Below are 144,179 nucleotides of genomic sequence, written 5' to 3' on the forward strand. Positions count from 1 at the left end.
TAAGTTAAATAAGCAGGGTGACAATATACAGCCTTGACGTACTCCTTTTTCTATTTGGAACCAGTCTGTTGTTCCATGTCCAGTTCTAACTGTTGCTTCCTGTCCTGCATACAAGTTCCTCAAGAGGCAGGTCAGGTGGTCTGGTATTCCCATCTCTTTCAGAACTTTCCACACTTTATTGTGATCCACATGGTCAAAGGCTTTGGCATAATCAATAAAGCAGAAACAGATGTTTTTCTGGAACTCTCTTGCTTTTTTGGTGATCCAGCAGATGTTGGCAACTTGATCTCTGGTTCCTCTGCCTTTTCTAAAACCAGCTTGAACATCTGGAAGTTCACGGTTCACATATTGCTAAAGCCTGGCTTGGAGAATTTTGAGCATTACTTTACTAGCGTGTGAGATGAGTGCAATTGTGTGGTAGTTTGAGCATTCTTTAGCATTGCCTTTCTTTGGGATTGGAATGAAAACTGACCTTTTCCAGTCCTGTGGCCACTGCTGAGTTTTCCAAATTTGCTGGCATATTGAGTGCAGCACTTTCACAGCATCATCTTTCAGGATTTGAAAGAGCTCAACTGGAATTCCATCACCTCCACTAGCTTTGTTTGTAGTGATGCTTCCTAAGACCCACTTGACTTCACATTCCAGGATGTCTGGCTCTAGGTGAGTGATCATACCATCATGATTATCTGGGTTGTGAAGATCTTTTTTTTACAGTTCTTCTTTGTATTCTTGCCACTTCTTCTTAATATCTTCTGCTTCCCGTGAGGTCCATACCATTTCTGTCCTTTATCGAGCCCATCTTTACATGAAATGTTCCCTTGGTATCTCTTATTTTCTTGAAGAGATCTCTAGTCTTTCCCATTCTGTTGTTTTCCTCTATTTCTTTGCATTGATCACTGAGGAAGGCTTTCTTATCTGTCCTTGCTATTCTTTGGAGCTCTGCATTCAAATGGGAATATCTTTCTTTTTTGGGGGGGGGAATATCTTTCCTTTTCTCCTTTCTTTTCACTTCTCTTCTTTTCACAGCTATTTGTAAGGCCTCCCCAGATAGCCATTTTGCTTTTTTGCATTTCTTTTCCATGGGGATGTCATCCTTTTGAAACTTACTACTAGTCTTTTTTTTGATGGACTTCCCTGGTAGCTCAGACGGTAAAGCGTCTGCCTACAATGCGGGAGACCCAGGTTCGAACCCTGGGTCAGGAAGATCCCCTGGAGAAGGAAACGGCAACCCACTCCAGTATTCACACCTGGAAAATCCCATGGACCAAGGAGCCTGGTGGGCTACAATCCATGGGATCGCAAAGAGTCAGATACGACTGAGCGACTTCTGTGTTCTGTGTGTGTGTTCATGGGGATGGTCTTGATCCCTGTCTCCTGTACAATGTCACGAACCTCATTCCATAGTTCATCAGGCACTCTATCTATCAGATCTAGTCCCTTAAATCTATTTCTCACTTCCACTGTATAATCATAAGGGATTTGATTTAGGTCATACCTGCATGGTCTAGTGGTTTTCCCCACTTTCTTCAATTTAAGTCTGAACTTGGCAATAAGGTGTTCATGATCTGAGCCATAGTCAGCCCCAGTCTTGTTTTCACTGACTGTATAGAGCTTCTCCATCTTTGGCTGCAAAGAATATAATCAATCTGATTTCAGTGGTGTCCATGTGTAGAGTCTTCTCTTGTGTTGTTGGAAGAGGGTGTTTGCTATGACCAGTGCGTTCTCTTGGCAAAACTCTATTAGCTTTTGCCCTGCTTCATTCCATATTCCAAGGCCAAATTTGCCTGTTATTCCAGGTGTTTCTTGACTTTCTACTTTTGCATTCCAGTCCCTTATAATGAAAAGGACATCTTTTTTGGGTGTTAGTTCTAAAAGGTCTTGTAGGTCTTCATAGAACCGTTCAATTTCAGCTTCTTCAGTGTTACTGGTTGGGGCATAGACTTGGATTACTGTGATATTGAATGGTTTGCCTTGGAAACGAATAGAGATCATTCTGTCATTTTTGAGATTGCATCCAAGTACTGCATTTAGGACTCTTGTTGACCATGATGGCTACTCCATTTCTTCTGAGGGATTCCTGCCCACAGTAGTAGATGTAATGGTCATCTGAGTTAAATTCACCCATTCCAGTCCATTTTAGGTCACTGACTCCTAGAATGTCGACGTTCACTCTTGCCATCTCCTGTTTGACTATTTCCAATTTGCCTTGATTCATGGACCTGACATTCCAGGTCCCTATGCAATATTGCTCTTTACAGCATCGGACCTTGCTTCTATCACCAGTCACATCCACACTGGGTATTGTTTTTGCTTTGGCTCCGTCCCTTCATTCTTTCTGGAGTTATTTCTCCACTGATCTCCAGTAGCATATTAGGCACCTACTGACCTGGGGAGTTCCTCTTTCAGTATCCTATCATTTTGCCTTTTCATACTGTTCATGGGGTTCTCAAGGCAAGAATACTGAAGTGGTTTGCCATTCCCTTCTCCAGTGGACCACATTCTGTCAGACCTCTCCACCATGACCCGCCCGTCTTGGGTGGCCCCACACGGCATGGCTTAGTTTCATTGAGTTAGACAAGGCTGTGGAGTGAGTAGCCTATCCCTTCTCCAGCAGATCTTCCCAACCCAGGAATTGAACCAGGGTCTCCTGCATTGCAGGCAGATTCTTTACCAACTGAGCATGAGGGACTTCCCGTAATCCTGTCCTATTTCCTCAACATTCCCTCATTTGAAATTTAACATTTGCTGCCTGAGGTTAAGGTTCTTTATAATTTTTTTTCCCATTTTTTAGATTGTTAACTCCTTAAGGGTAGGTGCAATGTTTTACTCTGGATGGTATTCTCTGCCAGCACTTAATATGTACTTTAGAAAAGATTGTTGAAATAACACATGCTGGAGAAGGTGTGGAAAAAAGTGAACTCTCTTACACTGTTGGTCAGAATGTAAGTTGGTGCCACCACTACAGAGAACAGTATGGAGGTTCCTTAAAAGCTAAAAATAGAGTTCCCATATGATCCAGTAATCTCACTCCTGGGCATGTATCTGGACACAACTATAATTAAAAATGAACCACTATGAACACGAACCACTATGTTCATAGCAGCACTATTCACAACAGTCAAAACATGGAAGAACCTAAATGTCCATTGACAGATGAGTGGATAAAAAGATGGGGTACACATACAAAATGGAACATTACTCAGCCACAAAAAAGGAGGAAATAATGCCATTTGCAGTAACATGGATGGACCTAGACGTTATCATAGTAAGTGAAGTAAGGAAAACAAATACCATATGATATCATGTGGAATCTAAAAGATAGCACAAATGAACTTATCTATGAAACATAAAGAGACTCATAGACATAGAGAACAGACTTGTGGTGGCCAAGTGTGTGGGGGGATGGAGCAGGAATTGGGATTAGCAGATTCAAACTATTATATTAATATATATGATGGAAAAACTACGTCCTACTATAGAGCACAGAGAACTCTGGTCTGTGATAGGTCTGTGATTGAAAGTGAGCAGGCACAGAGGTCTTTCTGTCTCCCATTTCTTGCAGGCAAGACCCCAGCCTCCAAGATCTTCCCTGAGTTGCAAAGGGCAGATTCAAACAGTTGCTAATCAAGTTATTGTTGTTGTTTCGTCCCTAAGTTGTAACTGACTCTTTTGCTAAGCCATGGACTGTAGCCTGCCAGGCTCCTCTGTCCATGGGATTTCCCAGACAAGAATACTTGAGTGGGTTGCCATTTACTTCTCAGGGTATCTTCCTGAGCCAGGGATTGAATCCATGTCTCCTTCATTGGTGGGTGGATTCTTTACCACTTAGCCATCTGGAAACCCAACATCAACTGTACTTCAATTTTTTAAGAAAGAAATGATTATTGAATGGAGTCAAAACTGAATAACCTTTCTTTCCCCACAAGACCTTATTAATATTTATTCTCCAAACAATATGCAAACAAAATTGATTAAAAAGCAGAAAACTGAGGTTTGAAGAATGAAAACTCCCAGAGAGGGCTTCAGGGTGGGAGTGGAACAGAAGCCAATCTGGTGGTAATTCTGCTCGTCATTCTCCTGTCTGTTTAGTCTCTCTCATCTCAAGGCTATGGTGACAGCCTGGAATGAATTGAATCCTGAATAGCAACTGCAGGTCTGCAGGCCTGGGATGAAGTACCATGTCTCTTTAACTCTTTCTTCGGAGAGAATTCTAAAAAGGTGGGAAAAGAGAGAAAAAGGAAATTTAGTCCACAGAGAAATTAACTGCAATGCCAAGACCACACACAGCTTTAAAATTCAATGCTTTCTTTCTCTGAAGATACCCAGGTCGGTTTGTCTCTGCTGTTTTTCATCATATAAATTACTTTGCTTGAAGGGCAAGTGGGAGTAAATATAGCAGCAGTATCTCTGATGTAACATTTACTGACCTGGCTTTGACACGTCCTTGACATTGTCCTTTAGAAAAGAAAGAGAAAAAGAGAAACTGTCTCTGCTACTGTGTGTAAGAGAAACTCCCATTCTCAGCCATCATCCGAGTATGGGAGACTGATAAATATAAAGAATAAAAATGAAAAAGTGAAAGATGCTGGTAATTTGTCAGCTTTCCTGTGTTTGACTGTCCCTGGCAGGTGGGCCAGTGCCAGAGACAGTCAATCAGCAGTATTTACCAAGGTGGGGGTAGCCAGATGCTCATGCTGGAAAGTTCAAGGCACAGTTCAAGTTCCCATTCTGAACGTGCATTTTAAAAACATCCTGCCCAAAAGTTTTGTAGGTTACTGAGTTCCATTTTCCCCTTACTCTTTCCAGTCTCTCTCTTTTTTTTCCTTAAAGCAAGGACTTAAGGATATCAATGATGAAACTTTACTTTTTATAGAGCTGGAATACACATCTAAAAGAGAATTGTGGGACTTCCCTGATGGCTCAGTGGTAAAGAATCCTCCTGCCAATGCAGGAGACTTGGGTTCGATCCCTCTGAGAAGATCCCACATGCCTCAGACCAACTAAGCCCAATAGCCACAACTATTGAGCCTGTACCCTAGAGCCTGCTGCTGCTGCTGCTGCTAAGTCACTTCAGTCGTGTCCGACTCTGTGCGACCCCATAGATGGCAGCCCACCAGGCTCCCCCGTCCCTGGGATTCTCCAGGCAAGAACACTGGAGTGGGTTACCATTTCCTCCTCCAATGCATGAAAGTGAAAAGTGAAAGGGAAGTCGCACCCTAGAGCCTAGGAGCCGCAATTACTGAAGCCTGAGCACTCTAGGGCCCATGTTCCACAAGAGAAGCCACTGCAATGAGAACCTGAGCAGCACAACTAGAGATTAGCTCCTGATTGCCGCCACTAGAGAAAGGCCTGTGCAGGAATGAAGGCCTAGTACAGCACCCCCACTCCAAAAAAAAGTAAATAATTGTGGCTCTCTGAGGAGAGGCCTGGATAAGTGGGTGAGTAAGTTCAGGGTTGGGGGTGGGGAGGAGGGCAGAGGGGAGAACAGCCCAGAAGTCTTTTCTCTATGCTTTCTGATTACTTTACAATGAGAATATTTAGTGAATTACATTTTCTTTTTTTTTTTTATTCAGGCCACAAAGCCTGTGGGATCTTAGTTCCCCCAGCTGGGATCAAAGAGCCCCCGGCCTTGTTCTTAAACACTGAACTGTCAGATAAGTTCCCCACGTGCAATTTAAGTAGGGAAAAGGACAGAAAGGATGGATTGGGAAACAGTTCACCTGTGATTTATACATGAAACTTCATTTGGACATATTATGAACTCTCAGTTAACCCCAATAAAATATGCTTGGTAGATTAACTGGGATTATCTTACTGCCAATGTCCAGCATATAGTTTCAACTCCTTTTGTTTTTTAATTTTGCACCTCAATGTAAAATTTAAATTATGTACCACATGAAAATATGTTATTTGTAATAAATACATATGTATACATGCTTCTGTCTATCCATTTATGTTTATTAATTACTTTTTTTTTTTTAATATTTATTTGGTTGCGTTGGGTCTTACTGCGGCACATACGGTCTCTTGTGGTGGACAGGCTTAGTTTCGAGACATGTGGGATCTTGGCAACCAGGGATTGAATCCATGTCCTCAGCATTGGAAGACAGAATTTTTAACCACTGAACTGTCACTGACTCCAAACTCCCTCTGCTCACTGCAGGACTGGCCAATGAATGAGAGAGGAGGTGTTGAGGCAAGGTATTTGACTTTATTCAGAAAGCTGGCTGACCAAGAAAATGGCAGACTAACTCAAAATAACCATCTTATCTGGAGCTGGATGTCAGGTTCTTTTTATAGATCGAAGATGGTTGGGGGAGGTGGCCATTAATCTTGCAAATATCTCCTAGAATGGCAAGCCTCAGGCAGGGAATGTATTAATTTCTTCATTCTTGCCATCTAAAGGGAGGGCAGGGTTCTGAACAAAGGCAGTTTAGTTTACCAGTCAGGCAGAAGGGCAAGATTCTCTGAGACAGACCATTATGTATGATTATAACAACAAAAGCAACAAAAAGCAAGTCAAAGAAACAATTCCAACATGGAGTCAGAATTGGCTTTTCCCTGCAACAGACCACTAGGGAAGTCCCTACTTTCTTGTTTTCTTGATAAGACAGAAATAAGAGAACATTGTGATGGTACTGCTGGCAATGCACTCCCACTGCCACCCCCATTTTAAGACCACTGGCCAAATTAACAGAGCAATGCTGTTCTAGGAGTTAATGTATACATTAATGTAAACAAAATAGCTCATGCAGTGCCTGGCATAGGCTATTTGCTCTATAAAATATAAAAATTGGGATCCTTTCTTTCTTCCCCCTTGCTCATGGGAAAGGACATGGTTGAAACAAAAGAACTTCTTTGTAAGCATCTGGCCTAGGAAAGTCAGAGCTAGGGAGGGTTTGATACCAATCCCCCTCATCTTAAGACAAAAATGCTGAGGGCCAGGGAGAGTTGCTGTTTAATAAACCTTACAAATCCTCTGAATGGCAATGCCAGGTGTCTTTTTCTTACTCCTTTTTTTTTTTTTTTTTTTTGGCTGCACCTAGCAGTTTGCAGGATCTCAGGTTCCCAGCCAGAGATTGAACCTGGGCCACAGCAATGAAAACCAGAAATCCTAACCACTAGGCCACCAGGGAACTCCCCCAAGTGTCTCTTTTCTTTCTTTCTTTTTATCTTTTCCCTGTCAAGTGTCTTAATGTAGTCTTCTAAACTTCCATGTGTACCTCTGGCTCATTTCTAAACTACATGACTGAGTGACTTTCACTTCACTAATTTTGGGGTTAACTGTCTTCTCTCTTTCCTCATCTTGGTATGGCTAAGTTTAAAACTATGATCTTACACTTTCATGTGCTGTAGGAGGAAAACTTCAGAAAAGCTAGAAATACAATAAAAGCTTTAAAAATTAATTCAAGTGACTAGGCTGAAGGCATCCTGGCTTCTCCCATAGCATAGTATATATACATAGTGAGCAGCAGGTAGGGCTTATTATTATTGTCATCATCCTCATCATCCTTATCATCCTTATCAGTTTGGCTTCCCTGTAAGTGTGAATAGGTTTTCAATGATATGTTTCAAAGGTCTAAGCAGCTTCTCTTGTCCTGAGAGAGACTGAGCCAGCATCCAGGTGGCTTCTAAGAACAATACCTACCCGACAACTCAGGTGGCTTGGCGTTGCTGAGCCCAGAGAAAACGTTGGGAAGATCTAGCAGAGGGAGCTCCCAGCCCCCAGCGTGATGCCTGGGGCAAGCTCCTGGAAAAGTTTACCTAATTTCCACCTAGAAAAACAGAGCTCTCCTCTGGAATTCAAACACAATTTAGAGAGGACAGAGAAATTCACAGCCTGGGGCCCAAGTCTGCCTGGTGCCAAAACAACCACAAAATTCTGCTTCACAGTTTGTGAAGCACTATGAAAGGCAGAGGGCCTGAGTCACAGGCAGGCTTTACAAAGTTCACAAAGTCTCATTTTACCAATTTAAAACAAAACTGGAAATAAGGTAAAGAGGAAGGAAAAGACACTAATAAGATTTGAGAGCCCAGTTGTTCTAGACAGCAGGTACATTGACATTTCTTATTTCACTTTCACAACCTCCCTGGAAAGAAGATTCATCGCTATTTTTTTAAAAAAAACTGAAGCTCATAGGCCAAGCAGCATGCCCAGGTTTACAGAGCAACCAAGTGGCAGAACCAAAAAGTGAGTCTAGGCCCTTTGACCTCTAACCTCGTGAGTGCACCTTCCTCAGCCCCATATGAAGCAACCAAATTCCAGAATGTTTTATGAGCACCCTGCTGAAGGTCATGCAGCTAATAGCAGGCAGGGCTGGCGTCTGCCTGTAATTCAGTTGTCAGGCTTCAGGTGGTTAGTCTGTGTTTAGCAAGATGTTTTGTTTGCTGATGGGAAACAAAGATGTGGTGAAAGAAAAGCTGACTTGTTTAGTTAATTTGGGTTGGAGATGTGGTTTGCAGGGAGAGGGCCCTAAACTAAAACATCACATTATGAAATTACAGATCAAATGAAGAAGTAGGAATGAAATGAAGTAAATCCAGGAGCCCATGCTGACCAGAAAACAAAACCAAATTTCTCTTCTCTGTGTTAATCAAGTTTTTTTTTAATTGGAGTATAATTGCTTTACAATGTTGTGTTACATTCTGCTGTACAACAGCATGAATCAGCTGTATGTATATACATACCACCTCCCTCTTGAGCCTTCCTCTCACCCCTCCCTTAATCAAGTCTTTAAAACAACTTATATTTTTGAATGAAATATTTCCATAATAAAAAAAATCAAGAGATTCAAAATATGAAAAGGTAACATGAAAAGTCACTTTTCCTCCTCCTCTGAGCCCTTCACCTGCCAGCTCCCCTCCCCTTTCCCCACAGCTAGCCTGGCCACCAGAGAGTATTCAGAGGCCTTGACTCAACCTAAACACAGAGGATTCTAGGTGTTAGAAGAGAATGCTCATTACAGGGTATCAACTGCAGAACAATGCACAACCTAAAATTTTTGAGTTGTTTGCTTCAAAGATCTTATTAGAACTGGGCATGGAACAATAGACTGGTTCCAAATAGGAAAAGGAGTATGTCAAGGCTGTATATTGTCACCCTGCTTATTTAACTTATATGCAGAGTACATCATGAGAAACACTGGGCTGGATGAAGCACAAGCTGGAATCAAGATTGCTGGGAGAAATATCAATAACCTCAGATATGCAGATGACACCACCCTTATGGCAGAAAGTGAAGAAGAACTAGAGAGCCTCTTGATGAGAGTGAAAGAGGAGAGTGAAAAAGTTGGCTTAAAGCTCAACATTCAGAAAACTAAGATCATGGCATCCGGTCCCATCACTTAATGGCAAATACATGGGGAAACGGTGGAAACAGCGGCTGACTTTATTTTTCTGTATTCCAAAATCACTGCGGATGGTGACTGCAGTCATAAAATTAAAAGACGCTTACTCCTTGGAAGGAAAGTTATGACCAACCTAGACAGCATATTAAAAAGCAGAGACATTACCTTGTTAACAAAGGTCCGTCTAGTCAAGGCCATAGTTTTCCCAATAGTCATGTTTGGATGTGAGAGTTGGACTATAAAGAAAGCTGAGTGCCAAAGAATTGATGCTTTTGAACTGTGGTGTTGGAGAAGACTCTTGAGAGTCCCTTGGACTGCAAGGAGATCCAACCAGTCCATTCTAAAGGAGATCAGTCCTGGGTGTTCATTGGAGGGACTGATGTTGAAGCTGAAACTCCAATACTTTGGCCACTTGATGCGAAGAGCTAACTCATTTGAAAAGACCTTGATGATGGGAAAGACTGAGGGCAGGAGGAGAAGGGGACAACAGAGGATGAGGTGGTTGGATGGCATCACCGACACAATGGACATGGGTTTGGGTGGACTCTGGGAGTTGGTGATGGACAGGGAGGCCTGGTGTGCTGCGGTTCATGGGGTCGCAAAGAGTCAGACACGACTGAGCAACTGAACTGAACTGAACTGAGTACTACAGCCTGGGAGACAACTTCTCAGAAAACTGAGGAACTGTTCCAAAGAGGTCAAGGGAAAGCCAGGGTATATGAGATTTTTATTGTTTTTTTTTTTTTTAAGTTTATTTTTGGCTGTGTTGGGTCTTCATTGCCATGAAGGCATTATTCTAGTTGCAGCAAGCAGGGGGGCTACTGTCTAATTTCAGTGCTCAGGCTTCTCCTCAAGAAGCCTTGCTGTGGAGCAAGGGCTCTAGGGCATATGGGCTTCAGCAGTTGTGGCTCCTGGGTCCTAGAGCCCAGGCTCAAGAGTTGTGACACACCGGCTTAGTTGTATATTCTCCTGCATTTGCAGGCATATTCTCTACCACTGAACTACCAGGGAAGCCCCTGTTTTTCTGTTTTGTTTTAATATTTATTTGGCTGCACCAGGTCTTAGTTGTGGAACATGGGATCTTTGATCTTCACTGCAGCATGTGGAATCTTTAGTTGTGGCATGTGGGATCTAGTTCCCTGACCAGATATTGAACCCTAGCACCCTGCACTGAGAGTGTGGAGTCTTAGTCACTGGACCGCCAGTGAAGTCCCAGGGCATATGAGTTTTTTGCTGGAAACATGTAGTCAAACATCAAAAGATTACTGCTCATCACAAAGAACAGATACTACAGATTGGTGATTTTAGCACTCTTCTGTTTTGGAAAGATGCAAGGATCTGGGTTCACTGAAATTACTCCTTAGATATGCATCTTAACTAAGGCTAATACCCAAGGCACAGAATGCTTCCTGTTTTTCTTGATCCTGAATTTCCCTGAGGGCACACCTTCAGTGCTGCAGTGGCTGGAACTGGGATGGCTGGAAACCCTTCCTGTTCAAAATGATGTGATTTGAGGTGTGTGTTAAGGCCCAGTGCTTTGTCCTAAATATATCCTCACTGACCTGGTACCACCTTCCCCTTTAACCTAGCTGGAAATTCGCCCAAGTGAGGGCTAATCCTCATATTAAACAAAGATGAGGACATGACTTCTAGAACTACACCAGAATAGGGTAACTCTCAAAGTACATAATTTTGCCTAAGTCATTCCTGTTTATCAACCTAATTCATATTCTCTGGTTATTTTGTTCTCTCCATTTTCTTCTTCAAAAGACCCTCACCAAGGGGACTTCCCTGGCGGTCCAGAGGTTAAGACTCTGTGCTTCCAAAGCAGGGGGTACGGGTTTGATCCCTGGTACGGAGAAGGCAATGGCACCCCACTCCAGTACTCCTGCCTGGAAAATCCCATTGATGGAGCCTGGTAGGCTGCTGTCCATGGGGTCGCTGGGGGTTGGACACAGCTAAGCGACTTCCCTTTCACTTTTCACTTTCCTGCATTGGAGAAGGAAATGGCAACCCACTCCAGTGTTCTTTCCTGGAGAATCCCAGGGACGGGGGAGCCTGGTGGGCTGCCGTCTATGGGGTCACACAGAGTCGGACATGACTGAAGTGACTTAGCAGTAGCAGCAGCAGCAGGGGGGACCTAAGGTTCCGCATGCTGCATGGCACGGTCAAAAACAAAACAAAAAGACCCTCACTGAGGCAAATATGAGTTTAGGATTTTAAATATAATAGATTTCCTCACATTTTCCAAGAAGCCAGCTTGACACAAACTAGATTTTGCTTATGGGTGAACCGTGAGGGATTTATGATGAAGGCCTTCCTCCCCTTCCAAGTGCCTGGTTACTGACCTCACAAGATCATAATTTATGAGGACCTTTTACCTTCACTCCCTTTTTACCAAGTAAAACAACAAAAAGAAAAAGGTGAGGACATTGTCTTAGGCTGCTACTGATAGGAGAAATGGAAACAGCACACCCTGGCCAGGCACCACAGTAACCATTTGCATGAGCTATTGTAGGACAGGAGATCCTGGTCAGGACACAGAACTAGCCAGCACCCACGAGAATTCTGGAAAGCTCAAAAGGAGAGACTATAGACACCAGTCAATATGTCCTCCTAGAATCCTTCTCGCTGGAATCTATCTTGGTTGAGTGATGTGCACACCACCAGGAAGGACCCTGAGTCAGAATGACTGGCAAGATGCAACCCAGAAAGAAAACTAATCCCATCACCATAAAACCCAAGACTGTGACCCATGTGGCAGCGCAGTCCTCCTGGGTACCCCTTACCCTCCTATTCTCCCCACCCCCGGCGCCCTTCCCAATAACGCCTCTTGCTATGTCAGCATGCGAGTCTCCTCAGACAACTTATTTCTGAGTGTTAAACAAGAGCCCACTCTTGGGCCCTGGATGGGGCCCCCCTCCTGCAACACTATCAACCCTCCACTGTTAATCAGGTCTTCTTTAAGCTTATAATCAAAATAGCTAAGGAGGCAGACCTTACACCTGTTCTGTCCGTGCCTTTCCAAATTTGAACAAAGCCTTTGCCCAACTTTGCTGCTCTTTAAAGAGTCTGTCCTGTTTTCACCAATCTTTGGCAAACTCCTCTAACAAATTATCTGCCTGGCAATTACATTCACCTCTTAACTTGCAATAATTTGGTTTTGACCTCTATTGAAAATGTAATTAGGGGCCATTATCTATTCCTGAATGAGTAGATTCAAATGCCCCTTCTCAGTCTTTACTGAATCCCAGAGTCCCCTGTTGAATTTTGTTATTGCAAACAACACCCTAAAAGATGTTTTTTTTTTAAAAAAAAAATTAAAATAGCTAATTATAGGGAATTCCCTGGTGGTCCAGTGGTTAACTGCTGAGGGCCTTTGTTCAGTCCCTGTTCTGGGAACTAAGATCCCACAAGTCAAGTGACATGGCAAAAAAAAAATTATAGGAACAGCATAGACGCTTTAATATTGTTGTAAATATAAGGCAGAAAAAGTCACCCACAATGCCACTATACCCCAAAAGACAAGCATTTTTTAAGAAGATATATTTACAGGGCACTAGCTCAATATATTATAGTTCATCTTACAGAATGTTATACAACATTTGAAAACAATGAAATAAATCCATAGGTATGAAAAAAAAAACTTCCATAGTAATTAGTGGAAGTGAAAAATATCATGATGCACTGTACACATCATGCAATACCATTTGTGTATTTTTATAGATGTATATATGAAATAAAATTATTTTTATTTTAAGGCAGGGCAAGCACTTTTTTTTTAGGACAAGAAAATTTTTAAACACAAAATTCTTTCCTGCCTCCAGCTAATTTGGGGATACTTTAGACGCTCCCTGAAGCATCCCAGAGAGAGATTAAACAATTAGGATTGTTTGGTATGTTGGGTTATATGGGAAGCATTGCCTAGTGGAGTGGAGATAAACCTTCTCAGGTTGCACTGTATGGATAAAATGTCATTAATATAAATATTCTTATAAATTATATAAAATTTCTAAAATTGGATATGTTCTGGTATAATGCTACCAGTCATAATTCTAATTATGATCTTAAAATGTTGTACGTTATAGCAATAACTAAGTTTTTTTGTCAATTGCATTGTAATCAGATCTCTGCTGCTGCTGCTAAGTCACTTCAGTCGTGTCTGACTCTGTGGGACCCCATAGACGGCAGCCCACCAGGCTCCCCCGTCCCTGGGATTCTCCAGGTAAGAACACTGGAGTGGGTTGCCATTTCCTTCTGCAATGCATGAAAGTGAAAAGTGAAAGTGAAGTCGTTCAGTCGTGTCCGACCCTCAGCGACCCCATGGACTGCAGGCTTGCAGGCTCCTCCATCCACGGGATTTTCCAGGCTAGCTATACCTTTAAAGTCTTTTGTCATTCTAAGACATTACTTTGATGTCTTTGCAAAAATGCCTCATCTACAAGAAGATTCATAGAATTTTTTTAAGACTTATTTTTAAAAATATTTATTTATTTTTGCTGTATCAGGCCTTAGTCGTGGCTAACAGGTTCTTTTCAGCTTGTGGACTTCTCTCTAGCTGTGGAAGGTAGGCTCAGTGGTTGTGGCATGTGAGCTTGGTTGCCCTGTGGTATGTGAGAATCTTAGTTCCCTGACCAGGGATAAAATCCACATCCCCTGCATTGGAAGGTGGATTCTTAACCACTGTACCACCAGAGAAGCCCCTTAATTGAATTATTAAAAGGATACTCTATGTTTATTTCTGAAGTTTATCACAGTAATCTATTTTTGGATACAGATCAGATGCCTCATGACCTGCAACCAGAAGATTATTCACATTGGAAAAGACATCAGATAAAGGACTGTCCACAGCCTTGTTGGAAGGGGCCATATCAGGTCTTCTCTCTTAAATGGACTGAAACTCCTGTTTCTGACACCCTCTTAGACTGAGACCAGCAGTACCAGACCAGGACAAGAAGAAGACAACATCCGAAGTAGACAGCTTCCAAGATACCGAACCAGACCTGTGTAATAATTACTTTGAGACTTGATCACACTTTTGTTTGTGAACCAAACATTACTTTCTTGAGCTCAGGCTTATGCAAATGTCAAAAATCAACCCAGTTGCTAGATTTATGGTTGATTACCTATGTCCAGTATTTCTGGGTTGCCTCAGTGGATCTCTCCTCTCCAAGGTTCTAATTGGAAGGCCCTTATCGATTTTAGCTTAGAAGAAAGGAATTCTGGTACCATGCAAGTACTGATGATAATCACTCTTATGAAATGGGACACTCTTACATTAAACTCTTATGTTTAATCTATCTATAAATATTCCTTTTCACTAGATATTAAATATATTGAGTAGCTCCTAACAGGACCCAATAGATTTATGGAACAAATTTATGGCCTTAGCTATTCCCAGGTTGGTTAGGAAGATGAACAATTGGTTTTCCTTAGGCTCAAGGTCACCTATGGGTAGCCTTGAAAATAGTCCCTGCCAACCTGTCTTTAATTTGGCCTGCTAGGTTCAATTGGGCTACCCAGGTGGTGCTAGTGGTAGAGAACCTGCCTACCAATACAGGAGACGTGAAAGATGGGTTCGATCCCTGGGTTGGGAAGGGATGGCAATCCACCCCAGAATTCTTGCCTAGAGAATTCCATGGACAGAGGAGCCTGGTGGGCTACGGTCCATAGGATTGCAAAGAGTCGAACATAACTGAAGCGACTTACTATACACACCTGTTCAATTAGTGTTTCAGTGGTATGATTATTGGGTCATGATATTTGTTCCTTCACTTGGAATAGAATATGTCATTATTTATAAAGAGGCATCAACAAAATTCAGCCAGTAAGCTTTAAATGGTAGTAACCATCATTGGGCTTGTCAGATGGCTTCCGGCCTGCCAAGCAGGTGACATGGATTCGATCCCTGGGTTGGGAAGATCCCCTGGAGAAGGAAATGACAACCCACTCCAGTATTCTTGCTTGGGAATTCTATGGACAGAGGAGCCTGTAGGCTACAGTTCATGGGGTCACAAAGACACAACTTAGAAACTGAGCATGCACGCATGAAACCAAGTCATTAGTTTGTTCAGTTAAGAAGTTTCCATGATGAGGAAAGCAGTCCTACAGGGGCAACTTGCACTATCACACACAGTGAATATATTCACATATATTTATATATGCTTTGACCTTCAAGATTTGTGTTTTTATACCTGATGAGTCTTCTAATGTAACCTGCCTTATGACACATAAGAAAAATCAAATTTCCACTCTGAATGATCCTCTTTCCAGTTTAAGTGAAATGTTAGGAAGATGGTTTGATTCAGGCGGATGTTGGCTTAAATCTTTGCTAATGATAGTTACTCCTACATTTTAATAACAGTTTGTGTAACCTAAAAAATATTAATAGTAGTTTCTTGCCTTTATGTTGTGTATCACCTACTCCCATTTAGAACATATCCAAACCATTTGAAACTATTAATCACATCCATATTCTCTATAAAATAATGGACATGCACAGTATACATGCAAGGGAAAATTGGCATAAGTCCTATTGGACCACTTGAAATTAACTGTCAGTCCTTGCCAGACATCCTACCAGTACAACTCCCCTAAAAGAAAAGAAAGAACTGGGCTATGAGGAACCAGCATCGAGGGACATGGTATACCACAGGAGGTAACCAACCATCCTAGCATCAAGGGACCAAATATTTGATCACCTTTTGATTAATTATCAAAAGAGAGAATTGATGAAATAAAGTTATTTTTAAGACAGGACAAGAAAAATGTTAAACATAAAATTCTCTCCCTGCCTGTTTGAGCCACCACCCCTTCCCCTTTAGCATGCCTTGTGCACCTGCGTTATACATTAACTAGATCCCCTTAGAAGACACAGGAATGCTTATTCACCAAAAAAAAAGCTATTTCCTCCTGGTACCAACAGGTAACACCTTAGGAGATAACATTCCTTTCTCAATCCTGTAAGGGGTCACAATAAGCCACTACTCACCTTGTTGGACTATGTAAACTGTCAATATATTATTTTGATGTATAACCCTTTGTCTCAAAAAACTTATATATTTATATATGCTTTGACCTTCAAGATGCAGAATAGTCCTCAGAGCTCTCAGAACGCTGCATGTATGCTAAGTTGTTTCAGTCATGTCTGACGCTTTGCCACCCTGTGGACTGTAGTCCGTCAGGCTTCTCTGTCCAAGGGATTCTCCAGGCAAAAATGTTGGAGCAGGTTGCCATTTCCTTTATCTCCTGGGTAATAATTTGCAGGTTGGCCTGAACAAAGTTTTCCATTTATTTCTTAAATCGACTACTAATTTTTTTCATTGTCATGCTGGGATATGCATGCAAAATTTCTGGAAGGACACACAAGGCCCTATCAACAGTGGTGGCTTCTAGACTCTAGAAAATGGGAACACCAGCTAGGAAAAAGGATTTTACTTTTTTATTTGTACTTTTCTGGGTTAATTGGGTTTCTGTGAATTTATGTAATGCATTTTTAAATGTATTTATAGTGTATTTAAATGTATTTAAAATACTAACATTTAAAACAAAGGTATATCTCTGCACAATTTTTTGAAATGAATAAAACAAATGTCCACACATGTATCATGTGAAGTTTATCAATTATAAAATTAATCAAAATAAATGCATTATGTTTGAAAGGCATGTGAAGGCTAGATTTTATTTCATCTACATAAATTCATAAGATTGCATAATCTCTGAGGAACGATAAGCAAACATAAATTAAACATTACTTCTAATAGTTTCAGTTCAGTTCAGTCGCTCAGTCGTGTCCAACTCTTTGCGACCCCATGGACAACATCATACCAGGCCTCCCTGTCCATCACTAACTCTTGGAGTTTACTCAAACTCATGTCCGTTGAGTTGGTGATGTTATCCAACCATCTCATCCTCTGTCATCCCCTTCTCCTCCCGCCTTCAATCTTTCCCAGCATCAGGGTCTTTTCAAATGAGTTGGTTTTTCACATCAGGTAGCCAAAGTATTGGGGTTTGGCTTCAACATCAGTCATTCCAATGAATATTCAGGACTGATTTCCTTTAGGATGGATTGGTTGGATCTCCTTGCAGTCCAAGGGACTCTTAAAAGTCTTCTCCAACACCACAGATCAAAAGCATCAACTCTTTGGCACTCAGTTTTCTTTACGGTCCAACTCTCACATCCATACATGACCACTGGAAAAACCGTAGCCTTGACTAGACGGACCTTTGTTGGCAAAGTAATGTCTCTGCTTTTTAATACGCTGTCTAGGTTGGTCATAACTTTCTTTCCAGGGAGCAAGCGTCTTTTAATTTCACGGCTGCAGTCACCATCTGCAGTGATTTTGGAGCCCCCCAAAATAAAGTCTGTCACTGTTTCCCCATCTATTTGCCATGAAGTGATGGGACCAGATGCCATGATCTTAGTTTTCTGAATGTTGAGTTTTAAGCCAACTTTTTCACTCTCCACTTTCGCTTTCATAGTAGTTTAAATAATTTCAAAACAAAAATTACCCAAAATGTTGTCAAAATTGTATAGCAAAATTTCATATTTGATTTAGAATATGATATTTTATTTATTTATTTATGACCTGGTAGCTTTCAGGATCTTAGTTCCCTGACCAGGGATAGAACTTGTGTTCCCTGCAGTGGAAGCACAGAGTCCTACCCATTGGACTGCCAGGGAATTCCCTGGCCTGTGATATTTTAATGTTTACACGATACTACAAAGGATCTAACAATGTCTAGAGTACAAGAGGTTCTTACAAAGGACCTGAGGGTACTCCTCTGATAATCCAGTGGTTAAGACGCCACCTTCCAATGCAAGTGAGACGGGTTCCATCCCTGATCGGGGAAGTAAGACCCCACATGCTACAGGGCAACTAATCCTGTGCACAACAAAGACCCAGCACAACCAACATAGGAAACAAAGGACCTATGTAGCAGTAACTCCAAACTATATACAAAATAATTTGTATCTAGTTCTGCCTATGATATTTGACCGAAGACCATTTGCTGTGAAATAAGGAACGACAAACTTGTTATGAGAGGAAGTTGTTGAAAGGAAGTCACTCCTTCTTTCTGACTAGACAATCTATGCGTGCACTCTCCTTCCTCCCCCTGTCAGTGTGACTATTGTCTTCCCTCCTTACCTTGACTTTGGAACTCAGGTCATCTCCCAGGCAAGAGACCACTACTAGAAAGCAATCATATGTCTGCTGGTAAGCCACATAAGGTCTGCTTTTCTTTCCTCCCTCTTCATCAAAAAAGGTATGTTTTTCAAAAGGTGGATTGGATTGTGAGTTATAGCTCAATTAAAAAAATAATAATTTTCACGCTGGAAGAGGAAGGACAAACATAGGTAAGAAACTTGAAATACCACCATGGGGAGCTTATTTGAGATATTTTGCCACGTTGAACAAACTAAAATTTCTAATCCTGATACCAAGAGGTAGTGAAAGAAATAGCTAATATTATAAAAACCGCAAATAGAAATATTATAAAAATTGACAATGGAAAAAGTATCAGAGGGTAAAGGACTGATTTTCAAGAGTGACAAAGGGCTTCTTTTAAAGACAGAGGATACAATCTAGATGTCCACTGACAGATGAATAGATAAAGAAATTGTTGTACATATATACAATGGAATATTGCTCAGCCACAAAAAGGAACGAATTTGAGTCAGTTGTAATGAGTGGAATGAACCTAAAGTCTGTCATACGGAGTGAAGTAAATCAGAAAGAGAAAAACAAATATTGTATATTAACACATATATACAGAATCTAGAAAAATGGTACTGATGAATCTATTTCAAGGCAAGAATAGAGATGCAGACATAGAGAATGAACTTGTGAACCCAGCGGGGGAAGGAGAGGGTGGGGTGAACTGAAAGAGTGGCACTGACATATATACACTGCTGCTGCTGCTGCTGCTAAGTCACTTCAGTTGTGTCCGACTCTGTGTGACCCCATAGATGGAAGCCCACCAGGCTCCCCCGTCCCTGGGATTCTCCAGGCAAGAACACTGAAGTGGGTTGCCATTTCCTTCTCCAATGCATGAAAGTGAAAAGTGAAAGGGAAGTCGCTTAGTCGTGCCTGACTCTTCGCGACCCCATGGACATATATACACTACCATGTGTAAAATACAAAGCTAGTGGGAAGGTGCTGTATAACAGAGAGCTCAGCCTGGTTCTCTGTGACGACCTAAAGAGGTGGGGGGGCGGTGGTTGGAGTAGGAAGGAGGCTCAAGAGAGAGGGGATATATGTATACTTACAGCTGATTCACACTGGTGTACAGCAGAAACTAACACATTGGAAAGCAATTATCCTCCAAATAAAAATAAATTTAAAAAAATAATAAAGGATTGACCAGACCTGCTTAGTTTAAAATAGTTGCCTATTTAGAGAGTAAGACTAGGGCATAAAGCAGGTTGGTTTGTTTGCCTGTTTCATTCTAAACATTTGGTACTACTTTTAAATTAAATCTATATAATTAATAAATTTTACCCTCCAAAGTTTTTCACATGGGAAAATATGAGACCTTAAAAACTATGATCTTCAAATCTTCAATGACTCCTGGAAGATTTGGGGTAGATTATTACAAAATGTTTAATGAGCACTTAAAGGAATTGGCCTTAAGTGCCAACTTGGATCCACTATGGACAAGTTGTTTATTCAAGAAACATTTATTGTCTACCCACTTGATCCCAGTCACTCTCCAAGGCACTAGCAAAATGAAGCAGAAAACAAAACAGCACCTTTCTGCTTCTTGTGGAACTCCAGGGAAGAAAACAAACAATAACAACAATTACAGCATAATTACAACTTGTGATAAGTGCTATGAAAGAAAACACAGGGATTCGTGTGAGAACATGATTAGAGGAACTAGCCTCATTGCAGAAGAGGGCAGTGCTACAGAAATTCTCTGTGAGCCAGCCACATGTAATCTGAGCCCCACAGATGAATAGAATTTAGGTAAGAAGTATTGCTACAGAGACAATCTGAAAACCACAAGTGAAAAGGCATGAGGCAGCAATAAACCTGGCATGCAGAGGAACAGAGAACAAACTGAGGTGGCCATAGGTCAGAAGGCAGTAGACAGAAGGCAGAGTGCAAGAGCGAGCCTCTCCAGGAACCTAGGGGCTGTATCACACAGACACTAACTAATGCTGTTTCCTTTTTTGACGTGATTACTGGGCAGGTAAATTAAAGAAATCCAAAGACACACTAAATTTGTTTTCAGTGAGTCAACTGATTAATATGCTTGGGACAAACCAGTTATCCAACAACCAAAAAACTGAAAAGGTTAGCCACTTGGTTGTGTCCAACTCTTTTTGACCCCATGGACTGTAGCCCACCAGGCTCCTGTCCGTGGGATTCTCCAGGCAAGAACAGGGGATCTTCCCGATTCAGGGATCGAACCTGTGTCTCTTGCATCTCCTGCATTGGCAGTCGGATTGTTTACCAGTGCACCACCTGGCTTCCCACGAAGGGAAGGTTCTCAACCAGTGAGGCTCTGCAACAGAAGCAGATCATGGAAAAGCTGTCAGCTTAAGACTGTTTTCAGACCATACTCTTCATGTCTTGACATCAAGTCCTTCCTTGAAGAGTGATCTGGAAAAAAAAAAAAAAGAGTGATCTGGGTTTGCATCTCCTTACCCATCTCACCACTGCATTTAGAACACAAAGACACCAAGAACCTAAACAGTTTGGTTCCTGCCTACCTCTCTTCCACTTGCTTCTATTGAAAATGTGTTTCAGATACACTAGCCACCTTCTTTTCTTTAAACTTTTTAATACAATTTTTAGAGGCTACTTTCCATTTAAGTTATTTAACCTTCCTGTTTGTTGAAGCTTATCCCCTCCTCAGGGCTTTTGTGTTAGCTATTCCTCTTGCCTGAAATGTCACACTTGCCTGAGTTACCTCCTTCTAATGCTGCCTGTCACCGTCCTTGTTACTTCCTAACTGGTGGCCCTGTTTCACTTTCTCATGCACTTAAGTAAAATTATCTAGATTGCTTGTTTATATCTGTCTCATCAACTAAAACATAAATTCAGCAAGGCTGTGGATCTGATCTGTTTTATTCAATCCTCAATCCCAATCAGTACCTGGAATACAGTAGACCTTCAAGAAATATTTGTTAATTTGAATCAGATAAGGTGTAGAAATGTATGTTCAATGATACTATAGATAGCTAGCTATAGTTATAGCTAGTCAAACATTTTTACCCAAATAATACTTATTAGTATATCAAAGTTAACCTGAAGGGAGATCTCTAGTTGGCTGACACAAATCTGTCTGGTCTTGTCAAACGGTTAAAAGTCAATGATTTCTGTAGACACAGATGATGAAATCATCCGAATTTCTGATGACACAAAGCCGAGAGTTCTGAAATCACCTAAGCCAACCCCTCCAGGCTACAGTTCATGGGGTTGCAAAGAGCCAGACATGACTGAGCAACTAACATTTTCAAGCTACCTTTCCAGCCCCCCAGACACACCCCTACCCTCACCACATATAAGGAACAGGCTCGCTCCCTCCCCTTTAGGGAAGCCAGCAACCAAGCAAACCTGTGATTTGTTCTCCCTCCCACTGTTTTGGAAGGGCCCTATAAAGCCTTGCTTTTAGAGGAAAAAAAAAAAAAAAAAGCTGGGAATATTGGTGGCTGACACACTGGATGACAGGATTCAGGTTCAAAAGCAGCTGAAAGTCCATCAAAAGTAGAACGAATAAGCCTATATCTTACTCATACAATGAATTACTGCACAGCAATGAAAATGAGTGAACTGCTGCTATCTGCAATATGAAAAACTTTACAAAGATGATATTGAGGGAAATAAACCAGAGACATAAAGAAGAATATGCATTGCATTATTCTATTTCTGTATATTTCAAAACCAAGGGAAACTATTCTATGGTGCTAAAAGTCAGGACTGGTTCTCTTGAGGAAGGAGGAAGGGAGCAATGATGGGGGGAGATGAAGAAGGATTTTGAGGTGCTGCTAGTGTCTATTTCTTGACCTGGGCAACGGTTATATGGATGTGTTTATTTTGCAATAACTCACTGATCTGTGTACTTATGATTTGTTCATTTTATATGTGTAATATACATCAATTTTAAATTGAAGCATAAAAGAGACGTGGGAAATCTTTTTTATTAAAAGCTCAATGTGCAGTTCCTAATTTTGAATGAGAGAATTTTAATATTTTGCCAGTTAGAATTATAATTGGTATTAATTTGCAGTAAATAATCTTTATTATGTTTAAGTAGTTTCCTTTGATTTCTTGTTTCACAGAGGTTTTCTTAGAATGGTTGCTGAATAGACTGCAATACCGCTGCAGGGATGTGGAGTGAAGAGTATTTTCATGTAGCTGTTATTATAGCCTTTTTGGCAAGCAATAGCTGCAACAGCTATTATTTCAAAAATGTGACCCAGCAATCTCAGTTCTGGGGATGGCTTGTGGGATCTTAGTTCCCCCATCAGGGATCAAACCTACGCCCCATGCAGTGGAAGCACAAGTGCTAACCACTGGACCACTGGGGAATTCCCTCAATAAAACTACTGAAATAAAGACAACGAAGTTCTATATAGATGTACAAGGATACTTTGGCACACTGTTTCAACAGGCAACACACACACACATTATATGGGGACTTCTCTGGTTGTCCAGTGGTTAAGACTTTGTCTTACAATGCAGGGAGCGCAGGTTCGATTTCCGGTAGGGGAGCTGAGATCCCACATGCCTCTAGGCCAGAAACTCGGCCAGAAAATCAAAACATAAAACAGAAGCAATATTGTAACAAATTCAATAAAGACTTTGAAAATGGCCCACATCAAAAAAAAAAAAAATCTTAAAAAAAATACTATGTATGCCATCAATAGGGGAAAGGTTGCAAATTTTTTTTTACTATATCCACATTTGTTTTTCAAACTTTAAACTTTTTATTTTGTATTGGTGTATAGCTGATTAGCAATGTTGTGGTACTTTCAGTATATCCACATTTTGAAATACCCATTAAAGGACTTCCCTGGTGGTTCAGTGGCTAAGACTCCACACTTCCAGAGCAGGGGGCATGCATGGGTTTGAATCCTGGTTGGGGAACTAAGATCTCACATGCCATTTGTTTCAACCAAAAAATGAACATAAAATAAAAGTTTTGTGTACTTAAAAAAGACAGAGAGAAGCATCCATTAAAAGGAATACATTTGTACTCTGACAATTGATTTAGAGGGATTTTAGATGAGAAACTGTTTTAAATAAAAAATAAAAAGAAAAAAGAAATCACTTTTTTTAAATGACAAAAAAACCCTATATTGAATTATGTGTACATTTGTATTTGTCTACACTTAATCACGGAGAAGGCAATGGCACCCCACTCCAGTACTCTTGCCTGGAAAATCCCATGGATGGAGGAGCCTGGTAGGAGCCTGCAGTCCATGGGGTCGCTAAGAGTCGGATAAGACTGAGTAACTTCACTTTCACTTTTCACTTTCATGCATTGGAGAAGGAAATGGCAACCCACTCCAGTGTTCTTGCCTGGAGAATCCCAGGGACGGGAAGCCTGGTGGGCTGCTGTCTATGGGGTCGCACAGAGTCGGACACGACTGAGCAACTGAACTGACTGACTGACTGACACTTAATCATATGAGAATATAGAAAATTGTTAACAATTAGATTGATAAAATGGTTATTTGTGGGGTAGGAATTGATGGGGTGACAGAGGATGTGCAAAAGGAAGTCAAGGGAGAAAAAAAAATTAAGAACCAAATGATTTTTTGGAAAGCTCTATATGAGCCAATAATCTCACATCACAGGTGAAAAATCAAATGCAATCATAGGGACATTAACAGATTACATTGTGTCCAAATCAAAGGACATAATAATCGCAGTGTACTTTATGTTGTTCAGATCAAATCTAACATATTGTATATGTTTCTGTATAAAATACTAAAAATAAAACAAATATCCCCCTCCCCCGCAAAGAGAAATATATTTTCTTGTTATACGACAATTGGTTAAGAATCAGGCAAGCGTAGCTTCCAGTTTCTTTTCAGCCACTTACTTAGCTATGTGACCTTGGGCAAATTACTTAATTCCTCTATGCCCTAGTTTCTTCATCTGTACAATGAGGATAATTATAGCTTCTATCTCTCAGGATTACTGAGGATAATAATATACACATGCCAGGACCTGGTGTCTAGGTGAAACTCAATAAAAATAATTAATGTTGTCATTGTTATTAGAATAAATATTTATTGTGAAAATTAGAATTTACACATAAGCAAACATGAAAACATAACTATAAGTTGCCTTCTGGAGATAACTATTGTTAATTTTTGGATATTTATGCATTTATCAATGTGATCTGAAAAATAATCAAATTGAAGGACATAATAATCAATAGCTGGTGATAGCTTAGGACGAATTAGCAGTCACCAAATGTTTAAAGGGCTGTTTTACAGAAGAGGGGTAGACATATTCTATGAGGCTGCAAATAATCACAGCAAGAGGCAAGGGTTACAACGAGAGCTATCCAGCAGCTCTCGTTGGGCTGCCCCACACCATAGGGAACTCCTTGTTACAACAATAGTCTTAGCTGGAGACCATTTGTCAGAAAAGTGATGAAAGAGAGGTCAAGCTAAATGGCTTCTAAAACTCTTCCTAACACTTTATGACCAAGAAATACTTGCTGGATGTATATATATATGATTCACAGCCTACATATGACAATTTGTGTGGTTCTTACTGTTTAATACTAGGTGGTAAGAACAGTTCCAAATATATCCCATGAAAGTTAATAGGAAATTCTTAGCATAGATCAGATAGTACCTCTCTGTCATAGAAAACTGAGGACGTGCAACTCCACCAATTAATTCCACTCAATATGGAGAAAGAAATCAAAGGCGAGCCTGGAAGGAGTTTATATCTTATCTTCAGGTACTGTTTGTCTGCTTTCTTAATACTTGGAGTCTCTTCCTGGAAAAAATTTCTGATCTGGCAAAAATTCATAGTAATTACTTAGGGGAAAGGAAAAAAGAAGAAACAAACAAAAAATAGATTAATGTAGTTGGGAAAAATTTTAAGAACATGGTGTTGATGGGAGAGAAGACTAAATGTCCCTATAAGACCCACCCAAGTGCTTTTGATGTCTGACCAATTATTATCTTATTATTCTTCCTGCTATAGATACAGTCACAATTTATGTAACAGGATGTTTAAAAAGATTAAAGAGAAGCTGTAGTAGCGTTCTAAGATGATAAGAGTCCCTAGAAAATGTATTTATGGACGTTTAGAATATAAGTTCCTGTATGTTCTTAGAATAAACCATCTATTTGTTTTTCTTTTTTTAAAGAAACAAGTCAAATTTGTATTTCAATATGGCTGCTTCCTGTCCACAAGTGATATAGAAATAATAGAGCAAAGCGAGCAAACAAATAATAAGAGGGGATGGCGGTATTTTGTAATCTGTGATCTGTGCTGGTTTTTAATCAGGTTTTGGGTCCAAAATATTTTATCCCTATATTACATAAATGTTTTTAATTCATCTGTATTAAATCTATGCATGGGGAAACAAATTATTCTGAGACTTTCCTGGTGGTCCAGTGGTTAAGACTCCACATTTTCACTATAGGGGGCACTAGCTCGATCCCTGGTCGAGCATCTAAGATCTTGCGTGCTGCACAGCGTAGCCAAAAAAAAAAAAATTATTCTATTGTTCAAGCAGGAGAGCTGTGTGGAGTTTGTGATTCCAGTGACTCAACGTGAACATAATGAAAGTTAAAGAAACAATTTTCGGTAGAGGATTTTGTGAATAGAAGTTGAGATGAATCAAACTGATTTTCTATTAGAAGAGTGTTATAAAGGTGTCTCAAACATAAAGAATGACTCATTGATATTCAAACCTCTGCCTTGTGGGCTCTCTCTTATTTTACAACATAAATTGGCACTGGGTACCCCATGAAAGGGCTTTAGGGCATGGTTTCAGAATTTCTGACCGAGGTCTTATGTACATTGTTTGTTAATGTCAACTCTTTCTCTTAGTAACCTAGGTCAACACCTTGTGTGGGGACTTCCCTGGTGGTCCAGTGGTGAAGACCCCGCACTTCCAATGCAGGGGACACGGGTTCGATCCCTGGCCAAGGAAGATCCCACATGCCTCAGAGCACCTAAGACCATGTGCCACAACTACTGAGCCTGTGTGCTGCAACTCCTGAAGGCTGAAAGCTCTAGAGCTGTGCTCTGCAACGAGAGAAACCACTGCAATGAGAAGCCCACGCGCTGCAACTGAGAAAGCCCACATGCAGCAACCAAGACCCAACAACCAAAGATAAATCAATAATTAATTAAAAAAATACCTACTGTGGGCTTGCACACTCTCCCTCTGTACATGTGTATGTATTTACTTATTTATCATTTTTTCTGACTTTTTTTTTCTGTTGTGAGTAAGATATAGACATGATACCATTTTCCCCTAAGTACTTCAGTGTATATTTCCTAAAAACAAGGACAATATCTTTCATAACCACAGTGCAATTATGGAAATTAAGAAGTCAATACTGATTTAATAATATTATCTAATCTATAAATTCATTCAAATTTTGCTCAATTGTTCCAATAATGTCCATTAGAGTAAAAGAAAAATACAAATCATACATTGCATTATGTTGTCAAGTATCTTTAGTCTCCTTTAATCCGGAAGAAATTTTCCACATTCTTTCTTTCGTGACCTTGAAATATTTGAAGAGTTACAAGTCAGTTATTTTGTAGAGAGTTCCTCAACTTGGGTTGTTGGATGTTTCCTCATGATTAGCTTCAGGTTACGCATTCTAAGCAGGAATAACACAGAAGTGATGTGATCTGAGTATGTAATATTAGGAGTTGAATTGTTCTTTTTAAATGATTTGTTAAGGTAGAGCCTGCCAGGTGTCTCTATTTTAAAATTACTATTTTTCCTTTAAAGTTAATTATTTCATAGGGAGATACTTTGAGACTACATAAACTTTTTGTTTCTCAACAAACTTTACCCACTAGTTTTAGTATCCATTGATGACTCTTGCCAGAGTCAGTGTTACTATAGTGATTGCCAAATGGGGATTTTTATAATTCTATCATTCCCACTGTATTTTTTAGTTGGCATTCTACCACAAGGAAAAATGTTCTCTTCTCTATGATTTGTTTGCCAATTTATTTATACCATTATGATGCATAAATTCTTATTTTATTCAGTGGGTATCTGTTATTGACACTATTATGATGCTAAAATTGTCCCTGATTTGCATAGTGGTGGTCCAGTACTCTAGTCTGGAAAACCCCATGGGCAGAGGAGCCTGGTAGGCTGCAGTCCATGGGGTCGCTAAGAGTCGGGCACGACTGAGCGGCTTCACTTTCACTTTTCACTTTCATGCATTGGAGAAGGAAATGGCAACCCGCTCCAGTGTTCTTGCCTGGAGAATCCCAGGGATGGGGGAGCCTCGTGGGCTGCCGTCTCTGGGGTCACACAGAGTTGGACACGACTGAAGCGACTTAGCAGCAGCAACAGCAGCAGTCCTTTCCAACTGTCCTTTTGACATGTCTCCAAAATTCTTTAAGCTTCCTGACTTTATGACACAATATATTTCAAGTTTTTCTTATTTTTTCCTAGCCCAGGCCCTGAAGTAAGCCACTTACCTAAGAAATCCTGGTTTCTGTAGTGGAGAAAAGTATTTAGAAAAATTAATGTTCTAAGTGTACTATTTCATACTGCTGTGTCATAACTTGTAGGTTCTCTCAGAGTACAGGCTCAGGCTCGCTTGTTCTCTCTCTCTCTCACACATTTATAAAACAATGTGCTCTTATCAATAATTCCAATTCCAGCCCAGTATTGCAGGGTTCATTTTAGCCTTCCCCCTTTCCATGTCACAGCTCACTTCTCTGGCAGTGAGAAATCTGTGGAACCAGTCTTTTTTTTTTTTTTTTTTTGGAACCAGTCTTGACTACTGCACTTAGCCACCCCTGCATGTACTCTCCTGATTCTCTGATTCACTTCGGCATAATCTCCTGCCATTCTAAAGGCAACCTGTACACACACACTGATGACAGGCCCCAAAGCACCTGAAACCACTGGTGTCTGTGCTACGTTGCCAGTGCTCATTGAGGATGGTGCTGCCTCTGCTTTTGTTTTCGGAGGTGGGGGCCTGATACTGGCCATTACAGACTCTTACAACAGAAATTCCAACTGGCAAAATCACTCTTCACCCTCAGTTTCTTTCACACAGTGACACAGCTGATCTGGAAGGGCTCATAGAGATTTTATGGAATGGACTTTTGGGTTTTGCATGCCCTTGATTTTAGTTCCCTTTCCCTAGGGTTCAAATATGAATCTGCTCTGTGCCCAGAATCACTCTTCTTTCCCAACCCTACCTCTCTCCTTTTAATGGGCTCTCTCTTTTTCTAATGAACTCATTCCTAATACTTCACATACATGGAACCTTAGCAGCCAGGCCCTTCAAACATACCAGAAGGCATCAGCTTAAATTCTCAGAACAACTCATTTGTCATTCTTAAATTATTTGCATCAGCAGTTTAATTCAGAAACTCTCTTGAAGACAAGACAATACCACAGAAGCAACACAGAAATGAAAGGACTGCAAATTCCATCCCAAGAATCTCATCCAAGGAAAAGAATTCTCTCGTGATTCGCCTGGCTGGTGGGGGCTGAAGGGAACCTGGAGAATTTTCACTGTGAAGACTGCCCTGGGCTATATTTATCACAATGACACTATTGTCCTGCCACGCCTCTTGGAACACTATCATCAGGAAGCGAATGCTAAACTGTTTTCCCAGAGGTGCTAATGGACACCTAATCTATCGTTCCGTCATTGCTCTTGCCAACTGCAGGCCTCTGCAGAAAGACCAGTTAGCAAAGTAGTCTGTGGCTATGAGGCTGAAGGGTATTAACTAATTTGCACATAAAATAAGCCCAAATATAATGACCTTGATGGCATTAATATTCTCTCTCTATTGAGTTAACTGGTCATAGACTGGGTGGTGGTGGTGTTCTGTCACTCAGTCGTGCCCGACTCTTTGCAACCCCACTGACTGCAGCATGCCAGGCTTCCCTGTCCTTCACCATCTCCTGGAGTTTGCTCAAACTCATGTCCATTGAGTCAATGATGCCATCTAACCATCTCATCCTCTGTTGTCCCCTTCTCCTCCTGCCTTCAATCTTTCCCAGCGTCAGGGTCTTTTCCAATGAGTTGTCCCTTCAGACTGGGTATGTTTGAACATTTCCTTACTAAATGGATATTTAATAACATGCAATTACTATGAGTTGAGATAAAATCTCCTGGTTACATGGAAAATGTGCATGCAGATAATTCTGAATTAAATCCAGAGTATATTAAATCTTCAGTATTATAGACATTAACAATAGGCTCTTTACCATGGATATTGAAATTGTTTCCTTTACTAGAACGTAAGCTTCATGAGGGCAGGGAGCTTTGTTTTGCTCATTACCCTATTCTGAGTATGAGTATGCCTGACTTAAAGTTGTGTGTGTGTTAGTCGCTCAGTTTTGTCTGACACTTTGTGACCCCATGGACTATAGCCTGCCAGATTCCTCTGTCCATGGACTTCTCCAGGCAAGAATACTGGAGTGGGTTGCCATGCCCTTCTCCAGACTTAAAGTTGAAGCTCAATAAATATTTGTTGAACAAATAAAAATGTTTGGTGGCATGATAGAAGAAATTTTTAAATTATTAAACTCTATCCTCACGAGGGGAAATGGGAATTGCATGCCTCCTCTCAGATGGTGAAGAATCTGCCTGCAATGCAGGAGACCCAGGTTCGATTCCTGGGTCATGAAGATTCCCTTGGAGAAAGGAGTGGCTACCCACTCCAGTATTCTTGCCTGGAGAATTCCATAGACAGAGGAGCCAGGTGGGCTACAGCCCATGGGGTTGCAAAGAGTTAGACATGACTGAGTGACTGACACTTTCTGAAGACATAAGAAATTATTTAAAACAGCAACAACAACAGAACACCATTCTAATGAGACATATCTGTGGGATGAATTCCCTTTATAAGCAGGTTAAGAGCTTTAGTTTAGATTTTATGTTGTTTCTGTGATCTAACATTTGCCCTTGAAAGGTATGTATATGTGTATGCATCTGTGTTCCAGCAGTAACTGGCTGGTCAATTTTAAAGATAAAGAGACATATTTGCTACTCACAGTGGTGAGGAGACTTAAGTAGGAATCATACTTGGAGGACCCATGTGCCCACTTGGACTATTCTGTGAGAGATATCTGAAGCATTTGGTTTTTTTGGACTAAATAACTCAGACTCAGAGGACGAGCCACTGGGAGCAGCAAGAGAGAGTTACTGGGATGAGACCAACTCCTTGGATACTGGTTAGAGGTTCCCAAAGTAGGTGGACAGCCACACAGCAGAGGTTAGGAAATGACAGGGTTCTCAGACCCAAGAGTGTGGTAGAAAGATTATAGACTGGGTTATCTACATGTCAATCATCTAGGAAAGATGTAGCTAGTGTCTTGTTTGCTTTCCTGGGACTATTAGAAAGGTCACTATGCAGCACTCCCATTGGTACCCTAAAACTAGGATCTATAAAAAAATCTAGCAATCAACTATAACAAATCTCCTTTTGTTCTTCAGCTCTGGACTTCCTCTTATGGAGGTGGCGGTGGTGTCAGGGCATTTAATTATGTTGGCCTCCCTTCTACAGTCTTTTTGCAGGTTCACTAGACTAAAACCACTTCTGCAATGAGAGATTTGCAAGTGAAATATGGACTTCATTCTGGAAGCATCAAGTCTATGTTGCCTAAGTTTCTAACTAATGAGATTAAACTGAAGTCTGGATTGGACCTCCACGAAGGCAGCTCAAATAGAGCACCTATCACAGATTTTGCATTGGTTAAAACAATTTTTTTTTCTTTCCTATACTGTGATTTCTTTAAGTTACTCCATCAATCACTAAGTCTAATAGACCTGCATTCCTTGTGTAGTGGAGGTATGGAGAATAAAGGGATGAAACTGTACAGAGAAGTGTACCGTGCCTCACTTTTATTTGGATGCTGCACCCATCACAGGGAACAACGGTCTGAAAAGAGAACTATCCAGGAGTTCGAGACAGTGATCCACATTGAATGGTGACTCATGATGGAGGAAATAGCTGGTGAAGAGCCTAGGATGCAGTGGGGACTTGGGAGAGTGTGTTAATTCCAACTAGAAGGGGAACAACTGAGAGGGACATGAACCAGTTCCCTCTCCTTCTCCACATACACTAGAGTAAGGAGAGGATCATAATAATTCTAACAATAATTGTGATAACCCCTGTTCTTTCACATAGGCAATATGACGAGTTATTACCTTAGAAAGATGTTATTAGGGGGCGGAAGATGATTATATTCTTCAATATTCCCTCGGCCTAAAACAGCTTTGCACATCATTACTGTTAACCGATCATATGAGGCTTTAGCTAAAACAATCTTTTTTAGAAACTGAAAAGTATCTGATCTTCATGGTCTGAGAAGTAAAGAACTTCTGAGATCAGTTGTGTGAAATCTGGACTATCCCAGACAATTTAGGACATATGGTCACCACAACTACATAGGTAAACTCATGGACATGTAATTACCTTCATATTCTTGAAATAGTACTAAGTTTCGGCCTCTCCTAACTTAGAGGCTCATTAATGAAGGATTAGGTTACTTTAACTATCTCTTGAAAACTAAAAAGGAAGGTTTAAGTAAGGGGATGCATTAGACTGGCTATGTGTTCAGTTCTGAGTGGTCTTTCGAGGTAATTTGAGAATCTATAGTGGGATCCATACAGGAGAAGGGAGTGGGAAAGTTCCTGCTACTTTTTTCCTTTCACTTTCTAATCATTAAAAATGATTTAGGAGAAAAAAAAAATGATTCAGGAGGTTATTTGCTTAGTGAAGATCAACCCTGCTGAAATTTGTTCCCCATTTTCTTAGACCTGGATAAATGCCCAACTGCTGAACACAGTATCTTTTAAGGGATTATTCTATTATTATATTAAAGATCTACTGGGGACTTCTCTGGTGGTCCAGTGACTAAGACTCGGCGCTCTCAATGCAGTGAGCCCGATTTGATCCCTGTGCCAGCATCTAGGGAACTAGATCCCATGTGCCTAAACTAAGACCCGGCATATCCAAATACATACAAATAACAAATATTCTTATAAAAAAGATCAACTTGCAAAATGTTCTGAAATGTGAACTCAGTGTATCTATACTCTCCTATGATGGAGGTCAGCAAAGGTGAACTAAGACCCTCTGCTTTAACAGTGAAGGCCATATTCCACTTTCCAATGTTTCTATTGTTTCAGCCTAGTGAACTTTTACCCACAAAAGTCCTTCTTTGAACAGTCTGATCAAAAATAAGGTCTTTAAAAATTTTTTTTAGATTGTTTACTCACAGCTAAACCTTTAGACAGGAGGCCAACTCCCAGTGGTCAGTTCCAAACAGGTTAACTTTGGGCTGAAGAGATTAAAAAAAAAACAACTCTGTGACTTTCAAACAGACACATGTGTGATGTCACTATACTTGACTTTGCTCTCCCAAGGTACATTTCAGAGCTGGACTGTGGGTTTAAGAGAAAAACTTGAATGGGCAATTTCTGTCCAGTAGTGAAGTGAGGAGTGCAATTGATGAAGTGGTGACCCACAGATTTGGGTTGGAATGGTTAGACCTGCAGGTGGGAGGAGAGGAAGGGGGGAGGGAAAGTCAGTACAGCCGTGTCGTGTGCCTCCATGATCCTTCATACACAGTCTTCTTCTGATTCCTGAATGTATGTTTATATACTGTGGCTTCCCAGGTGACTTGTGGTAAAGAATCCGCCTGCCAGTGCAGGAGACATGGGTTCCATCCCTGGACTGCGAACAGCCCCTGGAGGAGAAAATGGCAACCCACTCCAGTACTCTTGCCTGGGAAATCCCATGGACAGAGGAGCCTGGCAGGCTACAGTCCATGGGGTCACAAGAGTTGTATACAACTGAACAACTAAAACAACAGCAACATATTTATATATTGCTTTTTCAGTATAGGGTCAAGGGTAAGGTTATAAAGGAAAAATAATTATTGTCTTAAAAGTCTCATTCTTGTGCTTTAGAAAACTAGGCTTCTCTGAGAAAACTAATAATGTTCAAATGCACACTTCATCCAAGTAACTCTGGTATTTGAGCAGCCATTAGCAAAGAATAAAGATTTCTGCGGGAAATTGCCTGGCAGTTCAGTGGTTTGGACTCAGTGCTCTTACTTGCATGGCTCTTGTTAAATCCCTGGTTGGGGAACTAAGATTTCACAAGATGCAGGGAACAACCAAAAAAATTAAAAAGGGTGTTTTTTTGGTCCAAAATGGGTGGTAGGACAAAGAAAGGAGACTGAAACACTGTTCGAAAATGATCAAGTTAACTACTGGTAAAATTCATAGATTAATTGATTGATTTTTGTAATTTCACACTTATAGGTAAGTAATATTTCCAGGACACCCAAGTATTTGGAACACAGTGCAGGGAATAGATATAAATGAGTAAATAGCCATCAAAAAGCACATACACCTTGCTCCTTAGGAGTTTCAAATGCCTTCATCAGTTCAGTTCAGTTGCTCAGTCATGTCCAACTCTTTGCGACTGCAGCACGCCAGGCTTCCCTGTCCATCACCAACTCCTGGAGTTTGTTCAAACTCATGTCCATTGAGTTGGTGATGCCATCCAATCATCTCATCCTTTGTCGTACCCTTCTCTCACCTTCAATCTTTCCCAGCATCAGGGTCTTTTCAAATGAGCTGGTTTTTCACATCAGGTAGCCAAAGTATTGGAGTTTCAGCTTCAGCATCAGTCCTTCCAATGAACATTCAGGACTGACTTCCTTTAGGATGAACAGACAGCGGAGTTTGCTCAGATCATCTAGAACAGGGGTCCACAGCCCCCAGGCCGTGGTACGGGAACCAGGCCTCATAGTAGGAGGTGAATGGCAAGGAGTGAGCAAAGCAAAGTTCAAGATGCTTTGCTTTGCTCACTCACCTGCTGCTCCCCACCCTCCGCTCCCATTCGTGGAAAAATTGTCTTTCATGAAACAAGTCCCTGGGGCCAAAAAGTTGGGAACCGCTGATCTAGGAGACAGTGCAGTCAGCTGGAGCTATTCAGCACAGAAAATAACTGCTGGTTATTAATAATAATGGTAAAGTCCCTACCACTTATTGAGTGCTTATTATGGTCCTGGGTACTGCTCTGCATAGCAGGTACAAATGTTATTCCCAATTTATAGTTAAATTTACAGATAAAATCAAGGCACAGATTAAGTAACTTGACAGTTCAGTTCAGTTCAGTTGCTCAGTCGTGTCCGACTCTTTGCGACCCCATGACTCACAGCACGCCAGGCCTCCCTGTCCATCACCAACTCCCGGAGTTCACTCAAACTCACATGTTGTACTTAATAGAAGCAAGTTCAAACCCATCTCTGTCAGACTTTAAAACTTAAGTCTTACCTGTTTTGTTTTATTGCTGTATATTCTAATTCTAATTTTTTCTTAGTATATTTTCAAAAAAGACAAATCTGTATTCCACATTGATTAAGAGCAAAGGGAACTATTAAAATGTTTTAGGACATTATGAATCTAACATATATATATGTTGGTATTTTAAAAACTTATTTATTTTTGGCTGTGCTGGGTCTTCGTTGCTGCTCGAGGACTTTCTCTAGGTTTGGTGAGTGGGGGCTACTCTCTAGTTGCAATGCTTGGGCTATTCACTGCGATGGCTTCTCTTATTGCTGAACACTGGTTCTAAGGTGTGCAGGCTTCAGTAGTTGCGGCACGTGGGCTCAGTAAATGGGGCTCCTGGGCTCTAAAGTACAGGCTCAATGGTTGTGGTGCATGGGCTTAGTTGCTTTGTGGCATGTGGGATCCTCCCAACCCAGGGATCGAAGACATGTCTCCTGCATTGGCAGGAAGATTCCTTACCACTGAGCCTCCAGGAAAACCCTGTTGGTATTTTAAAAGTAAGTGTTAAATATCTAGAAATTTCTATTATATGGAAGAGAATGGACAATGCTTTCATTTATTCATGTGTGGGTTCAAGGAAGGTTTGATTGCATGTCTTTTGTTTGTTTTAACCATTCCTTAAAGGACCTACTTTATTTAAAATTCCTTCACCTCTGGGGTGATTAACTCATCAAGATTTGCTTGAGAATTTTCCTAGTTTTAGCATTCTTTAAGTCCTGCACGCCAAGAAACCACTCCCTCAGTCCTCGGAAAATCAGGATGGTTGTTCTCTTTAGCTTCACAACACATGTGGGTGCTTTAAGGTTGTTTTTGGATGGTGGTGATAGGATCTAATGGGCTTGAGTCCTCTCTTGGGGAGAAAGATAGAAGTTGAGTTTCTGTTTTTCTGGGAGCACCTCAAGTGATGGAGAAACTTTTTCCTGAGGCCTCATTTCATTTTTATCACTTTTATACTTTTCTTTTGCATCCTGAACTAAAAATCTATCTCAAAGAAGCTTCCATTCACATTTCTTATCCTACCACATGACTACAAAATGGAATGAACTTAATTACTTACCCATGTGATGACACATTAAATATTTAAAGAAATCAATCATGCCCACCCCCAGTCTTTCCACCTTCAAAGAACACATCTCCTAACAACTCAACATTTCTTATATTATTTTACCATCATGATTACTCTCTTCCAAATACAGTTTGATCCTGTGCTTAGTTGTTCCGTCTTATCTGACTCTTTCCAACTCTTTGGACTGTAGCCCACCAGGCTCCTCTGTCCATGGGATCATTCAAGTAAGAATACTGGAGTGGGTTGGTGGGTTCCATTTTCCTCTTCCAAAGGATCTTCCTGACCCAGGGATCAAACCCAAGTTTTCTCCATCTCCTGCCTTACAGATGGATTCTTTATCTGTTGAGCCATCGGGGAAGCCCAATATTGTCATTTCTAGAAAGCTAATCAGCAGAGTATGTCACCTCCTTTGTCCAGAATCTATACTTCCTTTATTATTATTTTTTTTTAGTAAAAAGTGAAAGATTTATTTGGTCTTATGCTTCCTTTAATTTAGCTTAATATCATAGTATTTTTCTTGGCAGTTATTAACTTAGATTGAGTTCCTATCTACTCAAACTTTCAAGCATTTTTCTCATGTGCTTCTGCTACTCTGTATTGCTTATCTTGTACATGCGGTTATTTTTTTCTAGCTTGAAGTAAAGTACCTTACATTTAAGTCTGTTAAATTTTCAACTGCCCACCTCTGCCTGCTTTTCTAAAATCACCCATTTCCAGTTTTGTTTGACTTACAGGTTTGATGAGCATATTTTCATGTCAATAATTGAACTGTTAAAAGGACAAGGCCTTCACTGGGATCTTTCCTTATGTTTATATTAATCCACTAATTAGTCTTTAGTTACAATAATTCAACCATTTGAAATTAATCTAATTTATTAGTAACAATACATATTTACAACTTCACCCCATATAAAACCAATGTGGCAGGAGAGTGAAGTAACAATAGAAAACACTCTTTGATGATGAAGTATTTACTGCTTCTGTCAAAACTATGGAACTGCTTTCTAGAGCTCATGGTTTTTGACCAAGGAAGGCATTTCCCATCGTAATTCTCCACTTTATTTACTGGGGTTGGCACTAAGTTTTAGTTATTAAACAAGATCAAATCTTCTATCCAAGAACAAAGATTTGGCCTTATTAAAGATGTTCCAAAAATATATCACAGATTTCTTAGGTAAGTCCAAAAGAGGAGTTACAAATAGGCTTAGGAATACACACAGAGTCTTCCAAATGTATTCCTTTAAAGGAGAGGACACTTTTCAAAAGGGTAAGTTTCACTGTGTTTGTTAAGCCATCAAAGACAGTTTAACCTAGTAGTCAAATACATTAGCTTTGACCTGGTTCAATGCCCAGCTCTGCCACTTGCCAGCTGTTTGATTTGGGGCAAATATATCAATGCCTTAGCTTAGTGCCTGGCATCTAGTGAGAGCTATAAAAATGAAATTAACTACTATTTATTAAGCATTATTTTATGCTAGGCACTGCATGAAGTGCCTAACATGCTGTCTCATGTTTTTTTTCCAAACAATTATATGAAGTGGACACTTTTGTTATCCCTAGATCACAGGTGAGAAAAATTGAAATGGAAAGATTATGCAATTTGCTAAAGTTAAACATGGAAGATATATATATATATATAGATATAAGTCTCTCTGACTCCAGACCAGGATCCCAAACACAATTCTATCCTGCTAGTCCCTGAATATTGATAAAACCCTCACTAGGTCTTAAAACTTTAATAAGAGTATGAATAGGAAGGATACCGACCAGCATCCAGTCAGGCAGCTTCCAGGAGCCAAAAAGGTCCTCCAGGGCAAAGTTTTACTTTGATGATTCACCGGGGTGAGGTTCTGGCCCTCAGTCCTATAGGCTTAGAAATTCAATTTATTATAGATTGTGGATTTATCTCTCAGAGCACAACCAAGCTTCCAGAAACTGGTATTCAAAATCAGAGACCAGTTTATCCACAATGAAAGTTATGAATAAAAATAGAATAGCCAACGGCTAAAACATTTGTGTCCTGTAACCAGCACCTGAGAATCAGATTCTAAGGGCAGGCTGCTTGCTGAGCATGGAATTAGATATGAGGGTGTCTGTTTTATGTATGAATGTTCGATAGAACCAAACTCATCCAGCTCCAAAGCAGTAATTTACTTGCCTCTAGAACTGAATAGGCCAATATAACCTCTCACTCAAAAACGCTGGGATAAACACTACCAGCATTGGCTTCTTAGACCCTTCTCTTCCTGTTTTGTGTTTTTTTTTCCTTTGGTGGGAGGGGGGATGACCAATTCTTTCCTGATTTTAGGTTAATTTTTTTTTTTCAGGTTACAGCATAATTCTTCTTTTACTAAGATTTTTATTTTTATATTTATTTATCTATGTATTTATGTATTGCTACACTGCGTGACTTGCCAACCAGGGACTGAACTCATGCCCTGGGCAGTGAAAGCATGGTCCTAACCACTGGACTGCCAGGGAATTCCAAGTTTTTGAACAATAATTCGCTGGTTCATTACACATTGATTTGAAGGTTTATATCTAAAAAAGCCACTTTAGTTCCAGGTTCTTGCTGGGGAGTCCTCTCTCTGAGGTCCAGAAGTACTGACAGTAACAATAAAAGACAAGACCCCATCCCTCTGGTGAAAGCTGTTTTCTCCTTTCTGGAGATCTTGTTGGTTGGCTTTCTAGCTTCAGAAACAAGACAGTATTGCTGTCCAAGGTTGAATGCCAAAGAATTGATGCTTTCGAATCATGGTGTTGGAGAAGACTCTTGAAAGTTCCCTGGACTGTAGGGAGATCAAACCAATCAATCCTAAAGGAAATCAACCCTGAATATTCATTGGAAGGACTGATGCTGAAGCTGAAAGGCCAATACTTTGGCTACCTTTGAAGAACTGACTCATTGGAAAAGACCCTGATGCTGGGCAAGATTGAAGGCAGGAGCAGAAGGGGATGAAAGAGGTTGAGATGGTTAGATAGCATCACTGGCCCAGTGGAGATGAATTTGAGCAATCTCTGGGAGACAGTGAACAACAGGGAAGCCTGGCGTGCTGCAGTCCATGGGGTCAAAAGGAGTCCAACAATAACTAAAAACTAAAAGATAACACTGTGTTCTGTAGCTAGTGAAGAGATAGACTGCTTGGAGGAAGATTTACATAGTTCTGCAGACTCCACTGGCTGTGCCAGCTCTGGGTGAGTCGGGTGCACACGGTGTTAAATGATTTGTTTTTTCTTGGCTCTTTGCTGTAGGTCCAGGCAGCTACATCAACAGTAGCCTTCCTACTCCCATGCAGAGCTTCCAGAATGCCTGGGAGTCTCCTGCTGAAAACAACATGGAATGCTCGGAACTAGTGAAGATAAGGCTGGAAGCTCTACTGGGTAGAGCAGTCAGCACTTAAAGAAGGCATGATCCAGCAATCCCACTACTGGGCATATACCCGGAGAAAACCATAACTGAAAAGGACACATGTACCCCATGCTCATTGCAGCACTATTTACAGTAGCTAGGACATGGAAGCAGCCTAGATGTCCATCAGTAGGTAACTGGATAAAGAAGCTGTGGTAGACATACACAGTGGACTATTACTCAGCCATAAAAAAGAAAGTATTTTAGTTTGTTCTAATGATGTGGATGAACGTAGAGCCTGTTATACAGAGTGAAGTCCGAAAAAGACAAACATCACACATTAATGCATATATATGGAATCTAGAAAGATGGTACCGAGGAACCTATTTGCAGGGCAGCCATGGAGACACAGAGGACAGACTCATGGACACAATGGGGGAAGGAGAGGGTGGGACGGATTGAGAGAGTAGTATGGAAACATAGACTTTACCATATGTACAATTAGATAGCCAGTGGGAGTTTACTGTATGATGCAGGGAGCTCAAATCTGTGCTCTGTGACAACACAGAGGGATGGCATGGGGTGGGAGGTGGGAGGGAGGCTCAAGGAGAGGACATATGTATGTCTATGGCTGATTCATGTTGATGCATGGTAGAAACCAACACAATGCTGTAATTATCTTTCAATTAAAAATAAATTAATTAAAGACTTAAAGGAGGGAAGCTGCTCCCAGAACCTTTGGACCCAGGATAACTGCAGAGTTTAAAGTCAAGTAATGGATACCTCAACCTACTCCAGTATTCTTGTCTGGAGAATTCCATGGATAGAGGAGCCTGGTGGGCTATAGTCCATGGGGTTGCAAAGAGTCAGACATGACTGAGTAACTAACACTTTCACATACAATGGATGCCTCACTACCAATGTGTGCTACATGGCAGCTGTGAACAGCAGGTGACAGGGGAAAGGGGGCGTGGACAAGTTCCTCTCCTCTCCTTCTGCAGGTGGGGACTTGACACATCTTCAGGGTACAGGGGAAAGGAAGGTGGTCCTGCCAGTGCAGTATTTTCCCAGCTCTAGACTACTGGGCTGCCACATTGGGAAGGTACAAGAGTGGGAACCCCTGACTTTCAAGGCCTACCATTCCAGTTCCGTTCTGCAAGATAGGGAGAATCCGGGTCTACCAGACCCTGAACTTCCAGTGCATAAACACAGGACATTGGATAGGCTTAATAATAGCCACAGCCTCTCCCTGGAGAGATCTCTAAATGGTGCTGAGAGAGGGGCAGGGTGAATCAGGAAGTCTACTGATTCTTTCCACTGAAGGCCAACCAGGGGACTAGACTGTTGGTCCACCCACTCCAAATATCATGATTTATCATACCAACTTTGGGCTTCCCAGGTGGTGCCATTAGTAAAGAACCCCCCTGCCAATGCAGGAGACACAGAAGACACAGGTTCAATCCCTGGATCAGGAAGATCCCCTGGAGAAGGAAATGGCAACTCACTCTGGTGTTCTTGCCTGGAGAATCGGTTGGACAGAGGAGCCTGGCGGGCTGTAGTCCACAGGGTGACAAAGAGTCAGACAGGACTGAAGCACGTTAGCACATGCACGCACCTTTCCCCAACAATCATACATTAAAATGAAGCTCCCACCAGTGTCCAGGGGTTAACTGAGTAGAAGACTTGGGCCCTTTATTACTCCAGATTCTTGTAAGGAGTTTGTTTTCTGAACATTCTTCTCTGTACACTCCCCTCTGTCTTAATTGGCCCTACCCATTGAGGTATATTCCAGATCTTTCTCCTGTATCTTTGGCTTGGCTCAAGCCTCTGAATCCTCCACAGAGGAGACTAAAAGCAGGGAGATGGCCAAAATAGGCAGTCAGGGAAGAGCACAGGCATTCCTATTGCATCTGCTCAGTCTCTCAGCAATCCTCGTGTCAGGGGACTACTCAAGTTTCCAGACTGAGCCCAGAGAGAGAGGCTCCCCTTCCTCACTCCCAGTGTGAGACACAGAGCAACGTTTCTCAGAGGCAGTCTTCTGAGTGCTGAAAGTCATAGATACTGGTGATGAATGTGGGTGTTCTCCAGCAGCTCCCTTCTGGACATAATTCCTCGGAGCTGTCCCCTGGCTCTGTTTGAGGCAGGGTCTGATTGGCTGTACTCGCAACATAACTCCTTGTCCTTTCTCTCATTATCATTGGTTCTCACAGCAGTTGTTGCTCCTGGTTGCCACAGGTAATACCTATTATTATTGTTGCTATTTTTAACACTCTTGAGAACCAACATTCAGGGCTGAAAGATTTCCACAAAGCCAGGCAGTAGTGACAGGCGACCACTTTGGCAAGGCTTGCTTAACTGATTGACTCAGAAACATCTGTTAAGTACTGGCACGTGCAATGTGAATGTGCAGCTTGATGACGTGGAGGGAAACAAAGATGAAGGAGAAAACAAGATTCTCTCTTTCAGGGGGTTACATTCTAATGGAGGCCTTTTTTGTTATTGTTTAGTCACTGAGTCCCGTCTGACTCATTTGTGACCCCATGGACTGCAGCCTACCAGGCTCCTCTGTCCTCGGGATTTCCCAGGCAAGAACACTAGGGTGGGTAGCCATTCCCTTTTGCAGAGGATCTTCCCAACTCAGGGAACCTGCATATCCTGCATTGGCAGGTGGATTCTTTACCACTGAACCACCAGGGAAGCCCGATGGAAACCTAGGTACATCTATAAATCACTGAAATATAAGGTGAGGACAGAACGGTAGATAACAGATGTATTCTTCAAATCTGGAAAAATTGAAGGAGAGCATTTTCAACTATCAGGCCACCAGGCAGATGCCTGCTCATCTCCTGGGGTTGTCTAAGAAGTCAACACTAAGGTTAATAAAGTCAATTGTAACATGTTAAGCACCATAAAGTAAGTATTTCATAATGCCCTATGCACCCAGAGCATGTGTATATAACAGGGGCTCAGTGTTTCATCATTTTCTTTTAAATGGATCTCTTTTAAATTAATGAAATGTGCTGACTACCCTTCACCTCCCTTTTATGAAAGGAAAAGAAAAATAGATGTAAGAAATAGAAGCTGTACTTCCCTGTTCCTCAGGGCAACTAACAAGAGAACAAACAGCGTTCAGTACCAAGAATAAAGTTGACTCATACTCTTAGGCTCTCTCTCCTTTTAGAGCGCATTGATTGAAGACTTGGAACATTCATTCTCTTAGGGAAACAGACGAAGTCGCCAAGGGAGAGAGGGTAAGGAGGGAATAGGGAAAATGAGGTGAAGGAACAGGAGGCAGTGGCTACTACACTGCCTTTGACAGTCTCTTCATCCCCACAGAAAAGGCTGTTCCAGGAAATTTATATTCTAGGCAGAGTGAAAAGGATGAGTAGAAATCATATATATTCTGGCCCAACATCCTAGGGGAAGAAAGTAAGTCTTGTGACAATATGAGTATCTTTGTGGCCTGGTACCAGCCCAAGGGGCTTCCCAGGTGGCACAGTAGTAAAGAAACTGCCTGCCAATGCAGGAGACACAGGAGACACATCCCAGTCCCTCAGTTGGGAAGATCACCTGGGGGAGGAAATGGCAACCAGTCCAGTCTTCTTCCTGGAAAATCTCATAGACAGAAGAGCCTGGTAGGCTACAGTTCATGGGGTTGCAAAGAGTTGGACACGAATGAGCACCTATGAGCATGTACCAGCCCAAGGTCCGCAGGTCTAGAAAACTTAAAAACAAAACCAACAAGAGTATAAAGTCTAATATAGAGAATTAGAAGTAAAGAGAGGAGGCGAACATTTCCCAAAGCAGGGTTTCCATGAGTGCCATTAAGTAACCTCAGGTCAAGAGATGAGAGCCTAAAATCCAGGAAGGGCCCAAGGTCCATGTATAGGACAAGGACATCATATGTCTTCCACAAGCACACCTCAAATAGTGGCATGAAGAAACAGAGCACACAGACAGCTCTAACACTGGGATCCTGGCTTTCTAGATAAAGGAAGTAAAAAAGATGTTTTGTCCTCCAGTAAATTCATTTTTTTTCTGTATCATTGCCTTTGCTATCCTTTCTCCTATTCCTATCAGTTGTCTTTACACTATTTAAATATTCATGTTTGTTTTTGTAAAAACTACTTGAGGGCAGGGATAATGTGTACCTTTGCCTTTGATGGAAACTAGCTCAGTGCCTGTTCTTATTAGGTCACTAAGAAATGCTGCTTGATTTAATGTTATAGGAGAATTAGACTTCAAGGGTCAACAGCTGCAAGGGCTGGCAATCCATAGAATTTCCATGAGGCAAAGCCACATTTGGCAATTACAAGGGCATACCAGTGAAGTGAAGAGAAGCGTCAGATTTTGCAATAGTTCTGAAAATAAGATAGATTTTCTGGAGTGGCTGTATTCTCAGAAAATTATGTGCTGAATGCCAAAAAGTAATCCAGTTTCTCATTTTTATAGAGATCATGCAAGATACAATCTCTGCCAGATTCAAATGGAAAAGGGTGACATTTATAAGTTTTCTTAGCACTATATAGCATTATGCTAGGTATTGCACACGTAGAATATTTTAAAAAGTAAGATGTTATTACTGCCTTCAAGCTTAAAATCTTAACGTAGAGTCAGTGTGAATACACATAAACTAATCAATGTTTACACTGGAGAACGAAATGGCAACCCACTCCAGTACTCTTGCCTGGAAAACCCCATGGACGGAGAAGTCTGGTAGGCTACAGTCCATGGGGTCACGAACAGTCGGACACGACCGAGTGAGCTCACTTTCACTTTATAAATTAAACATTTTAGCACTGCTATTGGAAAATGTGTCCTAAGATGGTGGCCTTTAGATGAGCCTTGAAGACCCCCAATTTTTGTGGGTCTTTACTCCTCTGAGGCTTCACAAAGCTATTCTGTGGACATTTGAAATATAATAAAGTTTATTGCTTTAAACCCCACCCCACTCCACCTTACTCACACCTATTTATATTTTGAGATAGCATTTCATATACTTCGTGTAACAATGTGCTTAGCTCTTAACTTCTTAATGCTCTAGCCTTTGAGCTTGAATCTATAACCCTAACCTGCAGTTTAAGCTTCACTCAAGAATTCAGAACCTTCCTGCTAGAAGAGCAGGAGAAAACTTAGTCACTAGTTAAAGATTCAGTCTCAAAGGTAATCTAGTTTTAAAGAGGTTCCTGCCTTATACCTCTAATCCCCAGAACTAGATTTCTTGCTGGTAATTTCCCCTCCCATGAATAGAATTACAGTCCCCAAAACTATATTCTTTTCAATGGGGTCTCTGTTTTCTATGATTTTTTTGGATGCCAACTTTGCACACCTGTTCTGTTCACATTGTCTAATGCTTGCTCAGATTAACACCCTGAATCTTAGATTCATTTTAGACTTTTACAATAAGTTAAAACTTTCTGCATGGTCCTTGGGGGCTGCCTTTGGCGACAGAGTCACAAAGAAGGCAGTAGTAGCTCAAGGGTCTCTCATTTCAAGTGTTTCTGGTTGCAAGGCAAGAAAAGCAAGTAAGAGGCTGCAGCTCCGTGACCGGCTCATAGTCATCAACTTGTTCGTGTTCCAAACACTAGAATATATGATTTCTGCTTTAAGGTATGAGGCAAGAAAAGAGGTATTTTAGGGAAAAGGCTTAATACAGCATTAAGTGGATTAGATAGCAAGATGATCAAGATAGTATATACCTTAGCAAGATATTTATCAAGAAACTCCTTCTGGAAAAGGAAATGGCAACCCATTCCAGAATTCTTGCCTGGAGAATTCCATGGACAGAGGACCCTGGAAGGCTAGAGTCCATGGGATTGCAGAGTCGGACGTGACTGAGCAACAAACACTAGTATTTACATAGATCAAATGAGATAATGCAAGCAAAGTAAGCAGTACCATTTCTGGCACTCCACAACCATTAGTTCTTTTTCCTCTGCATATATATTTTACAGTTAAAGTATTTTTGTGTACATTAACCCCCCAAAACCTTCTGAATTAGGTGTTTCCCCAAAGAATAGTGACTCGACCTCCAAAGGAGCTCATCTGAAAAACCACAGGGCTGAGAGTCAGACTCAGGTCTTCAGACACCAAAGCCAGTTCCCTTTCCCCTACACTCCAGACTGTTCTTATTGCATTGTCCTAAATTTAAGATTGTGATGGCCTGGACTGGAATGTTAACGATGGGATGGCGATCAAAGACTGATGTGAGTTCCTGGGTAGCAGAGCTTTGTAAAAAAAAAAACAAAACAACTTTCTCTCTTTCAAGATACATCTATTTTCACATTTTAACATTTCTAAAATTGAGACAATTGGTCTTTTTCAGTTTTTTTTACCTCTCAGCAGGAGGAAGAGGAGGAGGAGGCAGCATGTAGTTGCTATTGCCCGCTCATCCACAAACAGGATAACTAAAATCCATGGACATTTTAGTAAAAAAAAAAAAACAATAAAACAAAAACAAAACCATTTAAGCACCATTTACACAAGAAATATGAATCCTAATTGTTGTCTGAAAACCTTCCCTTAACACCTTTTGGTAAGATCAAGAAAGCACCAGCATCAAAACTTGTAGATTGGATATCAGGAGCTTGGAAGAAAATTACAAAAAAAAATGGTGGAACCCTGCTTAAGGAACGCTGCAGAAGACAGACTCTGAATGTAAAGACTGAACTACTGTAACATTCATAGTTTCCCTTTTATTGATGCGCTAGTGTTTCTTGTTGTTCGGTCCCTAAGTTGTGTCCAACCATTTGTGACCCCCAAGGACTGCAGCACGCCAGGCTTCCCCGTCCTTCACTGTCTCCTGAAGTTTGCTCATCTTCATGTCCCTTGAGTCGGTGATGCAATCTAACCATCTCATCCATCCTCTGTCACCCCTTTCTCCTTTTGCCTTCAATCTTTCCCAGCATCAGGGTCTTTTCCAATGAGTCATCTCTTCGCATCAGATGGCCAAAGTATTGGAGTTTCAGCTTCCGCATCAGTCTTTTCAATGAATATTTGGGGTTGATTTCCTTTAGGATTGATTGGTTTGATCATGCAGTCCAAGTTACTTTCAAGGGTCTTCTCCAGCACCACAATTTGAAAGTATCAATTCTTCGGCACTCAGCCTTCTTTATGGTCCAACTCTCGTGCATCACAGCCTTGTCATGGCGAAGGGGCTTGCATAACTCAGTGAAGCTATCAGCCATGTGGTGCAGGGCACCCCAAGACGGACAAGTCATAGTGGAGAGTTCTGACAAAATGTGGCCCACTGGAAGAGGGAATGGCAAACCACTCCAGTGTTCTTGCCACGAGAACTCCATGAACAGTATGAAAAATGCACTAGTGTAATATATGATAAAAATACATGTTCAAATAAACTTAATAAGGTCTTTAATAAGGGCTGCATGAATAGAAAGCATTGCCCCATTGATTAACTTGTGGCATTCTTTTCTTTGTTGGCAGTATATAAAATAATGATGTGTCCTAAAATTGGTCGTGTCTTAAATTTGATGAGGATGGCTGTGTTATATTTGTATAAATGCTCCACAGTTTATAAAGTTAGCTCATTGTAGTCATCTTAATAACCTTGTGATATTAGGAGCAAAATATTAACATCAAGTTTTATCGATGGGAAAAACAAGGCAGATTAAATAACCTACTCAGCCAGCTATAGATCAGGATAAGGGCTTCAAATTCAGTCATCTAGAATAAACCTCGGAGAAGGCAATGGCACCCCACTCCAGTACTGTTGCCCAGAAAATCCCATGGATGGAGGAGCCTGGTGGGCTGCAGTCCATGGGGTCGCTAAGAGTCGGACTCGACTGAGCGACTTCACTTTCACGCATTGGAGAAGGAAATGGCAACCCCTCCAGTGTTCTTGCCTAGAGAATCCATGGACGGAGAAGCCTGGTGGGCTGTAGTCCATGGGGTCGCACAGAGTCGGACACGACTGAAGCGACTTAGCAGCAGCAGCAGCAGCAGCAGAATAAGCCTAACACTCTTTTTTTCCCTCTAAGATTTCAAGACTCGTATTATTCTAAGAGTTACCGTTTAAAAAAAAAAAAAAGAGCATACCTGATGAGAATGAATGTAATAGTTCAGGATGAGTATTAAAAATGCCTCCCTTTTGGCAAGAGAAGTGATTGTCATGGCTGTAACAGTAATAAATCACTCTTACAGCCTAGAACTGTGTACTAGCACACAAAAGGTGTTGAATAAATAATAGAAGTTGTATCGCTCAGCGTAGTTAATGCTAGCTATCCTAGCAGTCAAACCCTGAATTCTTAATGGCTTAACCAGTAAAATTATATATCTCACACTTTGCCCTATATCTAGCCCAGGTTGGCAGGCAGTAAAGGGTGCATTGTTCTATTCCACACCTTCACTCGATTAACCAAGATGACTCAGGATCTACAATCTTTCAGCTGTACATGTGGAACATGTAACTCCTGAGGTCTCTGTGAGGGGGTGAAAGGGTCAGAGGAGGCACAGTGGTTTATAACTTCCTCAGCCTGAAAGTGACACAAGACTTCCTTAAGGATATGAGCCAGAAGACATCACTTGACCCTAACGTAGCTGAAGGAAGGCTGGGAAAAGCAGAGGAGCAAAGGAATATTTGGTGACTGCAGTCTATTCTACGATAGTCCTATCACTATTTCCTTGAGCACAAGAATGTTTTATTTACCGATATTCCCAAATATCTAGAATAGTATTTGGCTTATACTGTTCACGAATAATTACTGAATTAATAAATCACTGAATTAGTAAGTGGCATATCATGTTGGTTTTCCTTGTTTTGATTCTGAATCTACTCTGAAAAGTTTCTAGATAGAATTAGATACTCAAGTTCAGGTTAGTATTTCCAAAACACCTACAGTCAACAAGCAGGTGTTTGGGTAAGAATTTTTTTGAAGTTGGCAAACTCATTCTCAAAGTAATTATTAATAGATCACACGAAATCTTTTCTATAGGAGCTTAATGATTCTTTAAATTTACAAAAATATTAGGAAACAACACTCAACTCTAAAAGCCAGGTAGGCTTCTTGGTTTCACTTATAAATGAACACAGACTGCAATCTTCATAAAAATGATTGCTTAGGGAGTGCAAAATAATTCGCCCTGATGATACGAATTCAGATTTGGGTGATATGAAAAGGCGAGCAGCAGTCGGGTACGGGGAACTGAACAGTAAATAACAGTCCTTTTGGCTCGGATTCAACACCTAATCTTAGTATCACCTCCTGGTCAGGAAGGCAGAGAGTTCAACACTGATTTTCACAAAGGAACCTAAAAGTGATTATAAGAAGCGATTCATCATTCATCCAACAAATGTTTCAGTTCAGTTCAGTCCAGTTGCTCAGTCGTGTCCGACTCTTTGTGACCCCATGAATTACAGCGTGTTTATTAAGCACCAAATATGTGCAAAGCACAGTGCTTCATGGAGAGTCAGGTTCAAAAGACAGATAAGATTCCTACTCTAATGGAACTTAAAATCTAATAGGGAAGACAGACAGTGAACAATTATTAAGCATGACACAGGTTGTAAAAAGGGAAAAACCAGGTGCTACGGAGTGATAACTGGGGGATTTCTTGCTTTTGAGCAGTAAGAAAGTAGGATTAGGGAAGCTCTCCTCAAGAAATTGAGGTTTCAACTTAAAGGATAAAGAGGATTTGGCGTCAGACAAGTGAGGGAAGAATTTCAGATGGAGGGAATACCTTGTCTTCACAACCATGCTAGGAAGTCACTCAGCATTAAATGCTTTATTATATAGCTTTATTATATAGTGGTAGGAGAAGGCAATGGCACCCCACTCCAGTACTTTTGCCTGGAAAATCCCATGGACGGAGGAGCCTGGTAGGCTGCAGGCCATGGGGTAGCTACAGTTGGACACAACTGAGCGACTTCTCTTTCACTTTCATGCATTGGAGAAGGAAATGGCAACCCACTCCAGTGTTCTTGCCTGGAGAATCCCAGGGACGGGGGAGCCTGGTGGGCTGCCGTCTATGGGGTCGCACAGAGTTGGACACGACTGAAGCGACTTAGCAGCAGGAGGAGAACAAAGCAATTTAAGCAATGTTCAAAGGACACTGTTATTAGGACTATAGGCTATGTTCCTTACCTTTCAGGGCAAGGCACATAATTGTCTCCCTTTCCTGATTCAAAACAGTGGCTGAGCCAGTCACTCTTATAATCCACCAGGCACATCAACCAGCCACATAGACTGATTTAACAGATATGAATTTGCAGCTTCTTTCTTGCTATGCAGGATGAGAATGAGCCCTAAATGGTTTTCGTGCAGGAAGAGGGTGGGGTGTAGTCGTGGAGAGAGGAGCTTCATTGGTGAGAGCCAAGTGCTAAAAGCAGCTGCCTGTGACATTTCCATCAGCAGGCCTCCCGCCTTCATTGTGTTATGAGACACACATCAGATGTTCTGGTTTATGATTTCAGCTTCAGAGAATACAACCCTTTGAGATCTAAGCTCATGTATCTCTCCCTGGCATGCCGCCTGTTCATTAACTGAACACTAAGGTCCATTTGAGGCTGACAACTAAATGCTGAGAACACTGGAACCCCTTTCTCCTACCTTCAAGGAGGTCTGGGGTCCTATGGAGTGGTTAAGTGTTAGGCCCAGGTGCCTACTTGCTGTACTTGCTAGAAAGTGACAAAGCACAGACTACCAAAAAGATTCTGTCCAGATGCCAGAACCATGTCAGATACAAAGTCACATACAGCTGCTGTCTTCTCCAGTTTGGATAAGCCAGAGGACAATGTATTCTCTCTCCTTTTGAAGACAGAGTAGAGACTAAACTCATGGAGGTCTCAGGTAAGCACCACATTATCCATTAGTAGACCAGACAGACCTACAGAGGGCCAAGACTTTGTCTTTTCATATTGTGTATACCTCCCCAGGTAAATTAAAGTAGAAAGAATCTATTATTTATAGGGAAGATAACAGAGGAAAGCCTTTATAGGCTTTGGCTTCTTTGATTCAACAGCAAGATCCTGATTTGACTGAGATGTCAGCAAATGAAATATGTTTGCATACTAACAATCTCCAAAAATTTAAAAGTTTCTGATATTCTGATCATTTAAAAATATATTACTTTAGAGATTTCCATGAAGTATTTGTGCTGAAAACTGTTACTTGCTTCCAAAAATGCTGGGTCAGATAGTCATTCAGATTACTTCCCCAAATTACCTCATGCAGCTATGAAGACCAACGTAAAATAAATGCCAAATTGTTTTCTTTATAAAGAACAAGATTAAAAAAAAAAAAACGAACAAGATTACATAATGATGACAATAATCTGTTCTCATCTAAATGACAGCAGTCTCTGAGCACCAAGGCTGCTTGCTCTACCTTTGGGAAGCCACATTTAAATGATTTTGTGTCAGAAATCTTTTCATAACCAGATATTAGACCCAATTTGAAGCGACTTGAATGATGGATTTGCTTTGAAAGGAGTGGGATAAAGTGAGCAGTGAGGTTATATCAGGGCTTCTTAGACCATGCTGTTACCTTTTATAATCAGTCTGTGATCTTGAGGAAGGTAGCTGGGTAAAAAGGGAGGATATAAGAGATAGTTAAATCAGTATCATGAAGTTGTATTTATAGATTTTACTTCAAATGAACTATTCTGAAGATAAGTACAGTATATGAGTAATTCTGGGGGGTGAGGGGAGGGAAGTGACAATTCAAAAATATGAAGAAAACAATTAAAAAATAATATGTTACCATGTTTTTAAGATATAGCAAAATCCTAAAATTTTTCCATCTCTTTTCTCAGACTTAAAAGAACACAGTTGCCAACTATTCAGTTCAGTTAAGTTCAGTAGCTCAGTCATGTCCAGCTCTTTGCGACCCCATGAATCACAGCACACCAGGCCTCCCCATCTATCACCAACTCCCGGAGTTTACCCAAACTCATGTCCATCAAGTCGGTGATGCCATCCAGCCATCTCATCCTCTGTCATCCCCTTCTCCTCCTGCCACCAATCTCTCCCACCATCAGGGTCTTTTCCAGTGAGTCAGTTCTTCCCATCAGGTGGCCAAAGTAGTGGAGTTTCAGCTGTAGCATCCGTCCTTCCAATGAATATTCAGGACTGATCTCCTTTAGAATGGACTGGTTGGATCTCCTTGCAGTCCAACGGACTCTCAAGAGTCTTCTCCAACACCACAGTTCAAAAGCATCAATTTTTTGGCACTCAGCCTTCTTCACAGTCCAACTCTCACATCCGTACATGACCACTGGAAAAACCATAGCCTTGACTAGACGGACCTTTGTTGGCAAAGTAATGTCTCTGCTTTTGAATATGCTATCTAGGTTGGTCATAACTTTTCTTCCAAGGAGTAAGCGTCTTTTAATTTCATGGCTTCAATCACCATCTGCAGTGATTTTGGAGCCCCCCAAAATAAAGTCAGCCACTGTTTCCACTGTTTCCCCATCTATTTGCCATGAAGTGATGGAACCGGATGCCACGATCTTAGTTTTCTGAATGTTGAGCTTTAAGCCAACATTTTTACTCTCCTCTTTCACTTTCATCAAGAGGCTTTTTAGTTCCTCTTCACTTTCTGCCATTATGCAATAAGTAGAAAGGAAGAAAGATGAGATAAAATTCTAGGAATTAGAAAATCCAGTTATTGTTTGGATTTGAAATACTATCTGTGTACCCTAGGATAACTTCGGGCTTCATTTTTTCATCTATGAAATAAAAGGAATTGGGTTATTTCTAACTCATCCTCCAGTTTGAATAGTGCATGATTTGATCTGATAGGAAAACTCTCCCACTTTGTCATCCTTGTTTACTCAATCTCAAATTAAAAAAAAAAGTCACTTACCACAGATTCTTAAAACAAAATAGCTCTCTCTATATAGAATGTATTCCTTTTTTCAGTAGTCATGACATGACTTAAATAAATGCCACCCTATTATCCCATCACTGAGGAAAAGGTTTTCTTAACATTTTGAGTTATAATTTTCTAACATTACTTTTGTGCCCATACTTTTACACATATTTACTTAAAAAGATAACCGTGATAGCTTTGTACTTAGTGTTTTGAAAACTGCATTCCTTAATAATATATCATAAATATTTTCCATATTTTTCTAAAGCATGAATGTTTTTCATGGCCGCATTTGTAATCCATCATCTAGAAAAACCACAGTTTAACTCATCTATTCAACATCTAGGTTATTTATAGTCTTTATTATAAATTACACCGTACTGAACAAATTTGTACAAGAAAACCTGATTATTTCCTAAAGATAAATTCTCATAACTAGAATTACTCCTACTAGCAATGTATGAGAGTGCTGGTTTCCAGTTCCCTTTGAGAGTTATAAAATTAGTTATAACTTAAATACATCTTTGCCAATATGCCTTGTGAAAAGCTCTTTATTAAAGACCTGGATTTTATAATTTAGAGAAATGCTTGTCGATATCCATATCTGGTTATTATTCAATACTTCTCTGTATTTTTCTGTGGTCATTTGCATTTCTCTTTTTCAGTTAAATATCTACTCCAGTCTTTTGCCCATTTTCCCACTCACCACTTTTCTTTTTGAGATGTTCTCAAATGCCTCATTGTTTTTGATGGGGTAGATTTTAGAAGGTGCCCTGCAGATTCAGGTTTTTAAATTTATTTATTTTTTTTATTGAAATATAGTTGATTTACAATGTTTTAGTTTCAGGTGTACAGCAACATGATTCAGTTATATATATATATGTCTATATGTATACTTTTTTCAGATTCTTTTCCATTATAGGTTATTACAAGATACTGAACACAGTTTCCTGAGCTACACAGTAGGTTCTTGTTGCTTATCTATCTTATATATATATATTAGTATGTTTCTGTTAATCCCCAAATCCTAATTTATCCCTTCCTGCCCTCCTTCCCTTTTGGTAACCGTAAAATTGTTTTCTATGTCTGTGACTCTATTTCTGTTTTACAAATAAGCTCATTTGTATCATTTTTCAGATTTCACATATAAATGATATCATGATACTTGTCACAACCTATAGCATAATGACTTGATTTACATGCACCATAAAATGATTATCCCAATAAATTTAGTGAGCATACATCATATTATATAAACACAAAATTAAAGAAATAGGAAAAAAAATGATTTCTTTGTGATGAAACTCTTAGGATTACTCTCATAAGAACTTTCATATATAAATAAAGCAGTGTTAATTATATTTACCATTTTGTACATTACATCCCTAGTACTTACTTATAATTGGAAGTTTGTTCCTTTTGACTGTCTTCATCTAACTGCCTCTTCTCCAAACACCCTGCTTCTGGTAACCGTAAACCTGATCTCTTTTTCTATGAGTTCGTTTTTGAAGTATAATTGACCTACAACACTATCTTAGTTCCTGTTCTACCACATAGTGATTCAATATTTCTGTACATTTCAAAATAGTCACATGATAAATCTAGTTATTACCTGTCATCATATACAAATACTACATTATTATTGACAATATTTCCCACTCTGTACATTTCATCTCCATGACTCATTTTATTTTGCAATTGGAAGTTGGTACCTCTTAATCTCCCTCATCTACTTCTCTCTTCCCCATTGGGAACCACATATTTGTTCTCTAAATTTATGTCTCTATTTCTGTTATGTTTATTTTTTTTAAGTTCCACATATAAAAGAAATCATACAGTATCTGTCTTTTTCTGATTTGTTTTACTTGGCATAAGACCCTCTAGGTTTATCTATGTTGTCACAAATGGCGTTATTTCTTTCTTCTTTATGACTGGGTAATATTCCATTGTATGTATACCATGAGACTCAGTTGTTTTTGAAGATCAAAAATCGCCAAAATTATGGTCCCAGACCAAAGCTTCGATTAATGTTCTTTTACAGTTTTCCTTTTATCTATCCACAAATAATTTTATAATTATGTTTCACTTTTTAAATCCCAAAGCTACCAGTAAATCATTTCAAGACCCTATCCTGAAGCACCTTTTCCATTAATATTTTAATAATGAAATACTCTTAATGAGACATTAAGACTTCATTAATTTTTTGCATTGAACAATAATAAATTTTAAACATTGGTAAGTGAATCTTGGATGAACTAGAAGAATACACATTGCAGGTATTCATTTTTAAATGTACAGCGTCCTAGACTAGATCAAAATTATGATGGCAGAACAGAAATATTACATTCAGGTATCTGACAATTTGACTCATATTATGTGAGCGGATTGGCTAGGTAAATAGAAACATAAACACCTTGGAAGCGGCTGCCATCTAGCCATTTCATTAGAACTTTTTGAAAGACAAAACTAAAGGCTTTCAGCGGTCCTGACAAATGTGATGCTCTCTTGGACGCCTCAGAAAAAACACTAAGCTAGAAACAATGGAAACCCACAGAACCCCCTTGCTGGACTCTGACTTACTGGCTGAGCAGGTTATTGTTGATAGTTTATCATTCCAAAGAACTACCTGTAACACCATGTACAGAATCACAAAGCACATCTTTACATAGTTTATTGCCCTTTTACCTTTTTCTGAGCCTACATAGGTTCTTTCCTCAGCATGCTGCTGCTGCTAAGTCGCTTCAGTCGTGTCCGGCTCTGTGCGACCCCATAGACGGTAGCCTAACAGGCTCCTCCGTCCCTGGGATTCTCCAGGCGAGAATACTGGAATGGGTTACCATTTCCTTCTCCAATCCATGAAAATGAAAAGTGAAAGTGAAGTCACTCAGTCATGCCCGACTCTTAGCGACCCCATGGACTGCAGCCTACCAGGCTTCTCCATCCATGGGATTTTCCAGGCAAGAGTACTGGAGTGGGTTGCCATTGCCTTCTCCGTTTCCTGAACATATATCTACTCTTATTCTCTTTCCTCTTAATTTTTTTGGTTGTTGTTTCACGTGTATATTTATAATTTATTTTTTAGAAAAGGTAGACATTTGATTCTGTAATAAACAGCACCCTGTTGACTTAAGGAAATCATTTCAAAGTCTTTTCTAGAGTGTCGGGTCTTAGTTGTGGCATGTGGGATCTTGCATTGTGATACATGGACTCTCTAGTAGTTGTGGAGCGAGGGCTCGGCTGCTCTGCGGCATGTGGGATCTCATTTCCCAGACTAGCGATAGAATCCATGTCTTGCATTGCAAGGTAGTTTCTTAACCACTGGAACACCAGGAAGTCATTTCTACTTCCTTATCTTTTTACTATAACTTTAATATTGAAATGTGTTGGTCATAATATTGAAATGAATTTAATGTGCCCAAAGAACAATATATCTTATAAATTAGAAATTGTTAAATGAAAAAAGGAGAAATGCAGAATAGTATATTACATTATGCTACCATAATATGCATATAAAAAAAAAAACTATGGGACTTCCCTAGTAGGAATTCAATAAATATGGAATGAATAAATGGATGAATTAAGTACAATGAATGTCTTAAACACACACTTGGATTACTAAAGCTTTGTGGAATCCATAAGTATAGCAGTGGTATTGCTAAAATGAATGTGCCTAAATGGTAGCAAACTTTCTGTAAATGTCTTCAGAAACAACAGAAGTGTGGAACAGCTAGAAAAAGTGCATTGGTTAATAGAAGAACAACATTTTTATAATTGGTTCTAGGCTAGTGCTTTAAACATTCCTAAGTAAACAAAGCTAGAGTATCTTTCATCCGCCTAAATCTATGAAATTACTACTCATTGGAAAAAACACTTCTTGTGATCTAGAAGAAGATGCATTAACTCTACTATTAAAAAGTCAGAAAAAATAAAATAAAAAAAATAAAAAGTCAGGTCCCAAGCTTATCTAATGGCAGTTTTATCAAACTTCCTGTCACTGCTAAATGGTGAAATGTCATAACTGCATGAAAACTAAATGGCTTTTTAAGAAGAAAAACAAAGACTGAATTGAAGGAAAAAACTATTGTCATTTTGCTAGATTCTAAATTGAACCAACCCATTAATCTTTATCACATTATAAGTGATAGGGAACTTTCATGTATATAAATATATCAGTTCAGTTCAGTTCAGTTGCTCAGTCGTGTCCAACTCTTTGAGATCCCATGAATCACAGCACGCCAGGCCTCCCTGTCCATCACCAACTCCAGGAGTTCACGCAAACTCATGTCCATCGAGTCAGTGATGCCATCCAGCCATCTCATCCTCTGTCGTGCCCTTCTCCTCCTTCCCCCAATCCCTCCCAGCATCAGAGTCTTTTCCAATGAGTCAACTCTTCACATGAGGTGGCCAAAATATTGGAGTTTCAGCTTCAGCATCAGTCCTTCCAATGAACACCCAGTACTGATCTCCTTTAGGATGGACTGGTTGGATCTCCTTGCAGTCCAAGGGACTCTTCAAGAGTCTTCTTCAACACCACAGTTCAAAAGCATCAATTCTTTGGCGCTCAGCTTTCTTCACAGTCCAACTCTCACATCCATACATGACCACTGGAAAAAACCTAGCCTTGACTAGACGGACCTTTGTTGGCAAAGTAATGTCTCTGATTTTTAATATGCTATCTAGGTTGGTCATAACTTTCCTTCCAAGGAGTAAGCGTCTTTTAATTTCATGGCTGCAATCACCATCTGCAGTGATTTTGGAGCTCAAAAAAATAAAGTCTGACACTGTTTCCACTGTTTCCCATCTATTTCCCATGAAGTGATGAGACCAGATGCCATGAATGGAATTCCAGTTGAGCTACTTCAAATCCAAAAGATGATGCTGTGAAAGTGCTACATTCAATATGCCAGCAAATTCGGAAAACTCAGCAGTGGCCACAAGACTGGAAAAAGTCAGTTTTCATTCCAATCCCAAAGAAAGGCAATGCCAAAGAATGCTCAAACTACCACACAATTGCACTCATCTCACATGCTAGTAAAGTAATGCTCAAAATTCTCCAAGCCAGGCTTCAGCAATATGTGAACCATGAACTTCCAGATGTTCAAGCTGGTTTTAGAAAAGGCAGAGGAACCAGAGATCATATTGCCAACACCCACTGGATCATGGAAAAAGCAAGAGAGTTCCAGAAAAACATGTATTTCTGCTTTATTGACTATGCCAAAGCCTTTGACTGTGTGGATCACAATAAACTGTGGAAAATTCTGAAACAGATGGGAATATACCAGACCACCTGACCTGCCTCTTGAGAAACCTATATGCAGGTCAGGAAGCAACAGTTAGAACTGGACATGAAACAACAGACTGGTTCCAAATAGGAAAAGGAGTATGTCAAGGCTGTATAGTGTCACCCTGCTTATTTAACTTATATGCAGAGTACATCATGCGAAATGCTGGGCTGGAAGCAGAAGCTGGAATCAAGATTGCCGGGAGAAATATCAATATCAATATATATATATATATATATCTTATGAGCCACAGCTATTGAGCCTGTGTTCTAGAGCCGGTAAAGCCTCTGCCTACAATGAGGGAGACTCGGGTTTGATCTCTGGGTCAGTAAGATCCCCTGGAGAAGGAAATGACAATTCACTCCAGTACTCTTGCCTGGAAAATTCCATGGGCTACAATCCATGGGGTCGCCAAGAGTCGGACATAACTGAGTGACGTCACTTTCACTTTGTCATATATATATGGCATATATTTATTGTCCTGGCCAATATTTTTCTGAAAAATTATGCAAGGTATAGCAAGCAAAATTCTAATCAACATTTTCATAGTATCTCTTACTACTTCAGTGAAGCTAATCAAGGATTTATACCAAATACAAAGTTACTTAAGGCTCTGTTTTTTGCTTTATACAAGATAACCAACTGTATTGTGATATCACTCAGTCATGTCCAACTCTTTTTGACCCCATGGGCTGTAGCCCACCAAGCCCCTCTGCCCATGGGATTTCCCAGACAGGAATACTGGAGTGGGTAATCATTTCTTTCTCCAGGGGATCTTCCCAACCCATGGATCAAATCCAGGTCTCCTGTATTGCAGGCAGATTCTTTATCATCTGAGCCACCTGGGAAGCCCAGTTGCATACTCAGGTCAAGTCTTGAGGGCAAGCATGGATCTAAAAAGTGACATCTTATTGGAGTCAAAATAATAAAGAGAAGGCACTGGAATTCTAGTTATTCTTGTTGAGGGAGTGAAGGCTGAATTGTGGAATTAATGGCAGCACAAATTTTTAAAGCATTTTACCAGAAAAATAAAGTAAGACTCCTATGTATCAACCTTTAAGTTGTGAACTTTCACAGATGTGAACCTGTCCAAAATGTTCACATGTCCAAAATGATGCAAATTACCTCACGTGTCTGGCTTACACGGTCATTGCCACATGTGGACATCCCCGACAAGTGGTGTGCTTTTGTGTACTCTGCCGTATAGTATTGCACAGAGTACAACAGTACAGTATTGCAGTATCTTTTGGGCTTCCCAGGTGGAGCAAGTGGTAAATAACCCGCCTGCCAATGCAAGAGACATAAGGGATGCGGGTTTGATGCCCAAGTTGGGAAGATCCCCTGGAGGAGGGCATGGCAACTCACTCCAGTATTCTTGCCTAGAGAATCCCAATGGACAGAGGAGCCTGGTGGGCCACAGTCCATAGGGTTGCAAAGAATCAGAAACAACTGAAGTGACTTAATACACATGCACAGTATCTTTATTTCAAGCCCAGGATGTTTGGAAGCAAGCATAAAAGCAGCAGGGATATAGCTGATACTACTGTACTTTTCAAGGTACTGTATTGTAAGATTTTAAAATGTTTTATTTTTTTGAATTTGTCTTTTATGTATTATTTGTGTGGAAAGTATTATAAATGCATTACAATACAGCACTATATAGTTGATTGCATTAGTTGAAGACCTAGGCTAACAAACTGGATTTACAAACTCGCTCTCAATATGCTTACAACAGTACCTGGCACAGAGGCTGTGTTGTATAAATGTTAGCTGCTATTTACCATCTGACACCACTCTGAAATATCAACCAATTTGTATTAGCCATATACATATAGGTTTATATAAAGCAATCTGTATGATACCAAGAGAAGAAACAGTCCCTGTTGTAAGAAGTTTATAGAGATACACTATGAAGGAGAAAAGAAAATTAAATTGTTTAAGAAAAAATAATTTCTTTGAGGTAATGTCCTTTGCCAGTTCAGCTTGAGTTCTGCATCAAAGGTTGAGAAAAGTTCATAGCCTGTTCTTTCCCGAACAAGCTTAAAACAGAGATTACTGATATTTAAAATAAACAGAAATAAATTATACAGTAATAATGTATTGCTTTTTGACAATTCTCATGTCATAAAACTTAACTGAATCAGAACTCCATATATAATCTGAATATAAAAATAAAAAATTCACTTTTGGGGGTCTTCCCAGCCCAAGATTGAACTCATATCTCTTGCACTGGCAGGCGGATTCCTTACTACTGAGCCACAAGGGAAACCACAGGCTTTCTTAATCTACCTTAAAACATAACCTTTCATTCCCTCCCCTCAGCTTTGAAACTTAATTTGCTTTGCTGACCTGAGGAAAAGCTTTCTATATTAAAAAAATGTATAAGTTACATCACAAAATGTTCATGTGGCTAATACTCTCAAGATATTTCCTGAATCCTGTGACTTTTGCATTCTTAATCACAGACAACACATTAGAAGTTTGGAATGCCTCAATTTTAAAGTACAAAGACTGCATGCATTTTTGTTTGAAATCCTTAAAATTTCAGGAGAGCCACTTACAGCCTAGAAGAGTCCTTCCGTTGGATAGGCAAAGCCTATAAGTATGTAATGTTTTAAAGAGAGAGCAGAGATCTAAGTCTTCTCGAGGAGGGAGAGCAAGATACGGAACTTAATTATCAGGTCAAAGCTTTTTCCAACATAATCATGTGCCCCTGGGAAGAAAATAGGAAACGAAACATTACACTTAATTTGGATTTGGAGGTGGCCTTCCTAAGCAATTTATTAAAGTGTAAACAATAATTATGTAGAAAGAACCTGGTGAATAAACATAATTATGAGACTTATTAATTCACATTAATTAGTGGGACAGCTAAACTGGATTACATAGAGGTTTGAGTTATATAATAGAAATACTAAAACTACTCCCTTGTTAGTCTATCTGCTTTTCTTTCATCTCCATGTTATTCTGTATACAGCTCACCTGCTACATGGAGGAAACGCTTTCCATGAAGAAACAGCATGTACAATGGCTAAGGCTCAGGGTTGGGACTATACAATAGCCATCTATTCCCTTCCTGCCTCTTATCTTCCTCATCCCCATCCCTCCCTATGACCTCAAAACTTTAGATAAATGAAATAGTCCAGCACTTAAGAGCTGGACTCTATGAATTAGCTATGAATTAGACTAAGGTTTACATCAGAGCCTTACAGTAATTATAAGTGAAAAATTACTCACTTTCTGACTAAGCATAAGAATAGCTTAATAACATACATGTAAGTTTGGGGGAATGGGATGAGATTTTCCTAGATTATTGGTGGAAGATCTTTGTTACCTTACCTCACTTAACCCACCAGATTCCATAAGTGAGCCTGGTAATCAACATAGCCTGCATTATATATTCCCATGTTATGGCTAAAGCATATTTGGGCTGTTTCATGCATATGTCTCACCTGGGCTGGTCAATGAAATGACTAGCAAACCAGAGGGGATTCATATGAAGTTGGAAGGCGCCAAGATTAATTTATCTTTTCATTGGAAACAGGAGCAAAAAACTCATTATTGTAATTTCTTCAGATCCTGGTTCCTGGTGATGTGGTTATGGCAAGCATCCCTGAGACAAAACAATGACTGAGTGGTGGAAAAACAACAAAACAGCTGCAGTGGAATGGTATACTCTGAGCTTGGTAAGAGTTAGTATACTTCTGGTTTGGGGACACTTGGTAGACCAGCTATCCTGGAGGTAGGCATCATGGAACAGAGGATATTCCACTACAAGATATTCCAGTTCCTTTTTTGCTACTAGATTAGAAGTGGTAAACAGTAAGAGGCATTATGTATATGGAGCCTTAAAGGGGGCTCTCCAAAAGCAAGATAAAATTAAAATCCTCAGTCTGAGACCATGAGTTTGAGACACTAGGGAGAAAATAACTCATCTTTAAGCAGTTGGTTTGGACTACAGGGCTGAAGGCTGTCCACTGCAAAGAATGAAGCAGACCATTTCAGTTACTGTGGCCATGGTGACCAAAATGGAACCATGGACCTGGGATAGGAGAAAACTGTGGGTGAAGTTATAAGGCAATCCACAGGGTCTCTTAAACTTGAATCCTGATCTGCCAAAGATCATAATGGAAGGAGATTCTCCTCATAGGGAGGGGACTGTCAAACCTTTGTCACGAAAACTTTTGTTCTAAGATTTTCCTTGAAGATCTTTCTTAAATCATCACTGACACCATGGGGAGGACCTTGGGGCATGGAAGGAGCACTCCCCCTTTTGCCTGCTTCTTAAATACTTCAGTAGAGACCAGGCTGGAGCAGACTAGCCTGCTGCAATATTTGTTTGCCCTATTCCCCATCTGCCTACCCATTACTCACTTTCTAACCGCACCCTCCCACCCCCCCCATAATTTTGTTTTCCACTTATTATTAAAAAGTCTGGAATTTAAAGAGTTCTATTTTCTTTGAATTACTGAATAACGTTATGTAGAAATCTCAGGTAAACTTGTACTGTTAGTGCTATATGGGTAAATGTTTCATTTGAAAAACATGAACTCGGATGTCTAGATGGGTATGAACTCTTTCTCCATGCTGCTCACTGTTCTTCACTATCTTGGTGGTGGCGGTGGTGGTTTAGCTACTTCATTTGTGTCCAACTCTTGAGACCCCATGGACTGTAGCCTGCCAGGCTCCTCTGTCCATGGGATTTCCCAGGCAAGAATACTGGAGTGGGTTGCCATTTCCCTCACCAGGGAATCTTCCCAACCTAAGGATGGAAACCAGGTCCCCTGCATTGCAGGCAGTCTTCACCAAATGAGTTACCCAGGAAAGTCTTTACTATCTTACAGTGAGCTGATTACCTTTTCTTAGTTCTTGAGGGCTTTTTGATTTGAATCCTTGATTTAGATGAAACATGACTGAAGTTCAAGGGTAAGTACAGTGATGTTTCAATAAGCAGACTAACAAAACATAAATATTTACCTTCATTTTGGGGTCTCCAGGAAATCCTCTTTGCCTGATTAATATTAGGAAACTCTGTGGCAGAGGCCATTTCCCCAGCATCAGTGAGGGGGATCCTCAACATTTCTTAACTCCTCTAAGTCCAAACCCTTAGAAGGTAAATTGAGAAGTGCCACCTTACCTGTTCCATGTTCCAAATTGTCCTCTGTGAGAATTCTCTTCTTCTTTGAGCAACTGATGATGAAAACATTTACCTTATTTAGGAAAACCTTTATACCCTATCCAAAGGAGTATGGCCTTATTCTACAACCTCAAAAAATAGGCCTGTCAGGGTAAAATATGATAGGCATGACATCTGAACTCCTGGGTGGGGAGAGGCTTCACTTTATTAATACACAGCTCAGAAGTAGTATTGGTAGCCCCCGACTTCACCTGTCACAGGTGAAGTGAATCTCTGGGCAGCTAAATTGGGGGTGGAGATGTTAGAACATCTTTTTGAACAGCTAAATTTTAAGATCACCTATATTCCCGAAAGTTCTGGGTGTCCTGGCACCTACATTCCATGCTGCAAGATCCTTCAGTGAGAGTACTTGGACTCTTCTTATGGCTTTCATCCAACAGCAGCAGCAGGCAGTTGGAACTCCTGAACATCTGTACCTCAGACCTAGTGTGACATACAGCTTCACAGGTGTTACAGGTGCTGTCTGGTGCAGGGCACTGTGGAAGATTCAGGGTTCTCAGAGGTCACCACAGATTGATTTCTGTGCTTTATTCAAGCCTCATCTTGTACACCAGTGCAGCAGTATCAAGGTTCAGTTAGAACAACCAGGCCTGGCTCCCCAGCCAAGTGGATACATAAAGCTGATCATAATGACCTAAGAGGCTTCCCTCTCCTGCACGCAACCCTCTCCTGACTCACACTAGGTCTGAGGTACAGATGTTCAGGAGTTCCAACTGCCTGCTGCTGCTGTTGGATGAAGGCCATAAGAAGAGTCCAAGTACTCTCACTGAAGGATCTCACAGCATGGAATGTAGGTGCCAGGATACCCAGAACTTTCTGGAATATAGGTGACCTTAAAATTTAGCTGTTCAAAAAGATGTCCTAACATCTCCAGCCCCAATTTAGCTGCCCAGAGATTCACAACTATTCCAGATTCATATAAGCAGGGGTTGGTTCTCTTGGAACTTTCTAGCTTCAAAGGCAGCTTTTATGGCCAATAGATTTTTGGCAATGATTGTTTAGCTGAGGTAGAAGCAACTTAGAACATGGTCTTCCTAAGATGACCTTCAAAGTCTATTGATTAGTCTCCTATGGCATTAATAAGTCGCAAATGACCATTTGTACTCATGTATTTATAGCCTAGGCTAAGTCGCTTCAGTCATGTCTGACTCTTTGCAACCCTATGAACCTTAACCCGCTAGGCTCCTAGGTCCATGGGATTCTCCAGGCAAGAATATTGGAGTGGGTTGCTGTGCCCTCCTCCAGGGGACTTCCCAACCCAGGGATTGAAACTGCATCTATTTCTCTCCTGCATTGGCAGGCGGGTATACTGAGAACCAAATAATGACTATTTTCTGTTAACTCCAATGTTAATTGTGTGACTTTGGGTTACTTAACCTCTCTGTATCTGTTACCTCTGTAACTGTGAAAGTGAAAGTGTTAGTCACTCAGTCGTGTCCAACTCTTTGCGAATCCATGGACTATAGCCTGCTAGGCTCCTCTGTCCATGGGATTTTCCAGGCAAGAATATTGGCATGGATTGCCATTTCCTTCTCCAGGGCATCTTTCCAACCCCAGGATCGAACCTGGGTTTCCTGCATTGCAGGCAGTCTTTACTATCTGAGCCACCAGGTCTGTAAAATGGGGATTATAATAGTACCCAGTCCATAGCATTTTTATGAAGAGTAAATGAGTTAATATGAGTAAAGTGCTTAGATCAATCAATGCCTGGCATATAACAAATATCCCCTAAATCTTAGCTATCATCAATTTATTGGTATTATTATTCCCCCACTCTCAGCCCACCTGCCTAGAAGAGGGAAGGGAGGGAGGGAGTGAGGATAGAAGAAGGGACAGAAGGAGAGAGGAAAAAAGAAGGAAGGAGCAAGCTCAGGGTCAGCCAGGGTCAAGAAAGTAGACAGGTCTGGTAAATATGTAGGACCATGCCTAAAACAAATGCTTGCTAGGAAAGATCATAATCAGTGATGTAGATTATGAAGTGCATCAGCCCAAACCAGCCTGTGCTGGCAGAGGCAAGAAGGAGGAGACAAGTCACATCAGACCACTGAATGGAATGACGATATGGGAAAAGGACTTCGGAAAAAAGAGCCTCACCCAATTTGGCTGAAATCAAATTGAATTAAGAGGATAAACAGGTCAAAAAGGAATATTCTTATTCCCTATTTGGATAGTTCTGTAAATTTCTCTTCCCATATTCCCAATCGAAATACTATAAATTTTAAATGGGGAAACATTTTTAATCTATTAAGTATTCTTGTGTTTTAAAAGAATGCTTTCCTGTTATTTCCTATCTCACAGAAATGATGGAGTAACTGAGGGAATGGAAGTGAAGTATGCAGCTGAACTCAGAAAAAACACAGTAATTTTATTCTCCTTTTCCAGATAAAAAAATTGAGTAGCTTTTCAGTCTGAATAGTTAACTAGTTGTTTTGAACCTTCAAAATTTGCGTTTTCTCATTCTCTTACTAATTTGTGAAGTTATAACTCTTACCTTGAAATCTTCAGAGATTTTGCTCACTTATTAACAAGCTTGCAAACAGTCCATCAACCTTTAAAATAGAAAAGTCTATCTGGAAAATTTTGTGATAAAGCCAAAAGCCACTAGAGAGCACCATACCTTCTCTGATTTTGCAAGACCCTGTGATGAAATGCTTTTAACTTAAAAATTCCTTGGTACAATAACCTTCAGCCTAGATATCTGGTTCTTCTGATCATGCCATTTATTAGATGGGTGGCCTCAGAAAAGTCTTTTAGCTTCCCTGGGCCTTAATTTCCTTTTCTGTAAAATTAGGGAGTTATGCTAAATGATTTTCAACCTCCTCTCAGCTCTAAATTTCTGATTTTACACTTACTAGTTTACCTCTTCAATGTCTCATGGATTAATCAGGAAGAAAACCTGGCAGAAAAGCAAGAATTTTACCTGTACCATTTCATCACTTTTGCCAGCTCACCCACCCCAGTTTTTACTTTTTCAGCTAAGAATCTTGGAATTGCTTTTTTTTTTTTTAATTGGAGGATAATTGCTTTACACTGTTGTTGGTTTCTGCTGTACACCAATGTGAGTCAGCTATAAGTATACATCTCTCTCTCTCCCTCTAGAACCTCCCTCCCTCTCCCCCCATCCTGCACCTCTAGGTCATCACAGAGCACCAAGCTGAGCCTGCTGTGTTACATAGCAGCTTCCCACTATCTGTTTTACACATGGTAGTGTATATATGTCAATGGAGTTGCTTTTTATCTTTGCCTTTTATAAACTTTGTGGAAAAATTATAATATTAATTCATAAACATTTATAGGGCACTTTTCAAGTTCCACCAATCACTTTTGCAAATACTATCTTACCTGACTGTCACAACAATTCAGATTGATGGATACTATCTTCAAATTACCTGGTTAAAAAAAACAGGCCCAGAATAGGTCAGTGAATTAATTGCCCAAAGTAACAGGGATAAGTTTTGGGAACAAGTCTTTTGATTCCAAAGCCTGTATTCTTTTCACATTAGAAAGCCTACTAGGGGCAGATCCAGATTTTATGGGGCTTGTGGTATATATATTTTTGGTGGACATCTTCAAGAAAAGGAATACAAAAGTACAATACATCACTAAGTATGATCCTGTGACTACACTGTTAGGACCAAGTGAGGGAACTTTAGGGTTAATCTTTAGCATTCAATTTCACAGTTTCCCCTAGTTATACATTTATTTAGTTCTTACTATATGCCAGACACTAAAGTAAATATTAATTTTATTATTATAACAACCTTATGAGGAAGGTACTGTCCTTGTTTTACAAAGCAGAGAATGAATGAGGCTCAGAGCAGCGGCGGGGCGTGGGAGAGGGGGTGATTTACCTAAGGACAAAGACGTGGTAAGTGCCAAGTATTCAAGCTCGAATTCAGATCTGATCCTGGGTCCATATTGTGAATCTACCATACTATGCTCCTCCTACATTCCACCGTTCAGGTCCTGACAGTTCATATCTGAACCAGTCCTAGTTTGTCTTCCTAACTCTCTTCCATCTACCCTGAATGCTGCTTATACCCGTCACAGTCCTGAAGTGCTGCTGAAGTCCTGACCAACTGAAGGACCTGAAGAGCCTTCCTTCTCTGTATTTATCAAAGGTAAAAAGCAATTATTGCTCATAAGTAGCACTTGGCTGTAGATTCCATGCTGTTTTCTAACATGTTGAACTGTTACTGAAAACTTTTTCTAGCATGAAACAGAGGCGGAGTGGGTGAGAGGGAGAAAGTATTTGGAAACTTTCAGAATCGTATCCCTCAGGGCCCATTCCATTACAATCTAGATTCTTCATTTGCAAAACAAAAGGCTGAACCACTCGGGATTGTAAAGAGAATTAAGTAAGGAGGGGTGAGGGGAGGAGAGGAACGCAGGCTTCCTGTGCTGGTCAATGTTGGTTTATCTCCATCTGACTCGACCTCCCCCCAAAATCTTTAAGTTAGGCGCCTTGATCCATACATTTTCGGTACTTCTCAAAAGTCTCGGACATCAGAGGCACTCCATGTTTATTCAATTTGATCACTTCAACATCATAGGGTCCTGAGGATAGTTCAGGTGAACTGCTAAGTATATAATCGGCCCTTCAGAACCTTTAACTATAATTATATTTTGTTCCAAACCCTCAGCGTCCATAAAAATTTGGCCTCTCTGCAGTCTCATTTCTTCATATTTCCGACACACAGATCCTCTCGTGGGGCCAGTGTCACCACCGTCAGACCAGCTCTTTTCTCCCGTCTTCTGTGTTCGTACTCACCATTCATCAAATGTAAAAAAGTTCCATAAATTCTCTCATCAAAATCACCAAAAGCCCTTATGAGGTCGCCTGTATTACTGTTTTCATTTCAGAGAGCAGGAAGCAGGCCCTGAGGATTTGAGTGACTTCCCCGAGGTCACTGATCTCAAGAAGCGAGGCCGCAGCCCGCGCTCTAAACTGCCGGCTTTCGGCCTCTTCCCCGGTCCGAGATGCACCCGCGTGCATTCAAACCCCGCCCAATCCCTCACTTCCAGTCAGTTCCCAGCTTCTCCGCGCACCATCGCCCCCCACACCTGAGTCAGGCCCCAGGCTGCACGCCCAATCCATCCTTGGCGGTTTTCCCCTTTTCTCCAGCAGAGACTAAGGGTGAGATCGACGCTGGTGTCCCAGATGCGAGTAGATTACCCCGAGGTCCTCCGACGGCGGGCCGAAGGGGAGACTCCGCAGAGGAGCGCGGCTACAAGGTCCCTGCCGCATAGCGGGGGCGCCGCGCGCGGGTCTTGCCGGGCCGCGGGTCACGTGGCGGGGAGGGGGGCGCCAGCGCGCGCGAGCGAGAGAAAGCGACTCTGCGGGCGCGCGCCTGAGAGCTGTGGAGGCGCGAGTCGCGGTTCGGGTGTAAGTGTAGGGGGGAGGGGGCGGTGGCCGTGAGGGCCAACTCCACCCCCTGTGCGCATGCTCCGGCCCCGGGTTATAAGGCAGCCTCGCGGGCCGGGCCCGACAAAGTGCTGGCGAGCTGCTACGTGACTAGCCGGGCGCGTGGGTGCCCGGACGAGCGAACTAGGCAGCCGGCAAAGGACGCGACCTGGACCGTGGGCCCAGCGAAAACTCCAGCCGCGCCGCCGCGTCACGCTCACGCTAGGCGCCGCGAGCCGCGTATAACGGTTAGTTGTTAACGGCCAGTTGCGTGCTTGGCGGGGACCCTGCGGTGTCCTTGCTTCCTCCGCGTGTTTGGAGGGAGGCGTGGGGGAGTGAAGGGCTTGGTCTCCGAGGGGAGGGGGGACGGCCGGGCGGGGGCTTAGGACCGCCGCAGCCACGTGGCCTCGGAGCGCAGCGTTGCTGAAGGAGACCTTGAAGCGCTGGGGACAGCGCCTCTAAGCAGAGCTGCGGCCCCGTTGTCAGGTGCGGGCCACCGGCCTGGCCGAGGAGTTGGGTCGTGGTGCCGGTGACCTTGGGAAAGTCGCTTCCCCTCTAGTCTTAAGTAGGCTCTTCAAGAGATGCTTGATCTGGGAAAGGGACGACGTGAGGTTGACTCACGTGGTGCCTTCAAGCTGCTGGCAGTGTTCTCCGAGGGTAGGGATTCAGGGCGGGAGTTATTTTGGACTCGTGGCACGCCCGCCCCAACCTCCTCGGCCAGCCAATCCTTGTCCCACCTGGTGACTTGCGGCAGTGGCTCGGGGGAACTGCAGTCCCCGTAGCCAAGACGTGACTGCAGGGTTTGAGTGGACTTTGCCGAGGGAACATTGCAACTGGCAGACTCCCGGAGTCGTGCTGACGGGAACTCTTTGTCATTCAACCTGTGGCTGCGGAACGTCCGCCGCAGCGCCCTCACTCTGGGACTTTAAGGCGGCCCTGAGGAGAGGAGTCTGAAGCATAGCATTACACTCGGTATGATGCTCGCTTTTTGTTCCAGATACATACTTTCTCCCCACGTGCGTTTTAACATTTCATTTCTTTGTCACGACTCAAATGCGACAGGCAGTTGCCAAAATTAGTTTGTAATTAATCTTAACCCCCCAAAAAAGTACTACTTGAGTCAGATTCCTAGTGTGCTATACTTGGCATCTGCTCTGTCATAACTAGTTTTGAAACTTGTTTTTTCCAAAAATTATTCTAGTTTTGAAATAAAATGTGGACACCTCAGTGCCCTGATAAAACAAATGTGGATATAGTTACTAGGGGAATATGATACGGTGAACTCTGAATTGTGAGTTTTTTAGAGTGTAAGTAGGAATTAGCCATTAATAAGCAATTTTGATGGCTGCTACCAGCCCAGTGAGGTGATGCAGAGAATATGTATTTTAGTGTAGTTTTTTAGTTAGGCACTAAAAATACCCATAAGACCAAGTTTTATGCCTTAGGGTACAATTTTGCCTTCAGGTTGCCATAGAGAAAATAAATAGTGTAAGACATTTAGCCCTTAAAACAGGTATTGGGTATTATTTAAATACAAGTTGAACTTTAGTAATTAATTCAGGGATTGGATGCTGTTCTTTCATTGGACTGCATTGACCCTTGTTAAAAATGCAAGTTAATGGTCTGGGGATATTTTTATAGCTGAATAGGTTTAAAGGTTTAGTTGTAAGCTTAACATAATAGGCTATAACATACCTAAACAGATTAAAAAGGAAAAAGATTCATGCTACCATAGGATGAACCAACTGATCAGTGTTTAAATAGTTTAGGTATCTTTTGGCCTTTTAAATGTTAATTCATATAACTCCGGAAAAGATCTTACTGACCAGGTGGTCAGTTTTCCTTATTTTATAGATTAGGAAACTGTTAGAGGTTAAGTGACTTCTGATCTTAGTTCTGAAAACTTTAATGGTTAGGTGAGAATTATGTAACTTTTGACTCCCATTTAATGAGTTCAGCACTCCTGAACTTTCTCTAAAAATTATAAATATAGGTATGAAATATCTGTGTGTGTGAGAGAGAGAATCATTCATTCATGTCTGACTCTTTGCAATCCCATGGACTGTAGTCCACCAGGCTTATCTGTGGAATTCTCCAGGCCCATTTTCTTCTCCAGAGGACCTTCTCGACCCAGGGATTGAACCCCAGTCTTCTGCATTTCAGGCAGATTCTTTACCATCTGAGCTACCAGGGAAGCCCTAGATATGAATTATCTTATGCCAAAAAAGTTATTTTGAATAATTAGTAACTTCCCAACTTATACCTTCATTCTAACTGTGTTTTCCATCCACTTCATAATATGCCTTCCTATGAAGGATTTAGGTCCCTGCAAATGTCTACATGGCATTTTGTTAGAGAAGAGGATTAGGAAGATGGGACCTGATTTGTTGGCTACCAGCCACTAGGATTCAGAGACACCTAGGATTCAGCAAGAACAAGTTCTAGCCCTGGAACTTCCCTGGTGGTCCAGTGGTTAAGACTCCATGTTCCCAATGCAGGGGACCCAGGTTCAATCCCTGGTCAGGGAACTAGATCCCACATTCTGCAACTATGAGTTATCATGCCACAACTAAGACTTGGTGCAGCCAAATAAATAAATAAAAGTAAAAAAAAAAAAAAAAAGACTCTGTACTCCCAATACAGGAGGCCCAGGTTTGATCCCTGTTTGGGAAATAAGTTCTAGCCCTATCATTCCTGGAGTTTATAGTCTAACTGGAAAGCATAATATATATTGATATAAATACCAGAACATATGCTCTTTATAAACAACTATTGAGTACGTAATAGAGGAAGTAGAGGTTCCTATGGGAACAAATACTGTATTATGTAGGTGTGAGATAACTCCCAGCTTAGTATAGAAGCAAAGGTATGCCTCTCCAAGGAAATGCGATTTAACTTGAGACTTGAAGGATGAATAGGAGTTAGCTAAAGCCAGAGAGTAATAGTGAAAAGAGCATTCCAGATCTGAGTACTGAAGCTGCAGTCAGAATACAGGGTACATTAGAAAAACTTAAAAGAGTTTTGCTAAAGCATAAAAATAGAGCACAGAGAACACAGAAAGATGGGAGTTGGAGAGATGGGCAATATCAGATAATGAAAGGCCTTAGTCATTTTAAGTAAAGAAAGGACTAAGTAAAAAGATTTAAGGAAGTGCTCTTGAAGCTAAATGAATCAAGTTTAATGGTTATAAATGGGGTTGGGAAGGGCACAATCAGACTGAATTTTAGAAATACCACTCTGATTACAAAGTTGAGAACAGGTTGGAGGCTTTTGGAATTTTGTGAGATCACAGTGATGGACAAGATGGACAGTAGGGGGAAAATGGAAGAGAGAGGGAAAACAGACAGGATTCAATGATAGACCATATGTGGGAGACAGGGAAAGCCAGAGAAGTTAAAAATATTTCCCAGGTTTCTAGCTTGAGCAAATATGAGGTTTTTGGTTTTTTTTTTCTCCATCTACCCAATGTGGACACTAAGAGGTTATGTGACTAGCCCAGGGCTGTTCAGCTGGTAAAGATTGGAAATGTCTTTTTGCAGTTAGTGATTTTTTCCCCTTCTATACAATTTATTATGGCAACTTTCAATACCCAATTGAAGTTTCAAACAGCCAATAATGTTTCATCTGTACTCCTACTTACTTCTCTCTGCCCCCTATTAGATTATTGTGAAGCAAAACAGATAGAGGTATTTCACCTGTAAATATTTTAGTATATCCCTAGAAGATATAACTCTTGGGCTTCCCTGGTGGCTCCATGATAAAGACTTTGCCTGCCAATGCAGGAGACACAGGTTTGATTCCTGAACTCCGGAGGATCCCACATGCTGCAGAGCAATTAAGTCCTTGTACCACAACTATTGAGCCTGTGCTCCAGAGTCTGGGAGCCGCAATTACTGAAGCAGTTAGGCTCTAGACCAGGTGCTCTGAACAGGAGAAGCCACCACGATGAGAAGCCCGAGCACCACAACTAGACAGTGGCCTCTGCTTGCCACGACTAGAGAAAACCGTGAAGCACTGAAGGCTCAGCACAACAAAAAATAAATTAAAAAACTTTTAAAGTAACTCTTCCTTAAAAAAAACCAAGATGACGCTTTAAAGAAACAACCATAACCATTGTTCTGCCTTTAAATATTAACATCACCAAATAACCAAGCAGTATTCACATTTTCCTAAACTGTTTCAAAATAATTGATCAGTTTGATTTGAGATCCAAATAAGACCACACATTACTTTTGGTTGGTATGTCTTCCCTTTTTTCTTATTTTCCTCTTAAGTTATTTGTTGAAGGTACCAGGTTATTTTTATGCAGTTTCCCTCATTCTGGATTGTGTTGAATGTGTCCCACTGGTATAGATTTAACATGTCCTAGTTTAACATGTTCTATTGTATTTTCTGTAAACTGGTAGCTAGATTGAGGTTTGATTTCTGAGAGGAGGTATGGTGTGGTGGAAAAGGCAAATATAATTCATAGGTGATGGTGTGTATTTCTATTGGGGGGAATATGATGTTTGTCCCTCATACTGCTATCTTGATGGCCTAATTCTGTTATTTCATTGGTGGTTTGCAAATGGCAGTTTAATTCTAACATTCCTTCTTAATTAAAAGAAATATATTTATTTATTTATTTGGCTGTGTTGAGTCTTAGTTGCGGCACTTGGGCTCTCTAGTTGTGGCATGCAGGCTCAGTTGCTCTGAGGCATGTAGGATCTTTATTCTCTGACCAGGGATCAAGTCCATGTCCCCTGCATTGCAAAGTAGATTCTAACCACCGGACCACAGGGAAGTCCCTCTGTCTTAACTGAGTAGCTAGAATACCTCTACAAAAAAGAGTTAGTTTGAATAGGAAGGGCAAGTTAAAAATTTATGTGCTTAATATAATATCATGAGTGAGAGTGAAGTTGCTCAGTCATGTCTGACTTTTTGTGACCCCATAGACTGTAGCCTACCAGGCTCCTCCATCCATGGGATTTTCCAGGCAAGAGTACTGGAGTGGGGTGCCATTGCCTTCTCCAGGGGATCTTCCTGACCCAGGACTTGAACCCAGGTCTCCTGCATTGGCAGGGAGATTCTTTACCGACTGAGCTACAAGGGAAGCACAATATCATATCATATCATATATGATTGCAATACTGTCTTTTTGGAGAAATGTATTTAAAGGTACCAAGGTATATTTTCTTTGAAAGCCAGTACATATTTTATTAGAATGTTTTTTAGCGTTTGTCCTTAATGTTTCAAATGGCTTTTAGTATTTGGAACATTTAGAATTTCTTAAATTGGCAGGGATTCTTTTGGTCTTTGTTCTTTCTTGCAGAGCTTATCTGTTACAATAGGTTTGAAGGAATTTCTGGTAGAATCACTTACTACCAAATCTAAACCTCTAGCTGTAACCAGATTACAGGTTTTAAATTCCTTGAGGACAGGGATTGATTACTCCAGGTAGCCAGGCTTAAAATCTGAGTCATTTTAATACTTCTCTAGTGGGCTCCTTCCCTACCAAATGCATTTAAGTGTCAACCCCTTCTTCCTTTGGTTATCTCTTATGTCCACTTTTTCCCATCCCACCCCACCCCTAGTTTAGGCTGTTGTCATTATTAGATTAGTACCATGACCTTTTAGGAGAAGGCAGTGGTACCCCACTCTAGTACTCCTGCCTGGAAAATCCCATGGATGGAGGAGCCTGGAAGGCTGCAGTCCATGGGGTCGCTGAGGGTCGCACACGACTGAGCAACTTCACTTTTACTTTTCACTTTCATGCACTGGAGAAGGAAATGGCAACCCACTCCAGTGTTCTTGCCTGGAGAATCCCAGGGACAGGGGAGCCTGGTGGGCTGCCGTCTATGGGGTCACACAGAGTCTGACACGACTGAAGTGACTTAGCAGCAGCATGACCTTTTAAGTTGTATGTTATTCATCTTTTAATTTTCCCCGACAAATATTTCTTTTTTCCTCTGTAATTTCTTCTCCTCCTCCTCCTTCTCCCTCTTCTTAGGCCTCTTCCCCTTCTGCTTCCCCTCTTTCTTTTTGGTTGTAGGATCCATTTCATAATGGATTTATGGCAGAAAGACTAGAATAGGTGACTTGTGAGCTGTGGTGTCTTGCAGAGAAGTGATTAAAAGAGCAGTTACAATCCTATTGAAATGGTGATTTCTCTTCTAGGGGTACATTATGCACAATAACTACATGAGTTCACATCCACAACAGTGTTATTGGTTGCATGGGCTGAGTCACTGAAGAGTGCTACTCACCATTTATGCAGAAACAGTGAGATCTAGCCCCTCTGGTTGTCCAAACTACCCTATTGCTGATTACAACTACTCATAACATTGAATCTGATTTCATTACAGTGATTTAGCCTTCATATAAAGGAGAAATTCCTCAAAATATACAGGCAGTGTAAGCTTCATATTTGATCATTCACTGAAAAATATTTCTTCCCTCTGATTTTGCTCTTCTTATATAAATCTTCTGAAGATTATTGAATGAATGAAGACCTGATGACACTGTTTTAGTGTGTTGTTTTGGATAATAACAGAGCTTTTGTAAATTGCCTTATTGAGCTTTTGAGAACCAAAGCTTTTTACTTTATTAACTTTCTCTTCTATTCCCCAATCAGAGGTTTTAACCTGAGATATGCAGGTTGATACTCCATGTTGGAAGGAATTCAAGGAGGCTATGAACTTGGTTGGGGAAAAACTTCATTGACCTCTGTGTAAAATTTAGAATTTAATCTGTGGCACCAAAAAAGCTAAGAACTCCTGCTCCTAACTCCTGTACTTCTGATGTGAGAATGAAGTTAGCCAGAACCTGTGATGCAACACAGCACACAACTCATGATGTCAGTTAAGTAAATTTTTTGGCCATCGACTTCTGTGTACTAAATCATAAATCCTGACCTAGGGATCAAAGGGGGACTGTAGCTATGAAATTAAAAGACGCTTGCTTCTTGGAAGAAAAGCTCTGACCAACCTAGACAATGTATCAAAAAGCAGAGACATCACTTTGCCCACAGAGGTCCATATGGTTTTTTCCAGTAGTCATGTACAGATGTAAGAGTCAGACCATAAAGAAGGCTGAGTGCCAAAGAATTGATGCTTTTGAATTGTTGTGCTGGTGAAGACTCTTGAGAGTCCCTTGGCCCGCAAGGAGATCAAGCTAGTCAATCTGAAAGAAATCAGTCCTGAATATTCATTGGAATATGAATTCCAATTGGAGCTGAAGCTCCAATACTTTGGCACCTGATGTGAAGAGCCAACACATGGAAAAGACCCTGATGCTGGGAAAGATTGAGGGCAAGAAGAGAAGGGGATGACAAAGGATGAGATAACTGGATGGCAACACTGACTCAATGGACATGAGATTGATCACATTCCTGGAGATCAAGGAGGATAGGGAAGGCTGGCATGCTGCAGTCCATGGGGTTGCAAAGAGTCGGACATGACTTAAACAACTCGACTAAACATTAACAAATATGCTAAGGGAGAATAAAATGAGTGTCACAAATTGAGACAGAATAATTTTCCCTTGTATTCAGGAAGCATATTTTTAAAATTACTGTCTCCATCTCCTAGATGTATATCTACTTGATGTAGCAAAGGGCAGAGAAATGGCTTAACAATTACCTGTTTCTGGGAAAATAAAACATTCACTTGAAAATTACGTATTTCTAATAAAGGAACTGATTATTATCTTAGAACATAAAATTATATTGTCAGCAATTAAAAAGGGTATTTAAGTTTAATTATAGTATATTTTGAGGTGATAATGCTGACTTTTTTGATACATCTTTAGTGTCTAGTCTTAAAAAGCTTTGTAAACAAACATTTGAGAATGGTGGATAATGCTTTAATGCCAAAGAGTACTCAGTTTCAATACTCTTATGTAGTTTGACTGTACTAATAAGACAAGTAAGAAAATTGAACTTGGTTCTTTGAGATAATGAGGGTCAAATGTAGCACAGTAATGAAGTTCAGACTCAATTCAAAGGATATTTACTAAAAAAATATGTATACAAGAACTCACTAAAAGATGAAGAAATACATATTTTAAAATATGGCTTGAAACTTTTAGGATGAAAATAAAGCTATGAAATGAAATGTCCACATATTACTTTGTTGCTTCTAGGTTTCAAAAAAAATTTTTTAATATGAAACTAAGTATAGTGTTAATTATCACTGTGAGAAGTTCAACTCAGCCTTTTGCAAGAAAAGGAAAAGCTTTCTTTGTTGTTCATCTGTTAATAATTTGTAATTTTCCCCATTAAGCTTCAGAATACTGGTAGTGAAGTAGAGTCTAACAGAAATACCATTAACTGTATTCAAATATTCATTTATATTCAAAGTGTAACATAAATGACACTGTTTTGACAGTATGTCTAATTATAATTTTAATTCAGTCCACTATGTTTCTTCTTTAGATTTTGGAACAAGGTAGGTCATATAATAATAAACTGAAATGGCCCACTTAGATATTGATTTGTTGAATATATATTTGTAGTGCTATAGAAAACAACATATAAAGGTATTCCAAAATATAGCCTGAAATTCTGCCAAGCAAAACCTACCTTTGGAGGACACAGCCTCCAACTTTCTTAATCTGCTGGAATCAAGTGAAAATGAAGCATTAAAGAAGACAAAATCTGGAGAAGGAAATGGCAACCCACTCCAGTATTCTTGCCTGGAAAAGTCCATGGACTGAGGAGCCTGGCAGGCTGCAGTCCATGGGGTTACATGACTGAGCATGTGTGCATGAGGGTGGAGGGTCACAGGTTGGTAGCAATAAACTGGTAGAACTAAAAAAAAAAAAAAAAAAAAACAAAAAATCTGCTGTAGTAATAACTCAGAAAGTGAGACTGATCAGGTAAGCTCTATGTGCTGAAACAAAATACCTTTCTGCCTGTGTTTCTTAACACAGAAAGCATAACATCACTGGAGGGTTCTTTGTTTCATATTTTTCCTGCACCCTCAAAAACTGGGAAAGTCACGTTCTTTGAATCCTAACATCATTTGGTCCTGGAGGAGGGATTAGTTGGTGTTTTTTGTTTTGTTTTGTTTTTGTTTGTTTTGCTTTGCACCCAGCTTAGTTCTCTGACTAGGAACCAAACCGTGTCCCCTGGCACTGAGAGCATGGAATCCTAACCACTGGACTGCCAGGGAGTTCCTTAGCTTTTTTATAAGTTGAAACAATAGCTTCTGTCTTTAATTCAAGATCTAGAAGCACACACCTAAGCTAATGAGGGAAATAGTTACTTACAAAGAAAGAAACAAATGTGGGAATTATTCTGTTAGTTTTTTTCAGCATGCTGTGGCAACCCACTCCAGTATTCTTGCCTGGAGAATCCCAGGGACAGAGGAGCCTGGTGGGCTGCTGTCTGTGGGGTCGCACAGAGTCGGACACGACTGATGTGACTTAGCATCAGCAGCAGCAGCCAAGAAGCATTGAGTTAAGTTGTCATAGAGGCCATTAATTTCACGTGGCAAGGTATATTCAGAAAAACAGTAATGATATTAGTGGACTGAAATAGACTTTTAGCATTAAATAAACTTATAATTATGGTATTAATGAAAAATAATTTCACTTTTGAAAATTACTAAATGCTTCTGGATTTGGAATACATTTATACTCCTGTCTTTGCTTTTGTTTCTGAATTGATCTTTAAGGTATCCTAAAGCATTGGCGCCTCTTGTGAGTATCAACTGTGTCTTAAAAGCTTTGAAATATCCATGAGTTCTTTTTTGTTTTTTAATGAGCAAATAACTGCCACAGCAGTTAAACCAGTGAAAGCGCAGCATCCTTAGTACTGCACCGCCAGGGTATTCCCCCAGAGAAGTTATTTTTTAATCTTTGGACATCTTCATTTGCCTCCTTAACCCCATATGTAAGCCCCAGTGTTAGAGTACTTAAATTAACTTGATCTCATGGGTTTTTGTTTAGTTAATTATGCTGCTATTTTCTAAAATACTTATATACAGATATATAGTACTTTAGCTTCTCTGTGGTGTGACATTTGAGGGTAGCCCAGATGCCTAACCACACTGAGGTGGGATAGTGTTCTGCAAGTTAGGAATTTGCAGTGAAAAGTAAAAAATGAATTTGTCGGACTTCCCTGGTGATCCATTGGTTAAGAATTTGCCTGCCAGTGCAGGGCACACAAGTTTGATTCCTGGTCCAGGAAGATCCCACATGCCGTGGGGCAGCTCAGCCTGTGCACTACTGAGACCATGCTCTGGAGCCATGAACTGCAACAAGAGAAGCAGCGAAGTGAGAAGCCCTCGGAACCCTCGCTCTGCAACTGGAGAGTGCCTGCAACTAGAGAAAGAAAGCCTGCAAGCATCTGAAGACAGGGCACAGCCAAAAATAAATATTTTTTTAAAAAATGAATTTGCTACTTCTTTGAGTAGGTGTCCACCTTTACCCAAAGATTTTAATTCATGCTCAGCCCTAAATTAATCCAAAGACTTTTATATTGGAGCACTAGCTTCTTTTTTAATGTAGAAAAAAATGTTATTGCCTGTCTAAAGTGAACCTTAACATTTTTGACATACTGTTCTCAGAGTTCTGAATATTAGTGTGATTCTTAGTTTTAAAATGCTTTTGCCACAAAATACAATGAAAGAGTGAAAAATAGGCTCCTTTTATTTTTTATAATATGAATTAAAAACGTTAGAATTTTGTAGAAATTCCATGTAACAATCTATGTGCTCAACAATAGGTGATTTTTTTTTTTTTAAAGTATGGTACATCCACAGAATAGAATAACACTATTTCAAAAAAATGTTAGAGGGAATTCCCTGGCAGTCCAGTGGTTAGGACTCCATGCTTCCCCTGCAGGAGCATGGGTTCAATCTCTGATCAGGGGACTAAGACCTTGCATGCTGCATAGTGTAGCCAAAAAAAGTTACAGAACTAGGCACGTATCAAAAAATGCTTCAGACATTGAATAGGAAAAGCAGGCTATAAAGCATGAAATACAGTCTCATGTTTATTTTTGTGTTTATGCATGACTATCCTAGAAAGAAGTTTAGAATTTACATTAAATGTAACTAACTTACACGAGGGCTTACACCAGGGCTTCCCTGGTGGCTCAGCTGGTAAAGAATCTGCCTGCAATGCGAGAGACCTGAGTTCAGTCCCTGGGTTGGGAAGATCCCCTGGAGAAAGGAAAGGCTACCCACTCCAGTATTCTGGCCTGGAGAATTCCATGGACTCTGTACTCCATGGGGTCGCAAAGAGTCGGACACGACTGAGCAACTTTCACTTTTCACTACATGAGGATGATAGAATGACAGGTACATTTAACGTTTTTAGTCACATAAGCACATATAACTTCGTCATCTTTTAAAACTTTGCTGCTTTCTGTTTTCTTTATTATAAAGCAATGTATGTTTGTTGGAAGAAGTCAAACAACAAGGATGTGGAAAGAGGATGTTATCTCCCCTTCCCAACCTCCAACCATTGTAAAGTTTTAGGTATACTTAGAACATATTTCGGAGAAGGCAATGGCACCCCCACTCCAGTACTCTTGCCTGGAAAATCCCACGGACAGAGGAGCCTGGTAGGCTCCAGTCCTTGGGGTCGCTAAGAGTCGGACACGACTGAGCGACTTCCCTTTCACTTTTCACTTTCGTGCTTTGGAGAAGGAAATGGCAACCCACTCCAGGATTCTTGCCTGGAGAATCCCAGGGACAGAGGAGCCTGGTGGGCTGCCGTCTCTGGGGTCGCACAGAGTTAGACATGATGAAGCGACTTAGCAGCAGCAGCAGAACATATTTAGTTTACTTAATTTGTTTACCTGTTTGTTTTCTTTCTTCCTTGGAATCTAATTTCAACAATGGCAGGGACCATGCCTGTCTTGTTTACGGCTTTTCAGTGGGGGGGCACTCACATTTTATTATATGAAAGCAAAAAAGTGGTGTGTATCCTAATATAACTTTTAAATGATTATACAGTTCATAATTTTGAAAGTCTTAATTGCAATAACAATCAGATGAAATTTGATGATTTAGCATATTGACAGTTGATCCTCTTGGGATCTAATGACCCTAAAATCCTGCCTCTGAAAGAATCTTTATTAACAGTATGCTTTTTTTTATTGCACTAATAAAAACTAACCCTTGTTCTTTGGGATGATATAGTTCATAAAGTTGTACCACAGTTTGTGCTTGGATAGTGGCAAGAGTGAAATGGATAAGAAATACAGCATGACACACAGGAAATTGTTATAGACAAGAGGGTTTAATCTCCTACTGTAGATTACTTTTCTTCTTGGATGGTATATTTAATAGCTAATGAACTTCATGTTTTTCTTTTTGAAGTCAGTATCTACATACTATAAATATACACATGTAAATATATTCATTCCCTTTAAGTTTGTATGTTTGACTATTTGCAGATACGATCAGCTTCATCAGTTTTCTATATTACTTATAAAGCTTTTATCCTCATTTCTAAAAGAAGATACAAGAAAATTCAGATTCACCTTTGTAAAATGGGGTCACTATAGCAATATCAAAGAGCTACTGTATAGTATTAATATTGAACACTGTTGTTTCCAAAGAATTGATGCTTTTGAACTGTGGTGTTGGACAAGACTCTTGAAGAGTCCCTTGGACTGCAAGGAGATCCAACCAGTCCATCCTAAAGGAGATCAGTCCTGGGTGTTCCATGGAAGGACTGATGTTGAAGCTGAAACTCCAATACTTTGGCCACCTGATGTGAAGAACTGACTCACTGGAAAAGACCCTGATGCTGGGAAAGATTGAAGGCAGGCAGAGAAGGGGACAAGGATGAGATGGTTGGATGGCATCATGGACTCAATGGACATAAGATTGAGCTAGCTCCGGAAGTTGGTAATGGACAGAGAAGGCTGCTGCAGTCCATGGGGTTGAAAAGAGTTGGACACACTGAGCAACTGAACTGAACTGAACTGTTGTTTCTTGACTGATCCTGGTTTCTTCATTTTCTCCCTTTCCTGATTAGCAACTGTTTGAACCTGCACTTGGGAAGTCAGGGGAGGTCTCAAGGAGGCATCACTTCTCAACTTGGGTAACATATCAGAGAATATACACAATCATCTGAAGCAGCTGACCATTAAAATCTCTTTTTCCAACAACATATCTGGTTAGAATTGCTGTAGATAAAAAACCTTATTTGTAGGATGATCTGATCATGTAAATTATTTTTAAATCTGTAAATAATTAGTAATGAATGTTGACATTTTGGGAATTATAAATATGTGTTAAACTAAAAACAAGATTTAGAATCAATTTTCATGTATTCTGAAGCATTCTGGCTAGGAAATAGTTCATTTCTCTTCAAGGGTGTTATGTATAATTTCTTATAATATTGGTTGGGTTTACCTTGAATGATAAGGGAGATTCTTAAAAGTTCTTTATATGCCATTTGATCAAAAATCATGCATTTCAAAACTGCGGAGTGTTGGCCTAATCAGTTACAGTAGTATTTATCCTTTTGAAACTGCACACCTCGAACCCATACATACCTCTCAGATGGGACTTGAACACACAAACTCTGGTTTAGGACTATAAAGAAAGCTGAGTGCTGAAGAATTGATGCTTTTGAACTGTGGTGTTGGAGAAGACTCTTGAGAGTCCCTTGGACTACAAGGAGACCCAACCAGTCCAAACTAAAGGAAATCAGTCCTGAATATTCATTGAAAGGACTGATGTTGAAGCTGAAACTCCAATGCTTTGGCCACCTGATGCAAAGAGCTGATTCATTTGAAAAGACCCTGATGCTGGGAAAGATTGAAGGCGGGAGGAGAAGGGGACGACAGATGGTTGGATGGCATCACCAACTCAATGGGCATGAGTTTGAGTAAACTCAAGAGTTGGTGATGGACAGGGAGGCCTGGCGTGCTGCAGTCGGATCACAAAGAGTTGGACACAACTGAGCAGAACAAATCCACAATCTCTCAGCTGAAACCACACACTTGGTCTCAGGATGTAATGAAACTCAGGTTCTTTCTGTCTCAGTGCAGAAGGAATTCAGTGAGAGGAAAAGCAATTGACAAGAAACAGATTTAAGAATAGGATGCTTGGAAGGATACAAACTGGTAGGCAAGAGGCTCTGCCCCAGAACTAAGTGGGAAAACAGTTTTATTCAAGATAAAGTGAAAGCTGCTCAGTAGTGTCCACCACTTTGTGACCCCATGCACTATACAGTCCATGGAATTTCCCAGGCCAGAATACTGGAGTGGGTAGCCTTTCCCTTCTCCAGGGGATCTTCCCAACCCAGGGACTGAACCAGGGTCTCCTGCATTGCAGGCAGATTCTTTTATCAACTGAGCTATCAGGGAAGCCCATTAAGGAGATAAACACTCAATAGACAAGTATGTGCCATCTCAGAAGGTAAGATGCCCTGGGAGATACATACCCCACAGATAGAATGTGGTCCATCTCAAAAGGCAAGAGCAGCCCTGGGAGATAACACTCCATAGAGTGTGGGCTGTATCAGAATGTGAGAGCGGCCCCAGGGTATGGGGTGTTAGTTTTTATGGGCTGGCTAATTTCACTATGGGGGAGGATTACTCCATTTTTTTGTGGGGAAGGAGCAAAGATTTTTAGAAATTGGGTCACCACCGACTCTTTGGTCTTTTATGGTTGACCTTAGAACTGTTATAGCATGTATGGGTGTGTTCATGTAGCGTATGCTAATATGTAATAATGAATGTGTAAGGATGCTCAACATCCATGAAGTTGAAACTTCCACCATCTTGGGCCTGATCTGTTCTAACCAGTTTTTGTCCTGAACAGCTATGACCTTCTTTTAAAAGTTGTATCCTGGGAATTCTCTTGCAGTCCAGTGGGTAGGGCTTGGTGTTTCCTGGCCAGGGAACTAAGATCTTGCAGGGGGAAAAAAAAAGATTATGCCCTGTCCCTTTCCCTCCTTTCTCATTTTCTTTGGTGCCTTCTGGTTGTTTGTAGTTTTTTAAAAAAAGTTTGTTTTGGTTTTCTTCATTGTATTCCATTTAAAATAGAAAAGGCAAAGGAGGTTTCCTAGACCTTGAATCTTGCGGTCTACCTTGGGGCAAGTGGTTCTGAAAGCCGTGAAGCTGGACTGGGGGCCAGTTATAAAGAGCAGTAGATTGGCTACTTCAGCATCAATAGCTTCAGTTAATCAGCCTTTCTGGATTTGAATGTTCTATGTGAATTTGATATGTAAAACTGGTCTACACTTAGTAACAAATTCTTTTCGATAATTGGTTTTAGGTACTTTCTGCTCTTTTAAGTTCACATACGGGCCATTGTCATTTCCTAAAAGTGTTTAAAATGTTGTTTGAAATGTTGATGGAAAAAGTGTAGAGAACATAATGAATACTATTTGCAGGGGCTTTTATAACTCTTCTAGAGTAGGGGCAGAGCATGAAGGGTAGGAAGCTCAACTTTGAATTTCCAAATGTTTACTTGCACAATTCCTGAGAGTTATGAGAAAAGGAGAGAAATCAGAAAATCTAGAAGGTGGTTCTTGTCACCACCATCATTGCTAAGAAAAGTTAGGATTATTTACTGTTTCCTATTCTTTCCCAGTCAATTGATGAAGAACTTTCTCATTATCTTATCACTTAAAAAAAAAAAAATCTTCCTATCACTATCAGGCAACTACTGGAGAGTCATAAACTAATAGCTAATAAGAAGGCTACTGTGCACACTGTAAGGATTAAAATATAAAACTTTAATCTCTTTTCACCTCTGGATTTGCGCATTCCCTCTTCTCACTGGGGCTGTGAATACTGTACAAGGAAGCCTGCTCACATATTTTACTTTTTGAATGAACCCTTTTGTTCATAGCTCAAGTTTGGTCAGTTTGAAAGAAAATAGTTTGTTTAGATGATACTACACACCTTCTATTATGTACTGTCAGAATTTTTAAGTTAGGAAGGACAAGCATTTTTTGGGTGGTGGCAGAACTGTTGAATCCATGTCTGGGTTTTGAAGTGTTCTTTCTTTCAAAATTTGGATACTCTTATTTCTTGTACTTATTTCCTAATGAATCTTTTTAAAGCTTCAAGTTTTAAATCTTAATTTTCACACAATGGGATAAGATATTATTAACATGATGAGGCAAGTCTTAGTGACTAAAAATTGTAACTGCTGTAACTAACTGGGACAAATCGTAGCTGGCAGCTAAGCTCAAAGTTTAATCATGTCCAGCATGAATTAGCTGTTCGAGTCAGAGCTTGATGTGTTAAGTGACTCTACTGTCTGTGGGTTTCTCTGTGTGTAAACATTCTGAGGCAGATTAATCTTTTAGTGCTTCTTTGATTGAAAAAATTCAAGTGTTTTTTTTTTTTTTTTTTCATAATTAGATGAAGAAAGTGAAGTGAAGTGAAAGTCGCTCAGTCATGTCCGACTCTTTGTGACCCCTTGGACTTAGTCCGTGGAATTCTCCAGGCCAGAATACTGAAGTGGGTAGCCTTTCCCTTCTCCAGGGGATGTCCCAACCCTCCCTACCGAAGTCTCCCACATTGCAGATGGATTCTTTACCAGCTGAGCCACAAGGGAAGCCCAATTAGATGAAAGGAAAACTCAAAATTGGCTTAATGAGTTGATTTCAATTTATTGGTCTTATATCCTGAGATCTATCTAGTTAAGTTCATTTTTAGTTCTAATACTTTTTTTATTTCTTAGCATTATGCACATAGACAATTTTTCATCTGTGAATGAAGACAGGTTTACTTCTTCCTTTCTAGTCTTTATGCCTGTAATTTCTTTCTCTTGCCTGCACAAGCTGGCTTAGAACCTTTAGTGCAATGTTGTAGAAGTGAGGAAACTATATCCTTGCCTTTACAGAAACCTTCCTTTGGGACTGTCTTCTTCCTTACCCTACAATGTCCAGTGTCTTAAATCAGATTGGAAGTGTTCAGATGGATTGGAAAGAACAGTATTTAGAAGATAACCAATATACTGCTCCTACAGTGTGAAGTTAGGGATTTGTGTTTTAGACTAAAGAATGCTGCAGCCAAGAGTGAGCTTGTCATCTATGACCTATATTTATTGTAGTAATACAGTCTGACTGAAGATAATTTGAAGTGGACATACTCACATACTGTTGTAGGATGAGTTAAACATAGGGTGGAAGCTGGCTTAAAATAAAAGAGACCTTCATGAGAAAACAGGTAAGCCTACTATCAAACACCCACTCCCATCTTTTCCAAAACTATTCAAAATCTAACAGTCTAAACCTTGCTAAATATTAGTATTGGGTAGCTTCAAGAAAAAGGGATAATCTTTTATTTGAAACTACTATCTTTTGACTTTATAGTTCAACTTATATGTTTAGGAGTTTAACCAAAGAAATTAGATAGATAAAAGGAAACTTTTTGAAATTATTTTCCAGCTCATTAAATGCAATTCTTATGTGTTCAGAATGATCTTGTATTTTGCAAATTGCTATGTATCTAGTAAGTCAGGTGCCTACTTCCTGTTACTTTTAAGTCAGCATATTAATAAGAGAAAGAGTATTGAAGAATACACGAGAAAGGGGAAAAACTTACAAAGCCTGTATTAAAACCTAGAACCTTCATAGAGTATTGAAAAATAGTTCTGTTACTTGAGAGCTACGTGTAAAGTGTACTTTGTTGTTGGGAGTTCTAGATGGGAGTGCTTTATTGCTGACATTGCATTTAAATTTTGTATTGTATAGATACTTGGATTTGAACTGCATTTTGGAATTTATCAACATTTACAATGCCACCAGCAGTTGGAGGTCCAGTTGGATACACCCCCCCAGATGGAGGCTGGGGGTGGGCAGTGGTAATTGGAGCTTTCATTTCCATCGGCTTCTCTTATGCGTTCCCCAAATCTATTACTGTGTTCTTCAAAGAAATTGAAGGTATATTTAATGCCACCACCAGTGAAGTGTCATGGATATCTTCCATCATGTTGGCTGTCATGTATGGTGGAGGTGAGTATCCACTAAGGCCTGATTTTTTGATTTTCACTAAGCAACCAGATACTTTGTTTTAGGTAACTTTTTAAAAAATGTTTTATTCATGAGGTTTGAAATCATACTCCTTAAAGCTTTGTGTTTAAAATAATCACAGTTTTAATTTTAATTAACAATGACAACTCTTGCTTTGCTTGTTGCACTATAGTATTCCAAAAACAGAAATAAGAAATTGTTAGGTTTTGTTCCAGCTCAGTATCATTGGACTTAAAGCTCTTAGAAAAATTTCATGTGCACAACTGATTTTGCTTATTGCTTCTGCTAGATTCTTGATATAAATGTAAATAAAAATTCTTTTTAATTGATGTTGGGAGGATTGAAGTAAATCAGGCTAACTTGACTATCACAGTTCAAAGTCTCACGTAAAATCTTTCCATGGTGTTAGAATTAAAGAACTGGATAAACCCCTCCTTGTTTTGTTCCTTGTGATGTAATTAGTTCTACAGCATTTCAGCTGCATCTTAGCTTAAGTTTTATCATTTTTTACCCTTCTGTTTTCTTCCACATGTTGTAAAGGAGTGAAGGAAATGTGGAGAGTAACTTGCTTACCTCAACATCATTTAAAATAACTGGGGTTATTTGTTTGCCTTGGAACATCAAATCACAATTTAACATATAAAAGTCAAAACCTCTCATAATAATAAGTAGTTGCTTAGTTAGCAGAGATTCTAAAGTTAAGTGTATTTATTTACTGGGATTGACAGCTCACATGTTGATTATGTAGCCAAGCTTTCGCCTTTTTTTTTTAATGATAATTTAGTACCTCAGAGGAACTTCCCTAATAGCTCAGTTGGTAAAGAATCCACCTGCAATGCAGGAGACCCCAGTCGATTCCTGGGTCGGAAAGATCCACTGGAGAAGGGCTAGGCTAGCCACTCCAATATTGTTGGGCTTCCCTTGTGGCTCAGCTGGTAAAAAAATCCACCTGCAATGCGGGAGACCTAGGTTTGATCCCTAGGTTGGGAAGATCCCAAGAAGAGAGAAGGGAAATGCTACCCACTCCAGTATTAGGACCTGGAGAATTCTATGGACTGTATTAGTCCACGGGGTCGCCGGACATGACTGAGCGACTTTCACTAGTACCTCAAATTATTTTCACATAAGGCCTTTAAAGAGATTCTGTATTTCATCTGTAAAACCTTAGCTTTAGGCTTCTAAATTGGTGGCAGATTCCACCAATATATATATGTATATTTTAACCCATATTATCAAGCTGTACACACATATTCCTCACTAGGCTAGGTCTAAGTTATAGAGGACACTGATCTTGATTTCTCCCTTGAAAAGTCTGTAATCCTGTTGAGACAATAATGTAAACAACTCATGAAACAGGAATAAGTATTTGAAGTCATAATTTAGTTCAGTGCTTAATCTCATTGCACAGAAAAAGGGTAAGCTGGCTGCCTTAAGGGGACATAAAGTGGGAATGGAGATCGAAGATTTATTTTTTTTTCTGCAGAATGTTTCTTTGTGCTTTTTAAATTCTGAATGCATGTTTGTTTTGTCTGTTATAAGATTAAGTACTTTTTTTTTTTATTATTATATTACTTTTTTTTCATGAGTCCAGAGAAATTAAAAGGATTTTGGACATTTTCTAGCTTCTGAGAACCATTAATTTTGGAGGCTCTGAACTCCATCTGCTAGGATTTCTAATCAGATTTTGACTCTGATGGCTTGAAGAAATTGATATTATCTAGAGGTACTCCAGGTGTTCAGAGTATTTTTAAGCTGACTACAAACAACAGGTTCACATGTTGTAATTCTGAGAGCAAGAGCTTGAAAGCTGTTGGCATTTTGCATCAGAAGTAAGTGATGTCAGTAGTGCTGATTGCACATGACACTTTTCTTTTGGGAGAACAGTTTCTTGTTTTCACCCAGAGATAACTAGCACATTTCTTTGAATCTGTGTTATAATAGGCCTATAAACTGTACCCTTCTCTATTTTTAATGATAGCTAATTGGGGTCATCCTTCCTGAAATAACTCTGAAAGACGAATTGCATATCAAGAACCTCGTGGCATAATTTTTACCAAATGGTTATTTTGTTTTGTTTGGCTCCTAGGTGGTTGGCCCCTTTAAGAATTATTTTTAAAACTGCCTTAACCTTTAACTTGTGCATTTGGGCCACTCCCTCAACCCTAATCATTTTGCTTTAGGAGTGGTTTAGGGTTCATGCCTGCCTGCCTTCCTCCTTCCTTCCTTTTCTCTTCTTAATTTCTTTTTGTGTGCTTTGGTTCACAGATACATACTGGTTCTTGTTAAATTATATTTTTAAAGGATAGGATCTTAGTTACCTACAGTTACCTACTCTTGGGTTGCTGGATTTTTTTTCCTCTTTTTTAACATGAAAGTATGAATTTACATATTTTTAGTTCCACAGTAATGTCATCTTAACATTCCTAACTTAAAATACTTCAAACTTTACAGCATTTTACTTTTACTTCACAGTGTCAACAATGTGGCAGTCTTTGTGGGCTTTGTAACTCTGATTATACAAAAATCTGTTTAATGACTAATGATATTTTTTCAGTATTTAATTCTTTCATCATATATAAACTGTAAATTCAAATTATTTCCAAACCAGCCGTGGCCTAATATTTTCATGAAGTGACTTAAAAGTTTGATGAAAACTTCTTTAGACACATCCCTGGTTGAGGCTGAATTCTCTCTTGCAGTCATCTCTTGACCCAGCCTTTTAAAGAGAATTGGTCCTCTGAAATACTAGGATATCAAAAGCTTTAATTACTTCTTGCGTGTTTATTGTATGTATGTATACATATACAGGGCTTCCTAGGTGGCACACTGGTAAAGAATCTGCCTGCCAATGCAGGAGATGCAAGAGACTGGGTTTGATTCCTGGGTTGGAAAGATCCCCTGGAGAAGGAAATGACAACCCACTCCAGTATTCTTGCCTGGGAGATCCCACAGAGGAGTCTGGCAGGCTACAGTCCATGGGGTCCCACAGAGTCAGACACAACTGAACGTACATACATATACGTATGGTATAGGGAAAAGAAAGTGAAGTCGCTCAATCGTGTCCGACTTTGCGACCCCGTGGACTGTAGCCTACCAGGCTCCTCCATCCATGGGATTCTCCAGGCAAGAATACTGGAGTGGGTTGCCATTTCCTTCTCCAGGGGATCTTCCTGACCCAGGGATCGTACTCGGGTCTCCCGCATTGCAGGCAGACGCTTTACTGTCTGAGCCACCAAGGAAGCCCCATACATATGGTATATATATATGATATTCAGAATATGTGTATTCTGTTTTTAAAAATAGACTTACTATCTTCTCAGGAGCTAAGATAGAATAAACAGAATAATGTAAGAATTTACTGTGCTAATGGAAGAAAAATTTGAATTTGTATGTCTTCTGCTTTGTAACTCTGAAACCGTAGTTCCAGAAACACATATGTAATGGAGAGAAAACGGGATAGTTTTGAAACTTGGTTCTTGCTAGCTTTGTGATGTTGCAAGTTCAAATATCAGTTCTTCTCCTTGTGTCCCCTTCCCTGATGACCCTTGCAGTGACCCTTTCTTTTTGTAGTCATCTGCCTTAACCAGGTGTCATGTAAACAAAGTTGTCATGTCCAGAGCCACCAAGTAGGGATGTAAGTATTCTTGTAATAAATGAAATTCAGTGAATGTGGAATGTCATTCAAGTTTGTAATCAACAAATATTGTTAGTCTACTTAAAAGTTGTGTAACAGCTTTTGAAACATTGTTTGCTTTGGATAAGACACATAATTAAGACTTAAAAGGGGAGTTACAATTTCAAGTAGAGAGAGGCCATTTGATTTTTTTGTATTTGAAAAATACATGAAATGCACAAAATCTTTTCGTGATTCTTATAACACTACACATTTATTTGGTTTCTTCTCTCACGTTAAGGAAAAACTGATTTTTTGGTATGTGTATCTTTAGCTGAGAAAATTTAATCTTGTTTGCATTGTTAGACCTGATGATGGTTTGACCATTATCTGACTAAATCTTCTCCTACAAACATTTTTTCATAGTTTTGATACCACAAAATATAAGCATAGAACCAGGTTGAAAGGCATTCAATTCAGTACCTGAGATATATAGGTGTAATTAGGAACAGTTTTGGGGGGAGGAGCCAAGATGGCGGAGGAGTAGGACGGGGAGAACACTTTCTCCCCCACAAATTCATCAAAAGAGCATTTAAACGTCGAGTAAATTCCACAAAACAACTTCTGAATGCCGGCAGAGGACATCAGGCACCCAGAAAAGCAACCCAACTCTTCGAAAGGAGGTAGGAAAAAATATTAAAAGGAACAGTTTTGTTTTAAATTTAGATGTCCTAATCACAAAACTACTGAACTTGGAAAAAATAATTATTTTTCCCTTTGCTTTTTCTTGTTTTTAAAAAATATAACACAAACCACATTATCTCATCAGACTGCCTGTCCAAAAATATAGAGCAAACTTACGAAATATGTGTTGATCATATCCTTGATAAATCAAGAAGCCTATGAACATGTTATCAAGGTGTTTTCAGCCTATTCTGCCTTATAAGAGAAAGATTAAGGATAGGCTAGAGTCTTATATTTTAGTAAAATTCCATCCAGTGTTTCAAGTCAGAGAAGGTACAGAGTTAATGATTCTTTTACCATCTTTATTTTCCAGCACACATACCTATAAGACTATGAAATAATGATAGGTAGCAATATTCTTATCATTGCCTTTGTGTGTCTGCTAATTTTGGAGGACTTGTCACTTAATGCAGTGATCAGTGCCTGTGTACTACTGAACGTTTGGTTATCTTTTAGGTCCTATCAGCAGTGTCCTAGTGAATAAATATGGCAGTCGTCCAGTCATGATTGTTGGTGGCATCTTGTCAGGCAGTGGCTTGATTGCTGCTTCCTTCTGTAACACTGTGCAGGAACTTTACTTTTCTGTTGGAGTCATTGGAGGTGAGTTGATTCATTTTCAATATATTAATATTGCTGGTTATTTGGTATTCACCTACATTGGTCTTTCAGATATTTTGAATGAAAGTCCCTCATAGAAATTAGCTGATTATCATTTTGACAAGCAATTTAAGAGCAATAGAAAGAATTTTTAAAGAAATTGCTGTCATACCATAGGTATACATTGTTGAATAAATGAATGAATTGAAAGAAATCATTTATTTCTTGTCCTAAGAATAGTCAATGGTTGTAGATAAAATGTGTTCTGCAGTTTGTTGCAAGAGTGGTCACTGGTTACTATTTTATTACCTATTCCTCTTACCAGGGAATAGACATCTATTGGAGCACCAGAGAGTATTAAACATAAAGCACGAATTATTTGGTACAACATCCAGGTTGTTCTCTGAGTCTTGTTTTTTCCTTGTTATATTTGCTAGTTTGTATTGTTTAGATTCCACGTATAACTGGTAACATACAGTATTTGCCTTAGTCTGTCTGACTTATTTCACAGCATAATGCCCTCCAAGTCCATCCATGTTGTTGCAAATAGCAAATTTTTTCTGTTCTTTTTCATGGCTGAGTAGTATTCAGTTGCATATATTTATCAATTGGGCTTCCCCAGTGGTTCAGCGGTCAAGAATCTGCTTGCAGTGCAGGAGATGAAGGAGATGCGTGTTTGATCCCTGGGTGGGGAAGATTCCCAGAGGAAGAATAATGCTGTGATGAACAGTGGGTCTCTTGAGGTTTCATATATATTTTAGAATTTTTTTGTTCTATTTCTGTGGAAAATGTCCTTGGGATTTTGATAGAGATTGCACTGAAGATGTAGGTTTCTTTAGGTAATAAGGAGATTTTGACAATGTTGATTCTTCCAGTCCATGAGCACAGAATATCTTTCCATTTTATTTTTATCTTTTTGAATTATATACCTCTTATTTTAATTTCTTTGTCTGGTTAAGTAATGCAAAATATGTCTCTGACATTTATTGTAATATATGATTCTTTTTTTTTCTTCTCCCCAGGTCTTGGGCTTGCCTTCAACTTAAATCCGGCTTTGACCATGATTGGCAAGTATTTCTATAAGAGACGACCGCTGGCAAATGGACTAGCCATGGCAGGCAGCCCTGTGTTCCTCTCTACCCTGGCCCCCCTCAACCAGGCTTTCTTTATGATCTACGGCTGGAGAGGAAGCTTCCTAATTCTCGGGGGCTTACTATTAAACTGCTGTGTGGCTGGAGCTCTGATGAGACCAATAGGGCCCAAGCCAACCACTGCAGAGAAAGAGAAGTCTAAAGGATCCCTTCAGGAAGCTGGAAAATATGAGACGAAAAAGGGGGCAAGTGATGCAAATACAGATCTCATTGGAGGAAACCCCAAAGAAGAGAAAAAATCAATCTTCCAAACACTTAATACATTCCTGGACTTAAGCCTGTTCAAGCACAGAGGCTTTTTGCTTTACCTGTCTGGAAATGTGCTCATGTTTTTTGGACTATTTACACCATTGGTCTTTCTTAGCAATTATGGCAAGAGTAAGCATTACTCTAGTGAGAAGGCTGCCTTCCTTCTTTCCATTCTGGCTTTTGTTGACATGGTAGCCAGACCTTCTATGGGACTTGTAGCCAACACAAAGTGGATAAGACCTCGAGTTCAGTATTTTTTTGCCGCATCTATTATTGCAAATGGACTGTGTCATCTGGCAGCACCTTTATCCTCTACCTATATAGAGCTCTGTATCTACGCGGGATTCTTCGGATTTGCTTTTGGGTGGCTCAGCTCAGTACTGTTTGAAACGCTGATGGACCTTGTGGGACCCCAGAGATTCTCCAGTGCTGTGGGATTGGTGACCATTGTGGAGTGCTGTCCTGTCCTCCTGGGACCACCAGTTTTAGGTACAGTATGTCTCCCAATTTCTATGGTTCTATTAACATAAAACAGGCAGAGAAGATTGGGAAGGTGATGGAAACAAAAGTCAGTGGGCTGCTTGATAGTCCTTCTCATTTCTGTATCCTCAGTGTGACATGGTGTTTATCATATCATAATTGCTCAAATACTTGAATTAAGGTGAATCATCAGATTGAAAGAAGAATAAAAACTACTTCAAACACATATTTATTAAAATATTTAAAAATAACAGTAGGTACCATGGGTACAGTAGGTGAGGGCTATAGTATACCAGGGACTGTCCTACTGATCATTTTCTATATTCTGTCATATATTACAAGTCTATGATGTTGAACTATTACTGTCCTCATTTTATAAACCAAGAAATAGAGGCTTCTGAAAGTGAAATTACTTGCTTGCCCAGGATCACACAGCTCGTGAGTGACTATAAAACCTGATGTATTATTCTCTCAAGAATGCTAACCAGTTTACATTTAAAAATTATCATTAATACAAAATACAACAATAATTTCGACTTCTGGATGCGACTCAGCTTTTCAGATTATACAGTATAAAGTCGGGAAGGATACATAACAAAAGACCCATTACTGACCCATCAGAACTTTTCTACCCTCTCTCCTCCCTGTACCTAAGTGAAGTCGCTCAGTCGTGTCTGACTCTTAGCAACCCCATGGACTGTAGTCCACCAGGCTTCTCCGTCCATGGGATTTTCCAGGCAAGAGTACTGGAGTGGGTTGCCATTTCCTTCTCCAGGGGATCTTCCCAACCCAGGGACTGAACCCGGGTCTCCCACATTGTAGGCAGACACTTTACCATCTGAGCCACTAGGGAAGCCCTCCCTATACCTAAGGAGACTATAAATCCTGTCCATTTTTCCTTCCTAAATCTCTATCTGATCTGCCCATTTTTCCTCCATCAGAACTACTGCTCTTACCCATATCTTCTATCAGTAGCCTTCTAACTTTACCCATATCCACTCTAGCTGTTCTCCAGTCTCTTAGGACACTCCAGTTACTTCCCGCGTTCTTAGGGTGAAGATGGAATTCCCTACTGTGGCTCCTGGTACCTGCCTGGCCTGGCCCACCTTCTCCAGCCTCATTTCCTACCACCCAGTTTGCTCTCTGTGCATCCCCTCTCACCTGGTGCTTCCTCCTACCACCTGCCTTTGCACCGGCTGTTCTCTGCCCGGATCCTTTTCCCATCTCCTTTCTCCTAGATTAACTCTTATCCTGTAAGTCTTGGTTAAGTTTACACTTTAAGAAAAGCCTTCCTGGGACTTCCCTGGTGGTCTGGTGACTAAGTCTCCTTGCTCCCAGTGCAGGGGGCCTGGGTTTAATCCCTGGTTGGGGAACTAGATCCCACATGCTACAACTAAGAGTTTGCATGCCGCAACTAAAGATCCTGTGTGCCACAATGAAGACCTGGTGCAGTCATAAAAATTTTTTTTTAAGATAAAAACCTTCCTGGTACTGAGTTTCACACTGGGGTAAACTATTTTGTTAGCATGTCTTAAGGCTTTAACAGAAAACGGCAAGCAATAAAATAATAACCTGTTATCCCACCACACAGAGACCATTGCTGGTAGCTAATTTGCTATTTGGGGGAACAGATAAAAGCACATATTCTTTCAAAGAAAATGTGTGCAGTGCCGTAATAAATGACCTTTTGGAACCTCTTTGCACTGATTACATTTCAATCAATTTCCTTAAAGAGAAAAAAAATTTTTTTTTTAATTTTTTTTTTTTGAGAAAAAATATTTTTAATGCCTGCTTATTATAGAACTGTACCCTGCAAGGCTCCTCTATCCATGGGATTTCCCAGGCAAGAATACTGGGATGGGTTGCCATTTTCTCCTCCAAGGGATGTTCCCAATCCAGGGATCAAACCCATGTCTCCTGCATTTGGAAGGTGGATTCTTCACCAGCGAAAGCCCGGGAAGCCCTCTCCTTAATAGAGTTTTAACCAACCCCAGCATTTTTTTTTAGTAAACTTTTTTTTCCATTTAATAAATATTTACCAAGAAAAGAAAAGCCTTCCTGACCCTTCTTACTGGCCCAAACCTCCTATTTTCTGCCTTCAAACATTTCTGTAGCACTTGTCACAGTCTGTGTGGTTATTGGATTAACATTTCTCTTCTCTGCTGAACTGTTATCGCCTTTGCTCACTCTTAACTCAGGGCTTAACAGACCCAGGGCTGTATTAATATATAGAAACTAAGTATTGCTGAGTGAGTGATGCCCTGCATTGGAAAACCATATGGAATCATATTTGAATTGGTTATTATATCTTTTATATGTGTAGAGTTTTCCAAAGTTTCTTTAAATAAGTTTCTTTAATATCAGACCTCATAAAAACGTGAATAGAAAAGACTGTGGTGTGTTATTTGCAAATTTACTTGACTACGGAAACATGAGGGAGGTAGCCTGAAGCACAGAGGTTATGGGTGCACGCCTCAGAGTCAGACTCACTGGGTTTATTTTATTTTATTTTTTTTGCCAACCCTGCCCTTCCCCTACCCCAGACTCACTGGGTTTAAAGCCAACCTGTATAACTTAAAACTTTGTGACCTTCCTTAAAGTTTCTATACTTCAGCTTTTATGTTATACAATGGGAATGATGATAGAATCTTCCTGTTGTGAGGTTAGAATGGTGGAAAGTATTGCTGTTAGTTAATGTTTTAGCAGAGGATGAGTGTCCCCAGGAATGCTCTTTGGGAAATGCTGATGTCAGAAAAAGTGCATTGGCCTGGGAGACTGGAATTACCTCTGTGACGTTGGGCAAGACTCTTAAACCTCTTTTGAGCAAATTTTTCCATTGTATATTGAGAAAACTGATTTTATGTGATCTCAAGTGTTAGTCCCTCAGCCGTATCCAACTCTTTGGACTGTAGCCTGCTAAGCTTCTCTGTCCATGGGATTCTCCAGGCAAGAATACTGGAGTGGGTTGCTATTCCCTTCTCTAGGGGATCTTCTTGACCCAGGGATCATATACAGGTTTCCTGCTTTGCACACAGATTCTTTACTGTCTGATCCACTAGAGAGCCCCAGGTAACCTCAAGGACTTTGCAATTCAAAATTACCACGATTTAATAATTTTCAAGTTGCTAAAGATAACAGAATGTGTGGGGACACCCCAAATCAGTGTGACATCATAGACGAAAGATCAAATAATTTTGAGCAGTTTCTTTTTACACTAATTTGGCATTTATGAGCTCTTTGAATGGATCCTTAAACTTTATTTGGGAAAGGGTATAATTGTTTACCCTCATAACTTTTTTTTTAACATTCCTCAGGTCGTCTCAATGACATATATGGAGACTACAAATACACATACTGGGCATGTGGCATAATCCTTATTGTCGCAGGCATCTATCTTTTCATTGGCATGGGCATCAATTACCGACTTCTTGAAAAAGAACAGAAAGCTGAGAAGCAGCAGAAAAAGGAAAGTAAAGATGAGGAGACCAATGTAGATGTTGCTGAGAAGCCAAAAGAAGTCATCGATGCAGCAGAATCTCCAGAACATAAAGCCACAGAAGAAGACCCCAAAGAGGCGGAGAGTCCAGTTTGAACCTGTGGGACTGAAGGGTAAATGGTGCAGCTCATGACCCAAAATATTCTATTGGCCTGTGATCTACCAGTGGTGCTCAGTGCAAATACTGGACATTTCTGTGGGAATCATACCAGGGGTTTATTGATGGAATTTTTGTTTCACTCCTTACCAGTAGCCTGGATTAAAAATGCCTAGCCTTGGGAAGGGAGTGGTTGAAAAAGAATGAGAAAAGGAAGTCAGTTTGTGTGTTTGTTTGTTTGTTTAAATCTTTGCTTTTAACAGTGTCATGAAGATTATAATACGTGCCTTAAGTTTTAGTCTTTAGGGAGCCTTAACTATTAAAACTATTCTGCTTAACTCATCCATTTTCAGTGTTCCGTTACAAATAAAAATAACTGCTTTGAGGCAAATCTAAAATTTTAAATTAATTTTGTTTCATATTGTCACTAGAAGATTTGAAAGTTGGTGGTTTTATAAAACCCTGACTAAAATATTTTCCTAGCATCAGTAGTTGCTTGGCATATATGCCTGCTAGATATGTATTTAGGAAATTTAAGGCATGAAACTTTGAAAACATCTTGGCTTTTCTGGATGCATTGTACTTACTCATCATCAACCCTCCAGTGTCTTTTCTTGGGTTGCTTATTAGAAGTCAAGTGCTTGAGAGTTGATTTCATTAAATTACTATTTTTCTTCCCCTTTCCAAAGATACATTTTGCGTAGTCATAGATAATTGCCCTTTTTGAGATTACATTCTATTTTTTTCAATGTAAAAATTAGTATTAAAATACACAACTATGTATTCGTGCCTCCTCACTAAATTAAATGTAGAAAGCTATTTCATACAGCAGCTGAATTCAGCTTAAACTTTTCCAAAACTTCAGGTAAACTGTGAGACTTGGAATCTTTTTTTGTTGCTGTTTTCCTGGAATTTTACGCCTTTGATTCCCAGTGGTTTCATTTATATCCATATCTAGCTTAGCACTGAGTGTGAGATACTCAGTCTGTGTAGTGTTTGCTAATTAAAGAGAACCATAGAAATTTGGCCCACAGAAACCAATAGGGATAAGATTGGGAGAGAAGTTGCTATTTTGGCTTATCAATAAATAACTCCTTTTCTTTTTCTGATAAGGCCTTAAAGGAAATTATGTTTTGCTTAGAATTATTGGGCATATTCTTATTCTTCACACAACCCTAAAGATTTTGTGACCCTTTTTCACTTTATCTGAAATGTAAAGAAATGGGTTTAGTATACAGATAGGGAGGGGGACAGACCAGAATGAAACCTGTAAATTTTTTTTAACCTAGTATCTTTTAAATTACAGCAGGAAGATAATGTTAGACATTCAATGAATTATATTCAATGCATTTTAAAATATTGCGGTTGACAGTGTGAAAGTATAGACATAAAACCTTATTTAACAGGCTGGCTTTTTAAAATAAAAATTTTCTTTCTTTTTTTTTTTTTTTTAAGAAATGTTTCTTCTTCCAAATGTTTATTTTCTTGAGGAAAATATTGTCTGTCTTCATTTTCATTATCAAGATTCAATCTGGCCCTTGCTAATGTTAAAAATTCAGCACATGTGCATTGGAATTTGTGTATATGGCTTATTTTGATTTTTCTCCTTAACCTCTTCTTCCAGGCAAGCAGGAGAGAAATTTTTTAAAACTACTTCTCTGAAAGCGTTTTGAAAGCAGAGCAGTTAATTTTAAGGACACAATGAAAACTCCCTTTCTGTGCTCAGGTATCATGGCAGATGGAGGAGGAATTTTAGGGGAGAAGCCTGCTGTGATTGTTGACAGGCTTGGCTCCAGTTTGGACTCCGCCATTTTCCACCGACCTAACCTCTGTATGCCTCTTTCCCTTTCTAAAAAGTGAGGATCACCCTAAGTAAAAAATGTGGGGTGGGGGAGTAAACCAGGAGTATAAGATTATTTTCCCCCATCCCAGTTGTTAAGCTGCATCTATACATAAGACCCTGCTTAGTATTTTTCCACTACCTGAAACTTGTTAGTGAAGTGATGAAATTTTGGTGCAGAATGATCACCATTTATTAGGAGGAAGGGTTCTCAAGTTGCTGTATTCAGAAGCAAAAGGTTAAAAACTGGCTCAAAGCTGGACTAAACAAAACCTTTTACCACCCAATCCAACTCTGACTTTTTCCCTGCTGAAGACACAGGCTTAAGGGATTTATTCAGGATCAGTTTTGGTAACAGAGCCAACACTAAAGCCCAATATAGGCCTGCTCTGCCATCTAGTCCTTGCTAACAATCAGCTAATCCTCTCGTGCTGCAGTGCTGTTTTCAACACCGGACGCATCTGAGCTTTCTGACTGGGCAGTCTTGTCCCTTGCTCCATGTAAGGACTGACTAGACTTCTTAAGTTTTATTTCACTTGACAGAGTTTCAGTGGCTGCTTTGGGAAAATAGAGTGCCTGCCTATCCTTGCTTCCCTCTGTCCCACATTCTGTTAAGTCACAAAACATATAGCTGTCTAGACTGTTGTGCCCAAAGAGGCGTGGAACTGGTCAAGAGTATGCTCTGAAATAGTCTCAATTCAAAGCTGAAAAATTGTTTAAGAAACTGGTAGACTGGACAGTTGCAGATGATCATGGCAACAAGACCATATTATCACATTATATAGTCATTTTTTGAGAACTGAAATCATCTTAACCTATTCAAAATAATTTCTACAAAAGTATTCAGAAAAGGATGATGCTAAAACAAACTATAGAAAATTCAGGGAGGTATTTTTATCCCTGATTTAATCATACTAATGAATAATCTTATTCTTGTTTTATTATATTGAATTTCAGATTGATAAATTCAGAATTGGTTTATATGAAAAACCTCAATGTCCAAGTTTTACATCTTCCCTAGGAAATGGTTCATAGTATAATAAATTTAATTATCAGGTGTGCATCACCCGCCCTCTTGTCGTTGGAAAGATGAGGAAAGGTGAACAGTGTATGTCCACCTTTGCAACATGGCTTGTTTTAATAATCAGATCAGGTACTTGAAGAAAGAGGTTAATGACAGACTTTGGCTGCTATGAAAACTTGTAAGGAAGTGATGGCCCAAGCTTGCCTGGCTTGCCCAAATGTGAGCAATTAAGCCAAATTGCTTCAGATTAGAAGCATCTAAGGCGGTTTCACGGAGAAGGCAATGGCACCCCATTCCAGTACTCTTGCCTGGAAGATCCCATGGACAGAGCGGCCTGGTAGGCTGCAGTCCATGGGGTCGCTAGGAGTCGGACACGACTGAGCTTTTGACTTCACTTTCACGCATTGGAGAAGGAAATGGCAACCCACTCCAGTGTTCTTGCCTGGAGAATCCCAGGGACGGGGGAGCCTGGTGGGCTGCCGTCGATGGGGTTGCACAGAGTCGGACACGACTGAAGTGACTTAGCAGCAGCAGCAGCAAGGCGGTTTCAAATACATCATTCCTGAAATGTGTTTTAGCTTTAGGATTTCAGATTCAGTCATCCTTTCCCCACTTAGTCTGGGCCGTTGTGACAGTCATTCAGTAGAATATCTCTTCTTGGCTATACAGCACTGATTTACTTTTTGCTGGCTTTTTACCATGACTTGCTAGAAGACACTGGAATAGCTAGCAAAGAAATCACAGCCTATTGGTTGTTTAACAGTATAGACTGCCAGGGTTCAAACAAAGGCTTTGTGACCTCAAACCTAAGCATCAGGTGTTTTCTTCTGTAAAGGTGTTAATAATTAATGCCATTTGTTGCCCCAGGGCTGTCATGAAGTTTAGTTGATACGTGACAGCTTGTACTAGGCAAGGGCTTAATAAGTGTAAGCACCTATTTAAAAAAAAAAAAATATATATATATATATATCAAAGATATGTAGTACTTGGGGAAAATTGAGCTCTTCTAATTCCCAAGGTGGGTGGAGCCTCACAGAGGGTAGTTTGGGAGTGACTCTTAAAGGTAAGACTCTTAGCTAAATGATCAAACTCCTTTCAGACCTATCCTCCTTTTACTCTTAGAAATGTAATGGTCCCTGTTTGGTAATGAATGAAAACTAACACCGCCTGAGAGGGGTGCTCTTTAAGTAGGTAGGTTTGAATCCCAAAGCCCTTGGTCTTTGTACACTGCCCCTACAAGGAAGAGGCACCTGATTAGTAACTGATAATCCTTTTCCTTCAATATTTGTGTTGATTCTAAAAAGAGCAGAAATATAATAAGCAGCCACTCATGATTGAAGTCCTCTCTACCTAGTTCTTAAATGTAAATGTTCTTAATGTAAACTGAAAGATTGATGAGCTTTGAATTTTTCCCTACTACATTGATAACATGATTTAAATCATAAATTGTCATCAGTTGGTGGCTGAATAAATTGGTACAACATATTGGCAAAGTTTTGCTGCTTTTATTGACTACGCAAAAGCCTTTGACTGTGTGGATCACAACAAACTGGAAAATTCTTAAAGAGATGAGAATAGCAGACCACCTGACCTGCCTCCTGAGAAATCTGTATGCAGGTCAAGAAGCAACAGTTAGAACAGGATATGGAAAAATTGACTGGTTTCAAATTGAGAAAGGAGTACGTCAAGGCTGTATATTGTCACCCTGCTTATTTAACTTATATGCAGGGTATGTCATGCGAAATGCTGAGCTGGAAGAAGCATAAGCTGGAACCAAGATTGCCGGAAGAAATATCAATAACCTCAGATATGCAGATGACACCACCGTTATGGCAGAAAGCAAAGAAGAACTAAAGAGCCTCTTGATGAAAGTGAAAGAGGAGAGTGAAAAAGCTGGCTTAAAACTCAACATTCAGAAAACTAAGATCATGGCATCCGGTCCCATCACTTCATGGCAAATAGCTGGGGAAACAATGGAAACAGTGACAGACTTTATTTCCTTGGGCTCTAAAATCACTGCAGGTAGTGACTGCAGCCATGAAATTAAAAGACGATTGCTCTTTGGAAGGAAAACCATGACAAACCTAGACAGCATGTTAAAGAAAGCTGAGCGCTGAAGAAATGATGCTTTTGAACTGTGGTGTGGGAGAAGAGTCTTGATAGTTCCCTGGACTGCAAGACCAAACCAGTCCATCCTAAAGGAAATCAGTCCTGATTTCCTGGAAAGACTGATGCTGAAGCTGAAACTCCAGTACTTTGGCCACCTGATGCGAAGAACTGACTTACTGGAAAAGACCCTGATGCTGGGAAAGATTGAAGGTGGGAGGAGAAGGGGACGACAGAGGATGAGATGGTTGGATGGCATCACCAACTCGATGGACATGAGTTTGAGCAAACTCCAGGAGTTGGTGATGGACAAGGAAACCCGGTGTGCTGCGGTCCATAGGGTTGCAGAGTCGGACACGACTGAGCGACTTAACTGAACTACTAGTTCCCAAGCATTGTTCTAAGTTTTGAGAATCCAGCCATGAACATAATAATGTCTTCACATGCATGCATCCTACCTACTTTGTAGTAAGGGAAAGCAGACAGTGAAGAGTAAGTTATAAGGAAAACAGGAATATGGATATAAGATAAAACTTTTATTAATTCATCACCTAGTATTTTTGGAGTGCTATCTATGTGCTTATCTGGTTTCTAGATAGAAGGCATAATAATGCTCAGGGTTCCTGGCACCCACAGCTTCTATTCCAGAGGGAAGACTGCACAGTAAGTGCTGTGACAGGACATCACATGGAGAAGTCTCTAACCCAACCTCAGGAGGGCCTAAAGCGGACAGAAAAGTATATACTCTTGGGCAAGTTAATTATTGTGAGGATTGTGAATGTACATTGCATACAGTTGACTGAACAGTAGTACTAGTTGAGCTCATAGTAGTTTTAAAAATTAAATAGGGTCAGTTGTCATCAAGCAGAACAATCACTGGAGTACATAAAGGCCTTTCCAGTATATCATCTGATTCATGCAATATCCTGGGGTGTGTGTTGTGTGTGTGCTCAGTCACTGAGTCATGTCCCATTCTTTGTGACCCCATGAACTGTAGCTTACCAAGCTCCTCTGTCCATAGGATTTCCCAGGCAAGAATGCAGGAGTGGGTTGCCATTTCCTACTCCAGGGGATCTTCCCTACCCAGGGATTGAACCACTGTCTCTTGCATCTTCTGTGTTGGCAGGCAGATTCTTTACCACTGCACCACCAGTGGGTATAAATGAAAAACACCCTTTAACTGGGTTTTACCACTCTCCCCAACCCCTGCATACAGCTCAACTGCTGGAGCTGAAGGTTGTACTGGATGGAAGTTTGGAAACACAAGAATGAGAAAGGTTGTATCCTGGGTAATCTTGAAGGATGAATAGAGACCAATTACTTGGACTCTGCACCAATGAATTCACAATCTGACTTACAGTCATTTTCCTTGGCTTTGGAATTCATAATGTGATTTCTTTACTTGTGAGATTTCCTTTCCTAATGTGCTTTACTGATTCCAGAATTAAAAATTTGCATTTCCGGAGCTTACTCTGGCCAGGTCCCAAGAGGAAGTGGCTAGCAGCCATTAAGAAGCCAGGAGGTGATTAAAAATCACCTGGTCTGCTGACGATCTGTACATCTATAGTTATCAAGAGAAGGTTTGTAATAGTTCTTGTCATTGTGGTCTATCTTTCCCTATCTTATTTTTTTTTCCTTTGAAACCAAAACAAAAATGTGTGTCTGCTAAGTCGATGCAGTCGTGTCTGACTCTTTGCAGCTCATGGGCTCCCCAGGCTCATCTGTCCAGGGGATTCTTTGGGCAACAACACTGACTGGAGTAGGTTGCCATTTCCTTCTCCAGGAGATCTTTCCCACCAGAGATCAAACTCATGTCTCTTGCATCTCTTGCATTGGCAGGTGGGTTCTTTACCACTAGTACCACCTGGGTGCTTTCGTGTTATGCTGTGCTTACTCGTTCATTCGAGTCCGACTCTTTGTGACCGCATGGACTATAGCCCACCAGGCTCCTTTGTCCATGGGATTCTCCAGGCAAGAATACTAGAGTGGGTTGCCGTGCCCTCTTCCAGGGATCTTGCCAACCCACGGATCGAACCCAGGTCTCCTGCACTGCAGGTAGATTCTTTACCATCAGAGCCACTAGGGAAGACCAAGAATGCTGGAGTGGGTATCCTAAGCCTTCTCCAAGGGATCTTCCTGACCCAGGAATGAAACCGGGGTCTGCTTTTGTGTTAGGCCTTATTTATATATACTTTTCAGCATGGGAACTTTAGAGGCTTTTTGGTAACAACCTTTTAAATTCCCAGCGCTATCTTGTTTCTCAGATGCTAAGAATGAGCATAAACAAGGACCCTCTTGCAATGCAGGGGATGCAGGGATAGGTTCGGTCCCTGGATGGGGAACTAACATGCCAGATGCATGGTGCAACTAAACCAAAAGAAAAAAAAAACAACCCTTGGGAGTCCTTGTTCCACAGGGAAAGATCCCCCATGATGCAATGAATATCTTGTGTGCCACAGTTAAGACCTGATACAGCCAAATAAATCAGTTAACTTTAAAAAATGAGCATAAACAGGCCTGCAGCAGAGTGTGAGCTTTATCTGCGCCTGCAGCCCCTTCCACACCTCTCCCCATTCCCACCCCCACATTCCTCTTTGGTTGTCCAAATATTTAGACTTTACTTACTGTTTCTCCTTATAGTGCCCTCTTCCCTGCCATAGGCTTCATTTTTAACAGCCTCCCTGTCAGTTCTCACCACCTTCAATCCAGCCTCAACACTGCTGCTAAAATGACTTTTCTAAAAAGGCCAGATTTTCAGCTGCCTTTATAACCTCAAAGCAATAAAGATAATAAAACTCATTAATCACTTACTCTGCTTTAAATCCTGTAATTTGAGGATAAAGTCCAAAGTCCTTAGCAGGACCCATAGGGCCCTTCTTAATTAGCTTCTGCATCAGTCCTAAGCCCGCACCCTGCTCCCCAGCCCAACTGAATTACTTAGTTAACTAAGACCTTGTTTCAGACCCCTGCCTTCCTAAATGCTAATGCCTAGAAGCTCCTCCGGAGAAGGCAATGGCACCCCACTCCAGTACTTTTGCCTGGAAAATCCATGGACGGAGGAGCCTGGTGGGCTGCAGCCCATGGGGTCGCTAAGAGTCGGACACGACTGAGCGACTTCACTTTCATGCATTGGAGAAGGAAATGGCAACCCACTCCAGTGTTCTTGCCTGGAGAATCCCAGGGACGGGGGAGCCTGGTGGGCTGCCGTCTGTGGGGTCACACAGAGTCTGACACGACTGAAGCGACTTAGCAGCAGAAGCCCCTTCTCCTTTCTCCTCAGCACCAACTCCTATCTGACTTCTGAAACTTGGTTCATGCCTGCTTTTACAGGGGGCCTTATCTGAGTCCCCAGATCATTTTTCTTGTCTTGCTGATCTGTTGTTTTTTTTTTTAACTGAATGAAGGATTCTTTAAATTCTATAGTGTGTTGTTGTTGTTCAGTTGCAAAGGCATATATCTATTAGCGACCCCACAGACTGCTGCATGCCAGGGCTCCCTGTCCTTCACTATTTCCCAGAGTTGCTCAAATTCATTGTGTCAATAATGCCATCCAACAATCTCATCCTAAGTCAACCCCTTCTCCTGTCTTCAATCTTTCCCAGCATCAGGGTCTTTTCCAATGAGTGAGCTCTTTGCATCAGGTAACCAAAGTATTGGAGCTTCAGCTTCAGCATCAGTCCTTCCAATGAATATTCAGGGTTGATTTCCTTTAGGATTGACTGATTTGATCTCCTTGCAGTCCAAGGGACTTAAATCCTGTAATTTGATCTCCTTGCAGTCCAAGGGAATTAAAAAGCATTAGTTCTTCAGTGCTTAGCCTCCTTCAGTGCTCAAATGTGTCCAACTCTCACATCCATACATGACACTGGAAAAACCATAGCTTTGACTAGATGGACCTTTGTTGGCAAAGTAATGGGTCTGATTTTTAATATACTGTCTACGTTTGTCACAGCTTTCCTTCAAAGAAGCAAGTGTCTATTAATTTCATGGCTACCGTCAGCATTCACAGAGATTCTAGAGCCCAGGAAAATAAAATTTGTCACTGTTTCCACTTTTTCCCCATCTATTTGCCATGAAGTAATGGGACCAGATGTCATGATTTCAGTTTTTTGGATGTTGAGTTTTAAGTCAGCTTTTTCACTCTCCTCTTTGACCCTCATCAAGAGGCTCTTCAGTTCCTCTTTGCGTCCTGCCATTATAGTGGTATCATCCGTATATCTGAGGTTGTTGCTGTTTTTCCCGGCAGTCTTGATTCCAGCTTGTGATTCATCCAGCCCAGCATTTTGCATGATGTACTTTGCATATAAGTTAAATAAGTAGGGTGACAATATACAGCCTGGGCAAGCTTGTTTCTCAATTTTGAACCATTCTGTTGTTCCATGTCTGGTTCTGACTGTTGCTTCTTGACCTGCATAGGGGTTTCTCAGGAGGCAGGTAAGGTGGTCTGTTATTTACATCCCTTTAAGAATTTTCCATAGTTTGTTGTGATCCACACAAAGGCCTTAGCATAGTCAATGAAGCAGAAGTAGACATTTTTCTGGAATTCCTTGCTTTCTCTATGATCCAATGGATGTTGGCAATTTGATCTCTGGTTCCACTGCCTTTTCTAAATCCAGCTTGTACATCTGTAAGTTTTCAGTTCACATACTGTTGAAGCCTAGCTTGAAGGATTTTGACTATTACCTTGCGAGCATGTGAAATGAGCACAATTTACAGTAGTTGGAACATTGTTTGGCATTGCCCCTCTTTGGAACTGGAATGAAAACTGACCTTTTCCAGTCCTGTGGCCACTGCTGAGTTTCCAAATTTGCTGAAGTATTGAGTGCAGCATTTTAATAGCATCCTCTTTTAGATTTTGAAATACCTGAGCTGGAATTCCATCTCCTCCACTAGCTTTGTTTGTAGTAATGCTTCCTAAGGCCCACTTGACTTCACACTCCAGGATGTCTGGCTCTAGGTGTGTGACCACACCATCATGGTTATCCAAGTCATTACGACCTTTTATGTATAGTTCTGTGTATTCTTGCCACCTTTTCTTAATCTCTTCTACTTCTGTTAGGCCCTTGCTGTTTCTCTCCTTTATTGTGCCCATCCTTGTATGAAATATTCCCTTGATGTCCCCAGTTTTCTTGAAGAGATCTCTAGTCTTTCCCATTCAATTGTTTTCCTCTATTTCTTTGCATTGTTCACACAAGAATGCTTTCTTATCTCTCATTGCTATTCTCTGGAACTCTGCATTCATTTGGGTATATTTTCCCCTTTCTCCTTTGCCTTTCATGTGTCTTAACTATCCTTAAGGCCTCCTCAGACAACCACTTTGCTGTCTTGCATTTCTTTTTCTTTGGGAGAGTTTTGGTCACTGCCTCCTATACAATGCTATGAACCTTCATCCATAGTTCTTCAGGCACTCTGTCTACCAGATCTAGCCCCTTGAATTTATTCATCACCTCCAGTGTATAATCATAAGGGATTTGATTTAGGCCAAACCTGAATGGCCTAGTGGTTTTCCCTACTTTCTTCAATTTAAGCCTGAATTTTGCAAAGGAAGCTCACAAACTGACCCACAGTCAGCACCAGGTCTTATTTTTCCTGACTATATAGAGCTTCTCCATCTTTGGCTGCAAAGAATATAAAAGATGGAGAAGCTCTATACAATCTGATTTCATTATTGACCATCTGGTGATGTCCATGTGTAGAGTTGTCTCTTGTGTTATTGGAAAAGGATGTTTGCTATGACCAGCATGTTCTCTTGACAAAGCTCTGTTAGCCTTTGCCCTGCTTCATTTTGTACTCCAAGGCAAAACTTGCCTGTTACTCCAGGTATCTCTTGGGTTTCTACTTTTGCATTCCAATTCCCTATTTTAAAAAGGACATCTCTTTTGAGTGTTCTAGATGTCTAGAAGTTTGTCTTCATACTCTTTGGCATTAGTGGCTGGGGCACAGACTTGGATTAGTGTGATTTTGAATGGTTTGCTTTGGAAATGAACAGATCATTCTGTTGTTTTTGTGGTTGCACCCAAGTACTGCATTTTGTTGACTATGAGGGTTACTCCATTTGTTCTAAGGGATCCTTGCCCACAGTAGTAGATGTAATGCTCATCTGAATTAAATTTGCCCATTCCCATCCATGTTAGTTCACTGATTCCTAAAATGTTGATGTTCACTCTTGCCATGTTCTGCTTGACCACCTCCAATTTATCTTGACTCATGGATCTAACATTTCAGGTTTCTATGCAATATTGTTCTTTATAAGATCAGACTTGACTTTACTGCCAGACACATCACAACTGAGCCTTGTCTCTACTTTGGCACAGTTCTCTTTCTGGAGCTATTTCTCTGCTCTTGCCCAGTAGCATACTGGATGCCTACTGACCTGGGGGCGAGGGGCTCAACTTCCAGTGTCATGTCTTTTTGCTTTTTCATACTGTTCATGGGATTCTTGAGGCAAGAATACTGGAGTGATTTGTCATTCCCTTTTCCAGTGGGCCACATTTTGTCATAGCTTCATTGAGTTACATAGGCCCCTTTGCCACGACAAGTCATCCATGTGATCATTTTGGTTAGCCTTGTGTGATTGTGGTTTTCCTTCTGGAGGACTGTAGTTCTTGCTTCTTCTGTCTGCCCTCTGATGGATGAGGATAAGAGGCTTGTGCAAGGTGTCTGATGGGAGGGACTTGCTATGGGGAAATCTGGGTTGGCAGAGCCCTGCTCAGTAAATCTTTAATCCAATTGTCTGCTGAAGGGTGGGGCTGTGCTCCCTCCCTGTTGCTTGTCCTGAGGCAACCCAGTCCTGGAGTCTACAGGCTATGTGGTAGGGCTATTGGCAACCTCCAAGGGGACTTGAAGAAGGCAATGGCACCCCACTCCAGTACTCCAGTACTCTTGCCTGAAAAATCCCATAGATGGAGGAGCCTGGTGGGCTGCAGTCCATGGGGTCGCTAAGAATCGGACATGACTGAGCAACTTCACTTTACTTTTCACTTTCATGCATTGGAGAAGGAAATGGCAACCCACTCCAGTGTTCTTGCCTGGAGAATCTCAGGGATGGGGGAACCTGGTGGGCTGCCGTCTATGGGATCGCACAGAGTCTGACACGACTGAAGTGACTTAGCAAGGGGACTTATACCAACAGGTACCTCCCAGGACAGATGCTACTGGGACCCCTGTCCCTGCAGCAGGCCACTCTTGACCCACACCTCTGCAGAAGACCCTCAGACATTCACAGGCAGGTCTGGCTTAGTCTACTGTGGGGTCACTGCTCCTTTCCCCTGGGTCCCAGTTTCCACAAGGTTGTGTTTGTGTCCTCCAAGAGTCTCTTTCCCCAGTCCTGTGGAAGTTCTGTAATCATATCTTACTGGCCTTCAAAGTCAGATTCCCAGGGGATTCCCCATCCCTTTGCTGGATCCCCAAGCTGGGAAGCCTGATATGAGGCTCAGAACTGTCACAACAGTGGGAGACTTTCTTCGGTATTCCTGTTCTCCAGTTTGTGGGTTGCCCATCTGACAGGTCTAGGATTGGATTTTATCATTTCTGCACCCCTCCTACTGTCTCTTCTTCTTTGTCTTTGTAAGTGGGTTCCAGCATCCTCCTTTTGATGGTTCTTCAACAGCTAGTTGTGATTTTGGTGCTCTCTCAGGAGGAGATGAATGCATTACAATCTTCAGAAGTTTCACACATATGATTTCATATAATCCCTTCTTAATAACACATTTTTTCCTCCTACCCCTATATTGCCCCTCTCTCCCCACTGGTAGCGGGACTAGGTTGTTCTGTATGTCTGTGAGGCTGCTTTTTTGTTTTATTCACAGGTTTATTGTAATTTTAAGATTCTACATACAAATGATAACATATAGTATGTCTGACTTATTTCACTCAGTGTAACACCCTCCGAGTCCATCCATGTTGCTGCAGATGGGAAATTTTCATGCTTTTTTATGACTGAATAGTATTTCACTGTGGCCTTCCCAGGTGGCTCAGTGGTATAGAATCCGCCTGCCAATGCCAGACATGCAGGTTCAATCCCTGGGTCCGGAAGATCCCCTGGAGAAAGAAAAGGCAACCTACTCCAGTGGGTTAATGGGATAATCCCATGGACAGAGGAGCCTGTCAGCCTATAGACTGTGGGGTTGCAAAGAGCCAGACAGGACTTAGTGACTGACAGCAGGACCTCCCATGAGTATTCCATTGTGTGTGTGTGTGTGTGTATGTGTATATACCCACTTCTTTATCCTTTCATCTGTTGATAGACACTTAGGTTGCTTCCGTATCCTTTTTTTTTTTTTTTTCAGTTTTTTGGCCACTCCATATGGCATGTAGGATCTTAGTTCCCTGATCAGGGATCGAAATCTCACCCCCTGCAGTGGAAACTCAAAGTCTCAGTCACTAGACTACCTGGGAAGTCACCATATCTTGACAGTTGCAAATAATGCTTTTATTGTATACACTGGGATGCATGTATCTTTTCCCAGACATATAGCCAGGAGTGGAATTGCTGGGTCATATGGTAGTTGTATTTTTGTTTTTCTGAGAAACCTCCACACTGCTTTGCACAGTGGCTGCCCCAGTTTGTTTTTGAGTATCTTTTTCTGTCTACAGTGTAGTTAGAGCATGAATCTTAGTGTCAAATCCCAGGTCTCTGGGTTCAAAGTGCAGACAGACCACTGATTATCTCTCGGTCCTTAAGCAAGTTACTTAACCTCTAGGCTTCAGTTCCTATATCTATAAAATTGGGCTAATAAATATAACTTACCTTATGGGGCTGCTATGAGAATTAAATACAACAACTATAAAACCCTTAGCATACTTCCTGACACAGAATAAACACTCAATACCTATTTTCACTGCCTCTGTCACAAACAGTGAAAGTGGCAAAATCAAGCCTCCCATAGAGAAATAGTAAAATTAACATGTTTATATAACTCATTAATTAAGGAAAGAATCAGTAAGATCTTACAACTTTTAAATGAGAATTGGACTTATAGAGACTTATCTCTCCTGAGAGTCCCTTGGACTGCAAGGAGATCAACCCTAAATATTCACTACAAGGTCTGATGCTGAAACTCCAATACTTTGGCCACCTGATGCAAAGAGCCAATTCCCTGATGCTAGGAAAGACTGAAGGCAAAAGGAGGGAATGAGCAACTGAGGATGAGGTGGTTGGCATCACCGACTCAATGGACATGAATTTGAGCAAACTCTTGGAGACAGTGGAGGGAAGTGGCGTGCTGCAGTCCATGGGGTCGCAAAGATACAGACATGACTCAGTGATTGAACAACAACAACAGACTCTCTACTGGACAAAACTCATTTGCATTGCCTTGAACAGAAACAGTCTATGTCGCACATCAGACAGGAAGCATGTGCACCATCATCAGCCCTCTACAAGTTAATTTCCATCACTGCAGAGTTATAAAATGGCCCAGCAAAAGACAATCAAATGTGCAGTTAGTTCCCTAGAGGATCAGACAGCCCGGAATCCTAGACAACTCAGAGCGTTCCACTGAAAGAACATTCAGTGAGCCTTTGCCCATTTCAAAGTCTGTTACAGTTTTTCCTAGCACTGCAGTGCATGGCACACATCAGTTTGCTTTTCTAAACCTGTACCAGACTCTGAGTTCCATGCACAGTTGTTGAGCCCTTTTGATTTGAGCTGGGTAGAGAAAGAGAAAGCGACATTTCTCCTGGAGAAAAGCATCCAGAGAGACCTGTGGTGGCATCAAGGTAGAAACGACTGGCAAGCAAGTGTGAGATGCAGACCGTGCCCAAAGCCCTGGGTTAGACTAGGAACGCAGGATAATGGAGGAGGGCCCGTCTGTCTGATGAGGGCAACAACAGAAAATCGATGCTTACAGTGCAGTGTGATGAGGACCCTAAAAATCCAGAAGGTGACCTGCAGGAGCTCGAGTGAATTACCAGCAACAGTTTCCAAGCCCAGGTCTGATAAAGGGACAAACACGAGATTCCTGTGAAGCCTATGCACAGCCTCAGAGAAATGAGTAAAAAAGCATCTGTGTTCTACACCCATTGTTAGGCTCCCTCCCCTCCCTTCCTACCTTTTGGCTGAACTTCTGCTGGCAGACCTGTGGCTGTGGAGAATTAACATCCGAGTTATCTCAGATCTCTAGGAATGTAAATCCTCATTACAGGCATAGGCATCCAGCAGCACTGCTCACGTCTCACAGGCAACTGGCACGCTTGGAGTCATTGCTAATTGGTGTCCACCTGTGGAAAGAGGGGATGTTGAAAGAGGGACTAGTCAACAACGAAATGCAGACTTGTTTCCCCTGGAACATCTCTGTGAGGCATGGAAGATCTGATTATGCTTGTTATGTGACAGCACTTATTTGTTGAATCTATAAAAGAATGAATAAGTGAGTGAAGACTCCAGAGGAAGATCTGTCCAGGGAGACGGGCTAGCCCAGTGGCTGCCCACACATGTCATCAGCAAGACTGGTGTCCTTTAAATACTAAAGGAATTAGTATTTAAGTGTCAACCAACTGCTTTGATTTACTTTTCTCCTCACAGGACAATCCTTTGGCTTCCTCTATACTCTTAGCTGCCTAACAGGAGACGGTATGCTGGCAGGAGGGCTTTCCTGATGGCTCAGTGGTAAAGAATCCACCTGCCAAAGCAGGAGATGCAGGTTCCATCTGGGTCAAGAAGTTCCCGTGGAGAAGGAAATGACAACCTACTCCAGTATTCTTGCCTGGAGAATACCATTGGCAGAAGAGCCTGGTGGGCTAACAGTTCAGAGCTCAGGAATACCTGGGTTTCGAGCCTGGCCCTACCACTCACCAGCTGTGTAGCTCTGGGAAGACCACTTTGCTTCCCTGTGCCTCGGTTTCCCCATCTGTAAAATATGGATGACAACGGTCGTATCAGCCGGAGTTCAGTGCAGGAAATAGGAACCACTCGAGGTGTTTTGAGCAAAGTGACTTGAGACAGGGCTAGATGCTTATGGGATGGTTGGATGGAGGAGGAGAGGAGGTAAGGTTGAGTCTCTGGAGATCTGCTCCCTAGTCCTGGGCAGGAGAGGAAGGTGGGCAAATGGAGGTTGCCACTGGCAACCTGAGTTCTCAGTTCAGGATACACTGACTTGGCTGTGATCCCGGGAGCAGGCAGGGGCTCCACTGCTGCTGCTAGGGGTGGGGACCGCACACTGGACACGCTGCCAGAAATGATGCCCATCTGTGCGACCCTGCTTGCCAGAAGGGAGCAGCCAAAGCAGCAGAAAGGCGGTCTCTGGTTCCCTTCCACCCTCCAAATCCCATGTGAGGGTCTCAGTGTGCACCCACCACTCCCAAAGAAGTGAGTCTGGGAGGTAAGGCTTTAGCTTTCCGCTTCTATAGGATAAGAAACAGGTGGGAATGGATTCTGGGTGCTATTTAACCATGTGAGGATTAACCGCATTTATGTCAGGAGGCACCTTCCCAGGTCCTGGGCTCTGGCAAATGTTACAGTGGTTATGGCTACATGCCTGCCACGTGCGAGCGCTGGGCCAGGGCCTGGAGATACAGCAGTGAACAAGGCAGGGCCAGATCCTGAAGTAGTGAGAAGAGTCCAGGGGAGCAAACACGGATCACGAAGGCAAGGAGTTGATGCGAAAGTGTTCTGTAAAGGCCTGAGAGCACAGAGAGGGGGCACCCAGGCCAGCACTGGTGGGGCGGGGAGGGGAGAGAGGCAAGTGCCAGTTCCCAGCAGCAGCGGAGTTAGAGGCTTGAAGGAGAGCTAGAAATTAACCAGACTAAGCAGGAGGAAATAGGGTGTGTGTGTGCGTGTGTACGTGTGTGGTGTGTGTGTGTATGCTAATTTCCACCTTGAGGAAGCATATACATACACAAAACCCTGCAAGATAAAAAAGAGTGCTTGGCATTCCCCACTAGTGGACAGTTAAGTCTGACCAGTGCCCAGAGTGAGGGTGGGGTGGGGCGTGTATAAGAAAGGAGAAGAAAGCAGGAGCATGCAGCTTTACATGTCATTTTTGGAAGAATTTGAGCTTTATCTTGTGGGCAATGGGGATGCCCGCTGTTGTCGTCTAGTTGCTGTGTCCAGCTCTTTCATGACCCATAGACTGTAGCCCACCAGGATCCTCTGTCCGTGGCATTTCCCAGGCCAGAATTCTGGACTGGGTGGTCATTTCCTTCTCCAGGGGATCTTCCTGACCTGGGGATCAAACCCACATCTCCTGCATTGGCAGCCAAGCCACCAGGGAAGTGCAGTGGGTACACACAGTGGAGTTTAAGCAGGGAGAAGACTCTCCCATTCTGGTTTCAGTGACATCACTTCGATGCATTTTGTGCAATCAGTTGGAAGCGAGGGTTTCAGGTATGATGTTACAGTAGTCTGGGCTGGAAACAGGGTTGCCAAGAAGAGGACAACAGAAAAGGCTGAGCAGATTCAATCGAGTTTACAAGGCAGAGTGGACAGAGTAAGGTGGGAGTGGGAACAGGGAGAAACCCAGGGTGGCTGCCAGGTCTCAGCAGCAGGCACACCTGGAAGGGCGGGGCCCCCATCAACTCCTGGCACCTGATCCTGGGTGGTGCCCACCTACAGGCTCCTGCCTGTAGACTGAACTCACATAAAGCCCCTTCCCTCCCATCGACCTTAGTGGCTGTATGCAATTCAGTTCCAGCAACATTTATTAACCAGCTATTATGTGCTATGAACCAGGGAGGCATCTCCCTACCTCACCTAAGGGAGTTTTAACCGGATGTCTGAGAGACTCCAGAGCAGACAGAAGGGGAAAGCTTTACATACAAGTTACAATTTAGGAAAGCCTAAGTTCAGGCCATTTTCTCTTCATCCTACCACCAAAGGGACTTGACCCCTGACCTCTGACCCTCATGATAGGAAAGGTACAAGGGACATCAGCACAGCCTTACACAGAGCTCCTGGGCCCCCAGCTTCTATTGAGGCAGGCAGTGGAGACAGACGCCACCCCCGGTCTCCTTCTCTGAAAGTTCTATGTTCCTTCTGCTGTGAGATTCTTGATGAAAGGACAGGCCCACCACCCAACAGACTCAGCCTTTGGAATCAAGGCATCTCCCCAGAGGCTCTTTTCAACAGAGAGACATGAATCCACTCCTGTTATAACATAGAATCTTATTAGTGATTCACTATCACAGTACCGTAGTACAGGCAAATTACAGGCTGGCTTTGGTCAGAGCCTGGAAGAGAGGCCTGGAGCCATCCATCCTACGTGGGTCTGGGTATTGGAAAATAATGACTATTACCGAACTGAACTTGGGTCTGCTTGCTCATGGCATAGCAAAGCCAACTTACTAACTCCAAGTTGTGATGAAGGCAGGCACAGCAGGGCCCAGCAAGGTGGAGAGGCGGCTTGAACACTCAAAAGATCCAAACTCCCAGATGGTTTTCATGGAAGTGTTTTTACAGGCAACATTTGGGGTGAAGGGCTGCAGGGTGCATGACTTTCTTCTGACTGGCTGGTGATGAGGTAACAGGGTGATAATTCAGGAATCTTAATCACCAGCCTTCTGGCTCCTACCAGTCTGGATCTGTGTGCTTGTGCTTGGCTTGACCTCCACCTGAGTAGGGGTCTCAGTTCCTGCAGAACAACTCAAAGATATATGTCGGATTGCTATATATCAGGACTCTGATTTATCACTCAACTATTGTCTCTTGGCTGCTTTTCCTTTATTTCAGCATTCCCTCACTTCCCTAGTCAGTAACTGCTTGAATCTACTCAGGCCTAGAAGACTAAGGCCTTTTCCTACAAATGGAAAGGTTTTTTTGTAGTTGGGAGACCCCTGCTAGGTTTCAATTCACTTTTATCTTTGATAATCCTCAATCCTGAAGGGAACACATGTGGGACAAGAAAGGGAATAAAGTTTTGCACAGACAGATTAAGCATAAACTCAGCAGAGGAACTCAGTTGTTGTTTTTTGGGGGGGGGGTGTCAGTTTCAATAGTAACAGCATTTACTATTGATTCAGCATTCCACATTCCTAATTTCTATATCTTCATAATTCTGCAATGTAATTATTGTCCCCATTTTGCAGATGATGAAACTGAAATTAAGTAATCTGCTCATTTAAGTTCCCATGGCTAGTAGGTGGCTGAGTGGAATTTCAGCCAACCCAGGACTGATGCTAACGCCTTTTTTTAAAAAAGATTTATTTATTTATGGCTGTGCTGGGTCTTGAATGCTGTGCATGGCACTTCTCCAGTTTCAGCAAGTAGGTGCTACTCTCTACTTGCAATTTGCAGGCTTTTTATTGCAGTGGCTTCTCTTTTTGTTCTCATGGGCTCTAGAGTGAGGGCTTAGTCATTGTGGTGCATGGGCTCACTTGTCCTGTGGCATGTGGTATCTTCCCAGACCAGGGATCAGATCCATGTCCCCTACATTAGCAGGCAGATTCTTTACCACTGAGCCACCAAGGAAGCCCACTAATGCCTTCTTAATGACTACATGGTCATTAAGCCTTACTCCCTGAACCAGCCAGGTTTCCGCTACTCCCCAGGGTGGTCCCATCCCAGAAGAATGTTGTTCTCTCACAGCTTCCTCATGGTTGTTTGGCTGGACCTAGAAATGAGGCGCCTAGAAAGACGAGGTGTACAGAGCCAGGGCCAGGCCACTGGGGAGATGTCTGGAGCCTCGCTCTTGTTCTCCTTCCCCCACAGGGTGTCTCCTGGCACCGCAAAGTCCTGCTCATCCAGAGGACACCTGTGACTTCCTATCCCTCCTCTTCCTTTGACTGAGGAGTTGCAGGACTTTCTCTTCTCTGCTCTGGAACACTGCCCCGGGGCCTCAGCCTACTGGCCAGAGGCTCCCACCCTGGGCTTAATTTCCACTATAATGCTCTCAAATCTGGGCTGAGACTCCAGGATACAGCCCGCAGAGCACTTTTACACGCAGTAGCTGTGACTGGTGGGATGGGGAGGAGCCTCCAGGTCCCCCTAGCTGTCCCCTCAACCCCGTTTACCCCCATCCCCCATAGGGGAGGAAAAGTAACTTTCCTCAACTCTTCTGAGCTCTCAACTGAGACCTCTGTAAACAAAAAGATAAGAAAGAAACCAAAGTTTATCCACATATACTTGTACACCAGGGAGATACCCAGGGACAAAAACTTAACTCTCCCAAGGGGTCTAAGCTAGCAGTTTAAACACTACCTTCCGCCAAAAACAGGAAGCAAAGGTGAGGGCAGGTCAGGGAGCAAGCCAGTTCTGGGAGATTACCCGGAAAAGCAGAGTAAACAAGGGGAAGGTTTGTTATGTAGATTTAAGTAAACGCCCTTTCCACAGATTTTTATAATTCTGTGATTTATAGTCAACTTCCCCACCCACTGAGGGAGACACCCTCGCAAATGGAGATTTCTTTTATAAATGCACATCTCTCTCAAAAGAGTCATTTCTACTGTTTTTCAGAAGCTTCCTTTGTCTGTAGTTTCTGAAAATAATCAGCTCAAAATAATCCTTCTGCCCTGGAGGCGTATTTGAGATGGCGTATTCTCCCACTCTTCATACCCTCCTCAAACCTGGGCTCCCTGCCACTGGTTTTAGGAGAAAAAAAATGTTCTGGTCTAAAGTGAGGTCAGCAGGGTTTCTCAGGTCACAGACCTCTGCTGGGCTATGCCCTGGGGCACAAGTTGTAACACCAAGTCCCGGAGCAGCAGGAAGAGGCAGGATCCAGGGTCTGGCAGCCCTGTGGCATGCTAGCCTTGGGTGCTGAGCCATCACTAGAAGGCTTGGTGGGGTAGGGGGTTGTCTGCAGACCCACGAGGAAGGCACTGATACACAATCCTGCTGGGCCAGACTGAGGGAGGTGTCCTCCACAGGCCAGCAGCCAGGCTCCTCCCTTCTCTTTCACACCCAGGGCTCCTCTGAGGGGGAAAAGTTCTGAGTCCTCACCAGCTGGATCTTGCTGCAGGTTCCCCTTCCTGTTTGTACATCAGACCCTAGGGAAGCAGGAACAGCCCCTCTCCACGCCCTGCTCCCACTCTCCACTATATTCCTGGGGAAAACACACACCCACACCCTCTAACCTAAATAGTCACTCCCAACACAGCACAGGCATACCACACACCCCTCAATAAATAGCAAACACCCACCCCGCCCCCCACAGGCAGGCTTGATGGAGACTCCCATGAATTCCTCCCAGCCTGAAAGCCGGCTCTGTTTCCATTCGAATCTCACACTGACTCTCTTCAAGGTTTGACCACACAATAAAGCTGAGGGGCCAGTCTGTAGGTGGACAGGATGCTCTCCTCCACCCTACTTTCCCCAGAAGGCCTCTCCCGGGCTGCTTTCCTTTCCTGTCCCCAGCCCATCCTGGCACGCCCGGCCGCCACCGCCGCTTAGATGCAGTAGTGTGGGGCGCCCTCGTGTGGGCAAGGGCGGCCCTGCAGCTCCACCGCCAGGATCCCGGGCTGCCCTCTTCCTGCACACCCCCTGCCCTCCTCCTGTAGCCCCTCCCCGGCTGTCCCACAGATGTCAGGGCTCTGCACCGCCCATGTCCACTATTCCAACTGGCCTGCCTCCAAGCTACATTCCCTCCTTTTATCTCTGAGTAAAAGGTTTTCTCACTTATATTTTAAAATTCAAAATTCTACGCATTTTAAAACCTAGAAGTGAAGTGAAAGTCGCTCACTCGTGTCGGACTCTTTGTGACCCCATGGACTACACAGTCCATGGAATTCTCCAGGCCAGAATACAAGAGTAGGTAGCCTTTCCCTTCTCCAGGGGATCTTCCCAACCCAGGGATCAAACTCAGGTCTCTCACCTTGCAGGCGGAAGCCCAAGAATCCTGGAGTGGGTAGTCTATCCCTCCTCCTGTGGATCTTCCTGACCCAGGAAATCAAACCGGGGTCTCCAAGACAGCTGTTAAAACCTAGACAGGTTAAAAAAGCACAGACAGGTTAAAAAGCAGAGACATCACTTTGCTGACAAAGGTCTGTCGACTACAGATTGGCACTTGCCAAGATGGCTGCCGATGAATGAACAACAAGGGCATTCGCCATCTGCCTCTGCGGAGATCAAACCCTGCAGTGTCAAAATTGTTGACCTTCAACACTCACTGAGGGAGTTCAGGGTGGAGTGAGGCACTCTGTGCTCAAGGGAATCTGGTGGGACAGATCTTTAGACAGATGTTTTAGGAACAAATTTAATGATCCAATCTTTGCATCTCCTCATATCTAGAAAAGCACTAAATCCCTTCATGGTGACATCAGGTCCTCCTGACTAGCAACAAACTTTTTATAAAATAAATCTTCATGGTATGGAACTCCCCCTTCACCAAAACCTTATATATTGACTTTCCCCCACTGCTGCTTTGGAGCAGTCTCTCAGAGCTATCCGAGGGGATGCCTCCCGGGCTGCAGTCCTCATTTTGCCCCCAATAAAACTTAACTCACAACTCCCAAGTTGTACATCTTTTTTTAGTCGACAGGTCTATATAGTCAAAGCTATGGTTTCTCTAGTAGTCATGTATGGGTGTGAGAGCTGGACCATAAAGAAGGCAGACTGCTGAAGAATTGATGCCTTCAAACTGTGGTGCTGGAGAAGACTCTTGGACAGCAAGGAAATCAACCCTGAATATTCATTGGAAGGGTTGATGCTGAAGCTGAAGCTCCAATACTTTGGCCACCTGATACGAACAGCTGACTCAATGGAAAAGACCCTGATGCTGAGAAAGACTGAGGGCAGGAGAAGGGCATGACAGAGGATGAGATGGTTGAATGGCATCATCGACTTAATAGACATGAGTTTGAGCAAACTCTGGGAGATAGTGAAGGACAGGGAAACCTGGCATGCTGCAGTCCGTGGGCTTGCAAAGAGTTGGACATGACTGATTGAACAACAATGCATTTTAAAACACGTACGTAAGAAAATATTATCTATAAAACATAATATGGTTAACACCCATGAGGCTGCAACCCAACAAGAGAGCTGAAATGTCAACAACTTGCATCTTCCTTTGTGTTGCTCTTCATCCCCATTCCCTTCTTTCTCCCCAAACGAGAAGTAACCACTGTCCTAAATTTCATATTTTCTCTTGCCTTTTTTTACCCCAATTTTCCTTTTAAAATTAGCCATTTTAAAGTGTGTAGTTTGGGGCTTCCCTGGTGGTCCAGTGGCTAAGAATCCACCTTGCAATGCAAGGGACACCAGTTCGATTCCTGGTCCAGGAAGATTCCACAGGCCTAGGAGCAACTAAGCCCATGCTCCACAAACACTGAGCCTGAGCCTATGCACTAGAGCCGGCAAGGCGGAACTCCAGAGCCTGCAAGTCCTAGAGCCTGCGCTCCGAAGCAAGAGAAGGCACCACAACCGGAAGCCTGTGTGCTGTAATGAAGAGAAACCGGAGAAAACTGGTGGAGCAACGATCCAGCCTGTGTGCTGTAATGAAGAGAAACTGGAGAAAACTGGTGGAGCAACGATCCAGCACAGCCAAAAAGAAATAAAAAATAAATGTTTGGTTTTTTTTTAAGTTCTTGCATTTAGGTTCTTGACTCATTTTCAGTTGGCATCCTGTTAGATTCTGCTAACAACACTGAAGAAAAATTAAAGGGTGGAGGAGTGAAGAAAAGACTACTGTTTATCTCCATCCCTGGTTCCTTCCAGTGACTCTCCAGTGGTGGCACTTAACCCCAGCCTCCAGTCCTTTCTTCACTCCCCTCAAACCTCTCACTTCCTCTCCGAGGCAGCAGTGGGTGATGCCCTGTCCTCGGAGGTCAGAGTTCCACTTCCTTAGAGCTCTTCCTCCAAGCTCCTGCGAAGTCTATAAAACCCTCTCCTGAGCCTTTGTTTCTCCACCCCGGAGCGGGGAGTTGCTTTCTGACTTTTATTAAGGGTCGAGCTCAGCACTCCCTCTGTCTTCTTTCAGCCCTCAGGGGCATCTGCTAACAACACACTGTATTAACTTCTCTGATTGAAAGTGTAACTTCTGCTTTCCAGACTGGATCCCAGCTCATACAGTGAATATGCCATTATTTATTCACCCATTCACCTTTCGATAGATGCTGGGACTGTTTCTATTTTCTACTTCTATTTCACTTTGAACAATGATACCAAGACATTTTGTACATGTGTTCCGGTATACAGTCCTAACATTTCCCTATGTATATATAAGCAATAAGATGCTGGGTATTAGGGTATACAAATGTCCCATTTAACAGGCAACTGTCAATCTGTTTCCAGTTTACACTGCATTGTATACAATAATATCCTGCTTATTCACATATTCAAATTCCACATATGCCTCTGTATGTGTGTGGAGGGGCCCAGAAGCCTGGAAGGCGAGAGAGGCTTTCATGGATCCCAGCCAACAGATGAATTTTTGTGTCCCTGGGGAAGCAAGAGACTAGCCCCACCTGAGGAAAGCTCACTGGTGCTCTGAATGGAGATATCTACCTTTGCACCCAGGTCTTGTGTTGACCAAAGGAAAATCACGTATTTCCTCCTGATATGTTAAGAAGGGGGAACAGGAACTGTGCAACTGGTAGCAATTTCATGAGAGCCCTTAAGAATCCTGCTGCATTTAACAAATGCTCACTAAGTATTAGTTCCCTTTTTTTCTTGTTCCTCTCCTGCACTGAAGCCACTTCTCAAGAAAGTGAAAGAAAATGAAAAACTTGCTAACAAATCACAATTCTGATCTCCATCATGATGAACAGAGCACTCATTAATTGCTTACCCTCCACCCCCCACAAAAAAAGGAGACAGGATTTTAAGTTTTCCTTAGGGCTTCTGCGTGGTGGGAGGTGCTCCATTCAGAGCACCCGTGAGCCCTCCTCAGGTGAGGCTAGTCTCTTGCTACCCCAGGGTTGCAAAGAGTCGGACAAGACTGAGCGACTTTCACTTTTCTGCGTGGTGGGAACTGGAATGAGCTGGTTTCTCTTGGAACTTCTGGATGATAATTAAAGAGACAGTCTGACTCTGGATGCCTCTTCCTTACTCACTCCTTCTATGGAACTCCCAGGGGAGGGCAGAGAGGAAGGGGTAGAGGAAACAGACCACCCCAATCAGGACCCTGGCTCCTACCTCTCAGGGACAGGTCAGCTGGGGTGACCCAGCTCAGTTAGAGGAACAGGGTACTAACTGTCCAGGAGCAGTGATTTCAGAAACGCTGACCTGGATCCACTGTCCAAAAACTACCTCCCTCACCTATCACCTAAGGGCTCACCACAGGAACTTTACTTACTCAGGTATTAAACTGTGGTGGAAAGGAATTCATACCGACCAACTGACAGCTTACAGGAGTCACCTAGCGCAGCCTCCCTCCCAGCACAGCGACGCGGTTAGATCTGACCCGGCTGATGGGGCCCTGGCGGAACGCTGACCGTGAAGGGACATGTCATCTCAGAGTGGCCCTTCCGGTGCCTGCACAGTGGGGACTGCTTGACGGCTCTTCTCATACCAGTCAGCTCCTGCCAGGCAGAGCCACAGCACAAGGTTCTGTGTGGGGCCAGGACGGGCCCGGCTGTGAGGAACACAGGATGTGTAGACCCTGCCCCGGCCCCTCAGCAGCCCTGAGGACGCGCACGTGACCCACAGCCGAGGCGCCGCACCGCTCCCTGACAGCAGAGCCGACGCGTAGTAAGACGGTCACCCATGGCCTGGACAGCCCATGGCCTTCTGTAAGCAGCCCAGTCAGCCGCTGGCTCCAGTCAGACATTTCCAAGGCCCTTCTGAGGTATTCCTGGGCTGAGCCGGATCTTGCGCCCTCCCTTCCAGTAGCCCAAGCTGGGGTATGTTAAGCTGACCCTAGTCAGGAGAGGCTGGGAATTCGCCAAGCGGTTCTCAAACTTACGGCTGCAACAACCAGGAAGGGCTGAAATACAGACACAGCCATGAGCACCAGGGGCCCTTTCCTGTCCTGGCTGGAGGTGAGAAACCAACAGGGGGAGAGAGAATAAGTGTAAATTGGGAGTGACCCCAAAGCACCGGGATAGGATGGGAAGGGGCTGGAGGGGTCCCCGGGTCCTCCAGTCCTCCTCTGAGGGGACAGGGAAGGATCAGAGAAGGTGGCCTCTGCACTGAGCTCAGAAGGAAGTGTCCCAGTTCACTAGACAGAGGAGATGGGGGAAGAACCCCAGGGGAGGCTGGGAAACAGGAGGGAACCATCCCTGAATCCCGGGGCCCACTTTTCCCACCCCCAGTGCAGGGTCTGGGTGGAAGGTGAGGGCTAGCCTGGCTGTCTGGGGGACTGAGCACCGAGCAGGAACTCCAGTCCCAGGGACCCAGCCAAGCTGGACTGCCTGTCTTGGCTTTTCTACAGGTCAAATGGAGACTCAAGCTTCTGCAGCCCAGACAGACAGATGCCCCCCACTCGACTAGCAGGTGAGGACAGAGAGGTCAAGGGGAGCCACCCTAGGAGAGCAGAGGACAAAGCTGAGAAGAGAGCTTGGGACTCCTCTCCTGGTCTCAGCTGTGTTGGGTGCAGGGATCCCCAGAAGCTTCACCGGCCTCCCTGGGGCAGCAAGGGAGCTGACAGTTGGCTGATGATGAAGCATGCCACACACAGTGTGGGTTTTGTCCTCTTCTGGGAGGGGGTCAATGGGCCATGCTGGGAGCGAGAGGAGCTGCTCAGACCACCAGTTCTGACAAAGCCCCATGAGCTGGGGCAAACAGGAGGCTGCATTTGCTGGGAAGAAACTCCTTTGTCGAGAAAGTGAGAAGGGTGCAGATTTAAGCTGGATCAGGAGAGATTCAAGCCAGAGCCCTGAAAGAACATCCAGGCTGAGGGTGGTGAGACTGGAAGGGGACAGGTGTCCGCCAACTTGGCAGTGCCATCATCCAGCTCCCAGGACTGGTGAAGCCAAGTCCCTACTTAGAACTCAGCTGGAGTCAATCACACTGAGCCACAGCCGAGGGGAAAGATCAATCAGGGCAGACACAGCTTTCTTTAAGACCGTTCTGGCTTTGGGCTGAGGAGAGTGTGGCAGGGTGGGAGAGAAATGTATCGATAGGTTCCCAAGCTGAAGCCCAAGCCTATTTAAAGTCTTAATATTTTAAAAGATCTGGGGCGTGGATGAAGGCAAAGGAGGGCTAAATAATTTAGAAAGCAAGCGGCTGCTGCTAATGGGATTTGTGCCTTTTCGGTCCCAAAGCAACAACTGGTCTCCTGGGAGAAAGAGTGAGTGAGCACAAAGCCAGCCTTTATTGCCACTTGATTGGCTTTGTGCATCTGTATCAGTTATCTACTGCTGTGGAACAAAGATCCCAAAGCTTAGTAGCTTAAGACAACAAGCATTTGTATCTCACACAGTGTCTGGGGGTTAGAAATGTGGCAGCTGGGTTGTTGTGGCTCAGAGTCTCTCATGAAATTTCAGTCAAGTTCTTCTGGGGCTACAGTCACCTGAGGCTTGATTGGGATTGAAGTCTCTGCTTCTAAGATGGACACAGTTATTTAATGAGGCAAAGATGGCCCCTCACAGCCAGCTGAGACCATTGGCTCAAGAGCCTACTGGTGCCAAATTCAAATTTTTATACCCCCAGTTGTTTTAAATTTATCTCTAGCCATTTCGACCCTGCTTGCTTTGCATTCCTCCCCACACTGAACCCCATCTGCAAGCCATCAGTACAGTAAACTCTGGGGCTAATGACGATCCAAGCTACCGCTGCCCCTTGGGGCTCTCTCATCGCGAGACTCCCCATCACGTTGCTGGACCACATCATCTAGGCATGAGGGGTTCTCTCCATCTCCCTCTCCTCCAGGAGTTTCCTTGCCCTCCTCTTCTCGGTGATGGCCCCAAGTGACTGACCATGGAAGGTCTCATGTTATAAAGGACTTGAAAGCCCTTTTACCAGTGTAAACCCAAATAAAGCTCATTGTCTGCTACTGCCAACCTCCTGGTTATCTTTTTCCTTGATCAGCCCTGAAATCTCTCAAACTGACTACACGTGGCTGTTGGCTGGAGGCCTCTGTTCCTCATGAAGGCCTCTCCTGTCTGAGTTTTCTCAAGACAGGGCAGCTGGCTTTCCCCGCAAGAGAAACCCAAGAGACAGCTTAGCCAAGTGGAAGCCATCATGCTATTTCATGACCTAGTCACACACATAACAAACCCTCACTTCTGCTTTACCCTGTCAGAATTGAGTCACATCTAACAAAATACAGCCCACATGCAAGCAAGGGGAATGAGGCTCCATCTCTTGAAGAGAGGAGTATCAGAATACATGGGTACACTTAAAAAAAATCATCAGAACTCTTTTGCAAGCGCCCTTTCTCACCTCACCTCCTCTTTACCAGGGCTCTGTGAGGTAAGCAGGGCAGGTAATAAGACTGAGGGAGGCGGAATGACCTGGCCATGCTCACACGCCTGGTGGGTGGGGCTGAAACCCAGGACCTGATAAGCCTCCACTCCCCACCCTGACCTGCTACACAAGAACCCCTCACCTCTTCACAGCAGCGTGTCTCACTTTTCACACCATTTTTTCTCTTCCACCTTCTGGCTCTCATGACAATTCTGTGAGTTACATCAGGGATTACCAAACACAGATAAGTCAAAAGAACCTGCTTCTGGTGACAGCTTTGGCACAAATAAGCTGTGTGATCCTGAGAACGTCCCATCCCCTCTCTGGATCACCTACGCTTCTCTGTAAGATGTGAAGAGTATACACCTCTTACTCAGATACAAAATGCACCTGTGTCAAAAACTTAACTCATTATTTAATGAGGAAGCCCTGAGGTATTACAACCAAGTCCAAAGAATGCCAAATGCCAAAGGACTACAGATTTATAGTCAGATAAGGAATGTCAAAATGAATAAACAAATAGTTGGAAATTCAAAGAACTGGCAAAACTGGCCAATACCCATAGGAATCAATAGCATCCATTGTGAAATGGCCAGTTTGCATTTCTTTAGAAATGAATTAATTGCCCTACTATGAGGTGGCATTAGTGGTAAAGAACCCGCCTACCAATGCAGGAGACTGAGAGACCAGGGTTTGGGTTCGATCGCTGAGTCGGGAAGATCCCCTGGAGGAGGGCATGGCAACCCACTCCAGTATTCTTGCCTGAAGAATCCCATGGACACAGAAGCCTGGCAGGCTACACCCTATAGGGTCGCAAAGATTCAGACACGACTGAAGTGACTAGGCATGCATGCATGCGTGTGTATTTAAACTTTTACCTCTACAGGTTGTAAAATAGCCCAGTCAAAGACAAACCAGGCAGAGATTACCTGGATCTATGAGCTGTCCACGTCAGGACTCCCACTTAATTTCAAAGTCTCACCTCACTATTTTTCCTTGTTGTTTTAGTTGCTAAGTTGTGTCCAACTCTTTTGCAAACCCATGGACTGTAACCTGCCAGGCTCCTCCATCCCTGGGATCTCCCAGGCAAGAACACTGGGGTGGGTTGCCATTTCCTTCTCTAGGGGATCTTCTTGACCCAGGGATCGAATCTGCGTCTCTTACATTGGCAGGCAGATTCTTTACCACTGAGCCACCAGGGAAGCCTTTCGTCCTTACATGAATAAAAATGCAGGCAGGAATCCCTGATCAATTCCGATTGTAAGCCTCAATTCACCAATGAGAAAACAGGCTCAGCCTGTGGGTGCTGTCCCTTGCAGCTGTCCCCTCAAGCGTCTTCCGTCTGCTTTTCCTCTTCCCCCAAGAGCACAGCAATGAAGCTCCCTCTGTCTTCTCTGGACACCAACGACCCCTTTTGAGAAAACTTTGAGTTTTCTGTCTCTGTTGTCCTGGCCCAGAAGTGGGGCCCTAACCCATACTGACTTGAAGTAGTTAATGAAAAGCACATGAGTCAAAATCAACCTAATTATCAAAGGCACTTGTGTTAATGAATGCCTTTCAATCCATACAGGGAGCTAACACACTCAAAATTAAAAGGGAATAAAAGCCATTACCTGGAAATGCCAGGGCTCCTACCTGAGCTGAGCCCTGTGAAGTCATTATGGGTAATTATGGGCTATTAGTTGCTATCATCTCAGCAAGACAACTGGCCCCAAGTGTTACAGTTAATGCCTAGGGCAGCATGTGACCCCTCTGAGGCAGGGAAGTTAAAGGTGACTTTCTGTTCTTAGCTCCCTTCCATGCCACTTCCTGTGAGTGCCCCCACCAGGCCCTTCCATTCTATCGTTCATTTTCCACCCAGATTTGTTATCCTAAATTTTCTTTTGTGACTGGGAGGTCTAAGGAGCCTCAAAGAGCTTTCCTGATTTTCCACTCAACTCATTCTGAGCTGACTTCTCAGGCTGTGAAAGGTGGGGAGAGCAGTGGGTGTCTGAGAGGGATGGCCAGAGAGGAAAAGTGGCACGCCCAGGATCACAGAGCCGACTCCCCTGCGGCCCAGTGGTTGGGAGTCTGCCTGCCGATACAGGGAACACAGGTTTGCTCCCTGGCCCAGGAAAATCCCATGTCTCAGGGCAACTGAGCCAGTGAACCACAAGTACTCAGCCTGTGTGCTGCAACTACCGAAGCCCGCACACCTAAAGCCAATGCTCTGCAACAAGAGAAGCCACCGCAATGAAAAGCCTGCATGTCCCAACTGGAGAATAGCTCCTAATCTCTGCGACTAGAGAAAGCCCATGCACAGCAAGGAAGACCCAGCACAGCCAAAAACAAGTAACAAAATTAAAAAACAAACAAAAACAAATCAAGCTCATAGAGCCTGGCTGTAGTTTAGCTACAGAACAGAGAGAGGTTGTGAGAAGGGAGAGATGCTGGGAGCTTCGGGTGAACATTTTTGGGAGTGATCAGGCTTTTGCTGATTTCTTTCTAAAGGGAGCAGAGCAGTGTGTAGGGAAGGAGGTTTATGGCTCCTTCAAGACTCCAGCTCAGTAAGGCAAAGGATGGTTTGCCTTCACCTAACCCATGTTCCCGGCTTCCCCAGTGGCTCAGTGGTGAAGAATTTGCCTGCAATTCAGGAGACACAGGTTCGATAGCTGGGTTGGGAAGACCCTCTGGAGAAGGAAATGGCAACTTACTACAGTATTCTTGCCTGGAGAATCCCATGGACAGAGAGCCTGGTGGGCTACAGCCCATGGGGTCGCAAAGAGTCGGACATGACTTAGCAAATAAACAACAATAACAACTCCGTATACCAGTCAAACTCTTTGTGGAAGATTAAATATGGCTACAGATTCTTCGCTCTCCCTCCCTCAGAAATATAGTCTATTTCTCCAATCTTTGAGTCTGGTCTGTTCTTGTGTCTTGCTTAGATCAGTAGAATACAGCAGAATGGCTACTGTATTGAAACTGCACAACTTGTCCCAGGACTGAATGAAGCTCAAGTTTGTTATGTCTCAGTGCAAAAGGAATTCAGTGAGGGGTAAAGTGATAGGTAAGAAGTGGTGGTGGTGGTTTAGTAGCTAATTTGTGTAGATTTATTAATATACTACACTTGTGAGGGATAGAAACGGGTAGGCAGAAGGGCTCAAGAACTAAGTTGCCTACATTTTTATAATCAAAGGAAAAGTGGGGAAGGAGAGAGGGACTACCTTCTTCCTCTTCCTTTGTAGAGATGTTGCAGGAAAATGGGGGACGGGGATGGTCATGTCCTAGGTCTTAAGTGAGTCCCTGGAATGGATACCAAGCGAGGGTCCTGGCTTCCGGAGTGAGCCACAGTGCCGTGACAGCAGGTCTGCAGAGAGAGACACATTCCACAGGCAGAAGCGTTCCATCTCAGAGGGCGAGAGCCGCCCTGACGCATGGGGTGGCTAGTTTTTAAGGGCTGGGTAACTTCTGAGGCTAACAAGCAGGAAGATTGCTACAACTATTTTGGGGAAGAGACAGGGAATTCCAGGAATTGGGCCACTCACTTTTTGGCCTTTTATGAAATACCTCGGAACTGCCATGGTGCCTGTGGGTGTGTTCTTGCAGCACATGTTAACCTTTTACAATGAGCTTATAATGAGGCTCAGGACCACTGCACATCGAATCTTCTGCCATCTTAGGACTACTTTGCTCTACCCAGTTTTTGTCATAGTCAGTTTTCTCAACAGCTGTGTCATTCTTTAAGGATTGTAGGCTTCCCCCTTCCCTCCTGTCTCAGTACGTATTTCAGAGCCTCAGTCTCAGGACACATAGATTCTGCTTTCTCTCAGAACACAGCCGATAGCATGCTAAGTAAGGAAGCCAGTCAAGTGTTTGGGAGGGTGAGAGGTGTGGAGCCACTGAGCCCCTCACAGTTGGTAAAGTGAAAATTTTAAGCTTTAAAAGATACAGAAAGAAATCTTATCTGCCTAAAGGAGAGCCTCCTGAAAAATATCAATACCCGCTTTACCCAGGGAGTTTCCAGAAGATTCAGCTACCCTGCTGGGTTCCTCTGTCCTTGGGATTCTCCAAGGACAAGAATACTGGAGTGGGTTGCCATTTCCTTCTCCAGGGGATCTTCCCAACCCAGGGATTGAACCTGGGTTTCCCGCACTGCAGGCAGATTCTTTACCATCTGAGCCACCAGGGAAGCCTCTCAGAAGTATCTCTCTTGATAAGGGTGCAAATACCTCGGGGAGGATAGATACTCTACTCCGCCATCAAGCAAGCCCTAGGTGGCCTCTCACAGAGTCAGTGTCAGGCTCGGGATAGGACTAGCCATCGGGAGGGCTCTGGACCTCTTACAGAGTCAGTGTCAGGCTCGGGATAGGACTAGCCATCGGGAGGGCTCTGGACATTCCTCCCATCACATATTCCTGCACCACCTAGGCCCCTACCTTAGTGTGAGGTGGGCCATTTGGTGCTTCTCCTGGAACCCTTCCGTTTGTGGTCCACATCTAGCCTATGCAAAAATATGATAAAACCTGAGCTCCCTACCGAACTGGACCAAGGGCCTGCATGTATGCGTGCGTGCTAAGTCACTCCAGTTGTGTCCAACTCTTTGCGACCCTATGGACTGTAGCCTGCCAGGCTCCTCTGTCCATGGGAATTCTCCAGAAAAGAATACTGGAGTGGACTGCCATGCCCTTCTCCAGGGGATCTTAGTGACCCAGGGATCAAATCGGCATCTCTCGGTCTCCTGCACTGGCAGGCAGGTTATTCACCACGGGTGCCACCTGGGAGGCCCAGACCATTTAAACTGGAACTCGTTTTTCGCTCTGAATATTTTAAGACAGGTGGTTAGAGTAGAACAATAACATGATTTGTTAATGGCTAATCACCCATTGTAGGTATTAATAGACTTAGCAGCACAGTATCAACCAGATGGATGTTAGCTTGGAGTCTAATGTGACCAAGTGTATCATCCAACTGCACAAAACTTCTCCCAGGGACTCATCATGAGGGCCTTTCAAACACCATCCTGTGGGGTAGGGAGGGCCATGGTTAGGTCCCAGGCACCACCAGTCTGGCCTAAGATGCACCTTTCTCTAGCAGAGATATTAAGTCCTGACACTTGATTCGGAGCTCAACATTGTAGCTATTCAGCAAGGGATCGACAAGAAGTAAATAAGCTTTTTAGTATTAAGAGGGATTTAGGTTGCCTTAGCTCTTGAGAAAACTGTATGCAGGTCAGGAAGCAACAGTTAGAACTGGACATGGAACAATAGACTGGTTCCAAATAGGAAAAGGAGTACATCAAGGCTGTATATTGTCACCCTGCTTATTTATATGCAGACTACATCATGAGAAACTCTGGGCTGGATGAAACACAAGCTGGAATCAAGATTGCCGGGAGAAACATCAATAACCTCAGATACGCAGATGACACCACCCTTGTGGCACAAAGTGAAGAACTAAAGAGCCTCTTGATGAAAGTGAAAGAGGAGAGTGAAAAAGTTGGCTTAAAGCTCAATATTCAGAAAACGAAGATCATGGCATCTGGTCCCATCACTTCATGGCAAATAGATGGGGAAACAGTGGCTGACTTTATTTTTTGGGGTTCCAAAATCACTGCAGATGGTGACTGCAGCCATGAAATTAAAAGATGTTTACTCCTTGGAAGGAAAGTTATGACCAACCTAGATAGCATATTCAAAAGCAGAGACATTACTTTGCCAACAAAGGTCCATCTAGTCAAGGCTATGGTTTTTCCAGTAGTCACGTATGGATGTGAGAGTTGGACTATAAAGAAAGCTGAGTGCCGAAGAATTGATGCTTTTGAGCTGTGGTGCTGGAGAAGACTCTTGAGAGTCCCTTGGACTGCAAGGAGATCCAAACAGTCCTAAAGGAGATCAGTCCTGGGTATTCATTGGAAAGACTGATGTTGAAGCCTAAACTCCAATACTTTGGCCACCTGATGCAAAGAGCTGACTGATTTGAAAAGACCCTGATGCTGGGAAAGATTGAAGGCAGGAGTAGAAGGGAATGACAGAGGATGAGATGGCTGGATGGCATCACCGACTCAATGGACATGAGTTTGGGCAAACTCTGGGAGTTGGTGATGGACAGGGAGGCCTGGCGTGCTGCGGTCCATGAGTTCACAGAGTCATACACAGCTGAGTGACTGACTGAAATGAACTGAGAGAAACTCACAGTAGCAAGCAGTAATGCTATTTTCATCCGGTTGAGTCTATTACACTGCTCCCTATGTTATCAAACCCATTCATTTTGCACAAGGAACTGAAACCCCTCTGGGTGTTCTAGGTACTCTGAGTAGAAAGGCATTTGATATGGGACACTCAGACTGGCTGGAAAAGCTGAAGTGGTGAGCTAATTCTTTGGACTCCTCAGAACTGACCACCTCAAAAAAGGCTGTAAGCCCAACCTGTACATTTTTGTAGTTTGTTATCCTGTACATATTAATTTGTCCTTCCCAGGTGAAGCTAGTAGTAAAGAATCCGCCTGCCAATGCAGGAGATGCATGAGACATGGGTTCGATCCCTGGGTCAGGAAGATTCCCTGCAGGAAGAAACAGCAACTCACTCCAGTATTCTTGCCTGGAAAATTCCATGGAGGGAAGAGCCTGGTGGGCTACAGTCCATGGGGTCACAAAGAGTCAGCCTTGACTGAGCACATGCACACACACACATTAATTTACTGTTAAGGAAATCAAACTATTAATCATATATTCTGGGAGTAATACAATACAAAACTATTCTGCATTATTTTTCATGAGATTCTGGCCTTTCAAGTCTACTTTGTATCAACTTGAGCTGCTGCAGCCCTAGATGAATGCGCCTATTTCACCCCAGCTTCATCAGAATTGGGCATTTTCATTAAACATTTTTTATAAGGTTTTTTTTTAATAATTAAGAGATGTTATTGTTCAAAAAAATTATTCTTAGATCACCTTAGATGACACACTGCCCAAGAAAATCTCAATAGAATAGTAGATCCTACAAGTATAGACTGAGGCTGGAAATGTGTGTGTGTGTGTGTGTGTGTGTGTGTGTGCGTGCGCACGCGCAATGGGCCCTGTGACATGCAAGATCTTAGTTCCCTGCCCAGGGATCGAACCCATGCCTCTACAGTGAAAGTGCAGAGTCTTAACCACTGGACTACCAGAGAAGTCACAGGGAAATGTAATTTTTTCTTTCATTAATTAAATGCTGTCACACCTGGAAAAAAAATTCTTAAAGATAAACATTTTCCCTTCTACTTGTGCACAGTAGTCTACTCTTTTTCTGTTTATGAGTTATCTCTTCTTATTCATTTTCTATCTATTGAGGGCCTATTTTAAGCATAATCTTATTTATTTTTTCTTCACATCTAGGCATTTAATTAGTGGCATGTTTCAAGTGTCAGTGCTGTCTGTGTGTTAATGGAAAAGGACTCAAAATTTGAATGGTAGAGGCACGTATGTGGCCTTGACTAGCTCCTTTATGATGTTCAGTCTTCTCAGCTGCCGAGAAGAAGCAGGAAGTCATGTCTCTACGGGTGACTCAAAAGTCAGCAACGTTAAGTGGAATGTGTAGAGCTGACACAGTCAAATAACCAAATGTGGCCAACTTCTGAGTTGTGCTGCAGTGCCCACGTTAGCAGGGCCCGGGAAGACTGGCCACAGGCGCCACTGTTCAGTGAGGACGATGGGACTAAAAACAAGTCCTGTACCTTCTCATTGCAATAGCAGGACAAAAACTTGGATCCAACTTGAGCCTTTGTGCAAAAACTAAAAATATGTGAACTTTAAAACATGTTTAAAATATTAAAAATCTATTAAAGTTAAAACTACAGAAGCTTAAAAAGCAATATACAGGCGATTATCTGAAATATTCTGTTCAAGGCTGGCTGATCACCTGCCAACCTCATCACTGATTTCATCCTAGCCCCACGGGTTCCAGGCAGCAGCTGGGCAAACAAGCTTGGAAAATGGTTCCTTCAAGATCAGCCAAAGAGAGCTTTGGTTAAATATACTTCCCATGAAATTACACAGAGACATTTTGATGGAATTCTGCACATGTCAAAGCTTAACAAAATTAAATATAAGATTGATAATATAGCACATTTAGGAAAAGTATCATTTTTGTGTGCCTTTTATTGTTCCCACACTGGTCATACCCAAGTGTGGTTGACAGGGACAATTTTACAGATGAGTGGTTTGGGAGAAGTAGTGTCTGCTGCTAATTCAAAAAGCACTCATGCAGGGCCCTTATAACCTCATCTTGTTTGTCCCATCTCATCTCATTGTCTCATCTCTTGATTTCTTACTATTATTTTTTTGTGTGATTTTCTTTCTCAATTAAAAATATTACTTTTATAAATAATTTTTAAAAAATGAATAAAACAAAGTATAACTTTGAATAAGGTATTTATGTAGTATAGATTTTAACCTTTTGGGACTTCTTAAAATACAAGTATTAGTTCATATGTTTTCCCAAACAGATCCTCTCTTTTTATGTCTTCCGCTAGTACAGGACTTTTAAGGATGTATATATATCCTATGTAAATGTTATCAGTAACAGTTATGTATTGAGCCCCTATTATGTGGTAGACAGCTTGTTGATAAGCAGTACCTCCTTTAATCTTCTAAACAATTCATTTTACAAAAGAAGAAACAGTCTCTGAAGAGTCAAACTTTCAGGAAATTTTATGACATGATCATAATTTGAATGTAGGTCTTTCTGACTCTAAAAGTCTATATTCTAGTCAATTCACCCATGATCTACTTTCTCTTTCTAATTGAGTATTCCTTTAATTACTTTTTTTTGACAATATTTTTCTCTGAATTTATTGAGCTGGTCATAATGATTTCACTCCTATAGGGTTAGGTAAGTTATATATATATTTTTTTAGACAGACAACTTATTAAACACAATTTTTATTTTTTTAAAGACAATTTAAAATTTCATATTAATATTTTTAAAAGATTTATAGTGAACATAAATATAATTGAAAATTAAAATCACAAAGTTAAAACAATTCATTATGATTTAATCAGTCAGATTAAATGGGATATACTGCAGAAGAAAGTATCAAACAAAACTGTAAGGACTTACAAAAACACAATTTAAATTCTCTGATATGGGTTAGCGGGACTTCTCTCCACCTATAGTAGCAATTCGAAGTAGTCTTTTTTTTTAACTTTTTATTTTGTGTTAGGATATTGCCGATCAACAATGCTGTGACAGTTTCATGTGAACAACAAAGGGGCTCAGCCATACATACACATGTATCCATTCTCCCCCAAACTCCCCTCCCATCCAGGCTGCCACATAACATCAAGCAGAGTTCCATGTGCTGTAAAATAAATTCTTGTTGGTTATCCGTTTTGAAGATAGCAGTGTGTACATGCTCACCCCCAATTCCCTAACGATCCCTTTTGCCCACCAACCACAAGTTTGTTCTCTCTTTCTGCTTTGTAAGTTCATTCGTATTGTTTCTTTTTAGAGTCCACATATAAGGGATGTCATACAACAGTTCTCCTTCTCTGTCAGACTTCCTTCACTCAGGATGACAATCTCTAGGTCCATCCATGTTGCTGCAAATGGTATGATGGCACTCCCTTAATGGCTGAGTAATGTTTCTTTGTATAAACGTACCACATCTTCTTCATCCATTTTTCTGTCAATGGACATTTTGGTTGCTCCTATCTTATTTATTTTGCTGTTGGGTCTTAGTTGCAGCACTTGGCATCTTCCTTGCGGCACATGGGCTTCTCTCTAGTTGTGGTACGTAGACTCTAGAGTGCTCTGGCTCAGTAGTCCTGTGGCACGTGGGATCTTAGCTCCCCAACCAGGGATTGAACCCACATCCCCTGCATTGGAAGGCGGATTCTTAACCACTGGACCACCAGGAAGCTCCTCAAAGTATTCTTTATCTCAATATGTTGTCACTATACTTTTAATCTTTGTCTTTTATTTTCTTCCTTCCTGATGTGCCAAGATTTCTTCTTTCATTATTTTCTTTCTGTTTAGAGAGTTTCCTTTAGCCATTCCTTTAAGATAGGTCTTCTGGGAAAGTTCTCTTAATTTTCCTCCCTCTGAGAAAGTCCTGGTTTCTCCTTCATACCTAAAGGATATGTTTGATGGATATAGAATTCTGGGTTGACATTTCTTTTAACACATGAAAAACATGCCACCTCTTTCTGGCCTCCATGGATTTTGATAAGAAAACCTGCTGTCATTCAAATTGTTTATCTCCTATAAATAATACATCTTTTCTCTTTTGCTGCTTTCAAGAATATTTTCTTTGCTTTTAGTTTTCAAACATTTGACTATGATGTGCCTTGGCATAAAGTTTTGGGGTTTATGATATTTGGGTTCATCAGTTTCATGAATTTGTAAGCTTATGTTTTTTGGACAAATTTTCAGGAACTTAGGAAATTTTTCAGTCATTATTTCTTTGAGTACTTTTTAATCTCTACCCTTTTTCCAAGATTCTGGTGCCACAACACTAAGATCTTTTATATAGCTCCATAAGTCCCTGATTCTACGTTCATTTTTTTCTATTTTTATCTCTGTTGTTCAGATTGAGTAATTTCTATTGTTCTATTTTCAAATCCATGGATTCTTTCCACAGTTCTACTATTGGGCCAATCTACTGAACTTTTTGTTTGAACTTATTGTATTTTATATTTAAGTCCTAAAATCTCCATTTGCCCCTTCCTTCTCTTCTAATTTCTTACTTTCTGTTTTCATGGGTTTCAAGTGTGCTCATAATGGCTCACTGATACGTTATAATGATGGTTGCTTCAAAATCTTTCTTCGACAAGTCATTCTAACACCTATACCATCTAGATATGGGTATCTGATTACTGGTTTTTCTCACTCACATTGAGATTGTCCTGATTCTTGGTATGAGTGATTTTTTATCAAAGCACAAACATTGGGGGTATTATGCTATAAAGCTTTGGGCTTTATTTAAATTTTATGTTTCAGCAGACCTCCTGTGACACTGCTGTGGTGCTACCTTTTTCATCTCCACAGGGAAGGCTTTGCATGGGGTCTAGCCTGTATGGTTTGCAAACCTCTTGGTGATTTTTCAAAGTATTGTTAGGTGAAACAATAAATCTATGGGGTGGAAGGAAGCACAGGTAAATCAGTCCAGGTATGCGTTCCTGGGTGACTCATTTTTTAAAAATAGAGTACAATGTTTTTTATTCACTAATAAACTAAAAGTCTGTTTCTAGATGTTTCTTCCTCTTGTATGCCTCATTTGTTTTATTACTAAACAAAGCCCTGTAAGGGGCAGTTTTACCTAATCCTCAGATTCAAATCCACCCTCATCTTGACTAATCTTGAAGTAATAAAGTTCATAAGTCTCATTGTCAGATACAACCACATAAAGTCAACCATGAAGACTGTTCTTAAGATATTTCTTGGTAAGATACTTCAAATAGCTTTTGGAGAACTGTTTCTCAGGAAAAATCATTTTATTCTTGAAGCATTCAATATGAACGACATTCCCAAAATTTCTAGCTTTTCCATTGACTTTAACTTTCTCTAACAAAAAAATGTTCAAAATTTCCAGAATCAAAAATCCATCTTCTATTGGATGAGCCTGGTCCAAATTAAACCTCCAGGCTGACTTCTCAGGCTTCTTGTCTTTCTGCGGCATCATCTTGAAGAAGGGCAGGGAATTAGAAAGAGACTGGATGATTGATTTAACGGAGAATTAGCTCACAGCCACTGAGGACAGACTCTGCTATGGTCTGAATGTCTGCTGCTACTGCTGCTGCTAAGTCACTTCAGTCGTGTCCGACTCTGTGCGACCCCATAGACGGCAGCCCACCAGGCTCCCCGGTCCCTGGGATTCTGTGAACCCCACAAATTCATGTGTTGAAATTTTAACACCAAAGGTGGTAGTATTAATAGGTAATGGCTTTGAGAGGTGCTTCAGTTATGGGGGGATCCTCATAAATGGGACTAGTAACTTATAAAAGAGGCTCCAGAGAGAACCCTAGCCACATGAGGACACAATGAGACACCTACAGCCTGGACAAGAGCCCTCACCGGACCGTGCTAGCACCCCGATCTTCTACATCACACCTCCAGAACTGTGAGAAATAAATTTCTGTTGTTTATAAAAACTTTATCTTGTCGGTGGGATTTTGTTACAGCAGCTTGAAAGGACTAAGATAGGCCCCCAGTGGATGGTAGCCCAGACCAGGGTGAAGAGGAGGACAAGAAGGGGCATTTTGCAATCCACTGGGGTTTGAAAGGTACTCAGTTTAAAAAATCAACATAAAAAAAGTTATTATAAACCTATTATTAGAGAGAGCTGTGTTAAGCAACTAGTCTCCATGCTTTGAGTCAGAATTGAGTCAGATTCCTATGAAACTGAGTCAGAACACCAAGGGCCTGCCTAGGTCCAGGTCACACATACACAAACAAACAAACAAAAAAAGATCTATAATATTAGTTAGTTCCAGATTGAAGGAGATGATTGGATAACAAAATCTGTATCACACAATGCCTGGTCATGTTTAGGTTTTCAAAGAAGAGGGTGAGTTACTGAGAACTTTGTTAAATGGCAACCTCAGAAAAGTTGGGGACCCATTGCTGGCAATAATTAGGAGTCCTAGCCAAGAATCCTCTGGCTTGAAAATAAGCCTGGAAAAATGAAAGGCTTCCATAAAGCCTTTCAAGCCTGCAAGTGAGGGCTTTGCCTTTTTGGTCTAAATCATGCCCTAGGAAATGAGCTTTGGCTTGACAGAATTGTAACCTTTCTTTGAAAACTTTGGATATTTTAGCTAAAAAATTAAATGGACTGATACCAGTCCTAGAGCTCACTTCATCTTTAGAATGCAACAAAATGTTAACTATGTATTCGAGACAAAGAGTCAGACACAAGTTACCAACTAAATTACACATATTTATGAAAAGTAGGTGGGTGCTTAAGTAAACCCCTGAAAGACCTCTGCAGAGATCTTCAGATTGGGCTTTATTAGAACAGAACAATATAGGTAAGTCTGGGTCCAAATGAACTATAACCTCATTATGAACTGAAGAACCCTCATGAATTTGGAGAAGGAAATGGCAACCCACTCCAGTGTTCTTGCCTAGAGAATCCCAGGGATGGGGGAGCCTGGTGGGCTGCTGTCTATGGGGTCGCACAGAGTCGGACATGACTGAAGCGACTTAGCAGCAGCAGCAGCAGCATGAATTTCAAGAAGTAGCGATCAGAAAAATGTTTATTCTGGCAATACCATTTGCACTATTCAGTTATTAGATGTCATGTCACAAGAGAAAAGAATGATCTATGGCGTGAGGGCTACATTTTAATTATTCTAATAGAAAATCTGTACCCATTAAACAATAACGCCCGATTCCTTCCTCCTTCCAGCCCTTGGTAACCTCTATTCTTTTTGTCTATGAATTTGCCTATTCTGGATACCTCATATAAGTGGAATCAAAGGGACATGCTCTGGCAAGATGGGCTGCCAGATAAACAACTGTCTAAGTCTCCTGGGTCTTATTACCTGCAGGACAAATGTAGCCTAGTGTTAGGAGCATGCACTGTCATCAGGTGACCTGGATTTGAATCCTAGCTCCACTACTTCTTCTTCTCTTTTTTTAATTAAAATATTTTTCTAACTGTGGTAAAATGCACATAACATTAAATTTATCATCTTAATGACCTGCCTCTTGCGGGTCAGGAAGAAACAGTTAGAACTGGACATGGAACAACAGACTGGTTCCAAATCAGGACAGGAGTACATCAAGGCTGTATACTGTCACCCTGCTTATTTAACTTCTATGCAGAGTACATCATGAGAAATGCTGAACTGGATGAAGCACAAGCTGGAATCAAGATTGCTGGGAGAAATATCAATAACCTCAGATATGAAGATGACACCACCCTTGTGGCAGAAAGTGAAGAACTAAAGAGCCTCTTGATGAAAGTGAAAGAGGAGAGTGAAAAAGTTGGCTTAAAGCTCAACATTCAGAAAACGAAGATCATGGCATCTTGTCCCATCATTTCATGGGAAATAGATGGGGAAACAGTTGAAATAGTGACTGACTTTATTTTTTGGGGCTCCAAAATCACTGCAGATGGTGACTGCAGCCATGAAATTAAAAGACGCTTACTCCTTGGGAGGAAAGTTATGACCAACCTAGATAGCATATTCAAAAGCAGAGACATTACTTTGCCAAAGTAGTCATGTATGGATGTGAGAGTTGGAATATAAAGAAAGCTGAGTGCCGAAGAATTGATGCTTTTGAACTGTGGTGTTGGAGAAGACTCTTGAGAGTCCCTTGGACTGCAAGAAGATCCAACCAGTCCATCCTAAAGATTAGTCCTGGGTGTCCATTGGAAAGACTGATGCTGAAGCTGAAACTCCAGTATTTTGGCCACCTGATGCAAAGAGCTGACTCGTTTGAAAAGACCCTGATGCTGGGAAAGATTGAAGGCAGGAGGAAAAGGGGACGACAGAGGATGAGATGGTTGGATGGCATCACCGACTCAATGGACACGAGTTTGGGTAAACTCCGGGAGTTGGTGATAGACAGGGAGGCCTGGCATGCTGCGGTTCTTGGGGTCACGAGTTGGACATGACTGAGCGACTGAACTGAACTGAATTGAATTGAATTATTTTTAAGTGGACAGTTCAATAGTGTTAAGTATATTCACATTGGGAAACCAATCTCCCAGACTGTCTATCTTGCAAGACTGAAGCTCTATACCTATTAAACAACAGCTTCCTACTCCCTTCTACCCCCAGGCTCTGGCAACCACATTATACTTCATGTCTTTCTAAGTGTGACTTCCCTTCTAAATAGGCTTCCCTGGTGAGTCCACAGTGAAGAATCCACCTGCCAAGCGGGAGATGCGGGTTCAATCCCTGGCTCAGGAAGATCCCCTGGAGATGAACATGGCAATGTACTCCAGTATTCTTGCCTGATAAATCCCATGGACAGAGAAGCCAGGTGGCCCCCAGTCCATGTGGTCATAAAAGAGCTGGACACAACTTAGCAACTAAACAAAATTTTACTATTCTAGATACCACTCAGATAGGTATAATCACACATCATTTGTGCTTTTGTGACTGACTTACTTCACTTAGCAAAATGTTTTTAAAGTTTGGCCAAGATGTGGCATGTATCAGAATTTCATTCTTTTATAAGGCTGAATAATATTCCACTGTGTGTGTGTACACACACACTACATTTTATTTATCTATTAAGTCTGGATAGATATTTACCAATTTTATTTTTCTTTTCACACTGGAGGGTGTTGAGGTGGAGAGTGACATGATGTGATTTATACCTAGTACTATCATTCTAGTTACTCGATCTAAAATAGAATGTAGCAAAACAGCATGGTATTAGCACAAAAACGGACACACAGATCAATGGAACAGAAAAGAGCCCAAAAATAAGCTCCCGCATCTAGAGTCAAATAGTCTATGACGAAAGGAGGCAAGAACACAAAGTGGAGAAAAGACAGTCAGCTCAGCCGTGGTGCTGGGAAAACTGGACAGCTACAAGTGAAACCCTGAAATTAGAACATTCCCCATACCACATAAAAAATAAACTCAAAATGGTTTAAAGATCTACATGTAAGACACAAGGCCATAAAACTCCTAGAGGAGAACACAGGCGTAACACTCTTTGACATAAACCATAGCAATATTTTTTCAGATTAGTCTCCCAAGCAAAAGAAATAAAAGCAAAAAAAAAAAAAAAAAAAAAACAATGGGTCCCAATTAAACTTAAAAGTTTTTGCTCAGCAAAAAACCATCAATAATATAAAAAGACAACCTACTGAGTAGGAGAAAATATTTGCAAATGATGCAGCCAACAAGAGGTTAATATCCAAACTATACAAAAGCACACACAACTCAATATCAAAGAAATAAATAATACAATCAAAAACTGGGCAGAAAACCCGAACAGACAGTTTTCCAAAGAAGACACAGAGATTCTGGCTAATAGGCATATTAAAATATACTTGATATGGCTAATTATTAGAGAAATGCAACTCAAAACCACAGTGAGGTATCACCTCACACCTGTCAGGATGACTGCCATGAAAAACTCTACAAATAACAAATGTTGAAGAGGATTTGGAGGAAAGGGAATCCCTGTACACTGTTGGTGGGAACATAAATTGGCAAAGCCACTATGGAAAACAGTATGGTGGTTCCCAAAAAGCTAAAAATAGGGACTTCCCTGACAGTCCAGTGGTTAAGACTCCATGCTTCTACTGTAGGGGCCAAGGGTTTGATCTCTGGTTGGGGACCTAAGATCCAACACGCACACCACATGCATGGCCAAAAGATTTTTTTAAAAAAGCTAAAAACAACTACCAAATGATCCAGCAATTTCACTCTATGGTATATAATCTGGAAAAAATAAAAACAGTAAACTGAAAAGATACACACTTCAATGTTTAGCACTGCTATTTACAACGGCCAAGACACAGAAGCAAACCAAGTGCTCATCACAAATAACTGAATTAAGAAGATGCTCCACTCCAGTACTCTTGCCTGGAAAATCCCATGGACAGAAGAGCCTGGAAGGCTGCAGTCCATGGGGTCGCTGAGGGTCGGACACGACTGAGCGACTTCACTTTCACTTTTCACTTTCCTGCATTGGAGAAGGAAATGGCAACCCACTCCAGTGTTCTTGCCTGGAGCATCCCAGGGACGGGGAGCCTGGTGGGCTGCCGTCTATGGGGTCGCACAGAGTCGGACACGACTGAAGCGACTTAGCAGTAGCAGGTGTGTATATACGTATACATATGTATATATAATATTATTATATAAATACACAGTGGAATATTACTCAGCCATAAAAATAATGAATACTGCCATTTGCACAACATGGACGGACTTAGAGAATATTATGCTTAGTGAAATAAGTCAGATAAAAAAACAAATGTATGTGATATCACTTATATATGGAATCTAAAAATACAAATTAAATTTATATACAAATCAGAAACACAGACATAGAAAAACAGACTTACAGATATAGAAAACAAACTTGTGCTTACCAAAGGGGAGAGGGAAGTGGGGAGGGGCAAATTAGGGTATGGGGTTAACAAATACAAATTACTATATATAAAATAAATAAGCAACAAGGATTTATTGTATAGCACAGGGAATTATACCCATTACCTTGCAATAACCTACTAGGGAATATAGTGCTTCCCTGGTGGCTCACCCATAAAGAATCTGCCTGCCAATGCAGGGGATGCAAGTTCGATTCCTGGGTAGAGAAGATCCCCTGGAGGAGGAAATGGCAACCTACTCCAGTACCCTTGTTTGGAAAATTTCATGGACAGATGAGCTTGCAGGGCTACAGTCCATGGGGCCACAAAGAGTTGGATACAACTTAGCAACTAAACAATAACACCATAATGGAACATAATCTGCAAAAATATTGAATGATTATACTGTACACCTGAAACTAATACAATATTGTAAATCAACTACTCATCAACAACAAAATCTGTATTTTGACACACACACAATAAAAGATAAATTAAATAGAATGTAGAAGAGGAAAAGACAAGAAGGGAGTTCAATTAGAAGAGTATAAAATTAGTCCAAAGCAGAGATAATTGTGGTGTAGGTTAAGCTGTTAGCAATGGAAATGATAAGTGGTTTATAATACATTTTGATAGTAGAGCAGATAGGATTTACTGATAGCAGGAATTAGGGTACACCTGTATGAAGTAAACAGAGGAAATCAAGTACTGTTACCAGTTTTTGGTCTGAACAACTGAAAGAATTGTCATTTACTGGGAGGAGAAGAAGAAAAGTTTTGGAAATGAGAACGTTAAGAGCAGTTTTACAACTTAAATCCAAACAATGAGCAAAAGACCTAAATAGACACTTCTCCAAAGAAGACACACAGATGTCCAACAGGCACATGAGAAGATGTTCAACATTGCTAATTATCACAGAAATGCAAATCAAAACCTCACACCAGTCAGAATGGCCATCATCAAAAAGTCTACAAATAATAAATGCTGGAGAGGGTGTGGAGAAAAAGGAACCCACCTACCCTGTTGGTGGGAATGTCAGTTGGTACACTCACTATGTAGAACAGCACAGAGACTGCTTAGGAAAACTCAACCCAGAGTTATCATATGATCCAACAATCCCACTGCTGGGCATATATCCAGAAAAGATGAAAACTCTAAATTCGAAAAGGTACATGTACAAATGTTCACAGCAGCACTATTTATAATAGCCAAGACATGGAAACAACCTAAATGTCTATCAACAGACAAATGGATAAGAAGATGCGGTACACACACACACACACAATGAAATATTACTCAGCCAGAAAACAGAATAAGACAATGCCATTGGCAGCACCATGGATGGACCTAGAGATTATCCTACTAACTGAAATCAGAGAGAGAATAACAAATATGTATCACTTCTGAATCTAAAAAAAAAAATAATGATACAAAGGAATTCATTACAGAACAGAAATAGACTCACAGACACAGAAAACAAACTTATGGTTACCAAAGGGGAAGGGGGGGAGGCATAAATTAGGAATTTGGGATAAACATATATACACTGTATATAAATAAAAAACAAGGACCTATTCAGTTCAGTTCAGTTCAGTCACTCAGCCGTGTCCGACTCTTTGTGACTCCATGAATCGCAGCACGCCAGGCCTCCCTGTCCACCATCAACTCCCAGAGTTTACCCAAACTCATCAAGTCAGTGATGCCATTCAGCCATCTCATCCTCTGTCGTCCCCTTCTCCTCTTGCCCCCAATTCCTCCCAGCATCAGGGTCTTTTCCAATGAGTCAGCTCTTCACATGAGGTGGCCAAAGTATTGGAGTTTCAGCTTTAGCATCAGTCCTTCCAATGAACACCCAGGTCCGATCTCCTTTAGGATGGAGTGGTTGGATCTCCTTGCAGTCCAAGGGACTCTCAAGAGTCTTCTCCAACACCGCAATTCAAAAGCATCAGTTCTTTGGTGCTCAGCTTTCTTCGCAGTCCAACATTCACATCCACACATGACCACTGGAAAAACCATAGCCTTGACTAGATGGACCTTTGTTGGCAAAGTAATGTCTCTACTTTTTAATATGCTATCTAGGTTGGTCATAACTTTCCTTCCAAGGAGTAAGCGTCTTTTAATTTCATGGCTGCAATCACCGCCTGCAGTGATGGAAATACATTTGATATCCTATAATGGAAATAACCTATAATGGAAAAGAATCTGAAAAGGAATATATATTCTTATATCTATATCTGCTGCTAAGTCACTTCAGTCGTGCCGACTCTGTGCGACCCCATAAACAGCAGCCCACCAGGCTCCCCTGTCCCTGGGATTCTCCAGGCAAGAACACTGGAGTGGGTTGCCGTATCCTTCTCCAATGCAGGAAAGTTAAAAGTAGAAGTGAAGTCGCTCAGTCGTGTCCGACTCTTAGCGACCCCATGGACTGCAGCCTACCAGCCTCCTCCGTCCATGGGATTTTTCAGGCAAGAGTACTGGAGTGGGGTGCCATTGCTTTCTCCATATATCTATATCTACATATACATAATTAAATCACTTTGCTGTACATCTGAAACATTGTGAACCAACTATTAGATCAGATCACATCAGATCAGTTGCTCAGTTGTGTCCGACT

At 41.6% G+C, this 144,179-nt stretch overlaps 1 protein-coding gene, 1 long non-coding RNA gene, 1 other non-coding gene and 1 pseudogene across 5 annotated transcripts; 2 read left to right on the forward strand and 2 right to left on the reverse strand.

The window, feature by feature from the left end:
* Positions 1-3,494: 3,494 nt before the first annotated feature.
* On the reverse strand, positions 3,495-49,519 carry LOC138985844 (uncharacterized). Its single transcript, XR_011462809.1, has 3 exons — positions 49,385-49,519; positions 20,765-20,956; positions 3,495-4,210 (listed from the first exon to the last, which is right to left on the reverse strand). It is a non-coding gene; the product is annotated as an uncharacterized lncRNA (long non-coding RNA).
* Positions 49,520-68,011: 18,492 nt separating this feature from the next.
* Positions 68,012-100,710, forward strand: SLC16A1 (solute carrier family 16 member 1). 3 transcript variants are annotated; one of them, XM_070367476.1, is made up of 6 exons: positions 68,012-68,242; positions 84,319-84,417; positions 85,656-85,916; positions 90,748-90,891; positions 91,911-92,777; positions 96,083-100,710. In XM_070367476.1, exons 3-6 carry the CDS (start codon positions 85,700-85,702, stop codon positions 96,358-96,360), a joined length of 1,506 nt encoding a protein of 501 aa, XP_070223577.1. In that variant the 5' UTR covers positions 68,012-68,242; positions 84,319-84,417; positions 85,656-85,699; the 3' UTR covers positions 96,361-100,710. The 3 variants fall into 3 exon arrangements, with proteins under 3 accessions (XP_070223577.1, XP_070223576.1, XP_005887156.2); XM_070367475.1 differs by lacking the exon at positions 84,319-84,417 and adding an exon at positions 85,013-85,128; XM_005887094.2 differs by lacking the exon at positions 84,319-84,417 and having other exon boundaries at positions 68,015-68,242.
* Positions 70,450-70,522, forward strand: TRNAW-CCA (transfer RNA tryptophan (anticodon CCA)). Its single transcript has one exon. It is a non-coding gene; the product is annotated as a tRNA-Trp (tRNA).
* A 35,113-nt stretch (positions 100,711-135,823) lies between the features above and the next one.
* On the reverse strand, positions 135,824-136,186 carry LOC102287649 (ribosomal protein eL22-like 1 pseudogene; annotated as a pseudogene).
* Between the last annotated feature and the right edge of the window lie 7,993 nt (positions 136,187-144,179).

The sequence above is a fragment of the Bos mutus genome, chromosome 3, assembly GCF_027580195.1.
Source record: "Bos mutus isolate GX-2022 chromosome 3, NWIPB_WYAK_1.1, whole genome shotgun sequence".
Classification (NCBI taxonomy): domain Eukaryota; kingdom Metazoa; phylum Chordata; class Mammalia; order Artiodactyla; family Bovidae; genus Bos; species Bos mutus.

Excerpts from the sequence above, each read along its gene's own strand:
- SLC16A1 (XM_070367476.1), top strand. The coding sequence starts at position 85,700 with ATGCCACCAGCAGTTGGAGGTCCAGTTGGATACACCCCCCCAGATGGA. Across the intron at positions 85,917-90,747 it reads GGCTGTCATGTATGGTGGAG|GTCCTATCAGCAGTGTCCTA; the intron begins GTGAGTATCCAC and ends GTTATCTTTTAG. Across the intron at positions 90,892-91,910 it reads TTCTGTTGGAGTCATTGGAG|GTCTTGGGCTTGCCTTCAAC; the intron begins GTGAGTTGATTC and ends TCTTCTCCCCAG.